This window comes from Rhamphochromis longiceps, linkage group LG5 (assembly GCF_057381845.1).
Source record: "Rhamphochromis longiceps isolate RC_006_pf linkage group LG5, R_longiceps_female_GT1.1, whole genome shotgun sequence".
NCBI lineage: Eukaryota > Metazoa > Chordata > Actinopteri > Cichliformes > Cichlidae > Rhamphochromis > Rhamphochromis longiceps.
This window is the reverse complement of record NC_140561.1, coordinates 37,816,304-37,936,288: the sequence shown is the minus strand read 5'-3', so window position 1 is coordinate 37,936,288 and position 119,985 is coordinate 37,816,304. Positions and strand designations below refer to the sequence as shown.

Genomic DNA, 119,985 nt, shown 5'->3' with positions numbered 1-119,985 from the left:
CGCAACTCTTTTTTTTTTTTTTTCTGATTGATTTTTTTCCTGCTGGCATTCTGTGTGGCATTTATTAATTAGAATTGATTTGTGCTTCTCTGCATTGATCAAAAATCATTTATTTTTCACAATCAACATTTGAATTAGCTGGAACCTCCTGAATCCACTAATCAGCGCGTCTCTAAACGGACTGAAATGAAGTGTGGAGCTAAGGCTCAGGTTTGAATTCTCTTCTTTCAGTTTTATCTTCATTCTCACTCTTGTAAATTTTAGGTTCAGCTTACTGTTGGAAGAAAAGATGCTAGTTTAGGAAGATAATGGCTTACACAGATGTCTTGATCTTATTGTTAGATCCACCCACCAGTGGAATACATCTGTAGCTCTGTTCGGTGTGTCACTCAGCTGTTACTGGGAATTGAAACTTAAAAATGCTCAGCACTCAATCTGACAACCTGTTACCCATGACTGGGCCTTCCCGCAAGTGATGCTGCATAACCGAGGTGTTATAGCCCTCTTAAAAACTATAATGTAAAAATTTGTATCAACTTTGCTCTAAGTCAAAGAGCAGGGCCAGCCAGTGCTGCAGTGCAACAGTTTACTGAAGGCCGCTGATGCATGGCACCCAAAAGTATCTAACCCACGTCACTTGGCAGGGTTCGTTATTGTTACGGTTAGCTGACTGTTTACCCAAACTACCGTTAACCTAAAGCTTAGTGTATCAAATATCAGCAGAACTGCTCAACCTCTGTTTGCCCCAGCCACACACACAGGTTCACAAGCGCAAAGCAGGCACCTCTGATGAATCATCATGCAAATAAAGAGAGCCACAAAAAAGCCAGTGTAACAAAACAGTCTCGACATCTTGAGTGTTGATGGAAACTGTTTACTGTGATGGGAAACTGAGTGGTCCCCACAACTGAGCTTCAAAACGGTCTTGTGCAGATGTTTGTGCTTAAGCAGAAAATTCAAAAAGTTGAGGCATTTGATCGTTTTTATAGCGATGTTGACCAGAAAATCTTTTAAGGTGCTTTCTGATTTCAACACTGCTAAAAAGAAACCAGCCCATTTTGGGGCCACATCGTGAGGTTTAATTCAAAAAATCAAGGAAATGAGAGGTTCTGCTGAAAAACGTCTGTACAGTTTTATTACAAATATCCACAAACATGCAAAAAATATATATATATAAAAGATAATACAAATATTGCATGAGTGCTAGGAAAAAATAAACAGTACTTGATATAATGAAAAAGTGTGCAGACACTGAGGGAAAGTAAAACTTTTTTTTTCGCTCACCTTTTTGGAGCAAAAATATCAGGTAAGGAACTATACAAGAGGGGGGTGGCACTTGGCGTGCCACATATGCACACACACACACATGCACACACACACACACAAATGTATTATGACCAAAAAAAGCATCTTTGGCCCAAGGTATGCATGAATGCTGCAAGCTTAGTCACACCTCATGCACCACCGTCTTATCTCATCGTAGCAAGGCTTTGTCGGATTACTCACAGTGTCAGAGTACATCTGAGGCACTTTTCACGTTGACTACACTGCAGTCAGAAAGAGGAAGTTAAAAGCTCATGTATGTGTCCTGAGTCTTGACCCTCTTGCCACACCTCAACAAACAGCCACAAAGTGCGACACATTATTATTATTCAGAAGGTGTGAAAACATGCTGAAGCACATGAAAATTTTTACGAGAAATGCCCGACATTTCAGCACTGAAGGAAATCAAGCCACTCTTTGTAATTATTACATGTACAGTGCGACAGTGCAAATTGTATTTGCTTGCTCTTGGGAAAAACCCCAAAGGCTGACTTCATCTTTGCCCCCTTTAACCTCTCATGCAGAAATGTAGAAATGACTGTCCTCAAGCAAGGTATACACTTTTAAAGGTGCAGTCCGATGCTTTTGGTTTTTTTAAAAAATAAATAACTACCTCCCACTTCTGCCTTCCCCTTTTCCCCCTTCTTACTCTTGGTGATTAGTTAAAGCCACAGAACAGCATAGTTAACCTGAAACCTTATAATTTCACAGCATAAATGTCAAGAGCCCTACAATATAACCTGTACTATACATACTCAAGCAATCGCCGGCTTTGGGACAAAGGACTAACTGCATGTGCATCTCAGCTGAAAACATGTTGCAGTTGTTGCTAATTCTTAAAACAGAGGTAAAGATTTGCATCAAATAAAAGGATAGTAGAAACTGAAAGTTATTTGCACTTGAGAATAAATATGCTAACTAGACATCGTGGCAAATCTGCTTGTAGCCTTTAACTTCTGGCCTTGATGCCACATTAAATTAAGACCAGATGTCTTTCCATCCTGCTTCCTTTAAGCTTCTAAGGCCACTCATTGGTGTGAATCTACACGCAAACAAATAAAGTACAAAAAAAAGTCAGCTGAATCCTGGATTTAGAAGGACAAACAAATGCTTTTTTTTTGTTGTTTTTGTTGTGCAACAGTCAGCAGCAGCAAGCATGTAAAATAGACAACATCATATCTGGATATGTGACATGACCTCAGACTAGTCAACCCATTTTTTTAGAGGTTCTGAAAGACAACAAAAAGGAAAAAAGGCAAATATTATAGATACATCAAGTCTATTTTACAGGATAACGCTTTGAAACTCGTATTCTCACATACATTTGATTGATGGCTTTGTCCTCTATAAGGCCATACATCCTTTGACAGTTCTGTGCATTTTGTAAGATAAGTAAATAACAAAAATCAGTCTTTATTACATACGTAAGAAAAAAAACAAGTCTTAATAGTAAATGGGTTTTAATGGCTGGTTAAAGTCACCTTAAGTTTTAATTCTGGGTAACTCTGTTAAATCCAAACTCAGTTCACATTTGTCCAAGTCTCCATTCCGGTCCTCGGTGTCTCTGTCCCAAGTTTGGCTCTCTGTATTGTCAATATGATCTTGCATGTCATATCTATTTCTCTCACTCTGAACTCCATTCTCACCTGCAGGTGATTCTTGTATGGGATTACCTCCCAGCTCCTCTGCTGGGTCTGGCAAATTCACATCTGCCTCTTCTTTACGGTCATCGCAAACTCTTTCTTCCCCTTCTTCCTCCTCCTCCTCCTCCTCTTTGAGAGCATCCGGCGCTCCATCCAGACTGGAATCACTGAGAAAAGAGTGTGGAGTTTGGGTTTCATCCAGTGACAGAGGGGCGTCTTCAGAGAGGCGTCCCACAAGACTGTTGCCCGCTCCCGGTGTGAGAGGCATGTCATCTTGGTCTTGGTCTGGATCCTGGTCTTTGCTGCAGTATGCGTAACGGTGGTTCATGTGCTGGGAGTAAGAGCCAGAGTGGGAGAAGCGTTTGCCACACTTGTCACATTGGTAGGGTTTCTCTCCGGAGTGCAGTCGGCTGTGTTCAATCAGATGGTGCTTATGCTTGAAGGCCTTGTTGCAGATCTTACACTCGTGAGGACGTTTGCCTGCAATGAACACACAAACCGCTTCTATTACTGAGTTTGTGTCTGACATAAGTGTAAAAAACAGTTGACGTTTGTGATGAAGAACTAAGAAAGCTATGTAAAGCTAGAGAAGCAGTTGTGTACATTTGCATCAAGACTGGAAACAGGAAAACTGTTTGCCTGGCTCTGTGTAAAGGTAACAATTTCTGATTTATCGCTCTACATGCTATGTTTTTTCTTTCCTGTGAGAAATAGTCTGACACATAACCCTAAAAAAACCACAATGCTTCTTCCTGAGATTCAAACGTTTCAATTTGTGAAATTTAGAGGTATTAGCAGGTTTCTGGACAGTCATGTTAGCTGTGCCACTGCACCATTTCTATCATGTCAACAGCTGTTGGCCTTAGCCCCATATGCACCTTAAAGACATGAGAGTTGTGTTAAACGTCAGCCAGAAAGCTAATAAGCATCTTTTGAATAATTTCAGACTATTTTTTTGAATTTTTTTTTAAGAGATAGCACCAATAAGCGGTACGTATATATTACAGGAAATATCACATAACAAGAGCAGGCCATGCGTGAGTCACAGACCTGTGTGCTCATATTTGTGGCGAAGCAATGAGCTGCTCTTTTGGAAAGTTTTTTCACAAATATCACAAGCGTAAAGCCCCTCGTCTGTCTTCTTCAGTCTCTTTCTTCCCGGCCCTCCTTCTCCATCGAACCCTTCGTCGATGAGTGAGAGATAGTCCAGAGCACCACGGTTTAATGCCTCGCCCTGCAGGAAAATGATAGCAGTTATGCATATATGTACTACTGGGGAAAGTTCACTTGGTAATTTTTTTCATCTCCCCAAGATACAGCGGTAGTCACAACCACAAAGGCATTTTTGAGACGGATGTTTGTGTGTCTGTTTTTCTGTGGAAATGCTTCGCGTACACTATAGTGTAACAATCATACCAGATGGAGTCAAAAACTTTACAGGTGTGTGCTTGACACAAAAATAAACCCTGAGTTCAAAGACATATGTAGTGTGATTCATGAATGTAGTAGGAGTTTAATATCTGCTCAACTGTTGCTGATCTGACCGCCAATTCAGCGTTTTATAACATGAGATCATCTAAGTATTGCTCATGTTTCGTTTTTGTTATTTATATAACATCTTCCACAAGTATACGTTACACACCCCACAAACGCTGGGCTCACCATTAAACCTTGTCTCTCCTGATAAATCTTTTTCAGTGTAGCCTCTGCATCTGCCTCCATCATGTAGGCTAAAGGAGAGAGAAACCCCGGGGTGTTGGCCGTCTGGTTGAATGGAATTGATGTGATGCCTTCATGCCCTGAAAGCCCCACACCAGCCTGGCTGAACATTGGAAACCCATTGTACAAGGAACCTGGAAACACAGGAGCTCCGGCCACACTGAAGACCGGATGCGAATGCAGGGGGAGGTGTGAAGTCGGACTTGGTCTACCAAGCTGCTGGGTCCCGAGCTCCCTCCTCTCTCCTCTGCCTGAGCTGCCATTAACAGTTTTGTTCCTACTGCTCTGGTCAGAAAGCTGCTTGGGCAGGGAGAGGTCCAGAGGTTCGTTCTGTGCAGACCAGGGGTTGCTGGTTTCTTTCTGGGGTGAGGACAGTTCAGGAGAACAACTTGTGAGGTCAAGGCAAACCGGAGAAGTGAATCCCGAGGACAGAGCTCGTTTCCTGCCTCGAGGTGATGACAGCTCTGGGGAACGGTGTGTCAGCTCACTTGGGCTGCCCTTTTCCTGGCTCGGCCAGTGCAATCGCGAAGACAGGGCGTTATGGTGGAGCTGTGGGGGCGAGTGCATTGCAACCAAAAGGTGTTGTGGTACGGCGTGCCAGTTGTGCTTCTGCGATGGCGACTTATTTCCAGAAAGACCATTTGTCACTACACTTAATTTGCTGTTTTCTGGTTGGAGGACAGATCTTGGAAAGAATATAGACGGTGATGACGGGGCTTTACTGCGAAAACCCTCGGGTACCTCCGCTGCTTCTCTGTTGAGCTGACAGAGGTGGCGCTCATGATGCAGAAGTGCAGCCACACTGGAGAAATGCTGCGAGCACCAACGACACATTATCCCAAGAACACCCCTCTCTGGTTCGACCGATAGCGTGTCTCTTCTCCTGTCAGGTGAAACCTTTCTCTCATGCGATCCTCCGTTTTGATGTGCTCTTCTTTCCTCTTCATCTCCTCCTTCTCTGACAAGATCTTCATCTTTTTTTACGTCTCGTTGAAACATCTCCTGCAGCATATGCTCAAATTTGGTCCCCCCGGAGTGGAGATAAGGCAGTAGACTGGTCCCTTTGAGCATACTGGCCCTCAAAGAAAGCTCTGATGGGTCCCAAATCCTCGCCAGGTCTGACGCACTGGACAAGCTTGCGGTGCTTTGATTGAGATCCTGCAGTGAAAGCTGAAGGGGATCCACCGGTACTTGACCCAGAGGCCTGGTATTATCTTGGTTCTGCAAAACTAGCACCGAGCCCTTTTCATTACTACTTCTACCCCCACCAGCAGAGGGAGATGTTGGAAATGAGTGGGGGTAGGAGCTTTGGCTGTGTCCATTAAACACCCCGCTGGCTCCTCCTGGGTTTCCTCCTCCATGCCCGCCACCACTAAGGCACTTTTTACTGCTTAAATGGGAGCTGTAGGAGCCAGAGTGAGAGAAGCGTTTTTTGCAGTTGGAGCACTCGTAAGGTTTCTCTCCTACAAGATGAGACACAAAGTGGAGGCATTAGAGTCAGGATGCCACAGAGCAAATTGAAGAAAAAAAAAAAAACCTTTCTGCGTGGGTGTGATCTTTTCACATTTTTCACAAGTCTCTTGTCCTGTGATGAATTATACTCGTTTCCTGTCAACACATCAATTTGGGTATAATTTTATACCATATAACTTGCAAAATAAGTAAGGGTTAGCGATAGAGTGGAAACAATAGCAAATTGATGGGTGAGTACAACTGTTTTGATGTTATTTTGTCTCACCGCTGTGGATGCGGAGATGCTCTTTGAGGTGGTGTTTGTACTTGAATGCTTTCCCACACTGCAGACATTTGAACTTCCTGGTCTCCATGCCTTGGTCCAATGTCATGGCACTCTAGGGCGACAGAACATTGTAATCAGTTTTAAACTACAGCACAGATACTCGGCTTTTTTTAGGATGTGAAGACGTAAGGTTGCCACTTCTGTGGATACACAGTTGCAAATAATCACCTTATAACGCTACATAAATGTTAATAAATCATTTTTGAATAAGTCGTTGCGATTTTGAAAGAAATTTAGCTTTGAGTTTCTTTTTGTGTCTGCTCACTTTGTCCTGCACTGGGTTGTGAAGTGCTAGGTGCCGCTCCATCTCCAGCCTAAGGGTGGCAGTGTATCCACAGAGCGGGCAGACCATGTGCCCCCCCTCCCTGTCTGGACAGTACTTGACATGGTCCCTCAAAGAAGCTCCTCGAGGATATACCCTGCTGCAAAATGGGCAGGCCTGCTGGGCCCTGCCTACATCTGCTGACAAGAAAAAGGTGACATTGTTTCTTTTGATAGATCAGCTGAAGTTTTATATAGTTTCATTTAATATACCCATCTATTTTAGAAGCCACAATATATATACTCTCAAGATTGAACTTCCATAGGATGCATCTTAAATAGAAAAGCAGCTGTCAGTATATCGGAGGCCATATAAGCCACCACTCGTACTCTACTTAGTACAAGCAAAGTGACCCAAATAAATAAAAATAATAATCATCTGAATAAAATAAGAACAAATAAAAACAAAAATACAATTTTCATAAGGACAATTAGACAGTGGGCTTAGATGCGTGCTTTAAAATACTCTACAGTTGCCACTTCTACAGAATAAAAGTTTGTGAGATTTAGTGTTATATTTATTTATTATTACATATTCAAAAGCAAGTACACAGAGCTGTGCATGTACAAATGACCTAACCTGAACTATGTAAATTACACTCTCACTTCGCTAACCTTTAACCTCAAACTAGCAGATATATAAAAAGCCATTACTTTGCTTTTTCGTTTCTGAGAATTACATTAGCATATATGAGCTGATATATGTTATCACTGCGATTTGCTGTAAGCGTGGTGGTAACCGGCAGCCTCGAGAGGAAAAAGTTAGCATAAATTAATAATTGATTAGGTTCTTGTTGAGTATGATTGCAGCTGTGGCGCTTTGGCCTACCTGGTCCCTCAGGTGAGCAGTGCTGAGCACCTGGCGACCAGATAGCAGGAGGCAGGTCATCGTGCCCTCTGCTCGGGCGGTACACAGCTGCCGTGCCATTATGGTTCAGGTGATCTAAGAAACTAGCTGAGGTAGAGGCCTTCCTCAACTGAGCCAGGATTTCATACTGGGACAGGTCCTCCAAGGCATTCTGGGAGTCTGAACTCTTACCTGCAGGGAAAGTGATAAGCATTGGATATAGAAAAATATAAGTAACTATGAATTTATACGCATGCATTTTTAACTGAAGGTTAGGACTTGATTAATCTGTTGAGATGTGTTTCTGCTTTATTGGCTATTTTAACAGAAGAACACCAGCATCGGTACAAGGTTTGTTTTTCATTCAGTTAATTACCTAAAGTAGAATTAATTTTTTTTTAAAGCACCAGAAGAGGCAGCTGTTTATTAAAAAAAAAAAAAGACGGTGTACAACAAAAAGACCCCCGTGTGATTCCTTTGAAGATACATATTGATACATTACTGTTCCTGGGTTATCCAAAAGCCGGTGTCGGTGCTTTCTCTCTGAGTGTGCGTGTGTTGTCAGTGAAGCAGCATGTGCGCGCAGACTGAACGTCAGTTGCCAACTTTCACTGTGCAACTGAATCTAAGGGGACTAAACTGTTTATGTGAAGACTGACAGATGAAACAATGAATTTAGGGAACTATTTGGCCAGATATGAAGCTAGATTTAAAAATTCTTTGTGATTCGTGCCCTTGAGCAGAGTGACAGGCAGAGAGAAAAAGCCACAGATGTACGCGAAGAAGAGACGGCGCCTCCTATCACAACTCCAGCCAATCAGCTCGGCTTAAAAGCGACTTTGAGAAAGATTTTTCAAATGTTTGCAGATGTTGGCATATTTTGAGCTGTTTTTTAATGTGGTGAAGGGAAGAGCCTGTGCGGTTGAGCGTTGTAAAAACTCTGCTTCGCCTTCATCAGGCAAGGCCAAATCACACGAGGCGAGGGAGCTAAGTGATTGTTAGTAGGCAAGCCGCGTGAGCCTTTGATCTCTCCTAAATAAAAGGGAAAGCCTCACGTCGCGCAGTTCTGATTTCAGTACCGTAACGTCACCTCTTTGATGCATGGAAATATTGTGACATTGTGTGGGATGAGTTCTTTTGTCATGCTTTCAGAAGGCTGCCTTTTCAAAGAGAAGAGTGAAAAAAAGGAACAGCTTGTAGGGAAGGCATGGTTTCACGAGGAGCTGATATGAAGGTGTATCTAGAGGGCTCTGAGAAGCATCATGAGACTGGTGGTGTTGCATCAGAAAAACACACAAACTTGTTTACACATACAGTAGTGTTAAACACCCCAGCAGCAGCAGCAGCAGCAGCAGCAGCAGCAGCAGCAGCTTCAGTTGTTTCATACATATACAGTATATGTACATTTTGCAAGCATAACTGATTTGCTGTGTTAGCCTGGGCTTAATTCTGTGGAAGCACAAGCAGCAATATTTTAAAGCTCAGAAAATATGGAATTAATTTAGAATGGCAAATGAGGTGCAGCTATTATGTAAGCTTATAACTTACAGTACATCCTCAGCGGGTCCTGGTCTCCCTCCCTTTCAGTGGACATGAAGGATGCGTCCTCTGTGGCCTTGGTCTCTGACTCCACCTGGCCCCAGCAGTTCCTGCTGCCGGGGCTGAGGCTGTGCAGCCGGGTGGACTGAGCAGGGCTGCCGGGCTCCTCTGTCCCCTCGCTGGGCGTCAGGCTCGTCTTATCCAGGCTCTCCTGGCAGTCCTGGGGCTCCAAGCTCCACAAACCCACCTCATCCTCCCCCTCAGATCCCAGTAAACTCACTTGGTCGGCATCAACTGCAAAAAGATGAGACAAAACTCTCAGTTTGGACACAGGACTTCATTTTTCAATGCGGCAAACCATCAGTGTGCTCATTAATTCTGAAATGGCGCGCTGAAATTTCAGTTTAAACAGAAATACTCTGCACACGTATATTTATTGAGACACCACTTACTATTTTTGTGCCGTCCAAATCAATAAACGGAATTTTTTTAACCATCACTCAAAATGCAGCAACATGTGTTTCTTATCATTTCAGATGGCATTCAGCAGGGTGAGCTACAGATTATTACTAATGAAGACCAGAGACAATGCTCTGCGATTAAATAAAAATATGTGAGGAACTGAAACCAAACAGGGAAGAGAAACACAAGCAAAAATTCAAAAATGTTTTGCAAATTTTAACAGTCCAAAGGGGGGCAAACACAAAATGCTGTTGTTATTTATTGTAGTTTTGCCAGTTGTTTGTTTGTTTGCATTGTTTCTCGGAAAGTAAGATGAATGACACTCTTGTCCTTTTTAAGTCGTTCAGTTGTTTCTCGTTATGAGACGCTTCATTTGGCTTTTTGTGGTTCGATGTGCGGTTTATGATCAATATAAGTAATTTCTGGTCAGTCTCCAAAAAAGATAGTTTGAGTCTGACGCAACTGAGAACAAAGTGTGGCTTTCATTTTGAAAATAAATGAAAAAAAGACGTGTTACCGTACCCTTAGAAAAGACATATAATATACAAATGTATTAAATTAAGGCCACGATCAAACATAGCATTTTGAATGAGTTTATTTAATTATTCCATCTTTCTGTCATTGGGAACTATTTCAATATAAAATTACTTTTTTGTGGTTATTTTATGTCTAAATTCATTTTTCAATCACTTGATGGTGCGTTGTGTGACTATGCAGCAGGAATGTAATGGAGCAGTCAGAAAAAAAGACACATAACATATCGTAATTTAAAAATATGCCCTATGTGCCCAGAATGGAAAGGCGCATTACTTTTTCCCATGGCAAAGACAATAAATGACAATCACAAACACATGCCTTGGATTTCATATGTAGGCTCTTATTTCCAAGGCTTTTTTGAGGACGCTCTGTTTTTTCCTCTCTGATTAGCAATATCTAAATACAACCGAGTAACGACCCTGTACGACAAAGCCAAACCGTTGTCGAAGGGTGCGCGAAGGCCGTGCCGGCACACAGAGGGCTCCATCTTTAACCTCCTAAGACCCGAACTCTTCCACGACATGCATTTTTAATTTCTCTTTGATATTTGGGCACATTGGGGCCCGATGAATGTAAAAACAAAGAATTACCAGATTTTTTTTTTTTACCTTACTTTTGTTTTTAAGAAAAATAAGAGCCACATATGAGGATATTCATTTAAAATTTTGATAGAACAGTAGCAGTATAATGTCCTTGTAAGTGGATATCAGGCGCATGTAGAGCAAAATTGAGTATTTTGGTCTAAATAACCCAAAATGTGATGTCCACATATGTGGACGGCAGGTCCTAGGAGGTTAAAAATAAGGATTCTGATTTGCAGCATTTCAGCCATGCTCTAACTTTTCTCTTTATTATTATAGGAGTGCCTTATGTTAATAAGATCAGAAAGAAAATAAGGTTTCACAGCTCATTAAATTTCATGAAACACCAACAAAGTTTATTCATTAAACTGTCAAAACAACGCTCAGTCACTCTTGAAAGATTTTTTGTTTGAGCTGCTCCAACAACACTCACACTGGCTGATGGACACAATAATTTATGAGTGCTTTGCTTTCAACTCATCTGCACATCAAGCTACAGCCCACAGCTCGCAGTGACACAAGCCAGTGACTAAACAATGACTACGGGAGACATTTTAGAAAAACCTAACTCATCAACTTTACAGCTAGAAGAAACAAACACACACAGATAACACACACACACACTCACTCACCGTAATACTGAAAGCGCATGAGGGGGTTCAGTACTACAGAAGGGGGCAGCCCACAGTCACAAACACCTAACGCATACTTTACACATATTCCTTTGATTAATGCTGGCTAATCTCAAAGTGGAACACCTACATGTGTATCTGTTTGTATCAGCAGGTTGTGTGATCTGCCCCAACTTCACTGCACCAGGGCACTGAGCGCAGTCAAGCGAAATTCTGGTTCATCTGAGGCGAGTCAACCAATGCATGCTTCAAGCATTGCTGCTCCACAAAGGTGGAAAGCAATGACTTGCTTTTATGGGGGGAACAAAACCGGTCATTAAACGTGCTTTACCGTAGCAGGCACCTATGAAGATATGCGATGCGGTTAAAGGCGGCCCATCGGGCCTGCAGGAGACTCGGGGATGATAGGACGTACCGCTGGGACAAAAATGAGGAAAATCTGGTCTGGATTAGCATCAAATTGGCTCTAATTTTCTCTCTCATAACAGTGAGTGACACTGAGTCTACATGTGCTGTCATTAAAGCACACCGAGCTGGATGGTTTTCATTATCTGGCCTGTTGATTTATTTATTTGGATGGCAACCGCATCCTTCAAATATTTTTTTGTTGGAACAGGACAGTGAGATATTTGAAGAGCGTGAGAGTGCCTGCATTGCCTGCTAAGTAGACACTAGGTACAGAGGAGTGTAAGAGTGATGGATGCACGTAGCCTGTAAGCATCATAAGAAAGTGTAACTTGTAAAATGAGAAAACACACAGCACAGCACAGCAGAAAATAGTACACAGCCATGGTGCAGGAACTTTAGTGTGCGTGGGAAGAATGTGACTCATATCCAGACTGTGCTGCATCATGCTTGACATTGTCGATCATTCAGTCTTCAGGGGACTGATTCTGATCGTTTGACAACAACAGTGTTCAGATCACACACTGGAGTGCTATTTTAATCTGTCTGCTGCTTTCCCTGCATGTCAGTGACAGAACATCTGAAAGATTGGCGGCCTGACTGCCAGAAACACGTCTTTTTTTATAAATCCTGGCACGCCAGTCAGAACACACACTGCTGTTCTGGTTGTCGCGCGACGTGCAGTCCATCTTGAAATTCGTCTTAAGCCTAAAAAGTGAAACTTATCATTTGGTTGTTCCCAACGAAAAAGGGAGATAATGCCTGAACCACTTCATAAGCACAAACAAAGATTTTACAAAAGTAAAGTTCCAACAACAACAAAATCTGGCATAAAGAAAAAAATCCTGTTAGCTCTGAGAAGTGCACACAGTCTCAGTGCTGGCCTAAATCGGCACTGTTTATATGCCCGAGGGCATCTCCTGTACAACACCATGCTAAACTGCAGTTTATTTTACGACGCACACATGTGATCTAGTATTGGCTCAGTAATTATGTGGCTAAATGGTAAACACGCAATAATTGAAATTACCTTGTTTGTTTCTTCTGGTTTTAAATGGCAACAAACAAGGCCAAGCCCAATGCAAATGTTCCCATTCCCATGTTGATTTTCTACATTTAAAAATTAATACTTCAAAGAAACAGTAAAATGATTTAATATTGTTAATGATATTCAGTAGATTTTTACTGCTCAGTGGGAGCAAAAATTCAATAAAACTTTCTTTTAGGGAAATATTTAAGTCATGTTGGTGGTTGTCATCCAACTGAAAATGGTTACTTCTTTTGAAGAGTGTAAAAGCTCTTGCCTGGATTTTATATAAATGCGCAGAGTATGAAAAAAGGTTGTGTTGTCATTTTTGGTATATTCACAAATCAAATTCTGTGTATATCTCACGACAAGCCTGGTATTAAAATTTGTTTTAAAAATATAAAATAAAAGTCAATATCAGAAGTTAATTTTAAAGAGCTCAATTTAGATCTTGAAAAATACTCCATTTATTTAATTTTTGGCTGCAAACTTTGAATTTATTTTACTTTATTACTTTTGAAAGATTCATACTAAATCACAAATCAAGGAAACATTTTTACAATAATCAGAAAAAAATGATGATTTGACACAACACATGTAAATGTAACATGAGTCATGACACAGTCCCATGGTGCCAATCTCACATTAAAATGACATCTGATGCATTTCAGTACATTACTGTACAACATGTAGGTGGTAAAACTGTCAGAATCAACATTCACACAGCTGAACACACAAAATTAAAAGCGTAGCTCTCCGCCATTTCTGTAACACACACTAACTAAATATATATATATATATATATATATATATATATATATATACACGCATATCTAAATATACTCTGTGTATTATTTTAAAAAATTGATTTGGTCAGTGTGTGAAATAATGCTTCTCCAATCATTGTAAATTTGCGATGAGTTCACAGGTGTCAAAAGAAAACACAACACTTGCTATTTTGAACTCAATAAATTACCACATGAGGGTCACGGACGTCCACATGCTAAACGAGAAACAAGAGCAGGAAGATGTCTGTATTGCCATTTTACAGTACCTATGAGAGCAGTTCAGAGGCGAGGTAGGTCCATGTTCATCTGCACAGCACGCTGGTGTCGATAGCTATCACCTCTGTTTAAGAATACATCGCAAAAATCTAATATGCGCTTTAAAAAAAATTTCACTGTGGCAGCTCTCCTATTCATACCTGCTGTCTGACATTCGCACAATGAGTCAGGGGAGGACCGCAACCAAGAACAAACACCTCCCACCTGATCTTCATCTAAGCAGCAATTCACATTCTCTCTATGACTCTCAGGGCAAGGGCGACTACTGATTGTGGCACCCTGGTCTGCTTTAGTTACTTACCTTCACAACACTGAGTGGAAAAAAAACCCATGCTGATCCCAATGTGCCAGACATGTCTTATGCCTCTGTTATGATAGTAAATTTCATGGCTGGCAAAAGAGAAATCAATGTTTCCATATTGCAGATTGTTAAGATGCTGGATAACAATAATATGCAAGTTTAAAGGCGAGCTCAAGTGAATTGTCATCTGAGAAGTTTTCTCATGTTAGTATGCAACTCTTAATTTCAAATTTTCCACATGTTTTACAGATAATATAATGAGGGCTGACAGCAAATTGAAGATTAAATGCTCCAAATTGCATGTTAACCAGTAGGAATGGTGGTAATGTAATGTTTTGCTGCACTTTTACTGCATTTCTGTGGCCAGTGAAAAGGAAGTGCAAACATTCTTGTCTAATGATGGAGAAAATAACCACAAACACATTGATATGAAAGTCTGTGTTTAACAGTCAACTTTTAATTTAACTTGATTGCAGTCGTATCTTTGCTGGTTGGCAGCGAGCCACACAAGCACGCGCACGCACACACACACATACACACAGGAAAAAAAAGTCTGCAAATGGCTTCTGGCGAGAACAAGACTGAAAGTGTGACACACTGATAGGGATTGTAAAGGTCATATTAGTGTGGAGGAAGAGATGCTTAAATGTGATGTGTGGTGCAGTATGTGATTTTGCATTCTTGCAGTGTGTTTGGTACACAGCGTTGTGGTGCGTGTTAGAGAAATGGGGTGACAACTTGCCTTGCACAGACACCAGTGCAGGAGAAAGATTACTGTGCAGAGCGTAAACTATACTAACGGCAAGACAGAGAGAAAGAAGAGGTTGTTCTGAAAGGAAGAGATAAGAGAATAAGAAAAGAAGAGTGAGGAGTTGATAAGAAAATTGAGAGAAAGAGACAGAAAGCAACAGTGTCAAACTGTCCCTGACACAAATCCTCCAACTGATGCTGAACTGTGAAAACACGTTACAGAGGGAAATTCCCTCTGCAGACACACATAAACTAAGTTACAAACATAAGCTGCGGGCAAAACGGGGAACAAGACCAGCTCACTGTGTCAGAAAACTGCAATACCATCAAATGCAGCAATAAATGTGTGTGTGTGTGCGTGTGTGTGTGTATGCGCGAACCTTAAAAGAGTATCTGAACTGCAGTCTGAGATAGAAAAGTGGAAGTCCATGCAATGCCACAGCAGCACAGTCACAGCTCTGTGCTTTAGATGTCCCACTTATTAAGAGACACCACCCTCTCAGAATAAGAAAAAAGGAAACACCACCACAGCATTTGCAGCCGAGGGTCAACATCTGCCTTTGAAAGACACAACAATGAGCTTAAGAGCTAATTTCCTTAAAGCCGATCAAGGCGACGAGAAAACAGAACAGCGTTGCGATTTTGCACACCAAGCATCGACCTTTAAATTGACAACAAAGATGCTGTATTGAAACTATTTTGCCTTTGTTCAGCGTGGTTTTTAATGATCCGGTTCAATTAGGGCCCTTGTGACACAAAAATAGAACCGCTTTTGGCATTTTTATAGCTTCAAAGGCACTGAGCCATTTAGTGATACTAACAAAGTTGATTTGTCAACAAGTTGTGCTTTTAGTGTGACTGCGCTGGTGTTAGTTTCATTATTCACATATGAGCTCTCGGTTCAATTTCAGAGGACGCTCGGCAAATCAAAGTACAGCCCCCAAAAACGCCTACTGTAACACACATTGTCGAGCTGTACGCAGCTCTCATGGCTGCTTTGAGAAGGCCAAGGCATTTGAAAATCAATTGATATCAGTATTACTGATCTGTTATACTTTATCAACATAACACATCACTGCGCCAAACAGACCACATGTGCTTAATGGAAACCTGCTCTGATGCGAGTTCAAACAGCTTAGAGATTAAACCAACAGCAAACAAGCAAAAATAGTGTACGCCAGGGCAAGCGAGCAAAATGAACTGTACGCTTACTGTAAATTACTGTAGTTTGCCGGTAACGTAGTCGGCCTCATGGCCTGCTGTTGTCAATAGCTTTCGTCCTCAATCCAAAACACATTTCTTTCTCTTTTCTACATCTGATCGGTCTAATCTCCTCCTTCGCGCTTCGTCATGCGTCCCGGATATCTATGCTTAGTTTCAGCACGCTCTAAATAATGAGGAGAATGTGTGAATTAATGACTGGTGACTATAGCAGCCTAACTGTGTGTACAGAGGTTAAAACACAGCTGATTTGGTGCTGCAGCACGATGATGCCATGATAGAGAGTCAGACATCAAGAACGCAAAGGCGAAAAGAAAGAGGAGTAGTCAGAATGAGCAGTGACAGGAAAGCCGTCCAGATAACTTCTATTCTAATCACACCGCAAAGGTGCACTTGCGCCGGCGAGGCGGTGAGAAAAGTGTGACTCAATTTGGAGGTGCATTACAAGAGACAGTGTGAAGAGGGACAGGCACTCTCATCCCCACTTGTACAGTCCCACCCAACTATGTATTCTTAGATTGTGGTGAGTCAACTGTTGACTTCCATGATATATTTTTGTAACCTATAATGATCTTATATGATTTTAAGCACAGAGTTGACAGCTGCTTTAACAAGAACTTAAAAGTTAACAGCTTTACAAGTTTCAGGAAGAAGGGTTATAAATCATTGAGTGTCTCAATACAACAATTTCTATCCTCTAAGATGGGTAACGTCGCTTTATAAAGAATGCTGCTTTAACTTAGTTATAGACAATGCACGCATAACCCGAAACACACCGCAGCGGCACCTTGCCATTCTGGGTTAGTCACTTTGTGTGTTTTCACGAATGCTGAAGGAACAACAGAGCAGGAGGTAAATGAAAAAAAGTAGAAGAAGAACAAGAGGAAGAGCAGCACCTCTGCCTCACATTTTAGCCTCTGCGTGCAAATAAAAAGCCAAATAAATGGGCCCTGAAAACTATTAAAGCAACTCGAGTTAAAAATGACTTGAGCAAATTTTGCGGTTCATCGAACAGAATCACATTGTTTTTTGCATTATGTATGCGAAAATGTAGCAATCAGTTTTCCTCTTTGCAAAAATGAGGCAAGGTGTGGTATGAAGAGGTGTGCAACAAGGCTTTGTGGTTGTCTGTCGTCTTCCTTTGGAGGTTTCCTGTATGCTGCTGCCTGCATGTTTGCCACCGTGTTTACCTGTCCTCCCGACCACCGCAGTGACATTTATCAAAGAAAACAATGTTACCTTGACTGACACAGACTTTTACCTTCAAAGCAAAAGAGGTTTCTGCATCAGTGACCCTCTTTTTGCAGTGCTGCATGCCACACAGTAAAGAGAAAGAGTCAGATGTACTAAATAGTAGTTTAAAAAAATCTATCTATATATTAGGAACTAGAGCAAAAGGCAAAACTGCACATTTACGTAGATTACATATTCAAGTCCACAGTATTCACTGTTCACAGCAATTGACCCCAGTTGAGCTTTTGTAGGTCCGTTTTCATTGTTTTGATTCCAAAATGATAATAAGGCCCACACGAGACAATCAGAAAGTGACCTACTAAAGTTAGAAAGTGACACACTGCCACCATCATTCTGGACTTCCCAACTTTGTCCGGCTAAATTGCCCTTTTTGACTCACTTGGTGTGTCAGTGACTCACCGCTAGTGACAAGTTGACTTCACAACTGCATACATGCTGTGTGCGAGAGCGTGTTTGTGTATGCATGAATTATGCCTGTGGCGCGGTTTCCGTGTGCCGAGGGATCGGTGCTGGAATGCAGAAACGGTCACGGGGGGACCCACGCGCTCACCACATTGTGAATCAAAACCCAAACTGTGCTTCATTAGACTCCTGTCATTGCAAAGACTCTCACACCACTCTATAAATATCCCAGTCTGCCCCCTCCAAATTTGTTTTCCCTCTTTTTTCTGACACATGAAAATGCTCAGGGACTGTTCCAGACTTCAGATGTGGCTCTTTATTTTGTACGTTGGCGCAAGAAACCACACAATAGTGGCTCCTTTTGAATATTAAAACATTCCCTGACGGGGATACAAAGGTTCTGAAGTTTTTTAATAGGGATAAACACTAAATAAAACTTCTCTTTGAGCTTAACAGTTATGCAATGTGGGATTTGGTTAGTTCAACTCAAGCAGCAACGTTGAGTTACTCACTCCATGAGATTTGTTTTGAGGGGGAAACAAGTATGTCTGGTATCCCACTGACTTAAAACATCTGTATATAAGATGTGTTAGAGGTGTTTTGCATGATTTAGTATTAAGAAAAGATCAAAATTCCTTAATCTGAGCACTTAAAGCAGATTTAAAACACAATACACTTCTGAGGAACCCACCCCATTAAGTTCTGAAAGATCAGAACACAGCCCACAGTGGTATTCGCCACTGCAGAAACACACTGAACTGCTTCTATAGCTGACAAAAGGACTGATCAGCTTCACATTCAAAAGTGAAAAATAGTAGAAAAAGTATAATATCCAATAACATGTCTTAATCAAGCTTTGTAATAATACATTTTCTTCTGTTCAGACAGCCTGCTGATGAGACATACCTAACATACAAATGTGGCGCCATCCTCTGGCCTATGTTGGCATTACAAATCCCCCAAATGAGCGATTATGACACCAAACTATCAACTATCAAGTGACAAAATGTGACGTCATCATAGCAAAAAGAAAAAAAAAACGTGCCGCTCTGCTTTATTTTTTGGCCTTTCTCTAAATTGCACACGCCCGTGAACAAAATCGTCTCCCCCTCTGCCCTGACCGGCTTTCTTTTGTCACTTTTTCTGTCCTTGAAGCGCGCACACGTCAATAGATGCAGACAAAAAAGAAAAGCACGCGCTATTAAACTGGTCGTTCTGTGGTTACGCAGTTCTCATTAGTAAGATTTATGAATCATACTGCATATTAATTTACACACATGCGAATACTGGTTGCTTGCCACTTGATACGTGCCGTATGTGCGAGTGTGTGTGTGTGTGTGCTGTTGCGCAGAAGAGGCCTGAAAACCAACTCCTTAAAAAAGAAACTAATTAAAGTCACAGAGAAAAAATGCAAAGGCAGCAGAACCACACAAGAAAGTGTGTGCATGTCATTACTGACCTGGCCCACGTTTTAGAAAAAAGAGGCAAGAAGAGAGAGAGTGTAAAACCTCGACGAGTGAAATAATGTGCATAAAAAAAGACTCAACAAGGAAAACGTTTAAAAAGCAAACTTGGGGAGTTTAAGAGGATCTTTGATGTGTATCAGAAGAGGAAAGCAGCCTTGCGACTGGGACGACAGTAATTTTAAGTCAAAGCAGAAGGCTCGCTGACTGGCTGCCTTACTGGCTGCCTGGCTGACTGCCTGGCTGACTGACTGTGGTCTTTGATGGCGCTGGCTGTTTGAAGTGGTTTTCGGGGGATGGGAGCAGCGTGTGGTGTCAGTGGGACAGGGGAGGTACTCGGAGAGGGGGGGACATGATGGCGACCGTACAGCATTGGGGGAGCCCGGGTTGGGTGGAGCAGACGACAGGGAGAGAGGAGGATCAAATAAAGAAAAGAAATGGATAAAAACGGGAAAGTGAGATATGTGGTAACAGCGATACAGAAGAACCGAGGGGATGATAAAGAGCAGGAAGAAAGAACCAACGACTGAGGGGAATGAGGGACGACAGTAAAAGTTTAAAATCTGTGGATTGACAGTTAATGAATTCACAAAAGTAAAGCTTTCAAATCTCAGTCTCGTCCCAGGATGAGGCCTGGACACATTCGCACCTACCGATTACTTGTATCATTTAAGTGATGTTACCTCCCTCTGATAAGCTCCCAGGGTGCCTTATGACTTATTTCCCCTTGCATCCCTCCTGCAGTGCTGCACACATGCACTCTATAATCATAACTACGCTGCTTCCCTGAGGTACCAAAGTTCACTGTGCAACTAAAAAGGAAAAAGAAATTGATTTTGTACAACTTTAAAATATATATATATTTTTTTAACTCTTTGACTTTCCATTTTTCTTTTATGAGTAACCGGCCCTTATGATTAAAAACCTTCCCCGTTTTGGCAATTTTGCAACCTGTCACATACCACCAGAAATTCTGCAAAAAAAAAAAAAGGATGAGATAAGACTATCTAGTAGACTGTTACATGATGATAAATGAGAGATTGAACCAATACACGCTGCACTGCTTCCTTTCTAGCCCATAATACGTCCAGTGTATGCATCATGTTCTTTATCATACCTGAGCTTAAGCCTAGTTCGCATGATCTCATAGTGTATAATTCTAGCATGCATCTTTGCTCCATGTGAGGCAAGTTTGACCAGAGTGTTTTGGACTGACCACGTCCGAAAACATGGCGTTTAAAAAACATACGGCTTTGCAAGAACGGGCATCTCATTACTTTTCTAAGATTTCCAGTTGCGACCTTATCATGTTTACTCCTATGTATGCAAAATCACTTGACTGATAACATGAATTTTTGCTGTGCAGAGGAAATGCATTCACCATCTCTAAAGTGTCTGATGGAGAGGCTCAGGGTTTCTTCCACTTGCAAAAGAAACCCAAAGAGTGAGCTAAAGGGAGTGTGATTGATATCAGCGTTTCAAACACCGAAAGCCTCGACTGTTACAGGTGGGCATTCATTCCACAGGTGAGGAATGTTTACTCCCTACCAAGTGACTGTGTGTGTGTGTGTGTGTGTGTACACCAGAGAGATTGATGTGCAGGGCAGATATAGGTGGTACCAGGTGATCACAGGTACAGAGAGAGGGAGTTGAACTTTCCCATGCGTTCTTGTTGTCAGTCCTGGCTTGTTAGAAGGCCCTTTTGTGAAGAGGTACTGCAGTGTGGAACAAAAAATAAACAACAACAACTCACAGATTAACCGATGATAAAGTATTCCTTAGTTACAGCACTAGTCTGGGTATTTCAAACATGTGCAGTACTGTGCAAAAATCTTGAGCCACCCCTCATTTCTTACATTTTGCATCCAAGGAGCCACACAGAGCCACACACTGGGCTTTCTGAGGGTCTATCAGTGTTGTTTTACTCAGTTTCACTCAAGTCCTTGCACCTGACCATTTTCAGAGGAATGCTTTTTTAGGCCGCTAATGAATCATTCAAGCAAAACAAAGGTCACTAACTGAAGTGTTATGTTTACACATAACAGACAACTTAGCAAAGAGACAATTACAAATTGTATTTTTAGACACTTTGTTTTTAGTAACAAAAGCACGTAATTTGTTCTGATTTATTTAGCTGAATTGGCAAAAGAGGGCCAAAAGTAACACATTCTGAAAGAATAATATTTTTTCCACTAATGAGGTGATTCCCAGAGAGCCATTAGCTGAAAACTTTGCATATCTTGGCGTGGTGTGCAGTGTGTCCTAAAACACATTTTTCAGAAACTGGACAAGAAGAAAAGAAGAAGTGACAGTCCGGAAAAGAACAAAACAAGCAAAAAAAAACAAAACGTATGCATTAACTGTTCACTGAAGCCTCGTCAGAAGTGGACTAAGAGCATTCTTAAGAAAGGGAAACAGGGAGACAAGGCTGAGGTAGGCAAGAACTGGACTGATAGTCTGTGACAATAGGACAGAAGTACAACAGCGATTGTCTACGGTGGAGGCTCTGTCATGGTTCAGGTCTGGATTTCAGTCAGTGGTCAGAATCAGAATCAGAATACTTTATTAATCCCGAAGGAAATTAGGGTTACAGCAGGCAGCATGCTAATGGCGCATGCACACTTACAAAGGAACCTTCTGACCAACTTTACACAAACATCACATTGGGGAGACATGTCAGAAAGGTAGGCTGATAGGAAAAAAACAACGAAAATACATAACATGAGGTAAGAGGAGGAGAAAAAAACTCCACTCAGACTGAGCTCCTAGTGGGAGAACAGTTTGATAACAGAAAAAACACCTCAGCACAAAAAGCACATGACTATCAATACATGGTGTAGGGGATAGAGGTTATATTATAAATGATAAATGCAGAAATATTTAGTCAGATTTTGCTCCACCGTGCAATACCATGTGGAAAGCACTTGGCTGGCAAAAACATTTTTCAGCATTACAACAAACCCAAACACACTGACAATGCAGTAAAAGCATACCTGGATCGAAAACACACAATGCAACACTATCAGTTATGGACTGGCCTCCTCTGAGCCCGGAAACAGTTTGGTCCTGACAGAGATCAGAACAAAAAGGAAGAAACCTCCAAAGAAGAGCTTTGCATGTACTCCAAGATGCCCGGAGACCTTTTCCTGAAGACTACTTAAGCTTGTTAGGATTTTACAAACTATATATATATATATATATATATATATATATATATATATATATATATATATATATATATATATATATATATATATATATATATATATATACATATATGCAGCTGCAGTAATGCGGACGTTGCACCGGTCCGTCGTGGTGAAGAGGGAGCTGAGTGTAAAAGCGAAGCTCTCAATTTACCGGTCGATCTACGTCCCTACCCTCACCTATGGCCACGAGCTGTGGGTAGTGACCGAAAGAACGAGATCGCGGATACAAGCGGCAGAAATGAGCTTCCTCCGAAGGGTGGCTGGCCTCTCCCTTAGAGATAGGGTGAGAAGTTCGGCCATCCGGGAGGGGCTCAGCGTAGAGCAGCTGCTGCTCCACATCGAAAGGAGCCAGCTGAGGTGGTTCGGGCATCTGACAAGGATGCCCCCTGGGCGCCTCCTGGGTGAGGTGTTCCAGGCATGTCCCACCGGGAGGAGGCCCCGGGGCAGACCCAGGACACGCTGGAGAGATTATATCTCTCGGCTGGCCTGGGAACGCCTTGGTGTTCCCCCGGATAAGCTGGAGGAGGTGGCTGGGGAGAGGGAGGTCTGGGCCTCTTTGCTTAGGCTGCTGCCCCCGCGACCCGACCCCGGACAAAGCGGATGACGATGGATGGATGGATGGATATATATAGTATTTTGTTTATGTTTGCTTGCTAATGTTTCAATAAATTGCTGCACTTATTTTGCATTTTTCTAGCAAAAGATAAATAAATGTGTGGTGGTGCAAGACTAGTGCACAGTACTGTAGCATTTACACCACATAATAATGCAGCATTTTAAAGCTACATACACAGTTAAAAAAAAAAATAATTAAGCTGGATTTATGGTTTTTATTCATAGAGAAGAATTTTGGGAATTTAACCAATGCAGAGTTTATACAGATGGAGTAACAACAGATCGATAAAGAAGTGAAATTTTTTTAAAAGGAGAAAATAAAATGCTAAAAAAAAGCTCAGATGAGAGGCAAAGACAAGCTGCAGAGGAAAGTTTTCCTTGTTATTGATTTTGTTGTTTTGCACTTGGTTTTCCGTTGGCAGGAGCCAGGCTAAAAGATCAACAATGGCATGAACAAGCTCATCATATTTTTGACACTGCCCCCAGGTCATGGTAAACACAACTACAAAGTTCTGAGTAACACATAAGGAATACCAAAACAGCACTATGGTAAACCACAGCTCCTTTAATTCCTTTTACCAATCTTTATGTACTTTAGACTCTCTACTTGCAGTTCACATGCACCACGTGTTTAACCCTTGTATGGTGTTCGGGTCTGTGAGACCCGTGTTCAGTTTTTTTCAAAAGAAAAATTAAACAATTAATTATTTTTTCACGTGTAAATGTGTTGTGTCTTTCCACTCACTCCACTTGATTATAACTGATTTATTTATAACATTTTATATAAAAGAAAAACGAGAAGCACATTAATTCATAAATGTGATCTAACAAAGGTAAAGGGAAAAAATTAACCATGTTTGCTGTTCATATGTCTTGTAATTGGGATGAAGTAAACATCTGTTGAGTAATTTAACATAAAATTGTTTGATAGTGTTAATTTGGAAAGCCAAAACTCTAGCGGGTCCACCAGACCCATGAACACTGGCTGAGTAACAAAAATACGAACACCACACAAGGGTTAACCTATCTATTGCAATACTGTGGTAATGAAACAACATTTTTAGTCACCAGAAATGAGTTAAGCACTGACTAATATTCATCTTAAAGACATTAAAAACCTACCCCCCCCCCCCTCCTCCCCTGCAAAAAAAAGTAAACTCTGTCAAGAGCAGATGAAAAGCGATTAAAAAGAAGAAAAAAGTGTTAAACTGATGAATCCACAGACAGTGTTTTTTGGCAGGTGTTATGTGGCCTCGCCTTAGCGGTGATCAAGGCAGAGCCCACAAATACTGTCCATCTCTCGACCTCATATCAAACTATTCCTCATTCAATCTCCTGCCCTGCTTCCTTTATATACTGGCACGCTCTCAGCCAGCTGAGGGGGCCTTCCTGCCTGCCAGGCTGCTCTCATTTCTCTCCCTGTCTCTTTTTCTGACTCTCTTCTCTCTTTCTCTGCCACCCATCTGGCCCTTGTAATACATGACAGCTGAAGCAGGGTTTCCAAATTTAATTTGAGGTGTGATAAAAACAGCACATATCTATAAAGTGTATGCAGAGAGCCTGCCTATCTGGATAGTTTTAACCTCTTTTTTCTGTCAAACATGTGCAGCATATCAAACACACAAACGCAGGCTGCCTGCAGTAAAAGAAGATCCACAAATAGACTTGATGTTGAGGAGCAGTGCCAAAGCAATGTCAAAGAACATAATAATAAGACTGCAAATGTACTGAAGGTAATCGATTTGCAGCATCAGGGTATACAGTGTGTTAAACTTTCTCGAATCTCCAATGTGAAAATACAGTTGTTGTTAAATATGTGATAAGTACATGCCCAGTCACCTATATATATATACACACACAAACACACACAAACACACACACATGCATACACACCTCATATGCTTTGTGGCCAGCAGTGTTATCTTACAGTTGAAACGTGTGATCCACAGACATACACTCACTTCTCGAGTTTCCGTCTACCGAGGCCTCTTCATAACTACAACGGAGTTGCAATTTTTCTACAAAAGAATCAGAGTGGTGCAGTTTGAATGAAACCCTCATTACTGCAAGCATCTCCCAGCGATTCCAAATTAATTGCATACTTTTTGTTGCCATACCCTGAAAGGGACGCTTTTGTAACAGCTGAAAAAAATTGGAAGAAACCACGGCACTGCATTAATTAATCATTGCAGTGGCAATATTTTCCAAGTAATCGCTGCTGGAGAGGATCCCTGCTATGGCAGTCGTGCGGCATGAACGTACAGTAAGACATGAGACTGTTTTGGCGGCTTGGCTTTGTAGGAAACATCAGAATGAGCAATAATTGAATGAGCATGTTTAAAAATTCCAGAGGGACTCAATCAAGGGATTCCCCATTTCTGCCGTGTAGATCGGGTATCAAACACGCAGAGCAAGGACGGGAGAAATCTGTGACACTTGGAGCTGTGGGAACGTTTGAGAAACAAACAAGGAAACGCTTAGATTGTCCTTGATCCATCGCCCATCGTGACTCCTCTGTTTCTACCCTACACACCCCTCAAACCCTACATCTCATCTTTTATAACCGAAGAGCTGTTTTCACCGTCTCTGTCAACCCCATCATTTCCCCACCTCTGTCATCTTCCTCTCTTCTCGTCTTCTTCTGTCCCTCCCACCCGCTGGTTCTGACGCCTGAGCTGAGCCCCTTGAAGAGTCCTGGTAATAAACTGTGGTGCCTGAGCTCTTCATTGCTGTCTCGCTCTCCCCACCCCTCATCCCAGAGCGCCGATACATCTGCCATTAAAGTAGGCTTGGTCCAAAAGGCCCAGCCCCTCCGCTCTGTACAGTACAAGCACGTCAGCCTTTAACGTTCCAACGCTTCCCCCCACCCCCCCAGTCTCTCCTTTTTCTTTCTTTTTTTTTTGTTGCTCAAATCCTTTGTGTACAGTGTGCTATGCTCACTGTGGCAGCGGTGTGCCAGAAAAACCCACACAAACACACGTATGCGCACACATACACAGTCAAAGACACACAGCTGGGCCCCAGCTGCATACAAAGACTGGGGTTTGGAAATCAATGAAGGAGAAAGAAGAAAGGGGGGAAAGGAGTTTAAATATATTGGCACTTGAAAAAAAGGAGAAAATGAGAAAGGGAGAGAGAGAGAAAGCTTTCTCTTAAACAGGCACATCCACTCAACGACAGAGTGAGTTTTTTAATGAACCAACAAAACATAAAGTGCAAAGCAGCAGAACTAGATATGTTTGTGAGGGTGTGCACGGTCCTGAAAGCAAAGATTCAGTCTGATCACATGTGACAATGTTGTTCTGGCAAGAAATGGCTCAGGGGAAAGCCCAGATACAGTTAGAATAAATTATGCCAAACAAATGCAATAAGAGAAAATAAGATATGAGGAGTTGTTTCATTACGTCTGTTTTACAGAAACTGAAATAACTTCTCACAAATCCCTTTCACTACTCTTCTTCTTCGACAATTTCAGCATCTGTGTCACTGGCTGTGTACAGAGGCCTGATGTTGAGCTGATGGCTGTGTTCTCGGCTAATTAATTCTCACACTCTAACTGGTAGATCAGTAAATACAGGTTTAACTGTATAGGTTTCCAGTCTTGATCGCGGGACTGTTTCCAATCTGCCAGGAATGAAAAGTTGTAATTTCCTCACATTGCTCGATATTGCTGAACATTGACGGTTTTATTGGGGTAGACAGAGACATAATCAATGGGCGCCTTGGAGAGGGAAGAAAAGTTAGTGCTTTTTCTCTTTCTTCTGGTTTGGAAGAGATCCCCAGATCTCTGTCTTATGAGTCGGGTCTGCCAAATTCATTTGGTTTTATCAAGGACCTTTAACTCCCTCCTCGCACAGCCGCCTCCAGCCCAGCACATTCCAAATCCTGCTTTAATACACACATCTGCACTCTAACATGAGGATGCACATGCAGCAAGCATGTTGCACGCAAAAAACCCCTCTTTGCATGCACTGATGTGTTTGTGGCTTATACTTTGTGTAAGTACTCTGGTTGGTGCACTAAGCACTGATAATAATTACAAAAGAGAGCCTAAAAATAGATGTTTCACGGAAAACATCCATCAACATGAGTTAATGTGACTAAGCTTAATATCAATTCATAATCAGTTTCCTTTCAGTTCCTGTTCGTTTTTAACATGCCTTCATTTCTTCAGATCCTATTACTTAATAAATTTTACTGGAAACTGACAGCAGGTGATGCTTATCTCTTCTCTACGATCACTGCAAGAATTTAAAAAAAAAAAGAAAAAACTGGACAGTTTTTTTCTGGTGGCCTGATAAGTGACAGGTCCTTGTCAGTAAGTGTGCTTTTTAGCTGATAGCTTTCACGGTAGCGTGATGCTGTTGATCTGTGAAACAGAGTGAAGTCGGTCGACAAACTGCATCGTGACAGTCAAAGGTGAGAGTGTGTGTGTGTGTGCACATGCACACACGAGTACCCGTTAAAGCTGAGCGGTCAGAGAGGATCTCACCCTGGTGACGCTTTGCTAGAATTCACACCTTTATGAATAAAATGAGGAAGCACTTAAACCAAACTAATAAACGAGCAAACCAACTCCTTACACCAGCTAGCTTTGTCGCGCTTGCATGCCAGATCTGAGGCAAACAACAGCAGTGTATGGTTTGCGATGGCTCTTAAAAGAAACTCCATCCATGTGTTTGTGTGCGCCCTTGCCCTGGCCACTTTTTAATGACAAAATATGCTCTGAGATGACAAAAAAAGAGCCCAAACTAACCCAACTTAATTCTTTCTGTCCTGGGGATTCATTTCCATTTAGAGTAATGGCTTTCTCTGCAGTGAAGTGCCAGCAGCATATATACTCCATTATTATTAGCATAATTCAGAGGTTTTAGTCTAAGGTTTCCATTTGATATATTTAGAAAGGGGTTTCAAGTTAAATTTAGGGTTCGAGAAACATTCAGTGTTCAATGTTGTGGATAATTTTAGAGTCCGGGGTTAGGGAAGTAGGATTTGATTCCAACATATATTTTCAGTCCTTATTAGAAGGCTGGAAGAACAACTGTTATTTTAAATGTGTGCCTATCAGAACTCACAAACAGAAGCAAGGATACACACACCTGAAGAGCGACAAACAAACATGTGCTGCTTGCTGCATGCAGAGCAGCGTCTTAACAAACTTTCTAAATACAGCATGCAGTCTTGAAGTTCCTCTTAGAACAGTTTTGGGAAGTGCATGCAGAGAGACTGACAAGATCTGAAGCCTCAAGGTCAACTGACACTTTCAGCTAATTCTTGATAATCAAGATGGATAATCACAAAAGAATTAGAGAAAGATAAAAAATGTTAACTGTGCACCATAGCAGAGCTGAAGAGTTGTGCACAAGGAATTTCTGCTTTGAATCACATTTAGAAATTTTGTTTTTTAATGTACATATTTTTTAATGTGTACTTTTATTTTCTTTTTTTTTTTTAAATAAAACCCTTTTTAGTTGCAGGACACTAATTCAAAGCTTTTCCTTTTTCTCCAGATGCTGCACAGTCTATTTTTGACAACCAGCAGACAAAAGAATATCGAACTGCATAAAAGTTGCTGCAAACTAAAAAAAATCCAACAGTAAAAAATAAGGGAACTGAAACCTAGAAAGCTGCAGTGTCAGAGCAGGTTAACTTTCCGCGTGAAAAGCAACTAAACTGCGTGTCAGAGGTTGCGTACGAGCCAAGCGCACTGCACTACATAACAGGGGGACTGTAAGATGTAGTTTGACAACAAGGATTTCCTAGTAAGGAAAATAAATTAAATAGTCTATCCGACTTCATTACAGTTTATTGGGCTGTATATAGTTCTTTGTGCTTTTTCTTTTTATTTAGAAATGATTTTTTCTTTTTAAATCAGTAAAGAAAAGTCCAAAAGTTTTCCTTAAAAGCGAGCAGCCACAAGTTTTGAATTCCCAGGTAGAATAATCCCTGTGGTCCAGACCGAAACTGACGGTTCATCCCTGTGTATTAATCTGCAAGGCTTTCACAAGACATGTAAGGGAAAAAAAGCGTATGAAGCATGAAATTATAGTATACAGAACAGCACTAAACGGGGGCTAAAAGAAAGTGTAGTTTTCATCTGGAAATCACACAAGAAACGAGCGCAGTTCTCAGTGAGGGCTCCTGCCCGCTGCAGCAACACGCCAACATCATTACCAACTTTTTCAAAAAGTTTTCGTCTTCACGCCTCTTACCTCGGTTTCTCCTGGGGTTGGCTTGTTTCCTACGCTTTCCCCGACTTTCTTCTGTCATCTTTGGGCTTTGTTTATTTTCAGGAAAAAATAAAAAGTTGTCTGGGGAGCGGTGCGACTGCGTGTCCTGAGTGGCTGCCTTGAGAATGAATGGTGTAGAAGCATCGCCTTCGGTCACAGCGGGAGCCTCAGACCTTGATGGGACTCCCACGCGAGCGAAGGCGACGAGCCTTAAGGAGTGATGTCAGCGGCAGAGGCTGGCCCTGAGGTCAGTCTTGGCATCGTAAACATACACCTTCCCCAGTCCGAGTGCTCATACAGCCTGACAGTTACAAAAAACAAAAGACCCGACTCTGTTACACTTTGACAGCATATCTCGAATTTGCTCCCTTGCACCTCCTCTCTACCCCGAAAGCGACAAGGTCCTCGTTGCCTCCATCTATTGGGGAAAAATTAAAGCCATACTGGCCATACTGAAAATGTTCCTCCATGCATTATCTAAAGACAGCTGCTGAGATGAATGAAAATGTTATAAATTATTAATGCAGTTAAAGGTGAATTAGGCTGGGTTGTTTATGGGGCCAGTTATTATTAAGATTTTTTTTAAAACAATGGTGAGATTTGGTGATGGGATTAAGAGTGTTCTCTTCGTTGCAGGTGTAATTTTTTATAATTTAGCTGATCAGGAAAGGCTCTCCCTGTCTCTGCAGCGTGAGCTCCTTTCTCATGGAGCCACCACAGTAGGCGCAACGTCTCTACTTGAATCTGTAGGCTCTCTGCCTGGGACTAAATTATAGGCTCAGTCTGCAACATTTTTACACTAAATGCAGGTTAATGACAACAGGTATATATAACCCCTCTCCACCGCCCATCCCCCCTCCCCTTCCCCCTCCCCTCCGTGTTTTACGGCTTGGCTATTATTCAAGCCGCAGTCGCACCTGCGCCCGAGTATCCCGGAGTGGACCCCGTCCTGCGCCCTATTCAGCTTGGGATGGCTGTAGGAAGTGATGCATTGACAGTCTTTTGTGTTGCAACCTGCACCGTAATCTGTTTTGCAACTGAAAAAACATCCGAAATAAAACTCTAACGTAGCGTTCAGGACCCCTACCTTGGCTCTTTTTTTTTTTTTTGCCCCCTCCACCTTTGAGTGGCTTTGCCGCATAATAAGAGCGACCAGGTAGCTTTTCACGGCGCATAATGTGTCCCGCTGCAGGGAGTCCACGTGGGGCAAACAAACAGGGACCTGACAGAGTGACCCAGATTAAGTTAGGCTAAAGATGGAGAAGTAAAGGGAGATTATACACACTGACTTTTTTTTAACGAGAAGGCAACCCAACAGCAAACGGAGTAGCCAACCAGAATGAGCAGACTTTAAGAATCAGAATAAGCCTTAAGGGATATATTTGAAATATATAGGCATTTTTATAGTACTCAAATTACTTCCATCTTGTTACTTTTTCCAACACTACATGAGCTCAACTTTACATTTAAAACAAGACCTATACCCCATCCCAAAATACATTCCCCTTTCATTCCTTTGCCATCATGACATGAGGAGGTTTTTTTTTTCTTTAATGGATTCTGGAAGAGAAGGCATCCTGAAGGTGGGGAGGGAGCACAGGGCAGAAGAAAGAGAAGGACACAAGGGTCATCATGGCTCTTTGTGGTAGGATGGATGGAGGAGAGGGTGGAGAGGAGGTGGATGAGGAGGGGCAATAAACTTTGGCACAGATGAGGGTCACAGGGGTGCAGAGGTGCCTCAGAGGTCCTGGGAGCTGCTTTCTTTCTTTTTTTGTAAATTTTAAATACCTCCACATCCACGTCGATGCGATGGATAGGTGGATTTTTCCAAGCAAAACGTGAAGTGATTTCACTCAGGTTATAAATTTTGGTTGAAGGTCACGTGCTGCCTGAGCTAAAGCATCTATTCAACAAACAAAAAAAGATGCGCTATATTACACTTATTTTCATAAACTGACTACACCCAGGTGGAGCAACACTGTGGTGGTATAGTTTGAGTTTTGTCCTGTCATGCTTAAACAACACCGCTCTCTCTCTCTCTCTCTCTCTCTCTCTCTCTCTCTCACACACACACACACACACACACACACACACACACACACACACACACACACACATGAAGGAAGCAGTCCTACTGGGGTTTTGTCCCAATCTGTGGTCTGTGGGTTCAAAGCTTCTTGCATGGGGAGGAGAGCCCTTACACAGCATATTAAGCAGGAGTTAATTATATGCCAGTCTAAGTGACAAAGGGAAAGAAAAGCCTTCTTCTGAATGGCAAGACAAGAAAAGAGAAAAGTCATTATGCTGCCCACTTCTTTGCATTTGAAAAACTCTGTTCTTATTTTGGTATTTCCATTCGCCACAGAAAAATGGTGACCACATTACAGACGAGCAACAACACTATCTTGATATTACTGCCATCTGACTTATTACATTAGATTTTTTTCTTTTTTGACACGCACTTGCTCTGGTTTGGTGAAAGGAGACGTGTTTTGCCTCGCAAAGCCTTTGGTCTGAAAGAAGAAAGAGGATAATGCCCATTTTGAGCATATCAGAGCAGGTCAGTGCGCTTTAGATTTGGTCATTTTGTCAAGCAAGATTACAGTGTAACCACTAAAGCTTTGCAGTAAATCCTTTAAAATGAGCACCATTCAAGTCTTTTAGAAGGCATTATCTTTAAAAGGGTGAAATTTTACTACTTTTTATAGAGCCCATCTCTGTCAGTTGCATCTATAGGTGGCCTCTTAAGTGTACATGGGCGAGGTAAAATAAGTTTGTTTTGCACTAACATGTGCATGTGTATGTGCATTTATTTATAAGTGTAATTCTTCTTTTTGTCCTCTCTCAGCATAGATGCTTCTGCAAACACCTTATGTGACCCCTCTGTGGAAACAGAGCTATTGTTTCAAATCACAAATCTGGATATGCCAGAGTGCAAATCAGTAGTCCCTCAGTAAAACTTCCCCTTGCCTTGGAGCAAATGAGTCAGCTTCAGTATCACTGCCAGGCTGTAGTGGCTGCCCGTGAGTCTGCTGTGCCATGCCACAACACCGCAACGCCAATATAGTCTAAGCACACTGGGGCCCCGGATCAAAATTAGCCACTGGAGAAAGTAAAGGTAGTGACAACATCTTAGAAAGCCAGCTCTGTAATGTAAATCAGCTTTTCGGGCTTATCAAGAAAAAGAAGAAGAATCGATTAAATGACAAATTATTTTGGTCAAAGGAGGAGAAATCTGTGTAACCAGTAGTTATTAGGAGGTGACACTGGTATTCTAATATTTCAGTTTTAAAAGTTTGCCTGTAGTGACTTTATTACAAGTTGCAGTCAGTTATAAATCAGTTAGCTGGTTTGGCTCGTTCGCGCGGTGCTTTTATTTAATGACGTTATGGTTACTACAGCTCACGCGCCTGTAAGGAAAACCGAATGCCTTCGTTTTGACCTTTTGACTGGGACTATGGTTGGGCGCATTTTCACGACAAAACATGAACAATAACGTAAACTGCGACTTATGGTCAACTTACCAAAATTCATAATGTTTCTTTTAATCAGTCGCTCAGTGTTTAGAGGTGAAGTTTGAACAGGTGTACATGGTTCTCCTCGTCCCGGCGGAAGGATACCTCGTGGAGTCCCAGGATACAGCAATAATCGCAAGTTTATTACAGGGAGGAAATATACTTTTCTTTTCCGTTTTCTCTAATTTTACTCCAGTCTGAGGGGAAAAAGACTTTCTGCTTAAACTATTCTTGACTCATGTTCACACCACCATCTACCACTGCGTTTCCACAGTGCCCACTGACCACAGAGCCAGTCCAGCCAGTTTCGCTGCTCATCGACTTAGCAGACCGCTCAAACCCATAACACATAACTGCTATGAGGTTTTAATAATAATAAAAACAATTAGATGGAAACAGTCTGTGGGATTAAAAACACTGATGATTTAGGACCAGAGCCTTCAGCTTGGTCGTTTGGACAGACCAAATTTGAATAATTTGGAAGAGTAATTCCATTTAAGCCCTCGCGGGAGTGACAGATTAAGTACAGCAAGCAACGCTATCAGGTCTTCGTTTGCAGAGAATTAAATTTAAAGAGCCTACAGTGTCTGCCCACGCTCCTCATGTTCTACTGCACTCTACTGGAGAAACGGAGTCACTGCATTAACTCACCAGACAAAAAGACTGCTTGTAGCAAGGACAAATATTAAATCCTCTTTATATACAATTGTGTTTGTTAACCTAGATCCATGTTTAACGCATAATTCACTCTTCAACACATGAGCACTACAAAAAACAACAACTCCATATTGCTCATTTGAGCATATGTGGAACAAAACTGCATCACACAACAAGAAACATGCAACAGAAAAGTTGGACCACAAACATTCTGCATCCATCCCAAACTCAACATGTTTATTCATAAAATGGTAAAATATAGCACATATGTATAAAAATGTAGAAAATTGTACACAAAATATAACACTTGGGCTTTTGTCTAATATAGTTATTGCTGCTATTTTAATTTTCGGTAGCTACAGGTGATATTCTTTTGCCAGCAAAAAAGTCAGAATGAAAGGTGACAGTTACATAAAAAAATACACACATAGAAGGCGACATCCATGAAGTTCATTAATATAAAAAGACAATTTTTTTTTTTTACAAAACATTTCATACATTCTAAAGCATAGCACTATCAGTCAATGTTCATGCCCTTATTTCTAGTGTTAGTGTTGTGTTAAAAATAGACTATTTGTGCATGTTTTTCTCATTTGTAGATGTCTTTGGTAGATTGTACTCTCCCCCCGTTCCTGCTAATGCTTAGTAAACTTTACAGTGGCATCATTATTATTATGAGCTGAAAAGTCATGTGAAATGCTTCATCAATACTTTAATGTGGCTTTGCTGAGTGTAGGCACGGTCAGGTGTGTTCTTGAATGACTATTTTAAAAAAATACTGCAAATATTCTTTATTGTCAAAAAAAACCAAGAGGTTCATGTTATTAGTAATAAGAGACGGAGACACACAGTGCTGCAGTCAGTGCAAAGCCACAGTATAAAATTAGTTCTCGTATAAAGCGCTGCAGCCTACTTCTGCATCATACAGCTCAAAAGTTGCACAAAAGTACCTCAGTGTGCCAAGAAAATGACGATTTTACAACAGTGGTAGCAATTATTTATTTAAAAAAAACCCACTCATGCCGATGCCCTGTTGTGGACTATTAACGCAGCATTTTTCATGCAACTCCTCTTTGGGATTAGAGCCAAAGTGCAGCAGCACCATACTCTGAATGTACCTCAGATTCTCAACAGTTAGGCAACTATTAATAATCTGTACAGACCAGCTGAGTCAATTTGTATCCAGTAGCTTGAATACCCACCATACTCAGCTGAGTCACATATGAGCTGTAGTTGAGGTTAACTTTGAGTAAAGGGATGTTTGAGTATATTACACATGTTGACATGTAGTGGGGATTGTGGATACGTGTTATGTTCGAGCTTTGCTCACTGTATGAACACAAATGGAAAAAAATACATACACAGCTGCTTTAAGAATAATTACAGTAAACATGTGGAGTGCAAACTCTCTGTCTGGAAAGGCAATTACAACATACATGTAATATGAACACCAAAGATTCAAACACATCCTGAGTGTCTCTGTGCGGTCACGTGCAGGGGAAAGTGTGTTTGTGTGGGAATACTGACATTGCTCTGGTAGCATACTGTGTTGCTCCTGATAAGGAAGAAATCCTCAGCGATAAGGAAAAATGATTTCACGATCACTAAAAGCATTTTTTCTCTTAACTTGTCAAACATTTTACTATGACATCCCTCAGCATTAGCCTTCAGAAACCAAGCAGTCCATTAAGACAGGGGTATTACCTAATGTCACATACATGACACGCTGTATAAACTTATTTACATGTTTCCTTCTGTGCTCCATACGTGACTGGAATGCCCGTTCAGAAAGAAGTTCAGCGTCATTCAGGCAAACAGCTCCGTGTGCAGGCACAGAAAAACACCGAGTACCGAGGCAGCAGGAGATAACTGCGAGACGCTGATCAGGCACCTTTGGTTTTAAGGTTTTTGGGTGAGGATTTGTAAAATTTCGACCTGTGTGGAGGGATCACAATAGTAGCTTGGTCTCAACTAAAATTTTCCAGAGAAGTATTAAAAGATGCTCGCCAGCTCGGGATCCTGGTTTTAAAAATACGAAAGATGTTCAGTTTACATATAAAAGCATACAGGTATAAAACAGCACAGATTTTTATTCTGTTTTAAAACTTTTTCTGTTTTTACACAACTCAGTTTTCTTATAATGTACGAGAGAAAAATCATGTTAAGGGACAGAATTTGTTTTCTTTTCTGAAACCTCAGGCTGGTTGCATTTAACCTGGTAAAGGCCAGAGTGTGATTGTTAGCCTTAATTTCTGTATAGCTGCCAAGGAGTTGTCTTCTAAGACAGTGTATTCAGGTACTTATTCTCCCCAGCTAGTGAGGTTAGCATGGATGTCATGTCGCCCACAGCCATGTTAGACAGGCCAGACCCTGCAGCCAAGCTGACAGAAGTCTGGGGTGTGGTGAGGCGGGATGAGGCCTGGGACGAAGATCCCGGTTGATCTTGGATGGGATTGTTGACATCGCTGAACGACGAAGAGTCGGCATCGTCGATGATGGAAGTGAAGTCTATGCGAGCATTGTCCAAGTCCAAGTTTTCTAGGGCGTTTGAAATGGGGCCAGACTCAGGATAGTTAGCCAAAGGGGTGGACTTTGTGCCACCTACTGGGTCCAGACTGGACCCCATACTGTGCTGCTGGTTAAGACAAGGCCCGTTTTGAGCGTCCATGTTTTTCTCCATACCGATGTTTATCTGACCCGAGTAGTATACGTTGTTGTTGTTGGAAGGAGAGAACATTTCACTCTGGGGATGCTGTGGATGCTGGACAGGAGGAAGTCGAACGCCTCGCCTGGGACTGGAAGTGGAATGGACAGGGCTCAGGTGTGGTGGGCTGCCAAGGTAGCCTCCTCCCACCTGTGACAGACTACTCTGGCGGCTGAGAGGTTTTCGGCCCTGAGGAGGTCTGGGGACCACCATTTCCTGGTTATAACATGAACCTTGGAGACCTGCCATCTGCTGGTCTTTAGGTGTTACTGAGCTTGGCACACGGCTGTGGGCCTGAGGACTCATGACCAGGTTCTGGTTGGGGTAAGGATAGGTCTGGCTGGAATAAAGATTTTGGTTTTGGTGCTGTGGACTGTGTTGGATCATCGCTGCCTGACCACTCAGATCCATATTGTCAGAGAGAGGAGAAGGTTTTAATCCACTCTGCTGCTGCTCTTGCTGCTGCTCCCACATGAGTGCTTGCTGGGACTGCACATAACTCCTCACCATCATCTCCTTTACCTGCATCATTGGGGTTTCTGACCTCTGACCATCAGCCAGTGCAGAGCCAGCGCAGCCCAGACTTAATCCCTCTCCACTGGGAAAAGGGTTTTGGTTTGGCCCTTGAAAGTCACACCTGGGGTTGTTAGAGTTCCTCATCATTACCTGCCCTGTTTGTTGTGGGTAACCCTGCGTTTGCTGCAGAAGCATGCGTTGATGATGGAGCTTAGCGCTCTGACAGGCATCTCCAGCTCCCATCCCAGGGTGGAACTGCTGCTCAGGCTTGATTATGAGTTTGTGGGTTCCATCTGAACTGCTGTAGAGGCCTGTTTGATTGTTGAAGTGAGCCTGCGTTTGTTGTGGGTGCAAGCTAGTTTCTGAATACTGCATAGCTTGCTGGTTCTGAAGAGTATGGCTGGATGTTTGGACCTGGCTATGGGTGTCATTCCAGGGACCTCCAGCGTCACCACCTTGGCCTACACTAGGGTAATGGGGACCAGAGGGACTGAGCTGGCAATTGCTCATACTGTACTCAGCTTGTTGCAGAAGTGCATTCGACATGCCTTCTGAATGAACAGGTCTTGCCTGTGCCATTGGATTTACACCAGCGCTGGCAGTCACGTCCCCTCCCTGGCTCGGGTACTGCCGCTGCATGTAACCCCTCTCGGGGCAGCTCAGGGCATCATGGCTCGGGGACAGCTGAGTTGAAATGGGACCTCCATCTACTCCTCCAAGGGTGTGATTGTGTTGCTGATATCCCATGAAGTTTCTCTCTGCAGGTGGCAACATCATGGAGCGATCCCTGTTGTCAGCGTGGTGGGGCTCCATACCTATAGCTTCCATCATTACGTTCTCCGTAATGCTCGGAGGCCGGGGGGAATACATATGGCGGGCAAGGCTGGTGTCAGAGCCACGGTGTTGCAGTGCATTCCTTCGGCCCATCATGGCTACATTATTAAGGCTATTGAAGCGCTTGGGAAGAGCTTGAGGGTCAGCAGCGGCACGAACTGGGTCACTGGCTCGCCTGTTGTTATTACCTGGAGCTTGGTGAGGGTAGATAACACCGGTGCCATACTCTGTGTTGGCGCTATGCCTACGAGGACCAGCTTGCTGAAGGAAAGGAGGCAAAGGCTGACCATGGTACTCACTCAAAACACCTCCTCTTCTGCCAGGAGTACCTGGCTGCTCCATATTAGGTAAAGGAGTAGGTGGTGGTCCACCAGTGGCTGCAGCGTATTTGGCTTTTAGGCTGTACTGCTGAGCTGGGGTTAAATTAGGAAGGCCGGGCAACCCGCCTCCAGGACATGGAGCTCCTCTGCGATTGGTCTCAGGAGAGAGAGGGTCTCCCCCAGCCTGTTCTGCGCCCAGAAGGTGACATCCTCCCCCAACCGTTGCTCCCATTTGCGAGCCATCACTGGAGCGTCGGCTGGACAGGTAAGGAGAAGCCATGGAGGAACGACGGCTCACGGTGTAGGCTGAGCTTAGACTGCTGGTGCCACTTCCTCTCCTGTCATTAGTAGAGCAGGCAACTGTTCCCCCTCCAAGCTCATGATTGGACAGCTCCATAACACGTCGATTTGAGAGAAGTGGAGAAGGTGCACACATTCCCATACTCTCCCCTGGACCTGAAAACAAACATCCAGGAGGAAACAGCTTAGAAGTGTTAAATCGTTACAAATTAACAATATTTTATTTAGTTTTTTAAAAATTCAGTGTGTTCCAGTGAAAACATTACTGAACAGCTAATGTAACAATCTAAGGTATATTTAAGCTCAGCAGTTGTAGTTCTATGTTTATGCATTGATTTTAACTTGTTTTATGACACCATGTACCAGGTATTGCAGGAAGCTTGTTGCTGCCACCGCGTCCAGGAGGGGTTGGCCTGCGGATTTGCTTCAGCTTGTCAATCTTTAGATTCTCCAGCCTCTTCAGAGCCTGTGCTGACATTCCCATTGTTCCCGGCTCCCCTCCACCTCCCCCTCCACCTGCAACACCATCTTCCAATGCTGTGAGGTCCTCCAGACTACCGGCTGCATTAGGGTTCATTTCTACACCGCTGTCGTTGTTGTTGGTGCTCCCCAGTGGAGAACGTTCGCTACTGCAGGAAGACTGACCACCAGGGCTTGGTTGGGATTTCTGGAAGATGTGAGAGACAAAGTTAACTTTAAAAATGGGATAAAGTTTAATAAGAAAATATGGAAGGGGTCCCTATTTTTTCCACTACATTGGAGTTTTGTTATGTTATTCATTTGAATGATATAGAACAAATTGTAACCCTCACCAGAGAAGTCTCAGGAGCCAATAGTTTGCAGTCTTCTCTGCGTGCCTCTTCTTTCTCCAGCAGCAGTTCAGAGTTGGGACCTCCAGGGTTCATAACTGAACCGGGGGGACGAGGGCCAGTGTCTCCACGATGTTTCTTGGTGATGTGGGCCTCAGGGCCGTGCACGGTCTTTACATGTTTACGCAGAGAGCTTGGATCTGTGTATCGCTTGGTACAACCAGGGATTTTACACACATAAGGTTTCTGTAAAAGACAAAAGCACCTTATGTGAACTCCTTGCATTCCACAGTTTACTTTACTGCTGCTTCCCTGCTATGTAAAATCTTATGATTCAAATAGAAATTATTTCCAATTTATGTTGTGTATCTTGGCATGTGAATCTCTACAATACATTTATATTAATTTATACAATTATTTTACATGAAAGCGTGTAATGAAACAGCACAAAACAGTTACATGTTACCCTTTAGGAAGAAAACACATGGTTTAATCAAATAACACTGTTAATAATACAGAGCTTACACAGCAACATGCACGTGACATTCAATAGCTAAGCACTTTTCGGAGGTGAATCTTACCTCATTGGAATGAGTTCGGTTCTGGTGTTTAGCTCGGTCTGAAGCATTGGAGAAGGCTTTGTTGCAGCCTTCATGTTCGCACACATATGGTTTCTCCCCAGTGTGAGAGCGCAAGTGGGTCTTCAAATTCTCCAGGCGAGAGTAGGCCTTATTACAGCCTTCAAACTAGAACAGCAAATATACATAATTGTTTAATTAACACTGTTACAACAGCTACGCTGCAAGAGAGGGGATGATTAGAGTCTGTAAAAGCTTTGACAACAAGCCTGCGGTCCTATAACAATATTAGATTTGAGCTTCAAAACAGTAAAGCGAGTTTTAAAATATAAAAAAAGGTTGTTAATCCACACTGAAAATAATATATGGTATGCATGTCAAGGTACACAGGAACACAGAAGCATGTTGGAATTGAAGATATCTGGACAAGGAAAGAGAAACAAGAACTAAGAGGCAAAGCAAAGACTTAACACATGTGCTCACAGTGCACTTGTGTGGCTTCTCTCCTGTGTGTCTGCGCATGTGAACCACCAGCATGTACTGGGCTTTGAAAGGCCTCTGTTCTCGAGAGCACTCCTGCCAGTGACACACAAACTCCTTCTTCTCCCCGTGGATGTGCTCGTTGTTGATGTGCTGCAAACACAAAAAGATTCATTGTTAGTGACAGATAGTGGATACTCCAATGACATGTTTTGGGATGGAAGCATTCTATAGTTCTATGCTACACATGAACACAAACTAAAGTCCTTCTACACAACACACGGTAAATAAAAACGCAGAAAATGCAAAAGACATTCAGTGTGCCTATTTAACTTCATATATGTTGATGTTTGCCTTATTTTAACATCTATTACTGATCTGTAAATACTTAAATACTACCTTTTGACATAACTTTCACAGGACGTGAAGGTTTGTGTATCCTTAACGGAGGTGGGAGAGTTGAAGAGACTTTCATTGGGAGTGACAAGAGACTAAGATGGTTTGCACATGTGCAGAGGAGAGATAGTGGATACAATGAACAAAGGATGCTGACGATGGAGCTGACAGGCAGGAGGAAAAGAAGAAGATCACAGAGAAGGTTCATGGATGTGTGATGCAGGACATGCAGAGGGTTGGTGTGACAGGCGAGGATGCTAGGCTGAGATGGAGCCATATGAGCTGCTTCCTCTGAATTTAGTAAACATCTGCAACAGCTGGGTATCTCTGTGTAAGGCATGATAAGTGAGGATCCTACAGGTCAGTTAAACTTTGTACTTTTCTCCTTCTCAGACAGCTTAGCGGTCACATACAGAAACTGTATCTAATCCATTATCCACGGCATCTCTTCAGTTTAGCTAGTTAAAGGGTTAGTTCACCTATTTTACTGTTAACTGTTACAATATATAATATAAAGCTATGAAAATGCAATTTGTTTTGTATTGTATTATATAACCTCCTTTCTGTTCCTCTCTCTACTTTGTATCTGAAGGCTGGCAGCCCTGTTCTTAGTCTTACATGAACTAGCTGGTCTTGTGTGTCAAATTCCTTGTTGCAGCTCTCCCAGCGACAGTTGGTCTCATAGACGGCTTCTGGTTCAGGCTTCCCGTCCTCTTTGTCCAAATCATCTCGCCCATCCAGAAGGCCCAGAAGAGGGTCCTGCAGACACATGTGTAGAAATGAAGAATAGCTCCAGTTTATTTTGTGCAATTATCTAAACAACATATTTTCAGCCATTAAATATATAATTTCAGGCACTTTCACTGTTTTTGAATCTCTTTCACGTTGACATATGATCATCATTACTGTACCTGAGTGCCAGTGGAAGAAGGGCTAGCTACATCTCCCTCTGACCTCTCCTCCAGGCTCTTCACATTCATGCCATCAATCGCACCTCCAAGGCCTGGCTCTGTCTTCAGCTGCAAAACAATACTCTCATAATATAATCTTTGTCTTTCTCCTCATTCAAAACTTAAATGTGTATATATAAAATATGCATTCATTCTTTGTCATTTATCCGCCGCTTTCTCTTCCCACTTCCCAACTATGCTCTCCCAGCTATGAGAAGCAGAGGGTGTGCTGAGTGAAAGAATGAGCTTACGTGTCCGTGTTTGGGCGGAGCATGGAGCCGAGGATTGTGGGGAGGTAAACGTGAAGCTTGGCAGGGGCCTGGTGTGTGTCCTCCCAGAGGTGTTCCTCCTCCTCCATACATGGACCCTTGTTGTCTGGACTGGCAATTTATATTGCTGGAATAACCGAGCGATGGACTGTGGAGCGGGAGATAAAAACAAATAAAGGGAACTGATAAGAAACTAAAGAGAATCAGCAGCTAGTTTGCTAAAGATGGTGCAGCTAGAAATACACTCTTAATGTATTTTTTGTCAATTCTTTAAAAATGAAGAAATACATTTTGTTCAACTTCACATAATCTGCTTTTATTATTTAAAACCATTTGGCTGAAACATGTGTCACCATCTGGCGTGGCTTAAGGGATGTCATCACATCACACCTGATAATAAATATTGAAGAGGGCTAAATGAGAGGAGAGGGATTATCAACACAATTTAAACATGAAAGAAAAAACGTCAGCAAACGTGCAGGACATTACTTTCAAATACTTTAAAGTGGACTTATTTATTGTTTATTCACCTGTTCATCCATGCTCTTCAGAGGGATATCTATCTATCTATCTATCTATCTATCTATCTATCTATCTATCTATCTATCTATCTATCGTTGCAGACTGGCAATTTTGCATGTGTTCAAAGTAAGTAATAAGGTCAGAGTACATACAAAAAATCCCTGAAACCTTCAGCTCAGGCTTCAGACTGATGATGGTGCTGGAAATGAGCATAATAGGTCCACTTTAAATATTTAACCTCAGGTCTGTTTTTATTGACAAAGGGTGTAACCGAGGAGGATAACAGTGACTTTCAAATCATATAAAATCAAGTGATATCAGACCTCATAGCGCTCACAGAGAGATGACCATAGGAGCTAGCGCCGTTGGGGTTGCAGCGAGAGTTTACAAAGGCCACTAAGGAATTCGGTGAGGTCCGGATTACCGTCTGCAGGTCCACACTGGCATCAGACAGAGGAGAGATGGACAGAGCTCGCTTTTTGCTTAGCTTAAGCATGGAACGAGGTGTGGAGAACCTCGAGCCTACAGGAGAGATGACAATGAAAGCAGAAGGGTTAAATTTCAGGATGGTTTTTTTTAAAAAAATATCTAAATTTAGGTTTTCCTTACCATCACCTGATCCAATCTGATCAGAGCCATGTTGAACTTGGCAGAAATTGTGATGAGACATCATGTTCTGGTTACAGTAGGGGGCGCTGTTACCACCTGCAAAGCATTACACTGAAATGCACTGCTGCAAAAAGCTACATTATTTTTAAGTAGGGGAACAAAGACAGGATTAATGGGTCGCTGCAGCTCAGAGAGTCAGAAAGAAGCACGCACATGCCGAAAATCTCACAAGCAATTTAGGCTGACCTGCAGAGCTGTGCAAGTAAAACTTTTTCAAAACTTTTCACCTTTTCTGTAATGACACATTTCTTGGTGGTATCTAGTCTGGACCCCTTTTTTTTTTTTAGACTTTTAGGGGTAATAGAAAAAAAAATTAAAATAAATAGCAAATAAGTAACATGAGGTACAAATGTAAGAAAAGCATTTTAGTACTTTGCATCAGCAGCCACATGAGAGGTTCATTTGACTGTTTTGATAACATTCCACACATGACTGGTGATGTAACATACATGCATACAAATTTAACCAGTTACTCATTAACAAGTAAGTGTTCAGTCATATCTGTATCTATATATGGATATATTTGTACGCACACAACTCTTTTAGCTCTAGTTCGTCTTTATTTAACTGACTAATTTAGAGTAATCCACCCGCCTGCTGTTTTACTGCAACCTCACACTCCAGATTTATATCTCCACAGTAAAGCCAGCCAACTGTTAACTTCTGTTCACTCCTTTTGTACATTGTTTTTTGGTTTCAGTCTCTCAGGTATCCTTAAATCCAAATCAATAGCAGCTGTGAGGTTAACGGAGATGTAAAAGATACTCTGACTCACCCTCTGTGGGCGGCATACCCCTGTGGCCCATCATACCGTGGGGTGGTGGGGCTTGAGGGTGCCTCATATATTGATCCAAGCAGGGGCCAATTCCCTGCCCTGGTCCTGATCCATGAGTCATGGGATTATACATAGCGTGGCAGTCCTGGGACGGGCCGTCGAGGAGCGGAGCACGAAGCGAAGACGCATTACTGTAGGGAGACTGATCTGATGGGACTATGCTGCGAACATCAGAGAAAAACAGCAAAAGAAATTTGAATAAATGTGTAAACTGCAAATACTCTGAAAGGGAACTGTGACAAGGAATGATAATGATTTCTGATACACTGTTGTGCACTCTTTTGTAGCATTGTTATCATTTTATTTACAGTCATGCTGATTAAACAGTCATCTAAACCAAAATCACAATAAATAAATGAAAGCCTGATAAATGGGATAAAATTATACTCACTGGAAAGCTTTATTTCCAGCCTGTAAGCTAGAATTACATATAGATGTTTTCTATTCCATGCCTGGAAAAACTAGCACTGCCTAAAGACTAGAACTACTATTGTGCTGTGTCCTTCCCACCACTAGATGGTACACAGCCCTTATTTCGGCCTAAACTTTGGAAACTTACTCATCTGGGTTTTCCCCTAAGCTACAGACATGAATCTTCATTGGAACTTTCCAGTCTTCATGAATTTCAATGGATTCTCTGACATTTCTTTACTCTCACTGGTTAGCTCAAAATTGGTCTCTCCTGTTCTTTTCTTGCTTTTCTCCGTCCCTGTTGCTCTTCTTCTAAAAGGGAAAGACTGCATCTCTCCACCTTCTCCTAAGTCGCCCTTTGAGTTCTTTAATTCTTTTACCACAACGTGTATTCCACACAGGAGCTTAATCTGTCCTCTCTAATCCACTCTGCTGGTTCCCCCCGAATTTACCTCCCTCCCATTCCTACTTTTCTCTTCTCCCATTCATCCTTTCTGTTATACTTTTCTGTTTCTCTCGCTCTCCTTCCTCTGCAACTCTCTGTCTCTTTCTATCTTCCTTTCTCCCCACACCTCCTGCTCCTCTGTTCTTCCTCTGTCCTGCCCAGCCACCTTTCTCTCCAACTCTCTCTGCTTCTCCCTCACTCTGGGTAACCTGAGTGGGGCGCGAGGCAGTCATGCAGAGCGCAGCGGGGCCTGGTCAGCCTGTAATTAGCAGCTGTCAGAGAGAGGCCGAGTCCACCCGCAACCTGGGTGGCATGAGAGAAGGGAGGGAGGGAGATGGCGCGAGGGTGGATAGAGGAGGCGTGAGGGGCTGAGTTAGCACTGTGTCCACGACAATTGCAGACATATCTGAGCTTCTGTACCCTGAGAATATCTGTGTGATTGATTTCTGAGCCTAAGATATCAGTCGTCTCTGCTTTCTAGGAGAGCTGATGTGATTTATTGTTAATAAAATACAAAAAAAGTCAGATCTCTCAGATTTTGCTGATCTGTAGCAAGATTAGAAAAAAGAAACAGCTCTGGTTATTAAAGATGACAGCATTGTGCCATTTTTAGCATAAAATCTGGCAACAAACGTGAAGGTCTAGTACAAAAGTACACGACAAACACCTACAAACTTTATTTATTGAGGTTTTTGAGGGGAGTTAAATCCTGAGTAACTCTACTCTTTGCAGAAGTTTAATACCTTCTTGTCTGCAGGAAGAGAAAATCATTTGCTCGACACCCACACCTGACAAGCTTGTGTCGTCGTAGGAGAAGTTGCAGATCAGCGCCAAGCAGATAATTTAGCTGAGTTTGACCAGACAGTTTGAAATTGTAGATAAAACTAGTATCAGAATGTAAATTCTGTAAATTACAGAACAGAAATATTGCAGCTGTTTTTGAAGAAAGCCAGTAACACTGGTTTATCTTCCAGGCAGCACTGAAAAATCTCAACTGTAGCTCATTCTGTGTGTGTGTGTGTGTGTGTGTGTGTAATAATGATGGTGATTATATTGTTATCAGATTTGCTGAAAATGTCGCGCTACTCTCTTGAGTTCTCTCACGTAAAAGAGCTGCGGCTGTTTAAAAGCAACAGGAGGCCTCGCTCCGTGCTCGCTGCCGTCTTACCCTCTGGAGGGCTGGCTGGGTGAAGTCTCGTAGTAATACAGCCCCTGGTGTGGCTGCATGTCCACTGGCATCGGAGCTCTCAGACCTAATGCTCCCCTTACACCCTGGACCTGACACAGAGAGAGAGAGAGAGAAAAATAAAGAGACGAGGACACGGTTAGGATGAAGAGAAGGAAATCCAAACAAACCCAACTCCACCAAACAAAACTGAACTCCACCAGAAAGAAAATCCAAATACAGAGAACAATTGTGGTTGAGGGGGAAAAAAAGAATACGTAGGATGTTAATAACAGACCAAACCAAACTAAGAAAAACAGTTTGTGGACAAAATAAGCTCTCTGAAAGCTTGAGTCATACTTATTTTAAACAGTCCAGGTTTAAAATGCCAAATCCACTGCTTAAGTAAAAGCAGCACATAGAAGTGAAATGTAAAAGAATTCACGTTCATCTTAATTTCATAGCTACAGCTACTCGAGTGCAAGGTTCGACCTCGACATTTAACAAAAGGGATTACCTGATTAAAAACACATCCTGTACTCTTAGAGAGCTTTTAAAAATCTTTCTATCGTGTTAAACAACTGACGAGGCAGCCACGCATGCTCAGTGAAGAAAATCAGGGCTTTGCCTTAAAAAACTTAAAGGACACAGGTTTAGTGATGCTAGCAAGACAAACAGAGAAAAATGAAAGTGGAACAAAGCAGCCTTTTGTGGGAGCCTCATATGGAGACAGTATCTTTCAGCAAGAGTATATGTGTAAGGTAATTCTAGCTGAGAGAGCTCAGGAAACAAGCACCTGCTCATTACATCCAGCCACATCAGTGCAGGTACTAATAGCTGGGACTGTGGGTTCTTACATGTTTCGAAAGGTAATTAGTACACTGATGTCTGAGCTACAACAAATGGAAAAAGGCCAAAAACATTCAACAATTTTATGTATTTTGTCCACGCATGTGTGGACAAATACGCTATTATTTCTTTTATTTGGACATGTGCTGCAACAATAAAATAAAGCTAAAATATAAAAGCATCACAAATCAGACTCTGGATGCTGTGTCCAAATACCACATTACTTGGGTTTATGTGACAAATGTTCAAACCCAAACTAGAGGCGCTCCTGTGCTCTGCAGATCAAAGCTCTATGGTTTCAGTGTAACAGGTTGCGACGCCTGTTATGCAGTAGCACAAGTGTTAAAAGGGCAGTAGGGACCTATTTAAGCCACATGCCACCAGGGGGTGGGGGGTTGGTGGGCACTCCAGGAGTAATTGCATATATTCAGCACAAGCTTTGGATGTGTGTATGATAATTAGCCGGAAGTGCTAAATAGAGATCTCACCAAACACCTCAGCTGTCCAGAACTCATAAATACCAAGAAGGGGTTCCCCAGACAACCTCACACACTGGCACACCTGTCATTCTCACGGTGGGGATGCAGAATCATCCAGCGGCCACCAAGTCTTGCGAGAATGTGTGCCACAGTGACGGTAGGTATACTGAAGCAGTTAGTGCAGAAACTCAGTCGCACAGGATCGGCAGCAGACCACGTGACCATTAACTGGACGAGCAACCTTTGCTATCCCCCCCAAAAAAGTGTTTTCACTCATACACGTTACAGATAATTACAACCATGCATGCACAGCACACTCACAGAGAAACGCAGGCACAGTTACAAAAGTCCAATCATATCTGTGTTAGATGGCAGAGGCAAAGCGGGAGAGACAATTTCTTCAGGTGCAGAAGTTGATCGACAAACTCACCACACTGGGATCACTAACTCTGAGCACACAATATCCTCGGCACATTTCTATTTTTTGTGCAATTTTCGAGAAAGGTCGTGCTTTAAAAATAGTTAAAGACGCTTGAGGGTTACGTTCCAAAGTCTGACCTGCCTCGTGTCCTCCTCAGTCATGCTGTTACCACGATTTCTGCAGAAGCACTAAAACTGTTACCTGAATAACTAAAGTTGAGTTTGCACTATAAGAACTTATGGGCGATATTGGTGTCTAAGTGCGTTTTCATTAACAAATTGTATGAATTAGTGTAATTTATAGTAGAAATATCAGTAGAAGCCTGAGGTTTGTCCATAACGGTGATGCTGTAGTAGCAGGTGTGTATCACAAAAGTGTTTTGGAGAGTCTAACTTGCACTAGAGTGTGTGTGTGGTAGATCCTAGCACGAGAGTGAATAATGTATAAACCTGCATGTGTGCAACCTGGAATTTGTAGAAAAGTGTGTTTGGCAACGTTTCTCCAGGGAGTAAAACAGCGAGTTCAGTGTTCACGCACAGAAATGTGTCTTGTGTAATTAATTTGCATGGTGCAAAGCTCGTGCTCACATCCAGAAAAAGTCTGAGCAACCTTGTCTCATAAGCTAGGTTTACCTCCAACATACGTAAACAGTAAACGTTACAAACACCAGGCATCAGAAACTGCAGACGGTGCAGTTCAATCAAAACCTCTACAGCTGTTGAGTGTAATGTAACTGACCTTATTAGAAAGACGTTGAATTAGACTATAAAAACTTTAGTATTTTTCTCTAATTGGTGATGAATTTTAGGTGGGAAAGTCTTTCGAACCTTTACATAGTTATTACAGAATGAAATACATGGATTTACACATCCAGGATGATTTCATATGTGCGGTGCTGACACAGGTGTTGCGCTATTTCAGGTCAGTATTTTGTGAGAAACTCTGAAGGAGTTTTCTGCCCAGTGTAATTTTGTGGTGCTGGGTTTGAGAGGGATGGGGCAGCAGCATATTAAAAACCCCAAGGCCATAAATCAAACGGCTAACTAAACAAATCTGCTCTAGTGCGGCACAGCTAGCTGGGCAGGAACCAAGGAGCTGGCGATGAGCACAGGCTGTCCAGCCACTTTGTACACCCAAAACCTCCACATTCAAACACTCAAGGTTCACTAACTCTTGATGTTACATTTACTGACCGAGTTAGACACTTGTAACCGCTCACTGAAATGAAAAGATTAAAGTTTTCTGTGTAAATGATTCTATCCTTTCTATCTCCTCGGTTCAATCATAATTTTCTTTTATGAGAGCATTTGTGACTTGCAAGCAAAGCTGGACGGGATTGGTCAACAGAATCCTGACAACAAGCGGACTACATGCAGAAACCAGAAAGCTACCAAAGATCTTGGCCCTTGCTTACAGATTCCTCATATTCATGAGCAGATATCTGTTTACAGAGATTATTTCCTGCCTGACTAAGCCAGATCGAGGATAGTCAGACATCCAGTTCACTGAGCTGATGACCACGATGGGCAGCTGGGAGTTGCTTGTTGGCTGACTGGAAAGTGCGACGGAGCCAGCTGGACTTCTCCGACTGAACTGTAGCTGAGCGAAAGGAGGTGAGATTAATGAAGACAGGACAGAGTTGAAAGACGGCCTAAAAGCCCGGCCAGACGTTTGTTGTTGGTGAACAAATTTAAGAATAAAGAAACTGAAACAAAGAGAAAAAGCTCTGCGAGTTAGTTCTATTCCCATTAGAGTGGCCCAAGTCTTTTTAATCTTATTTTTAAATATAGCTAATGACTACTGTTTATGAATGTACTGTAACATGAGGCAAAACAGCGATATCTACTGTAAATAATACCCGAAAAACCCAACCCTATCATAAAGACATAAAGATCACAAACCTGATCTAACTGATGAACTGAATCAGCTGGACAATAATAATCCATTTGAATCATTTTCTTGTTTTTAGTGTGTTGTTTTCTAGTTTTGTTGTACAGAATCATCCTGCTCTGAAAAAAGGAAAGCTTTCTAACTTTACTTCTGCTCTAATAGCACTACACTATTTTTCCAAAGTGTGGCAAATCCATGAATGGGCTTGCTGTTGGATGCCACACTTAACGGTGATATTAGATGAGCTCACCTCCATTAATGAATATTTTAAAAACATCCCTAAGTAGTCTTGAATGTAGCGTAGCCTAATAAATTTCTACCCAGCTTACCTACTTACTAACCAAACTAACAGAGCCTACCACCAACAAATAAAATATGGGTTTGTATCCTTTATTGGGCTATTACTCACTCACTGTCAGAAACCAAACCAAAGACTCACAATTCAGCAAAAACTGATACTAAGTATAACAGCAGATGTGGCCTGCAGGCCTTCTGTGAAGGGAATAAAACATTTCCACAGGACTCTATGCAGTCCTGTGGAAATGTAAGTGCACCCTTACTGCACCACACAAATAAGGAGTATAAGTAGCAGCCAGGTGCTGTGAATGGAATGCATATGATTGATTGATCATCAGAAAGTAAGATCACTTCTATAAAAGCCGAGGTTCTGTCAGTTTTACATTCTCAAGCTTTCAGGTATGTGCTATGACAATGGCACAACCTTCCCAGGAGTGAACATCCGAGCAAACTTCACCTCAAAGGCCGATCATGCGATACTCAAAGAAAGGCAAAAACCCAATAAATAATCTGACTTTACTGGCCTCTGTTGGCATGTTAAATGTTAAAAATCATGACTTCGGGTGCCGGTTTGAGCAGGCGAACATATGCTTCAGAGTCAAATGCGGCAGCCTGGTTTTGTTTTTGACTCGAGACCCTTTGCTGTGTGCACTGAACACGTTTTTTTGACGGGTTGCCAGGAGCCTCTTCTCTCTAAAAAAGGAACATGGCAGCATGGATTATAGTTTAGAAAACTGTAGCTGTACCAGTCACAAGACTTGTTGAACATTGTACTTTGAACGGATGAGACCAGGGTGGAAATGTTTGGTGACAAATCTAGCGCCATGTTTGGCAAAAACCAAACAGAGCATATCAGCACAAACTCTGTATACCAACTGTGAAGCACGGTGTTGGAGGCGTGATGATTTGGGCTTGCTTGCAGACACAGGACCTTGTGGCCATTGGACTCTGTATTCTAGAATCAAACACGAGACCATGTGTCTGAAAGCTAAAGCTTGGCCGAAACTCAGCAACAGGATAATGATCCCAAGCACTCCTGCAAATCTACAACAGAGGCTGAAAAAGAAAAGAATGAAGGTTCTGCAAAGTCCAGACCTCACTGTCTGAAATGCTGTGGAGGGAGCTGTATAAAAATGAATGCCCACGAATCTCAATGGACCAAAGCAATGTTGTAAAGAGTGGGCCAAAATTGACAGTTACATGGAACATGATTACTTCAAGTTAATGCTGTGAAAGGTGGTTCTACGCCTACCCAGTCATGTGGTGCACTTTAATATTTTATTGCCTATGACTTTAACTTTTCATTGGAAAATACATCGGTTGTTTATTTTAGTTAAATAGTGTCACTTTAAGAAGCTGAAGCCGTTTCCAAACATGCACTCGAGCCCTGAACTTTAGTCAGACAGTGAGCAGTGAGAATGCAACTGCCCAGCACGTTCAGACGTTCAGTCTTTAACCGGCAAGCTCTTTGGTACCAAGTCCGTGTTTCATTCACCAGTAGCAAGTGGGCACTAGTGAAAATACATCTGAAGTAAATTTCCTGCTGTATTCTACATTTGAGAAAGGACGATTAAGGAAAATATCCCAAAGTTATCCTCCACAAAGTGTCAGAAGTACCACATGAGAAAACAGCTCAAGGGACAAAATACAGTTGAGGAGGACAGACTTGCTGCAGGGATCTGATTGGACCGGGCTGAAGGCATTTTAGAGCTTTTAGTGCTTATTTGTCCCATTAGATTCAGTTTTCAGGTGACAGTTTGTGTTTGTGGGTTACAAAGAGAAACATTGTTTAGAGTCTCACAGTTTCACCATTTGTGACATTCCCATAAAGTCCTGATCCTCCTCCCTCCGAGGAAGTCTCCAGAGAGGACAGACATTTCCACAGGTCACTGGCTGTGTCACACAAAAGGTCTGATCCGCTCTACTTCTACACTCCTTTTCTCTTGGGTGAAACACTAAACTGGGGCTCACACATGCCCCCCGCCCCCCGCCCGCGCTTCCTCAGCCAATATAAAAAGCGGCATTTAATGACATCCCCGTTCCTCTCAGCCTGCTTCTCTTCTAATCTCACATGGGAATGTGAGTATTCAGTCTGTGTTGCTTGTTTGTGTTTTTGCTAAATATTCTACACAACATTTACACGCACTCAGCAGCCTCAATAAAACTCAACACACATCTTCAGAGGTCGCTGCATCGAGTGTAAACACCCATCTGAAAGCATCTTCTTTCTCCCCCACCCTCTCCTCTGCTCCCTGCTGTCCTCTTATAATTCTGCCTCTTCCATAGCTCTGTATCTCTGACTATCTCTCGCTTTCCCTCTTCTCCCCCGCTGCCTCCACCCTCTCACTCATTCCCTCACTCCCTCCTTCCCTACGCTCATTCCTGCTCTTGCGACCTCTCCCTCGCCCCTCCCCCTCCTGGCGGAGCTGCAGTCGAGGTGGGTGTTCTCTGGCTGTTATGACTTGAGAGACGATAATGGCAGCTATAATGTAGCCAGCCGTTCCTGATGTGGCTGGGCTTGTGGGGGATTCTGTTGTGTTAGGGCTGGAGACGGACCGCGGGAGGGAGGAGGGAACGGAGGCGGGGCTCGGGCCTGCAGCCAACCACAGCCCAGATTCTACCTCGTTTTCTTCCATTTTTCCTCCCTTCCTTCTTTCTTTTTTTTCTCTTATGCCGACTTTTTCTAACCCTGTTGTTTTCCTTCAGTGGTAAACTTTGTTTTTAATTTCTGCCTTTGTTTTTGTAACCCCCCCTCCAACCCCAACACAGACTCTCACCCTTTCCTGCTTTTCTCCCCCCCCCTTGTGTTTTTTACCCCTTTTACCCAGAATCTGTGAATTCCTCGCAGCTGCTGTAATGTGATGGGGGCCAACAGTGTGACCAGTGAAAGGCCACAGGGTTGGAGACATCACTGTAATGTACAGTAAGCTCTACTTACTAAACTGCTGCAGGGAAGATTAATGTCATATCTACTTAGTAACAGCAATTCTGACTTTGATTTAAACTGCTTTAATGCCCATTTGGTCTTTAAAAAGATACAGAACAGACATAAGCCTCATTGTGTCAGACGAGTAAGACCATCATTCAGTATTTTAGTTAACTGACTTTCATGCCATCAAAATGATCTTCATCCGTTCATTTTCTTAACCACTTATCCAGTCCAGGGACACGGGGGGATCTGGAGCCTATCGCAGCTATCGTGGGGGGAAAAGTGGGGTACACCCTACTTACAGTACTAACAACAGCATCACTATGAGACACTGTGCTCCCACATTTCAAATTTATTTCCTAACTGATATTTTCGGCTCAAAATCTGCTATATGAGAAGTAGCACCACAGTAAAAGTACTCATTATACACCAGTTCTCTTCATGATCTCCCTACATGTATTATTGAATCACAATTATTTGGATGGACGGATCGTTTTCATATTCCAGCTGGAGATGACTTAAATTGTATTGTGCTTAGTACTTTTAGGAATACAGCATAAATATATAAGGATATTAGTATTTTATTAGTATTAGTATTTTAATCTACATACTGTGACCACACAGTGACCACAGCTCTGGTCCCACCCAGGCTCTAACTCATTGGATGCTGCACACACTGCAATTATATTTCATGGGGGCACTTGCCACCCTATTCCCTCCCTCTTTACACCACTGTTTAAACTATAAAATCATACGGCCATTTTTAATCACCTGTTGCTTTGCTTTGTAAACTTGGGCATTCAAAGAGTTCTCACTCTAAATATTTTGTTTTCTGTAAAGCTCCAAGAGCTTGATTATAATCTGCTGTGGACCCGGACACAAACAGCTGAAGACCCGACGGTCGAGCAGTCCACCGCCTGGAGCGGATGTGTAGTTGGTGCACTGTAATGTAAATGCTCCATGGATGAGTCCATGCGGTCACAAAAGCAGGCAGGCACACAGACCCTCGTGCTCACTGTCGGACCCGAGCAGAAAAGTATAATCCCGGCTTAATGACCGAGCTATAATGCAGATAATGTACAGAGTATACATATACTTATGCATATTATCCATTAAAAAGACAGAAATTCATCAACCAAATTACTGCATTACTGTCAATATATTTGAATGTAAAAATGCATACTAAGGAAAATATATTTGAATATAACAGAAGCATACAAAGTCTGAAGGTGAGACACATGACAACATTTCTTTGGTTTTAAAGTTGGTTAAAAACTTAGTCTGTGTAGCCATGAGACGGGAATCCTTTACTATCCTTTTAGACACAGTCGACACCATAACCCCAGTCTCAACCCCAGCGGTTCACACTTCACGTATCCCTGTACTGTAAACTTTGTGCTGGTGAAGCTGCGGTGCTGATGTCTCAGTGCTGGGGCTCTCACCTTGTCAGAATGGCGGGATGAAACGTTGATCCCTTGTTGTTACACAGTCAGAGTGACTGATGAAAGATATTAGGGCACTGGAGGGCTCGAGTACAGCTACTCGGCACAGCTAAGGTAGATAAATCACAGCAAGAAAAATGACTAGAAAACTCAGAGTTTTGAGCCGTCGCTGGGTTTTTGTAATGTTTAGGAACGCTAAACATCATTTTGTATCACCAGCCTGATGAACACCTGGTGCTAGGAGTAAAAGGTGCGGAACAAAAGTGAACTGTAAACATAATCTTTGCTTAACAAACTGACAATGAAAATATTTTGGCCTCAAAAGTCCCATCATTAACTTCCTTTACTGTCACGTGAACAGCCAACCTTAGCGGCACAGTCATGATTACTGTTTTATCACCTTTGTAACCATTGGCTTCATCAGTCGGTGACTTGATCGTGTTTGTTTAAGGATTAGGAGCGGTTCACCTCTCCTTGTATTCATTTGCCTGTACAAGCACTGTTTTGCACTGCTGGCAAATGAGCTTCACTTTCTCAGGAAAGCAGTTAGACTTCTCTTCAGGGGTCTCGACCAAAAAAGACTCAGTCGAGCTGACAGGTGTGATGCTGACAACACATGTAAGGGTATTTCCTTCAGCTTAATCCCCACATGACTTGCGATTCCTTCACTCTTTTGCTTCTTCTGTCCTCTCTCTCTCTCTCTAGGCCACCCACCCACCATCCTGCACATACCTGTGGTTTCCTGTACCCCGCTCCTCTCCACCCTCTCCTCTCTTTACCTCCAGCTTCTTTTTCTCCCTCCCCCATACACACACACACACATACACACCTTCCTCTTTTCTCTGTCTACCACTGAAGTCTTGCCTTTTCTTCTCCTACTACTACTTCTCCTTAACTTCTACATGCCTGTATAGCAGATAGGTATTGCCCCAAACCACAAGGATTTCTTTGAACTCCTTTTAAGGAGGAGAAGCAAAGGAAGCGGGGGGAGAAGGAGGGAGAGAAGGATGGATGGATAAAGCAGATGAGGAAAGGTTGATTCACGCAGCTGGTTCCCAGCTGTAGACGAAGCAGCACACAGGACTGCTCCATCTGTAAACAAGTAGGAGCCCAACCCCCATTTTTAAGAAAACATGAACAGAGCTTTGTCATTGTAAATTCAGCATTCCTCTTCACCTTCGACAGCACTCCTCACCATCACCCAGCTTCTTCTGGCTCTTTTCCTCCCTCTCTGTGGCTCTACGTCACTTTTACTCCAGGATTTTTATTTTTAATGTATTTTTCGTCCACTCATCTCATCCGATGCCACATTGTTGCTGTGTCAGTTCAAATACAACCTCCTGCTAATTCTTTGACAAATGTTCCGCAAAGACAAATTCAGTGGAGAGGGCAGCTATCTTGTGCAGTAGGGACCTGCACAGGGCAACAAAAAACAGATAATAATCTGTTCAGTTTATAGAAAGACCACAGTGATTATAAGAAAAATAATAATCCTAACAGTCTTGGGTGGGCAGGGAATATTTATAGCCGGCCTGCTGCTCCTTATATTCTTTAGCTGTATAACACAGCTGGAAGCGAGGGAGGAGAGAGAGGAGGTGGAAAACTGACGAGGAAAAAGAGACCGAGGAAAGAGAGACAGATGGGCTCCAGGGTATAGAAGTGGAGAGGATGTGGAGGGGCGGATACCCGATGCATGTGTGCGGTTGAGCACAAGACAGACAAAAACAGGCAGAAAGGGAGACAAGACACGTGCGTGTATTTGTGTGTTTGTGTGTGCGTCTGTGTGTTTGTATTTGGTGCGTAGGAGAAACCGCAACACAGTCTCTACAAAACACGACAGCGGCAGACGAAGCCTGCAGGCCACCAGAGGAACACAGTGACCACAGCTCTGAGAGCCTCTCACTGAGAGGAAACAAGGAGATATATGGCACAGACAACGCCGCCATAAAAACTGTGCAGACACGGTTAATCGAGACAAAGCCGTGTGGAATTTGTTGTGCACTCGTTTTTCTGCCTGAGCTCTTGTTTTAGGGTCTGAAAGTCCTTTCCTGTGTAGAAGAAAGCCATATTATAGGTGGATATAAATGGGGATTCTGAACAGGTGTATTTTTGGGTGTATCAGTGTCAAACTCCGAAATGTAGACATTAAATCCTTTGACTGGCAGGTATATGGTTTCCTTCCACTTTCAAATGCATGTTAGGAAACTGATGACTCCACAGTGTACCTTGCCTCTCCCCGACTGAAGGGCTGTAGTTTCTCTGCTACCCTCTGGAAGTCGAATAAGCAGTTAAGAAAATGGATGGTTGGAAACTTCGCAGTTAGACAATCAGACTTTAAATACCCTCTGGGAAAATTAAAACAACTTTTGTAGTTTATACTTAAAGGAGTTACGAATTGTCTTGTCTTCTTCCCCTCACGTCCAAGCAGTCGCGAGCCTGGTTCTACCAAAAAGAGAGTTAAAAGAGAGTTTTTCCTTCCTGCTGTTGCTAAGTCCTTGCTCATAGGAGGGTTGTCTCATTGTTGGGATTTTCTCTGTATTATCTTTATCTTACAATATAAAGTGCCTTGAGGTAAAAAAGAAAAAAAAAAAAGCAACAACAAAAAAACCAGAAGAGCTTAAATTACCCATATTTCAGCCCAACAGCCAATAATTCAGCAAACTCCACTTGTTTAAATATTTTTATATACACTTAAAGCCACCTTGCTAGTACTGGATTTGACTGTCTTTGTCCTTCAGAACTGTCTTAGTTCTTGGTGGCATGGATTAAACAAGGTGCCGCTAACCTTTGGTCCACAATAACATGATTGCTGCAGATTTCTATGATGTCAATCTTCTGTTCCACCAGTTCCCAAAGGTCTTCTACTGGATTGAGATCTGGTGACTGTGGAGGCCATTTGAATACAGTGAGCTCAGAAAACCAGTTGACATGCTAAGCAGCAGTACTTAGTTAGCCTGTGGTGTTTTAACTATGTTCAGCTGGTACTAAGGAGCCCAAAGTGTGCCAAAAAATATCTCCCACACCATTACACCACAAACACAAGCCTGAACAGCTGATATGAGGTAGGATGGCTCCATGCTTTCATGTTGTTTACATCCAGTTCTGACTGTATTATCCAAATGTCACCACTCCAGCAGAAATCTGGACTCATCAGATGAAACACACGTTATGTAGTAAAATATAACAAACCTCTATATCTTCAAATCAGCTGACCTGTGATTTAGTGAAACATGTAATAGTTCATGTTTTCAGTGAGTCCAAAGTAGCAGAAAACTGCACAAAGGCTGCAGAGGTTGTGAACACAGGCTTTCACTAACTAGCTAACAACTTAATGCAAACACACCAAGTGACTCCACACCAGCTGGGCCATCTGCTGTATGTGCTGCAGACAGTGCTGCGAGCACTGTGAACAAAAGAGAAGAAACCACTCTGCCCCCAAAACTGTCATGACACCATATCTCAGCTACCTTAACCATTGTTCTTCTGGAAAAATGTCCTAAAAAGGCGCATGTTTTCAGAAATGTAGAAGAAGGTACAGCATGCAGTTTAAGGAAACCCATCAACCTGCCAGCATTGAAGCTGTTCTGATTGGAGGAATGGCTTCAACTGAAATTCCTCAGAGCCAACAAGCAGAAGCGATTGACAGCGACACAAGAGGGGTTTTCATTTTGTTAACGTGATGACGTGAAGGAGCTCACAAACCTTCAAGCACCACTGTTGCATCACTGTCACCCTGGATCTTTAATTTGAAATCAAGGGAAATTAAATACACAATTCAGTGAACTGATATAATCTATAAGCACATCATTATGTTCTACAACGCAAACCACCCCCTCACTGTTGCTCTCGTTCTCCATGTTCTTATCTCTCTTGCCCACCTCAGTATGTAAACTGTAGATAAATTTGTCCCAGCAGATGAACACACATGTGGCGACTTGTCTTCATCAGTTCAGAGCTGTTCGACTAAATGTGCACAAATACAGTGTTATATCCTCACTTTTACACTGGTGCTTCCTCCGAAGCTCTGCCCCTGGAGTGCAAATTGTGAAAATTTCTCACATTTTCAGTCTTCCCGCTCATCTTTTATGCATTTTGCAAAAAGATTTTGAAAAAAATATAGAACAAAAGTTAAGTTTGTGGGTTTCTCTGTCTACAACTCCTGTTCCTTGTGTCTCTGCAGGGCCATTTCAGCAAACTCATACATACAGAAGTTGATGACTGGTGAAATATGATGACAGGTTAGTTGATATGAATCAGTGAGAAAGAAAACAATGTTCTCCTTTTTCTTTTGTTTGCCCTTTAGTTAGACAAACCTCATCGTTTTACATAGTGAACAAGTTACAGAGCGAGACTGTGTGCTAAAATGTGCCCCTTCTCCTGTGTGGTCCTCCTCATAGCTGCTGACTTCATAACTAATATATCGCAGGCGTTTAGCTTAATACCCAGATGTTGGTAGGAGAAAGGCATCTGGGCCTGCGTTAGCTTTTAATTGGCTGGGATCCCTGAGCTGATGTTTGGGGCTTAGCATGTGACTCAAGGAAACAGACACACACACTCACACATCCAAAGGAAAAATGGTCACACACTCATATTCATACACACACCTTCCCTGAATAAGAATGAAAGCAGTCATGACTGTCCAGAGTCTACAAATAAACAAATGCAGACAACACAACCACGTACACAAATACACCCAGTTGCATCTTTATAGTCGTGCGACTGTCTGACACCATCCTGCTGACAGCTGTGGCAAGGAGCAGCCATGATATCTGCTGAGTAACTGACAGCATGAGATCAAAAGAGTCACACAAGAGAAAGACACACACACACAGAATGAGAGAGAGAGCCTTGAGTACTCACCAGGGCTGTAATTAGCTAGCATTAGCATAACTACAAGGCAACAAATCAGCTAATCAGATGGCCGTAAATTGGAGGGGTGAGAAGCTTAACACACCCACACAATCACACACTCATGCACACACACATATGAAAACATTTAAACACATAACGGAAAATACACTGATTCCAGTCACACTTCAGTTTTGCTCTCAAATAAACACGCTCACAAACTTGTCAGATCAAAAACATGCGAGGAATTTCAGTGCACTGAACTGCAGCTCATTTAGATTGATTGTGAAATCGATCCTTAAATTGAGAACACATTTTACAAGATTTTTTTTTTCCCATTTTCAGTTGTGGTAGACCTCACACATACACAACGTTTTCTCAGTTTTGCTTACAATGTTTAGCTTTGTGCTTAATGCTAGACACAGACAAGTAATAATTGTCCTTGAGAATAGCACACACCCCAAAAGTGACATCACATCGGCTAACACAAGCCCTGCTTTGGTCTCATTTAGGGCTGCCACAAACGATTATTTTGATAGTCAACTAGTCACCGGGCCTGGAGCCTGGGGCTCGCTCGGGCCACTTCGGAGGTGGGGTGCCCCCGGCCTCTCGGCCTGGGGCTCGGTCACTCAGGCGCAGCTGGCTGCCGGCGGAGCTCACGGGCGCGTCACTGCAACTCCCCCTGGCTTCTGCTCCGCGGCTGCTGAGTGAGCCCTCATCTGGGACTCTCCTCAGCTCTTTCCGGGACAGTGGCGCAGCTGCCCCTCTGTTGGTCTTCCTTGGTCTCTTGTGTTCTGGGGGCCTCTGGATGTCTGGAGTTTTGATCTCCTCCACACCTGCTTCACGCCCTGGAGGACGGGGCTGTGGCCCCCCCACACCCTCTAGCAGATTATTACATGAAGGAACCTTTTAAAAAAACAAAAAACAAGCGCGTCCATGCTCACAGGTGTACACACGGGTGATCACACCCACAAACTACACCCTTTTTGGCTCCTACCTCAAAGCACACTGTGTTCTGTTGATCTTATGTGCTGCACAATAATGTTTAACATTTAGTATTTACTGTCATATTCCCATATATCATTGTGATGTTGTTTATTCTATTACTCTTGTTCTCTTCTGCTTGCTTTCTTTTTTCTTTCTCAGCAGGTGATCCAGGTGATTGATATATGCATTTTTTTTTCTCTGCCCGTTCTGTTGGTTTTTGTCTTTTGCTCTTCTCCCCCGTCCCTCTTCTCAGCTGTTTCTCTTTCCCTCTTTCTTTCTCCCCTTCTTTCCCCCAGTCAAGTCTGTCCCGTATTCAGTAAGTGAAAATAAAATAAACAATAAAAGGTGAATCAAATGGACCATTACGGCAAGGCTGGGATGGTCAGTTTGGTAAAGTAAATCCGTTGGGCATCTTTCTTTGCCTTTAGACAACAATTCTGATGCAAAAGAGCCAAACGGGACAGGCCAAAAAAAAAAAAAAAAAAAAAAAAAAAAAAAAAAATTAGTCGACTAATCAGATCATCATCCATTGGACGTACAGCTTATTGCACCAGCAGCATCTGCTCTTATATAACTATCATTAGCTTACAGTTTTAAGTGTTTAAGGTATGTGCTAACTAAAAATAAAGACAAGATGATAGTTTATTAAATTTTAATGAAATTTGCAGATTGTTTCGGTGAAGTTTAATAAACTCCTTGCTATCTAAAATATAACAGGACACCGGAGTATATTCTCGAACATCTCACACTTCTGATAATCAGTTGTCTTCTTAATGTTTATTCAGCTGTGTAAAAACTATAACTTTAAGCTCAGCCAAACCGATTTACTCAGGAACAAATAAAATACTAAAAAAAGCCAAACAATAACATTTTTAAGTTATCTAAGTCACTTATATATGTTTCACCTGAGTAGCGAAAGACGTTTGAAAACGATCTGCCGGGAGTCCGGTGTTCTCACCGGCTCTAGTGAGCCTGTAACCCCGGCTAGCTATCGAGCTAGTGGGTAACAGACGTCTCCGAAAACGTCGGAGCGCTTTTGAAAATATGTGGTGTCTTGATAAACTGAGCCGATATTTGAGGTTTACACAGCTACATTCTCGCCTGAAAATATGCTAAACGTTTATTTTGTGACCCAGAAAGAATAATTAGAGTAATATTAAAACTAACTAGCTGCCGCCATTGTTGGAAACTGAGCTGGGCCGCGCTATGAATTCTGGGACACAGCTTCTTCTTCTTCTCCGGGGTTTAACCGCAGCTGGCATCCTTGTACATGCAGTGCTGCCATCTTCTGTTTCAGTCCGTTATTACACTCTTAAATCCTACTACTTATTCCTGCGTCTTTTGGGATCTTACAAAGCTTCAAACAACGCGTCGACTATTAAATCAGTCGTCGACGATTTTGATAGTCGACGTAATCGTAACTAGTCGACTAATCGTGGCAGCCCTAGTCTCATTTAAGCCAGTGAACCTCAGTTTCTGTAACTGGACTGAAAGCGCGGACGCACAATCTTGTTGGTTTTTACCACCATTATAATTATACAGAAGTAGATGATGCGATAGCTTGAACCCTTTAGAAACTGGTGCTAAATCCGGCACTTGAACCACTGATTGGTTAGGCCGGCACATAGCTGCTAACTATTAGCGAGCTCTGTATCTCTGTATAAAACAATTTGTATAAGAGGAGGGGACACAGGACCAGTCAGATGTGTCACATTTCTAAACTTTTGTCCCTCACTGCTACAGATTCTGAGCTGATCACCTTTTGCTGATATGAAAACATATGTCAAAAACCTGTGTTAACAACGTGACGTTAACTTGTCTTATTTTGTGTGTTTCACAACTATGATGACAATGTAGGACCAAGTTGAAAAAAGACCCTAGTCAGACAGGCTTAGAGACTGGTCAGTGACCATCTGGCAAGCACTCGTCATGAAGGACAAACCAAGTATTCACTGTGCAACTGGCAAAAATCTCCTTGCAATGGCTTTTGACAGGTCCAGTCATCGTTTGCACAGAGCTGATGGGCTTTTCCTTCAAAGTAAATGCTTCACCAAACATGTATCCAAAGGTGCAACTTTTACTTTGAAGGCAAACCTTCTCCTTTTTCAGTTTGCTTCTTTTTCAAGTGTTATTACCAGTTGGTTAGTGTTTAGCAAGTATTTGTTGACAAACATGAAAAACTACAGGCAACCATGGCGATCTCCTACCAATCAAAGCAACCCCTAGGAGCTTTTTGGTTCAGCACCTTCTTTTAAACCAATTTCACCCATCAATAACGAGGGACCAATGCCAGACAGTGTGGGAAGATGCATTTTTCCCGTAGCAGCCGGTAGCTGTATCACTTCGGACAATTCTTGAACAATAATGTCACATGAGAAACGTCAATGCATGTAAATAATGAACACAGTGTAAAAGGATGAACCCAAGCCTGAGAACTTTCCTCCACTACTTCTCTGATCGTTCTTCATTCGCATACACTACATGGACAATCTCTGAGTTCAGGCGTTGGGACAGGTGTATAAAATCAAGCACCAGTCCATGCAGTCGTCCTTTATAAACACTTGTGGTCATTCAAAAGAGCTCACTGATTTTGGGTGTGGTACTAACAGGATGTTGTCACTACAACAAGTCAGTTTGAGAGATTTCTTCTCTCCAGCTAAGTGGTATTGAATATTGGAGAGGACACCACAACAAATGTCACAGTGATTGGCGGATGTAGCCTATAGATTCTAACCACCATAATTTACGTCTCATGAAATTGACCAAATTTTGCTACTAAAGCTAGACAACAGTTTGTTTCACAAACTCTCAAAATACGGGCCAGTTCTCAAATAGCACCATGACAGAAATGGATCTAGGATGGCAAGAGCAGCAGCACAAGTTGGTGGAAAAGAAGGAAAAGGTGGCTTCTGATTTGGAGCTACAAGCAGTTTAAACTGTTAAGCACTTGAATCCACAGCTGCAGATGCAGGAGAACTAAGATTCAGCAAGGATTTGCACTGAGACACTTTCCACTCTTAGGAGACCAACGACAGGTTGGAAAGCTTTCCACAGACCTCTAGACCAAGCTAATTCTTCCTATATTAAAATAATTAGAAACTAGACTTCAGAACACAAGACAACAACTATTTCCCCCATTTTTTCCAATATACACGATGCTTGAGGGATTCAGTGTATTGCTCCAATGAACTGCTAACACTGCTTGCTTGTTTGGTTGCCCCAAAAAAGGAAAAAACACTTCATTTTTCTGAAGGCTGACAAGGTTCCAGCTTTTCAGCCTTCAAATTATGAGAGCACAGTATAACTATTAGAGTATAGTATATAAATAAAAAGATATCCCATTTGATCTATTTATTGCAATCAATGAACAGATAAACTACAAACCATCAAGCATCGCTGTGCCCAAAACATTAACGACCGGTGTTAATGGCTTCCATTTTTTTTGTCAAAGCATGGCCGAATGAAGAACATTCACTGCACTTTACATGAGAAAATGGTTGGAGATGTTTTGCAATCACAGAAGCTATCTGCTATTTGTGCATGTAAACACTGATGCTATCTCATGCATGAGGAAGGGGCTCCCTTTCACTGCGTCTCAGCCCTAAATTCCAGGCGGTATCTCCATGCAGTGATCAGTGATGCGCAGGGAGCACATGCACATAAAGCACAGACACAAACTTTCACTCGCTCAGGCGAACAAACACAGTGTACACACTGCAAAAATATTTACACATAACCTGTCATATATAACTAAACAGATGCAAATGCGCACAAAGGTACGGAGCAGCAAGTATACAGACACGCGCTGAGAGAAGCCGGCGGTTGGCTCAGATGACCCACAGACCCGGTGTGACGAACACAATGAGAAGGGCACCGTTTACGTCAGCAGCAGCAGTGAATGGCTCGCTAAAGACATGAACACACACACACACACACACACACACACACACACACACACACACACACACACACACACACACACACACACACAGAGTTGATCCTTCTCCATTACTTGGAGGTTTTTCAGGCCAGAGTTTTCACTGCTTGTTGGCTCGTGCCACACTACATCTGGACAACGTCGAGGGAATCGGATGAGGACATTGTCCGAAGTTCTCACATGTAGCAGACAGCAGAAGACAGTCAGCTTGGGATATTTTCTCACTCATATTTTTTTGGATATTCTCAGATGCACCTTTGCCGATCAAGGTTCAGAACTGCAGTAAAGTAAAATAAAGTGAAGTAAAATGCTAATGCATAAACTCAAAAAGTAGAGTACACTTCTACTATTGTTTCCTACAGAGAAAAAAAAAGGAGGCAGTTGAGATGGAAAAAATCTGGTGGCAGTGATGCTGCTGTGCAGCGTATGACTCAAAGTCTGTGTGTGGTATTTGTGTCCTTCTTTCTCCTTTATAGAAGAAGGATTGGGGGAAATTAAATGCAATACAAAAGACAGAACGACAGAAAGACAAGCGGCAGGGAGGTAAAGAAAATGAGAGTGACAAACAGAGACAAAGGAAGAAAATCAAGTTGATGGAAGAAGAAGAGATGGAAAAAAGAGAGGGAGCAGAGTTGAGGCACATGCTTGAGCAGTCCTTTTGACTGACAAGAGAAGGGCCGCAGGCCTATTGTTGAACCCCCATTCCTCACTGTATTGTCTGACCTTATAAATGCACGGTCGCCGGGAAAAATGGCAAACACTGCAAGTTCTCTCTCCTATTTTTTCTAGCACTGCAGAATTATCTTGCTTTTGTGACTTTCAAACAGGTCAAGAAACTGTTTCTGATATCCTTCAGCTCTATAATACAAATACTCCTTATTTATTACTCATTCTCATTTTTCAGTTCAGCTGTAAATTACATATAAAGTTATGCTACTTAATTTAGGTTTCAGTTGGCGTTTATCACAAATGTATCAGCACTTCTAAAGACCTTCCTCTTATTTAAGAACTTCTTGATCCATGTCCTCTGACTAGTTGCTTAGGTGGCTGAGTATTTCCTGGCAGGAAACAGCAACTTCCTTCACTAGTTAAACCACGGCAACCAGCTAATGCTTGGTTTATGCACAAGCAGGGGTAGTGTGCAGACAGTCCGCAGGCAGACAGGCACGTGCATGTTAAGTGGAAGGTGTCCTGACAAATGCAGCTTTAGCCGATGGGCATCTGCTCAATGTGTTTGTGCCTTTTGGAGCCCTTCAATTGACTATTTGACTAACATTAGGTTTGTGCTTTAGTTGTGGCGAGTGAAAGTCTAGTATTTTCATTAGCCTGTTTCTTAGCCCTAATCTGCCAACATGTGCATTTTAGCTTTGCAGCCGTACAGTTGACAAAATGCAACTTGCTAACCAAGCTAGCAAGAGGCAAAACACACATTGGCACTCCATTCTTTCATCAGGTATCTTCAGGATGGAAAAATCAACATGAAAACATTGAGTCCACACGCAACAGGCTGCATCACACTTGCTTCATATGTCGTGGATACATGTTAAAGCACTCCTAAACCCACAATTTATTTTAAATTGCTTTAACCCTTGTATGGTGTTCGGGTCTGTGAGACCCGTGTTCAGTTTTTTTCAAAAGAAAAATTAAACAATTAATTATTTTTTCACGTGTAAATGTGTTGTGTCTTTCCACTCACTCCACTTGATTATAACTGATTTATTTATAACATTTTATATAAAAGAAAAACGAGAAGCACATTAATTCATAAATGTGATCTAACAAAGGTAAAGGGAAAAAATTAACCATGTTTGCTGTTCATATGTCTTGTAATTGGGATGAAGTAAACATCTGTTGAGTAATTTAACATAAAATTGTTTGATAGTGTTAATTTGGAAAGCCAAAACTCTAGCGGGTCCACCAGACCCATGAACACTGGCTGAGTAACAAAAATACGAACACCACACAAGGGTTAAACAAATGAAACAAAGAAGACGGAATATATGAATAAGTGCATTGTAGAGCTGTTTTTCTGCCTTTGTACAGACCCCGCTGGCTAAACCAATGAGTTTACTGGACAGACATAACCGTAACCAAGCATTCATGTGTATGTAAATACAGCAGTACCCAAATTCTAACGGTGAAACCAAACAGGAACTAACAGGGAGTAAAATCAATACAAATCTATAGTATGGCCAACTAAGTATCTAAGTTATAGTATAGAGGTAATAGCTACAGATGTAATACAAAAATTACATGGAAAATCCTTTCTTTTTATCCATATTACACAAGGCTGTGTACAAGGAAAAGAAAAATTCCACCTGTGCAATGGAGAAAAGAAAAAAAAAGCCTCCCCTTGGGTCACCAGACGTTTCTTATTCATTACGAGCTACAAAGCATAACAAAGAGAAGGCTTCTAGCCCTTCATCTGCCTCTTCATTCCATCGCTCCCTCTTTTCCTCCAGCTCTTCATGGAGAACAGAGAGGGGAATCATTCAGTGGCTGAAAAGGTTAAAGTCTAGCTGTAGGCTGGAGTTCCTGCGTCTGCCAGGGGCACCTGAAGAGGGGCAAACATTTACCAGCTAAGAAAAGGGGGGGAGAAAAAAAAATTAACAGCCTGCAGGGTCTGCGGTGAGTGGTGGTGTAGGGCCCTTGGAGAGTTTGTCTTGTAATTGAGTCAATTGTTGACCCCCTGTTCACGCTGCCTCTGCAAATCTTGTGAGGAAAAGCCTGCCGAATAACTAATGTTCTCTCTCTTTCTCTCCCTCCTGCTCTTCATCTATCCATCTCCCGCTCCTCTTCACTTTCCCCCTTTCCTCCCGTTGCTTTCCGTTGTCTCGGGAGGATAATTGTGCTGCGAGTACAAGGCAGCCATTTAGGGAGGGGAGGACTGTTCAGGGATCTGCTGAGGCTTACAATCTTCTTTTCACCCCAAATCTTTCTTACCCAGAGCTCTCACTCTCTCGTCTCTCCTGCATTCTCTCCCTTTTTCATTCCTCCTTTTGTTTGCACCGTGGGATGAATTTTAATCACTCCACTCTCCACCTCCAATCTCAGTCGCCCCCCTCCTCATTTTTTCCCTCTTTCCCGAGCCTGGCCACTCAGTCCCGGTTTCCAAGTTGCATATCCAGCACCACAGCACCTTCTCTGCTTGCCACTCCTCCACTGATCATCTCCTTGCAAGTTCCGACACAACCAGAACACAGATGAAGCCCTTTGATGATTGGAAAAAGAAAAGAGCACGTTATTTGTGACTCCAGGTTTTAGTGCGGGCCAACTGTCTCTCACAGGGACAGATGTGACTTGAGAGTGAAAGAGAAACAAGGTGAGAATGACAAAGAGAGGAGCATCGCATTCTGTTTGTGAAGAGCGATCATTTTTAAATGCCTCCTTCATTCGAGAACACTTTGTTTGCACAAGGGCTCTGCTGTTGTGCTCCCATTGAGGCAGCTTATCCCGAGGGACAGTGCAGGCCAGGCAAACTGTTGTTATTCACATTTCACACATGTACTAATTAGCAGGTCCTCTTAAAAAGAAAAGTGCTTTATTACAGCTTTAAAAAGTGAGAGTAAAAGTGTGTTAGCATAAGAAATAAGTAAAAGATAAAAGTCAACCCTGGCAAACACATGTCACGCTTCCTGACAATCTAAATATCCTTCATTTCCTTTCTTTGTCCTGCACATTTGTCTCACTCTCTTATTGGCCGGCACCAGTTAAAGACAATAATAAATTGATTATTATGTGATTATTTGCGGTGACACGATCAGTAGGTCTTATAACTTACAGTTTCATTACAGAGCAGACAACACAAACTCTTCTTGAGCCTTATGGTTCTGTTATTGCTGAAAAGCAAGTTTACAAACTTAAAGTACTTTTACTTAAATACTTGTAGTTAAGTACTTGAATAGATCTTTATAAAGGTACTCCAACAACATCTCGCTCTCTCTTCTTCTAGCTTGTATTTCTTCCATTTTTTCTGATTTACTCATTCTGATACATTTACAAAGATGAAGCTTATAAGACATGTGATAAACTTAAAATTGACTTTTAGGGTCACAGTAATGGAATAAAGTGACTGAGAATCAGAATCAGAATACTTTCATAATCCCTAAGGACATTATGTACATGATTGAAAAGAAAGAGCACTCTAAGTAAAGGACAAAGAAATAAGTAAGAAAACGTTAAGCTAAAGAGAAAAAGCAGGAGCAACAGTGTCAACAGGGTGCATGCTGGTTGATGCATGCGCACACATGAATGAGTTTGTTCTTGTTATTTCATCACATCCTGAATGAATTTAAGTACTTTTGTATATAGTTAATTGAAGAAAGATTGTTTAAGATGCCATCCAGTGAAATCCTTTTTAGAATGATGCTAACAGGACTTTATAAAGAAAGAGCATCATTTCAGTAAAGTCAAAAGACTTCAATGTTAAGGGATTAACCACAGAAACGTTTAATTTGAGGTTTTTAATTTTCAGGATTAAAAAGTTCAACCGGGCTTTGCCGATCTGCAAATAAACCCAGTTACACAAGAGCTTTCAAGACTAAACCACTCAACAGTCTACCATGAAATAAAAATGCTTCTTACAAGTAATCAAATTAAGACATTAACGCTGTAAAAGCACTCATTTAGCTTAATATATGCTTGTACACACAATTAACCACTTGTTGCGATTAAGTAGTTTCATTCAAAATTCTAACAGATTTCTTTATGAATATATAACTTCAACGGTGCTAGCATATTATGGCTTTTAAAGTCAAGAATCTCAATACCACCAGATGCTAGGGTGTTTACCTTTAGTTTTAGGATATCAGCATCCAGTCACCATAATTGTTTACTGCTCTTTCATCTGTTGTTCCTCAGGGAGAGTCAACTCCTAACTGCCTCTCTCTGCCTCTCCTTCCTCCTCTCTCCACTAACCACGGCCCTCCTTGTGGAGTGTTTGTTAGGAAATCCTGAACAAACCGTGGCTGTTTGTTCTCTCTTTGTCAATGACAGGTTTTTATAGACTTCTACTATTGACAATCGTGTGACTCCTGTTGGCCTCACACAAGCTGGATAACACTGTGCAAATAGGTATATGTACACACACATTCACAATCTGCCCAAAAAACACTCAAAACTGTGTCCGAATCACCCAGAGGTCTTTGCTGGTGGCAAGAGGAGATCAATTAGAAAGGGAAGGATTTATATCGATATGCATATACTGCTCAGTTGGAATCATCCTCAAGCAAGAAAATCAAACTGCTTAATGCTGCAGTTTAAGGGACCTTTTAGGACCACAGTAAGGAAACACACTGAAATTTGTGCAGTATTCCTTCAGCAAACCCAGTTATCATGCTGCTGAACAACTTCACAGCTCTTACATTTTATTTGAACTATATCTGCTGACCGGCATCAACAGCCAGTACTGGCCTGTCACAGACATATATCAGTATGTATATCTGACATGTTCCAACTTGAAAACTCTTTACTGACAGAACTGGAAGCAGAAATCACATTATCGAGTTATGTCAAGTAGAGTGGCTTCAGGGAGCTAACTTGTGAGTTAATAAACAATAAATGTATAATTTTTACTTTTCAATAACACAAACATGCTGTTTGCAGTGGACTTGTGCTTCTGTAAATCTACACCGTAAGTATGTCAAACCATGACCAACGCCACCAGCAAAAGGTGGCCCATTCAGTATTGTCATTTCCTCCTATACATTTCTTCGTCTTCTGGATGAACTGGAGGAGAGAAATGAACAACTATTGGCTTCGTGACGCAGCTGCAGAGCAAAGGAGGCAAACGACACACATGTTTAAATGCTCACAACAATGTTGGAAACTTGCACAGAGTCTCTGCATAGATTCAACGCAGAAGTCTAAAATAAGCTTAAAAGTATGTACTGGTATCAGCCCTGAAATTGCAGTATGGGTCTGGCCTAGCGTGCATACGTGATATATGGGGCTCGTGCAGTAATGCAAAAAATTTGGGGTAATTTAGGTGTGAAGCTTTTACTACGGACAAGGCTGCCCATATACAAGGAGACATAAAGCACATTTTAGTGATGCTCTATTACAAAATTCTTCGTTGATTCAAATAAATTACATAGTTTCATTTAATTTTGACATTTTATTTGGAAAGACCAACGGCAGTCAACAGGGTGAATGGTGCAGATACCTGACGTCCACCTCCCTGGAAATGTAACTACATGTCAGGTCAACACAGACGCGACTATTATGAGACTTCCTGTGCATTTCCAAGTACTTTTTGCCACAGTTTTTTCATTTTAACTGTGAGAGAATAACAATCATCGCCTCGATATAAGAAGTAATAATCAATGTCTCAATATAATAACTCACAAATTACAGAGCTGCTGAAACTATTGGAATGGATGCGAGGGAATGTACAAAGATGGCGAAAAATAGAGAGAGAAAATATGTTTACCCCTGAAAAAGACTGACGACAACAAAGAGTGGGGAACCAGGAGGGAAAAAAGTCCCCGTACTTTGTTTCTATCTGCTGGTACTACATAAAACACCGGGACACAACCACACGGTAATTAGCTGCACCAGCACAATCTCACTTACGTAGGTTACATCAGCTGTGTTAGACAGGCTAAAATCTTTGCAATGAACAACATTATATAAAGGCTTAAGCTAAAATAACATGATAGCTTGCGGTTGCATTGGTAGGCTTCACATTCCAGCCTGTCCTGTCAACAAAATAAAATGTTAACATTTTAAATAAATGGCCTGCCACTGAGTACCTCTACTGCTATTGGTACTGATCACTAGATTTCTGGTATCGTGACATCTCTAATTGACCTTAATGAAACACAGCGACAGTGGCCCGTCACCACTGCCATCAACAACAAGACGTCAAGTATGAATTCAGTTAAATGAAACGGCAGCGAGAAGGACTCTCCAGATTCTTTTACTGTGACTCAGAGCAAAAAGAAAGCTGAAAAAAGGGATCGTGCAAGTGACTGAGAGAAAGCGAGAGAGTGAGAAAGAGGTTGACAAAAACACACTGGGAGTAAAGCAGAGCTTCTGTGTCAATGGGGGAGATCATGGATGCCAGCAGGGGTCTCAGTCTTCAGGACAATAGACCCCCAACTGAGCCAAGACCCTTAATACCCATACTCCCATTTCACACATCTTTGCGAAGCACCCATACAACCCACATCCATCTCTACCCCCCCGGCCTACATGCTCTGGCAGCTTGGAGACAATGGCGTGAAACTCCAAGTGGTGCAGCAAGGGGGCCTTTGGGAGGACTCATACATGAGCCATCAGGACACCTTGTCTTTGTGTATTGTAAGATAATAGCAACATCTCAGGAAAACCAGTAGAGGCTTCCTCTGTCCTGGAGTGAGCTGTTAAGAATGACCGGGGCATCAAGTGTCAGTGATAAATGGATCATTATCATCTGATCTAAGGTGAAGTGTGGACTTCATAATGAGTCTCTGTGTTAGGATCACAGCTGCCATTGAGAGCCTGTTGTGCTGCCACTTAAATGACTGCTGCGACTGCTTGGTGACCTTCAGCATAGGGAGATTCTTCTGGGATACAGTTGGTTTTGTACTGAAAGTCAATGTGGAATAAAAATGTCCTCAGTGTCCACCTGCCAAAGCATAATTTAATTTTTTGTCCCCCCAAAATTTAAAAATCTCACATTGACTGCAGACAAACATCTTAAAATCTTTTGGGTGTGATCGGGTCAGCGTAACGAAAGAAACATGCAAATATTTCTCTTATGCAAAAAGAAAACATGTTGAAAAAACTCATCGTTGGGAGTGGGGAGGAAAAATATACCTCAACATCCTGGGCAGCTCCAAGGGAATTCTGGCTCAGACCCAAACGCTGGAAACAGGGTGAAGAAGGCCAGGCTTTGTGGAGTAATGTAGCAGGGAGCACACTGAGGGGCCTTAACTAACTAAGAAATGATTTGCTTTGGCAAAAATTTGAGTTTTTGCAAAAAAAACAAACAAAAAACACTTTTGACACACCTTCGGAAAATAAAAATGTTTGTGTGCACATTTCATTTTCCCACCTAATTCCCTAAAACGAATCCTTTGGCAAGTCATTATTTGCTTTTTGCTGTTAAGAAAGCTCCCTGCATCTGGACCACTTGGGCATTATCAGGGTAACAAACTTTAGTCACGACCTAGCTTAGCTCCACTAGCCTCTCGACTCGGCTACTGCCCTCCACTCAAGTAGACCCCCTCCTCCATTTACAAGGCCCTTCAGTAGTCGGCCGGTTGCTAGACAATGTGCTTGGTTATGTGGGTTATGTAAAGACCCTCCTGCACACAAAAGCCAATGTGGGCGCCTGTTATGTGCAGCTCTTCAGAGCCCCGGGTCAGTTAGCAGAAGAGTTCTGGCACTAACACTCCAAGTTAAAAACGTTTGCTCTTCAGCGTGTTTATGGAGAGGAGAGGAGGATCAGTGAAATATCTTCTTCTTAGTAGTTTCACTTCCTGTTAACTTCCAAACCCCTGTGGGCTGAGGTTAAAACAACCCCCTTCTTGACTTCTGGGTGTATTAGTTTGTGTTAGTAAAGGTGAACGTGTGTGCACATATGTGCATGCATGTTTATATATACACTGGGATTATGCAGCTCTGCTTCTTGCTTATCTCACAGAAACACAATATTCTTGCAATCATTTCCTCTAAATTGGCCAATATCAAATATCCAATTCCTTACACACTCAAGATGCTATTAAGTAGAACTAGTAGAAAAAAAAATGTCTTCACAGTGTTAAAACTAAACTTTAGTTACTTTTATCACAGAGCACTTTCCCTTGATCAGACATAGTGACAGTTTCTTAAGATTTCCATCATAGCACAAGTCTGCGACAGCATATAGTAAAATACAACCAGAGCTCCATGGTTATAACTGTGAATATCTGAAGCCATTTTCACAAGTTAACCTCAGACCAATTTTCCAGAGTTCTAACATTTTGCACCAGACAGCATCTTCACTCCCTAAACCACCGTTCAGGATGGCATAGAGAGTGCATATCGGAGCTGCGTGTACTAAGGAGGTGGTCAGTAAAAGATCCTTTACTGTCCGATCTTACTGTGGCAGACATTTGCCTTCACACGCAGCTCTGTCAGGAGACATCTACATAATTTTGAGGCTGCAGCGCACACATTAAAACAGCTTTGGCCCAGTCACATAGGCCGGGGACCCCACTGCCAACCACCACTTGCTAAAGAAAAATGTGTATTGCCCGACCATTTGGTGGGTGCTTGCTTACTATAGCTGGCAGTCACTGGGTACAAAGAAAGTGCTGCACTAAAAACCTTGTTGCAACTGGCCGCTAGGAGATTTCCACGGTAACCCACAGTTTGGATAGATGGATGGTGACTCATCAACCGCTTGACAAGTGGTAGTGAAACTCAAGAGCGTGACACAAACTGTTGCACTTTTTCTAGGTTTTGCTACAAATCAGGCGGCAGTTTGCAAGTGTTTGCAGACAAGTCGTTATTTTCCGTGAAAACTACGTGCAATCGTGGAAATCTGCTAGCAATCAAAGCATTCACAAGGTTTTTGGTGCAGCACCATCAGCACATGTATGAAGGAAGAAATGTAACAAAGGGGGAAAAATCTGTGCAATATTGGACCATATAAAACTATCAGCAAAAAGCTTTTACATTTAAATAAAAGCATAAGGAAAGAGAAAATTCACTTCCAGTTAGATGAAACCACAAATTTTACATCAACAAGGCCTCAACTTTCAGCTGGCTGTGGTTCTCTTATGTTCCCATTTCATATATCATATGCCATTAAAATGTTTAATTCCATACTAGTAAATATAAATTACTTACAGTGTTGGTTTTTCACTTGGAGTGTTTATGATAATGCGCTCGTGTCAGCGACTTTATTCTGGATTAGTCTGTGAAAGGAAGCACAGCATCTGTCGGTGCACAAAGGTGACAACAGACAGCGAGAGCCCTCCAGGCAGTGACACGGTGGTAAGCCACACACCTCAGACACACCACAAGTCTTCTCTGATGGCCAACCAGCAGGGGCAGAAGCACTGAGGCAAAGTGCAACGCTATGTGTTCAGCACAGAGACACACGGTTTTGCTTACACAGTTATACACATACATTGAATTGATGTTTGCACACCACAGTGTCTCCTAACATATTGCCAGTAAGTGATCAGACATGAAGGGGACCCACATAAACATGCCAAAAGCCTGACTGTGTGAAATTACAGAACTGAACACTTTGGTTTGAGGAAAAACCGCAGAATTCGTTTACAGAATAAAAAAAATTAAAAAAGAGTGAATAAAATATGACTGATGACATTTGTTAATGTGACAACTTGTTTTTCAGTAGAATATCGTGTTAGTCACACTCCCAAAAACAAGAAAGAAATATTAAAGCTTAAATAAATATTCTTATGATTGACTCTTGGTTTGCATTATTTAAAAAGTAAAAACGGTGGCTCAGGAATCTTCAGTGTGCATGTTTACTGTGTTTCTGTCTTGTAAACAGTAAATCAATATTTTGTGGGAGTCAGCAGACAAACAGGCATAACTGAAGATGCCAGCTTGGGCTTCAGGAAGTTTAAAAACATTAACTCATTACTTGGATTTTGTGAGCATAAAATCTTTATCTTAGTCCGAGGGATTACCAGTTACAGGCTAATAAAGAGGCCTGTGTGTAAGTTGTGTATATATACTGTTTATTTTCCATTGCAACAAGAGACAGTAAATGTTTTACAGTCTTTTAAATTTCAGACACTTTTTTCCGCTGCTCTCCCACAAATAAAACTTACAAAGACAAACTGTGTTTAGGCAACCTGAGATGAACGTGGACTGCAGTGAACTCCTAATTGAAATTTCCATCTTGTCCTAGACAGTCACCTCCACCCACAGAGAAAGCGCCCGTATCTCTGAAACATCTAAACACACACTTGCACAAGGAGACGACCAGAGACACACACACGTATAGGCGCTTACATGCGCGTGCTCTCACTCTGACACCCCATTGCCCTCACACAAACTCAGTCTGACAAGCTGGAGCATGTGTGACCGAGCACGCTGGCTGGAAACAGACATCTCTGTGCCCCGAGGCTCGGCCCTATCCCACAGGAAGCTGGAGTGTGAGCTGGGACACACAAGACGAGGGAAGGAGGAAGACGGGGAGCAGCCGCAAGGATTCGGCTCACCATTTACTGGAACATGTCGGTTCTTTTGTAATTATAACACTGATTTGTTGGGGTGAGTTGTTAAGTAACTTGATTATGATTGCAAGGAACTGAGATACAAGGCGAAAACAAAAAGTGCTGCATTACTTCGAAGCAAATCTTTGAGGGATGAAAAAAATCTGATCTGAAATGAGGGTGGAAAAGTGGACCCATCCAGGACTTCAAGAAAAGTTTGAGAAAAGGTTAAGCTGAATTACTCTGACACAGTGAAGAGGTCATAGTTTTACTTTAGCTGTTTTCTGTATTTGTTCTCTTTCCAGTGTTAAAACCACAGATTCCTAACTGTAACCCCGTTTCCAAGTAAACAAAGTCTCTTTTCCATTTCAATTTTTTTTTTAGTCAGAAAAGATTGCCCCACACTCACAAATGATGATTTGAGATTTGACTGATTTGAGATATTAGTGACTGATTACATAAGAGAGCATTTAAAGTCACAACCTGTGACTTTGTTGACCACAAAATAATAAATACCCCCAAAGATGGCAGCTGCAAAGAGTGTTGTCCCATCTTTACCAGCTCAATTCCCATTTCTCCGGTTTTGTAGAATTGTTTTGACCTGTTGATTTCAGTACAATTCAGTCATTGTTAAACGTTGATTCTGGTTATTAGGCAACAATTTGGTATTCTGAAAGGGGAAGGAGCATATTCTCGCCCCTAAAAATAAAAAGTCAAGCTTACAAGCAACACAATGCACCTTTGCTGGATTATACAAATGTCAAATTTTGCAGCGTCACTGATATTTAAGGGTGACTTTGCTGACACGATCTCAGAGTTATCCCTTGTCCTCTCAGCAGCTGCTATACAGAGTACTTTCACGAAGGCTTGCTTGTTGTTGAATGAAATGTTTCACACAAAGCTCAGGAGTTCAAAGTCTGAACTGACTGACTCTTAGCATCTGATAAAAACAGTGCACCCAAAAGTTCACCTAATCACCAACAACTTCCTTCCTTGCACAACATCCACATCTGGGACCCTTCGCCCACTCTGTAAGCCCAGTAAGCCCAGGCATGTGCACACAGCACCTAACATTCGCACATACACAAAACCGAACGCACAAGTGCTCACCACATTTCTGCTGCACAGCTGCGTGAGAAGACAAGAGTCGATAAATAATGCCTTTGAATGGGATCCTGTGGGTTTTTGTTGTTTGAAACTTTGAACATCCACCGACTGTTCCCTACAGCATAACAAATTCCCTTTCGTATCCCAAATGAAATGCTGCCCTTACGACACCGAGAACACACAGACGACCGTGCATCTGTCGGTCTGTCAGCTGGCCCGAGCTTTAAACGGAGTACAGGTGCCAGCAAATAAGGGCCAATAAACGGGCTCCAGAGGAACAACTGCCTGACCTGTCCTGAATAGAAATGACAAAGCAAAAGGTTTAACTGCAGCAGACGGGAAAGTCCAACAAAGTCACAGCCTGCTGCTGCTTAGTCATCAGATTAGGCCTGCAGTGAGAGTGCACGGTAATATGTTAATTCAGAAATATTCTTTATCAGATTATAAAGAAAAGGGATTAGAGGATCAGCACAGACTGTAAACTACGTGGAACTATGCTTTATACACAACTTATCTAAACCTTAATCAAAATAACAGAGGAGACGTTCATGTTAGAGAAGCTAATCTTATATATGGTAATCTTACAAGCTCAAGAAAGCAAAATGCAGCTAACACCAAATGATTACGCTCAAACGTCAGGTGTGCGCTCCACTTTCATTTTACTACAAGACCACTTACTTTAACGAGGACTATTAAAGAAACATCTTTAATAAAACTGTCAGTGTTATTTAAAATTGCCTTTATTTAAAATTGATTTTACTAATAACGTCATAAGAAGAAAAAAGCATGTCTGTGTAAGCAAATTTATCTAGAAAAGAGGATTTAAAAATGCGCGCACACACAGACACATTGTGACGTGCATAAAGATATCTGGAAAAAAAGATCTAAACACCTTGGCAGTATTTTTCATTCATTCTGTATGGAAGGGGGCTGCAGTGTTTCATGCATGCACTGGGTGAAAAGCTGGGAACCACAGGTTGCCAGACTATCACAGTGAGAATCCACAGCGTTGTACGTGGGGTGAGAACAGAAAAGTGAGCGTGGATCCCTGTTGACTCTCTGTGTATTCATCTGAGCCCGGTCCCATAAGCCCGACATAAATGCCCAGCATGGTACTGCGATTCCCCCCGCAGCCCAAAGACCAAGAAGCGCAGTCTCACAGCCTCTTCCTTTCACTGTACCGTGCCCTCTCTCTGCTTCTGCCCAACAATGACAGAAAGACAGTGTCTCACCCCCCAGCTACTCTTCCGTTGTCTCACGCTCTCCTCAAACTTCTGCTAGCAGGTGCAATACTGTGGCAGCTCCGGTCCCACAGGCTAACCCCACTGCACCACCCCTCTGGCATAAAGACAGTGAAAAGACATTGATGAGAACAAGAAGAGGAGGATGAGAGGACAACAGCTACAGACCTGAAACAACAACAGCTGTGACAGTCACATTGTCATTCCAACATTTGTTTCACGCTGAGTGCAGCGGCAGGTCAGTTCACGGCATGGGAAGCCCGGGACTGCACAATTTGCATCCTGAGCTCCAGACATATCAAATATAGTGTATCAAATCAGAACAGCAGACAATAAGTAGTCGTAGTTAATGGTTTGTTTCCATTGTTTTTAAGCTGTGGTTTACGTTTTCTGTAATTACACTCAAATTTCCATTCCACCTTAACAGCAGCTCTCCTCAGGAGATGATGTGAAACCACAGGCATCACACCTGCATCCATCCAGTCACAACATCTAGGTGTGCCATCTACTCCAGGTCCTCTCCAAGAAAAATGGCCTGCAGGGAGCTTTGTGTGTGGCCAACAACAGTGGCTACTGGTGCTCAAGAAACAACAAACTCCACCACAAGATGTAACTTCAGAGCACAGTTTTACTGACAGCTGTGTTGCACCATCACTCGTCTCAAGCTTTACTTTGAAATTCCACAACAACCAGTATGTGAGAAAGTGTTTTCAAAGCACCTTAGCAGGATGAGCCGATGTTTTCTTTCAGACGTGACGTTTTTAGTTGGCTTCTTCCATTATTTCATGTGGTCTTTGGGTCAGAGTTTCACTCAGACACACACAGAAAGTGAGCCATATGAAATGGAGATGCTACTTCAGTCTAATACCTGGTTCTTTTCCTCCCTAATGACTGTATAATCACACCCAGAAGGTTCTGAATAATTAGTCCTAATGGTGTTGATTTTAAACCCACAGTCCAGAGCTACAGTGTGAGAACATTTCAAAGAACCCCGAACAGAAAAGTAGTGGAGACTTTTGTAATGCCAAAGTTAATGGCTGTCTCACCACTCCCACCAAGAGCCAATCATCTGCTTCCTAACAAAATATGAGCCAATCGTGTTGCCACAATAACACTTGACACCAGCTGAGGTGGGGTGACGGGCAAATCTACTTAAAGATTAAAGATGTGGGTAAATGTTTCTTGGTCTACTGCAGCCGTTATAGCGGTGCTGTTGTGAAACTTGCAACGTAGTGTTGAACTAAAGAGGATAAACTGTTTTTAAACCTTAATTTATGGTAAATTCACCAAACTTTTTGAGTCTTTAATTTTTTTATGTCTGGCTGGAAATGTAAATTAAAGCATAAGCCCCCCTCCCCGTCCACTTTGATAGGTGCACGATCTTGTTGACTCAAAACGGCTGCCTTGAGGTGACGCCAAGATGGCTGCCAAGTAGCAAAACATTCTTTTACAGAGACTTTGGGTTAAGTCATATAAAAGAGGAAATCCCATTAGAGCAAACAATCAAATGACTCTGTAAACAGGGAGTCTGAGAGTCCTTTTTATTATTGTTTTGGTTTTGCTCTTCTCTCTTATTTAGAATCCATTGACTGAGGATATTTATCCATATTCAACTCCAATGTCAGGTATTTATTAAGAAGAAGAACTACAAGTCCTGTAGGCCATTAAATGTTTGTGGAAATGGCACAAAGAGAAATTCCTGCAATTATTTCTGGGACAGCTTACGGTCCAAACTAAAGTGATTATTGTGACAGGCCTGCTCCACACAACGCTGCAGCACAGCCTGTGGACTGTTAACCTTAGGAGGCCTTGTTTCATGTTTCACCACATCCCCTAAAATCATATATGTCTTAAGAGTTCTTCTTTACTGGCTCTCTTTCTATTAGTTATTGGCTACAAGGAAATGAAGGCCGTCCCTGCGTAATTAATGGGCTCAATTACGTAAGTGAGGAGTGGTCTGCAGTTTGCTGTGAGCAGGACCAGATGTCCCACGGGCCCGCTAGTTGAGAAACGCAGTTGTTCTGATCACTTATGGTGGGGTCAGTGCCTGTACCAAGACCTAGCTCGCCCCCACGCACTAACCCAGACCCTCTTTTCTTTCTCTTGTAAATAAAGACTTAATGGTTTACAAGCCCTCAAATAACCATAATACCTTCAGAGTGAATTAGCTGGCAAAGCAGCCAGACACACAGGCAGAAGAGGTGCCCACATAAGCCTCTCTCTTTTTCAGACGTAGCTTTTTTAAAATGCTTTAACTGAAGTTTAATTCTCTTTCTTAACTTAAACGTTTTAGTTTAGACAACATTTTAAATACTTTTTGATACCACAGCAACAATTTGCTTCTGGCCTTGTATGGTGGCAGTGTGTGTATATATATATATATATATATATATATATATAACCAAGTGGCCGGCATAGTGTACAGGAACATCTGTGCCGAGTATAACCTGGAAGTCCCGAGGTCAAAATGGGAGATGCCCCCAAGGGTGGTGGAGAATGAACGAGCTAAGATCCTGTGGGACTTCCAGATACAGACGGACAAAATGGTGGTGGCTAACCAACCGGACATAGTGGTGGTAGACAAACAGAAGAAGACGGCCGTAGTGATCGATGTAGCGGTTCCGAATGACAGCAATATCAGGAAGAAGGAACACGAGAAGCTGGAGAAATACCAAGGGCTCAGAGAAGAGCTCGAGAGGATGTGGAGGGTGAAGGTAACGGTGGTCCCCGTGGTAATCGGAGCACTAGGTGCGGTGACTCCCAAGCTAGGCGAGTGGCTCCAGCAGATCCCAGGAACAACATCGGAGATCTCTGTCCAGAAGAGCGCAGTCCTGGGAACAGCTAAGATACTGCGCAGGACCCTCAAGCTCCCAGGCCTCTGGTAGAGGACCCGAGCTTGAAGGATAAACCGCCCGCAGGGGCGTGCTGGGTGTTTTTTTTATATATATATATATATATATATATATATATATATATATATATATATATATATATATATATATATATATATATATATATATATATACATACATGTATCATTAAGCTTGTGAGTGTCAGCACATTATCGTGTTGAAAAAAAACACCATTTTCTATATCTAAAGTTTAGATGTTAGCTGTGCTGCGAACTGATTTACATGCTCCTGATGTAATCCCCTTGCTGTGCATTCAGTCCTGTGCCGGTGCTGCGGCAGGAAAACCTTTCAAACATTTGTGAAACTGAGCTGGTTTTTCAGTGTAAAAGTAGGACTCGACATGAGGAAAAACTCGGTTAGACTGTTTTACAGTTTCACTTTTATTTTAGATCTTTTTTAAGTATATTAAAAGGTTGAAATGATGCTGGGGGCAGCTTACATGGAGCCCTGGATCACTACAGTGAAAAACACTGCTCGATAGCTGGTTGTTAAGTGAGCCACTCTCGCTCATCTTAAACATCAGGGAATCTATTTGTAGGCTAGATGTGGGCCCGGATCTTTCCCATGCTGAGCAAAACAAACAGTCATTGCTGGCACGAAATACAGAGGAGCCAGAATTATGCCTTATCTGATCCAAGTTCTTAAGCCGAGATGTGAATTGTTTCTGTCATTGCTTTTGTACAAAATACTTGTTGGAGGAAATCGTTTGAAGTGAGGGATTTTTTTAAAGCTTGATTTTTGAAAATAAATCTAGAAAATGCACAAGAACTGCAAAAATACTGTAATCGTTTCTCACTTCTGAAGACTTCGAGAGAAGACTGAAAACAAGAAAGACGTCACTTAAAGCTAGAAATGCCGTCAAACACACTGAAAAACCGCGGTTGCTCAATAAGCTTCAGAAAAATCAGTCCCTGTAGTTCAGTCAGTTAGGGCAGGGCCAGGCACTCAGTCAGCCAGTCAGGACGGTTGAGTTGTAAATGTGTTCCAGCAGGAAAAGCTTCAGAGCAAGGCGAACAGTCTGGAGTCGGCAACTTTCCCCTGCTCCATCTAGTGCACCGCCCTCCCTGCAGCCCACCCAAGAAGCAGCCCATGGGCATAAATTTGAGAGCCTGACTCGCTGCGGATTTAAAACAATCTGCATCTCTCTCCCTCTCTCTCACTCCAACTACTCCACAGCCACTATGAAATATTTTACTCCTTCACCCTTTACTCTCTTTCTCCCTTCTTTCACTTCCCCCCAAAAAAGAAAATTCCACTGTTAATGAAAATGGAAAGTTCTTTCTCAGCGTCTGCCAACAATATTGTTTTCCTAAAGGCTTAATTAAGTTTGCAAATATGTACCAAAATCACAGGAAGTGTTTTTTTCTTCTTTGTCTCTACTGTAAAGGAGACAACAACAATGCATTTTGCTGAAATGAAGTTAATTGTGTCTCACAAAACACAATCTTTCACTAGTTTGTTGTTTCCTGATGGGGATTGTTTTCTCAATAGCAACAAAGTAGGCCAGTTATGTTTTATGTCAGCAGACCACAGGGGACATAACTGTAAACAATACTTGATGCTGCAGAAGAAGAAACCGTTCGGTCGCTTCAGTTTAAGGCGTCAGAAACCCGACAAAACAAGCACACGCATCGCTTTTGTTAATCCTACGCTGCCGTGCTTTCCAGCTCAAATGGGTTTGGTTTGGTTGCAGATGCTTCTCTTTGTAGGCAGATTTATCATCCTGTTCCTGCTAGGAAAGCAATCAACAGATGTGACTTGTAAATTAAAATGAAGGTGGAGATTTCTGTTTGAATCATCTGTGAGAGGCCAACTTTCCATACGGAGCATGAAGTCTGATCAAAGCGCTCTGCGGACTGAACATCATGTCAGGTGTGCTGTAGTAAAAATGAGGCCGTATGACCGCGGGTGAAGTAACCTCTGACCCGCAGCAGATTCGTGTCAGTGTATCATTTGGCTCGCAGTGGTAGCAAGTTATGCGTGCGTCACTATACTATGTCCGTGAATGCGGACAGATTTCCTGTTATAGCATCCAATCTGGTTAACGTGGCATTGGCTGGCCACTGTAGCTTCTCACAAATCACACTTGCTGTAGTTAAAGAGCAGCGAAGCAGGAATAGAAATAGACGTAAGAGGCTGAGCAGCCGGGAAAGAATGAGAAAGTAAGAAAAGACAAGGCAAGCAGACAAGGAGTAAGATTTATTTAGAAAGAAATTGAATATTTGGAAGGGAAGTAACAAAAGAAGACACACACACACACACACACACACACAAAGAGAAAGAATCTGTATCTTTCTCTTTGTGGGTCCGACTGACCACACCACTCCTCTCATAAACATGCAGTACAAAGCCACAATGATATGTGGTTTAGGCCATTCATTGTTTTAAATTTGTTTTGTACCCCTATAAACCTGGAACACACTGACACTGAGGTCATTCAGAAAAAAAATGTATACAAATGGGTAAGTAGATCTGCACAATCTGCTTAGCTTCATTTCGGATTGGCAGACTTGGCACACAAAGTTCTTATCTCCGAGAAATGTGATTAAAACACACAGATGCTCCTCTACACCGTGGCTGGGTATCGGGGGGAACTAACAGAAGTGTTGCAGTAACTGCGAGTATTTTAAAGTAAATACTAGGCCTAAATCTTATCTTGTTATCTTTATAACATTTTCTTAAATCATGCACTTCAATATAAAAAAGGTGAAAAATTTCCCATTAACTCTGAAGCACTGACTGTGATAAATGTTTATATTGTGCACACTACCGTGCACTGTGACGTGTGATCAAAAAAGTAATGCTGCACTCACCAGTGACGTGTCAAAAAACAAACAAACAACAACAAGAAATCAAGACACACACTGCTATCGACATCCACGTGCATCTGCATCTCACTGCATGAAAAATGCAGCATAGCACGGCACGATTAAGCGCATATTTTGTGCTATATATGTGTTTTATACATACAGCTGAGTATATGGTTCAACTGCAGGCTTCCTGAGAACATATGCCAAGCCAGGAATCCTAAGACGTTATCTCATCTTAGATAACAGAGCTGTTCTCCAGAAGACCCATCACAACACACGCAACACGAGTACGCCTCTGCACTTCTTAACTTCTCGTCTCACTCTGTCTACTTCTGTCTCTAACCAAATGGGATTGGAAATGATCGTTCCAGCACACGGAACTGTTGGAAATGTTGCTGCTTCCACATAAAGTGCTAACGAGGAGCGATCTGTCTTCTTGTTGGAGAGGAAGAGAAAAAAGAAGAAGGAAAATTCTGAAGCATGCGTCCTGTTGAGGAAGTCAGAGGTCTTTAACAACTCATCGTATCAGGCGTGATATCTCAGGGCAACCCTACACCGCTGAAATCGTAAGGGTAACACCGGTGTTTATCCGTTTGTATTGGTGGAAGTCAGCGAGACGCAGGCAGCGAGGAGGGTGACTATAAGACAACTGTGTCGTAATTACACTGATGATGGCAGCACCCGAATGCATCGTGTCTGCTCTGCGTGTCTATGGCAACCTGGTGAAATAATAAACACCGCCTCCTCTTCGCTTTCTGCCATGAGTCACCAGCGGCTGAGAACACACACATTGAAACACACGCAGCAATCGACACTCACACATACGGGTACATAATCTTGCAAGAGCACAAAAACTCTGTGAATGAACCCGCATGCACACACGCACACACATCTGTAAACAACAAGCTCATTACATAGTCACTACTCACACACAGGAGCTTGATTGGCTTTTACCAATCTGATCGGACGACTGAATATAATCGTTACAAAATTACAACATCAGATTTGGTTTTCTCTTCCTTTCTTTTCTCATCCACAGTCGACCACCATCCCTCAAAGAAACCCCCAACCACACGCCCATTGTTGCAAACCGAGTGGGAAATGAGTGTGTATCCATGTGGGTTGTTAGTGCATATAAAAGCTATTCACAGTCTCACCTGGATCCTATTAGCACCAGTTTGATTTCTAATATCGACCACATGAGATGATAGTTAACAGTCGACCTACTTTGCTGCGCTTAAACGCACACATGTGCACAAACACATGAATGTATAAAAGACCGCCACCCTAATTCAAAGAAGAAGAAAGGACGATGGAGAAGGAATCGACCCCACCTTTTACTGCGTGCAGCATGCTTAATATCACATGCATGCACATATTCCCTCAGGCTCAGTCTTAGGATTTAATGTAAAAAAGAACCAACATTACTCTTAAAGTTTCCTGCTGCACTCCACTAAAGCAACAATGTTTCCACACTGGAGCCACTCCTGATTTTTTTTAAAATAAGGAAACAGCTGGACTGCACCTATAAAATTTGATTACAGCTGCCATTAGCAGTTATTCTCATCCCTGATTAATCTGTCAACTGTTTTGGTTGATTAGTAGATAAATGTTTCATCTACAAAATAAAAATCAGTTGTGGGATCAGTCTTAACTCACCACTGTGGCTTCAATTTTTCATCATCTCTCCACCAAAGCAATTATATCAATTCCAGCCGACCTGTGTCTCGTTTTCCTACTGCTTTGAACTGATTATCTCTGCAGATTATTATTATTTTTAATCACCACTAACGCAATTTGTCTGGTACATCCTCTAGTGGCTGGGAAAGCTCCAAGTGACCACAAACAGTGATTTTCTGAATATTTCCCATGACTGCAACATTTCCCCTTTCTATTATGGCTGCCCTTTGGCTAATGTGATTCAAGATTTCTAAGTGTCTAATGCCTTTGCCCTCTGGTGTCAGCCCACTACTTAGTAACAACCACCCTCCCCGCCCCCTCATTCCTCTGCTTCATTTAAGCATCATTTGACGGATTCTAGGAAGAGGGGATCTTACAAAATCCTTTGTGTGAACTGACTGTAGGCTTCAGTTTTTTATGGTGAAAACAGACTTTTGGCATACATGTTTGAGGCTTCTTGTAGTAATATTCCGATTTTGGGGGGCTTAAAGATAACCAAAAATGTCATCACAACCAAAATGTATCCATTCTCAATGAACAATTGCAGATAAATGGTGACACACAAACTCAACTGAAGTTTTCTTGTAGTCTAAACACACAAAGAATCACAACCTGAAGAACCAGCATAAGCCTCAAATACCAGACCCCGTCATCAGAGATCTAATCAAACAGACCACCTCTTCATGAGTCAAAGGAGCATAGTCGGAGTTGAGAAAAGAATAGCAGGGGATACAGACAGAAAGGACTATCTGTGAGTCTGTGTGTGTCTTTGCTTATGTGTCCTTTGGAGCATCCCATGCCTGTCTACTCTGTTCTCTCTGCAGCCGAACCCGATTGGCCGTGCACTGTGAGCCTACGTGGTTTAGGCCAGGGCCGGCACAGACAGACAGCTGCTATTAAACCCTGATTGTTTCAGGTTCACAGGGTGTGAAAGGGTCTGATTGAGGGGCTGTGATCCCAGTGAGGGTGGTCTTTCTCCCCCCTCTTTTCCTCCACCTCACGCCCCCCCTCTCTGGAAGGTGGGAGGAGGGTATTGGAGAGGAGGAGGATTGTGTGTGTGTGTGTGTGTGTGTGTGTAATGGGGGGGTGTTGTAGGCATCACGTGACACGTGTTTCTTGCTGAGCGGACTAAAATGGAATCTGGACAAAAACACAGCACTTGTTGCTGCCTGCTTTTGGTTACATGTGTATCACATGACCAGTCGCCTTATAATGCCAACATTTAAGGTTGTCCACACCATAAATGCCACAGACAGCTATTTAAAAATTCAAGTTTAGCTGTTTCAGTGTCCAAAGATTTATTCAAATGTAAAGCAGATGCAACAAATGCCTTTCATTTAAAGTGACAAACATTTCTTCCTTCGTTTTTACCAAGATGGAAGCGGTTCGTGCCACCACATCCAATTGTATTCAGCTTGAGAGAGACTTATCACTGCTCTGATATGGCTCTGATAATCCAGCTCAGTCCTCACCTGTGTCTGGCTCTAGGAGGACAGTCGCTTCCTGGATGGTGTATTTGTTTAAGAGCATTCCCATTAAGAAGCCTTTTGGTCTTAACACACGTGATAAAGACCAGGGAGGGTGAGGAAGCTCCCCTGCAGAGCTTTTCACATGTGACCAAAGGACAAGTGCACTTTCCCCCCTCAGTTTCTCCCCCAACTCAACCTTGAGTAGAGTGTGAATACTTGTAAAAAGCTAAATCTATGTTGCACTGAGTTTCACTGAAATGGAATTGAATAAAATATATCAACGTCGCTTGAGTGCGTGACACAAGAAAAACTGACTTCTGAGCTAAACGCTTCTATCACGCTCAGCAGGTATCCCACAATGCCTCCAGACCTGCCTATAAACCTTTAAATGTAAATTTATTTCATTGTAATTTATATCTATTTATAATTCTATAATTCTCTTCCCCTCACATGTTATTGGAGTGTATATATTGTGTGTGCATGTGAGCGCGTCTGTGCAAATACTGTTAAGGGAGGTTGTGAGTTTGTATGCCTAGCACTTCTCACTGTCACTTTGGAATAAATACGTGTTTGGCTCTCCCATTGAGTCCAGTGTTGACGCTCTTCAGTGCAGGGTCACTACATGAAGTCCAGCAGCCTAATCTTCTCACATTAGCAGCTACAGTGGCCTCTCGCAGAGATAATTAGATTAGAATCCATAATCTATCTCAGATTAACAACAGATTATGGTTATTCAATTCATATCCCCTTTTTTTCCCCAGAAGAAAGACAGAAGTGAAAGTCAGTTAATAAGAGATGTACAGGAGCTTTTTGTCCACTAAAGCCTCACACAGTGAGGTGTTGTTTTGTGGGTGCCCTGGCAGGACCTCACATTTGGAGCAGACACTGGCACCTCAAGTATTTCAGGTTACAAGAAACAGCTGTTCTCGGGTGGCCTTGCCGCCCTCCTCAGTGCCGGATGAGTGTATACCGTGCAGGCGGTCAGACCTCTCATGGAAGAACTTCTCCAGGAGATGAACGCACAACTTTAAAATGTCACGTCCAAACTCTGAGCCACTCCGTGCATCTCCACAAATGGGCAGAAAAAGGCAGAAGAAACAATTTGCAAGTGAAGATGGACCAATGCTGAACTCGGTTTTGGTTGATAAACAGAGAAATTAAACAGGTCCAATACTGAAATTTGGAGTGGCAAACTGTAAACTTTAAAAGTATAGAACCTGAATTAGGTAAAAGTCACGCAGCATCTGCTAAATGACCATTAGTGACACAACTGAAATTTATTTTCTCACTTTAAGAAAAGTTTCAAGTACTTAAACTCAACTTTCGGAGGATGAAGAATCTTCAGCCCGGTAACAATTACCAGTAATCGGCTGTGATTTGAGGAGCGAGCATAAATGAGCGGCACTGCTTACCTCAGGTTAATGCAGGGACATTCAGCATGAAACTTTCTGACTCGGTTCCCAGAGTCCTTGGAAGAGCGCTGAGGATCCAAGGACCGTGAAAGTAAGTCTGAGTTTCCAGTAAAGCCTCGCGTCTCTCCTTTTTTCTCTCTACTTTCTGCCAAGCGCGCTCGGATGGAGATACGTGAATTGTTCACAGAAACCGACACATTGTTCTCCTTCAGGAGCGCTTTTCCATAGTTTGGTTCTTCAGAGCCGCTTTACGTAAACGGTGACAAAATTAAACCCCATGTTCGACTATGGAGTCCCGCAAAGCACCCTGGAGTCGGCTGCACAGCCAATGCGGGAATGTGCACCCCCTTCCCCCTCGCTCCCTCCCTCCCTTTCTCCCTCCCTTTCTCCACAGTCTGTGGACCACCCCGAAACAGGAAGTTCACTTTTTGTTTTTCTTAAAAAAAAAGGACCACGCTGCTTCAGCCTTCCCTTCAAAGTTAACATGCGCACCAGAATACCCAACGAAACCGAGAGATGGTCCATTTCTCACCCCATTCCTTCTGAAAAAGGCAGATTCGTTTACAGCAATAAAGGTGGTTATGTAAAGACATTACAGCATGCGCATGTTTATTAAATACATGTATGGACATGGCTGTGTCTATATAAAGCGCGCTCCTATCTAGTAATTGGGATAATCTTTCTATAAATGTTTGTGTTTACTTTACTGGTGTATAGGGTTGCCAACTCCCTGAAAAATAAATAAGGGACACCTCGTGGCCAGGGCCGGGCGACCCAGTTGTCTTCACCCTTCCCAGTGTGGTGAATTTTCTAGCTCTTTTTTTGTGTGTGAAATTATTTTTTTAACCATTTGACTTGAATTTGATTTAAGTAGATGTGTATTCTTTGTGATATGAACACATGTGAAACAAATGATCATTTAGCCATTTATTTTTTAGCTCAAAATGACAACATTAACACAATAAAACAGGTCTCCTTCTTAAACAGAAGCCTGTCATGCTTAACTTTTGAGAATATAAGTAAATCTTTCTTTAAAAGAACTCTGTCCTGCTTAACTTAAAATAATAGAAAACAATAGAAAGAAAAACATTCTTGTAACAGTGCACATTTAGTGCATTTAGTACAATTGGCTTAATGCTAATCAGCTGCTCCTGTTTGTAAACCCGCTTGTTCCCATGATTACGCATCTTAACTCATCATCATTATTCATCTATGTATTACTTTTATGTATTAGTCATCTATTTGTTGTAATCATCTATCCTTGCAGTTGTTTATTACACAAAATAAATTATATTATCACACTTCTGGCCACATAGCGCTGATATTCACTGCACATGCCCATATTAACTTTTTCCAGCCAGGTGTTTTCCTTTTCCCATTCTTCCCTTTCTCTGAGGGGGAACAAACATTGCTGCTCTAATGCTGGGCTTACACTGTGCAGTTTTAGGCCCATTTTGAGCCGATTTTTGAGTGATCGGACCGATTTTGGCCTTCATCGTGCATCGTGTAGTATACGTGGGGTAACGAGAAGTGATTAACACCTCACGACCAGCTCCCGATCATCAATCGCTCGTGAGGGTCTCACCACAGCCGCTCACACTGCTCGCGCGCAAACACGTAAACGTTGGTGTAAAAGATGGAGCAGCACGGCTGTGCAGCGTGTGATCTGGACACAAGCGATGGAGGCACACAGCCATGAAAATAGTTGGATTTACACTGCTGCTAAATCACAGCTGCCTGATCATGTTTTTCATTAGCAATTTAGCAAAGTTGATGGTGGTGGTGTGTCTGTGTGAGTGAAAGACGGAGAGAGAGAGCGCGACAGATTTTCTGTTATAACCTTCATGTTATGGAGGCACAGTGTGCGCACTCAGGTCGCATCAGAGCATCGGGCGGTATAGTGTGAGACCTGCATCGTGACCTACCAACTTCTAACCCCTGCGAGTCAATCGTGCAGTTTGAGCAGGAGCTGAATAACGTGACTGAAAAAATCGCACAGTGTTTGCCCAGCTTTAGGTGTACTGTCGTCCGAGACTTGCACCGCAGTGTCGGCGTTTGTTTCCCTGTTGGCCATGCTTCTTGTTGTGGTCATCTGTTGTCTTCCGGTATTTTCTCCGTAAGCGACCTTTCCTTGACCAATGAGATGAGCGGTAATCTGAATTGTCATACTCGTAAGTGTGCTGTCAGCTCATTGGTCACAAAGCAGGAGAGGGGCTGGGAATTATGTTTTCAAACAAAGCGTTAATTCCATTAAAAGTTATAGACTACTTTTGATTCTCACTGTATTACGGGACAAAGTGCGTCCCTTATTAGCTCAATACGGGACGTGTACTTTTGTTTCGAAATACGGGACGATTCCGTTTTTTAAGGGACGGTTGGCAACCCTACTGGTGTAACTTCGTAGCAGCTTCTCGGACAGCGTGTGTGGCTGGCTTCGTGTGGGGATGCTGCAAATTGCTGCGCCTTGCCAGTAAAGGCCAAAACCTGGACTGGAGTCCAGTCTGCTGGGAGCAGGAACAGGTCCACGTTCTTTCATTACTGTTCTCTAAGAAAATCTGGAGGACATTAGAAACACAAATAAGCCAAGATTATTATGTCGGGGATATGCAAAAAGAGTCACACATGCGTTATAATACGGAGTTTTTTTTGCGCATTTTCTTTTTTATCCATGCAAGTTATGCGCACAAAAATTGGCACAACTTTGGCAGGTCCTGGATTCATTTAGTGTCAGCTGGTTCCTGGTCAGAGGTACAATAACATTACTCATCTCTGAGCGGCTCTTTTTACTTAGTCATTCTCGCCACAAACACACGCACACACATACACACACAGTTCTGTGATCTCATTCAGCAGCAGCAGTAGCATTTTGGTAACATACATATGCAGGCAGATGTTGGGATATTTTCTCTGAAAATATTGCTACTTTGCTTATTTACACATTGTGTTGTCTCTTCTTGTTGTTTTCAGTCTGGATTAATGGATGAGATGAACATGATTCCTAAATGTCTCCTCCAAAAGAGATGAGGGATTAGTGTATTCATGACATAAAAGGTTATAAAAAAGAAAACCTATGATGCAAAAAAAGATTTAAAAAGTCCAGGAGCTGATCGGTTAATTTCTTACCAGGTGACCAGGTGAGACATGCACATGTATGTAGGTTAATTTCCCAAGCAAAAGGCAGAGAAGTATCCCTGTATGAAAAATAATAACTATTTATGAGCTTCACTGCATTAGGATGCTTGCATATGTTGAATTTTTGTATTTTCCTGTCAGTAAATGAAACAATTTCCACCATGAGCTCATATACAAAAAATAATCATAATGTGCAAAATTTAGTGTGCCCCTCATCGATGTTCAACTGAAACCCCACTAATTCTTCTGGTGATCTAATTCCTTTATTTATTTTAACTTTATGTGTCTCAGCCTTTATTACACAGAGTAATTTAAAAGGCTAAACAGGAAAGTAATGAGAGAGTCAACAGAATGACATGCAGGAAATGTTCTGGGGGTAAACTCAAACCCTGCAATAGTCCCTGACATACGGGGGTCACCTATTCAACCAGGTGAGCTCTAACAGCACCTGACAATATGATGTTTTTGTTAAAGTATTTTCAGGTAGAAGAATTTTAGCAAAACAGGTCCTCCTTCACCCCACCTTGTAGAGACATGCCAAGTCTCCAATGATTTTAATCTATAATGAGCTTATCGGTGGATAGAAAAAGTTTTGTTTAAGGAAACAGTTTGACATGCAGAAAACCTGGAATCAGTTAGTATTATTTCAGCTGTGAGCACGAACTGCTTTCACAGTTTCTGTGCGTATAAACGACACTGGCATGTTTCTGTCTGCACACTGTACAAAATGAGAACTTTGATGTTCAGCCAGAAGACGGTGTGCATGGTTAGCATTTTGTCCCCAAACTACAGCATGTTGTCCTGCCACACTCAGTCCATGTATTCATTCATAAAGTTTTGTCATACAGATTGCATTAACAGCATTTATGTGATAAATCAATTATGATATATCTAAGTAATATTTAATAAAGCCAATATTTACCATTTTCCTGTAAGACAGGAAAGCACAAGGATGATTGAGGTCTGCATGGAGCTGAAAGGGAGAGTTTGGTGATAAATATCTGTGATATCATCGTGTCGTTGTATGCAGAAATGCCCCCACTTTAAAAACCAATCAAAAGAACAAAGCTGTAAATTTTAAAGTAAAAATTGTTGTTACTTCCCTGAAAGTGGTGAAATTCCAGCACCTTCAGTCACGTAATTATCAGGTTAAAAGTTTCATTGAATATTTCTGGACATTACATGCTTACAGTGAAGTAGAAAGTCTGGCTTTACTTTCATGCTTGTTGGTAGACCTCAAGATGCTGTTTTAATAATCTGGCTATCAGAAAAGGTCAGTAATGGTCAGTCACTGAGAAACCTTTACGCTGTGTGTTGTCATATCAAAGTCCAAATGATCCACGGACACTTGTACTGGACTCTTACTCTGCTAGAGCATCTCTATGATTAATGCCACTTCAAAGAGTGCTTACTCCCTGAATCATAAAGTATCTGTAGCTGAGTAACATGACATTTAAGGTCGTCCTAAGGTTGGATAAAAGCTTGTGTTTCTTGCGGTTTGTATTGTTAACGGTCATACATTATACATTATGTCAATGCTTCTCTGTGTTTGAGTTCCTAAAACCTTAACCACCAACACATGGAAGCTAAGAAACATACATGGTTACAGCATTCGACTAGACTAGTTTCACAGGATAACCCACATCGGCCTTCATATTAATAACTTGTCTTTTGTACGTGGTGAAAAAAAAAAGATTAAACTGAAAAACGGGACTAAAAGCTAGAGAGTATCTTTAATAGCTAAAACCACTTGGATCATAGTCCAGACCAACAATTTGCACAGTGTTCCAACTTACATACATTTTGCAGCTGATGATGTAAGAGACACAATTTACAATACACTGGTAGAAAATAATCTAGAAGTAGTAATTATAAGAGAAAATTTTAAGTTAAAATGTTTATTCAACTGATTATACATTACCTTTCAGGCTGGTGGATCACTGTTGAGCATATCACTGATAGCAGCTCTTTCTGCCTGTCTGAGGAAATAACTGCATTTTTATTGTGAGGAAACAATGAAAGCTGAGTCAAAGTCTGAACAGTTGGTGACCCGTACCAGCCCGGCATCCTTTGACAGCATACGGCCAGCGGTTAAATCAGATTTTGTCAATGAGAGTTGTCGGCTTAAGTCCTAACATATCTGCTGCTGTAGCAGCCAAGCAGGGAACGCTTGGCTGTAAATTAGCTCACAGATGCTGGAGCCATATGCTTAATCTGATTGTAGGGAGAATCCAACACTGCCTTCACTTGAGATTATCAATGGATGGGATTAAAAGTGAAGAAGTAAATCTTGTCTTACTGAATCACTCACTGTGAGTCACTGAAAAACAAGACAAATCACAGATGCACTTTAGAAAAGTATTTTTGAGATGTCTTAATAACGTGTTTGTGTATCTGCATTGTGTTAATCTGACAAACAAGTCAAAATAAGTGAATAGTACTACATAGATAACCTAATACAAAGCTATTCTCTGACAGCTGGATGAACCCTGAAAATATACATTAGTATGACACTGGTAGACTTTGCAACCTTAAGGACATAGTCTGTTGACCCTTTAACCTTTTGCATGTAACATTATGGAAATGGGTGTAATATAGCATGATACAATGTCTTCAGAGAGGCAGTCTAGCTGAGATCTGTAATAGAACCGACCCCAACAAGTTCCCAAATTTGGCTGAAAAAGAAATGTGTATGGGACAGGGATTAAAATTACAGATGCCTGCCTTCAAAGCTCATATAGAGCTTACATCAACAGATGGATTAGAAACAATGTTGGTACTGTGGTGTAGGTACAGAAGAAGCTTTCAGCTATGGCATTTCAGTTCAGGTGACTACTGAGAGCTGTAAATACGATGCTGCTTCACTGATCAGGTTGTTTTCTTGAAACCTGACGTTAGTCTGTTAAAGTCTTTCACTGTCCTTAATCAATAGATACAGTTTGGTGGATCATAATTACATGCGTGACTGAGATATTTAGGTTTACTTGATCATCTATTATTGTGTAATATATTTATATCTACATATATCTATACCTATCTATATATCTTTATATATATGAATGAGAATATGCACATAGCATGAAGCATGAAGTGCAAACACTACTAAATTAATTACATCATAAAGTACATCTTTATTGTAATGTGTGTTGAAGGTTAAAGAAAGTGCTGTATGTGTGCAGAGTTAAGGAGCATCTTGAATGAAGCCGTTTAAGTATTTAAGCTCACTGGAGGAAACAGAGAAGCATGCATGTTAGCCAAGTGAGAGGGAGAGAAAGCATCTGTCACTAAGACCCAAGGCAGCTGGACGCCATTACCCCGTGCTGCAAAATCCACCAAATCTTTTACAGGATTTCGTTTTCCATTGCAGATGGTCCTTTGCACATGTTTTATTCCCATTGGCCCGGGGTCCCGGGCTGACAGTACTGCAGCTATGCAGGTAGTGCATATAAGGGTGCACTGTGTCTGCACCAGGCCCTTGCACACTGGAGAGGGGGAAACTGGAGAAGAAGGACTGCAGGGGATAAGCAACATGAGAGGAGGAACAGTATGCCTTCAGTCACTGCAGTGGAAGAGGTAAGTGCTGCACAGAGGTCTTGCAGTGTTTATCAAGAGATCTAATGGCTGGTGAATTTAGTGTAGTGGTTTTTACAATGCATATTAACAACAGGGACCACGTTTGCCGTCAAATCTGCAGCATTTATTACTGCATAGATTAAATAGCAACAGTAGTTCCACTGGAGTGCAGAAAAATGCCATTGTTCTCTGTTTTACAACATTTCTTTAATGCATTTGTTCAGCTGATTTGTCAATTCCAAATATATATATATATGATCAGTTTTTATTAAACAGAGACCAATCAATTAGTCAGTTTATCCGAAACATCAGTGCAAATATTTTACATGCATGAATACTAATAAAACCATGTTTAAATGGGCTTATTTAAGTACAGTGAATACAGTTAGAGTTTTGCATTGATTAAATATCATCTTGTTGTCTAGAAAGGGATGAATCTTAAACCAAGTGTTTTGACATGCATAGATTATTATTATTATTGTTAGACTAGTATACCTGTTAAACCCCTCTGTAGCTCCTTCTAGACAATTCATCACAAATGATCACAGAAATGTATGAAGTCAACATGGGAAATAAATATATAAATATATAAATCAAATAAAATTATGAATTGATTAAAAGTATAATAAACTGTAAACAAGTATAAACTATGTAGAAGTCAGCATCATCAGGAGTCTGTTGTAAATATGCAAACACAAAGAAGACCATGCCAGGTGGGTAGAAGAGAAAAGAAAGACTAAACACATGCTTGCACATGAACACGAGCTTTTAGCCAACAAGGCTCAGGTTAGACACGTTGGCTGACAAACATCCTCAGTCAGCCAGTTACTCCCAGAGTAAGGCTGGGATCACCTCTGGGACAGTGGGAGGACAAGTTTATGTTACAGTCCAGCTTGTGCACGGTGCGAGCTGGAGATCGGCATCAGAGTTTGGAATCAGATTTTTATTTCAGGTATAAATGATCTAAAGTTAATAATCAGGAAACGCCTCCCCAGGTATGGTTTTACAAAGAAGCCAATGCAACAGCCAAAGTCTCTTTGACTGCAGCTGCAAGGCCAGTGTGTGTGTGTGTGTGTGTGTGTGTGTGTGTGTGTGTGTGTGTGTGTGTGTGTGTGTGTTTGTCATAAAAGATACAGCAGAGTATTCGAGATGTATTAGTTATTTAAACTAAATGATAAATGTGTTTTCTGCAATTTAGCCAAATCTTCCCAATTTGTATCACCTATATTATTTAGGTTTTGTTGTTTTTTGTTAGAATTGCATACAAAAATAATATGCTGAAGATTTCTGTTTTAATTTTGGTTTGGTTTTCTTTTATCTGAGGTCTACAGTGTTTTGCTACTGCCTATATCTCTATCAACCTAATCTATCTAACAGTAGATTTTAATATACAACAAAGGGAACTCTGCTTACAGAGTAATGAATACATAATATAGCAGATCAAGTAAGAACATGAAGTCATGGAGGCGTGGATGATAAACATTTTACAGCACTGGCTGATAGTCATTAGCTAACTAGTCATTAGACACTAACGCAAAGTACCTGTTTAAATGCATTTTCAATAAACTGAAAAACTATTTAAACAAATTCAATGAAGACATTTTATTATTTGCGTTATTTGAATTATTTGTGGTATTTTTGTGTTTAATTACTAAAACTTCAAAAGTTTAATAACTTTATTTTTACTTTACTCTGATTTTGATAAAGGTTGCAAATGAAAAACTGATATTAAATAGATAAAACAAGGACAGCACATCATTATATGAATATGCAGTTTATATATATTATAATAAACAGTTCTTTTCTTTCTTGCTATGTGAAGTATATTTCTTCATATAAATGTTGTTACTAAATAATATGAATCTAAATAACAGTAAATGAAAACAATTTAAATTTAAATTATTTCACTATTCAAATGTAGATTAATTAAATGAAACTAAATCATTTTGTAAACAGTGATAATGATGAAGTGTGAAATGTTTTCATTTTTTCCCTTTATGAGACATTTCACTTTGAAAACGAAGACTTTTTCTCTTATTTGACTGACGGTCACCAGAGGGCAGCATTATAAAAGATGAAAACAGGGCAAACCAAAACACCGGGAAACACCAAGAATGTCCTATACACACCATTTACACTTGCAAATCTATAAAAATATGGAGGGTGATATCATTTAGTAGGATAAGGTATAACTTGTGTACATATGCTCCCTATATTCCTAATATTTTTAATTTGTGCATAAAACACACTGTATGCTTTTATCACTTATCTTAAGTGACCCAATGGATGATTACATTCCCCCCTTACCTCAATGAATGAGATGACAAAGAGAACTTCAGATATGCTGCTTAACCCACAATTTTGTGAAATTACTAAAAATATTTACAGCCGTTGTGTCGCATGTTCAGTCAAATGTTGAACTGTTATGTTTCAGTGTTGCAGATCTACAAGTTCCACCAGTTATGAATCAGGAGAGGAAATCTGATGACACTTTATGTTGTGGGATGGGTATGTATGGATTCAAATGTCACATAAAAAACTTCCATCTATTGATTTTTTTTCTGCAAATCCAGTTCAGTCCCACACAGACCCATGCAGAAAAAACCCAGCCAGATACTAGTTTGGAGTTCAGGACTTTCTTGCTGTGAGGTAACAGTACTAACCACCACACCACTGTGCTGCTCCACATAAAGATTTGTAATGAACTTTTCATTTTTCCAAGGTCTATCAACTAAATCACCCTGTGACAGACTTCTCTACCCCGTCTTTCACCATATGAGAGCTGTTATAAGCTCCAACGCCCCTGATTTGGATAGGTAGAAGAAAATGGGTGGATGGATATGAGCATGGGTAGATGCTTGGATGTAGCAGCTAAGTGAAAGGATAATATCCACATTTAGCATGAGTAGCTGCATCTGTGTTTTCAATGTAATCAGTTAAAGAAGATCAAAGAAAGGAGCCTGCTTTGCTCTTGTATTACATTTTGTGTCTTTCAGTTTAAAACGTACTGACCTAATTTACCCAAGTAAATGGCTTTGTTTTTAATATTTCACCAACAAACTGCGCCATTTACTTATTTACTTATCTTTAAGCTGTGACGATACACACCTGAGAAGCTTGTGTACAAGAACTTGATTGGATGGATTCTGTTTAGTTGTATCTGACAGAATTAGGTCTCCACAGGAAACTGAGTGTGGTAAGACCTGAGTGTGGGTTAAGGTGAAACAGTGAGGACTGTGACATTAATTCCCTGAGCTGTGCTGATGCAAGTTCCTGCTGGATCACAGACTACTTAAATACAGCAGCCCCTGTCCTCATTGAAACACTTTCTCACAACCCACCTGCTTTACAGAATCGTAGAAGATTCTTAATCTGAAGATGTATTTGAAAAGTTTCATTCAGAATCTGAAAAAGGTGGGATTTTTTTTCTCCACAATTACGTTTTCCCACATATTTTTCATTCGTTGTGTTTAGAATAAAACAGTGATGAGTTTGGCTCCCTCTGATGGCTGTATCAAAAACTCATTGTGGAAGACCACCACACACAGCTCAAGCTCCGGCTGAAAATGACACAAAGTCAATCATTTCTCCGACTTTGCTGTTTTCCCAGTTTCTCAAGTTGAGTTTTTATACAGTTGTCTCTGCCCATGAAAAATGTTCTTAATAAAGTAAGAGCATTTATGTATTTTCCAACAGCAACACTCTTTGGGGGATCCTGTGGTCACAGTTTGACCTCTTACTGATGTTCTTTTCTTGTTATTATAAACTAAACAGTAGTGGTTGTACATGGAATAAACACTAGGATACTTAAAACATGATCAATCAGTATGTTTACACTAACAATGGATCATGAAAACAATGGATCAGGAACACTGTAGGGGTAGTGTCTCGAGACACCCACAGTGAATAATCATTCAACTCTACAGTTCTCCTCAGGTCTGTAGAAATTAATGGTGCCTTTCTCACAGTGTTTTTGCTTTCTGTCACACAACATTTACTTTCATTCACTTGTACAGCTCTCATTTCAGCCATGGTAGGCAGATTTCCTCAAAAACTAAGTACCATAAACCTAATTATGACTAAATACCAGTAAAACTCAGTGACCATTAAGCAGCTCAGGAGCCAAATCTGGAGCGAGACAGGATGACCTGGACTCCTGGAGCCTGGAGGACATCACTGCTGTGAATGGTTATTACATTATCTGAGTTAATAGTCAACCAGTCATCCAAGTGAGACAGGACAGGACTAGGCAGAGGTGTGCTCATAAAGTACACATTATATATATATATATATATGTATATATAAAAGACTTTTACACTTCCCACTGGCCACATACTGTATATATACTGAAATTGTAAACATTTTCTTTACTCTTTCACAATTTTCATTGCCGTTTTCCTAATCAGAACTTTTGTCTGCATTTACTTCACTGTTTCCTTTAGGTGGTCATGTGCATCAGCCTAGTCCACAGCTGATCCATTTAGCTGCAGCAGAGCTGTTCCAATCTAGAATCAGCAAAGTGAAATGTAAAGTGAAAGCTTGACTTACACTTTAAAGACACACTGAGATATGACTCTAAACGAATGCTAAAGCTGATCATTGCGTTGATTCACTTTAAAATGAGCTGTTGTCATCATTTCAACTAAAGGTGATGCATCAATATTAGTGTATCAGTGTTTTAATTGCTGTTTTCCGCTGTCCCCAGAGGCCAAACTAGGAGTTGCAGGTTAAATGATCCGTTTGTAGTGGAATCAAAAGTTTAAAACAGGGGTCTCAAACGCGCGGCCCGAGGGCCACTTGCGGCCCACATCACCCCTACTTGTGGCCCGTATATTTACGTGTCAAAAACTAATGTGTACACTTATATCTGCATTTTTATTTTGTTTAATACAAAGAAAATTATAGCAGAAGTGCTGCCACGTGTTCGGCCAGAAAGAGAGTACCAGTTTGTTTAATTTGCAGTTCAATGAAAGGCTTCAGTTAGTTAAGAGTGAGAAAAAAAATTGCTTTCACATTTGCAGTTTTGTCTTGTTATACAATATTTGAAATGTGAAAAAACAAACAAAACACTACATTTCTGGAAATATTTGTGGGTGTTTTCTTGTTTGTTTGTTTGTTGTTGTTGTTGTTGTTGTTTGTACTACTTGAACACTAAAGTGGCCCACAGCTCATTTTAGTTAAAGACCCCTGGTTTAAAAAATGAAATGCACCAACAATTTGTAGAGGTTCCACAGCAATTCAGGAGACTGGGCATGTTAGTAGGACTTGATACACTGCAGTATAATTTGGTAAAGTTATCTGTATATTTGGTAGATGTTTGAAATTTGGGATTAATCTAATTATCATTATATTCATGGTGTGTTTTGCTGTCAAGTCACATAAAGCAGGTATTTCAGTCTATTCTGGAGAAGGCACATTATGGTCCAGGTTTTATGTTCAAACATGTTATTGTTCTCTTGTCACCTTTTTTTGTCAAAAATCTTAAAAGAAAAGATTAGTGGCAGAAATATTGTTTATTCTTGTGCCAATGAGTTGTCAGCAACTGAATGTACCTGCCGAGAAAGAGATGTTCCATTTGGTGAGGAGCCAAAATAAATGTTTGTTCATTGATCCAATGTAAGCCAGAGGGCCACATTAGTTTCACTAGCTATTAACACTGTCACCTAACTTTGTAGAATGTGCAAAAAATGGTTGCTGACCGAATTTATTCTCTGAGAAGGATCTGCTTTTCCATTACATTCATTTCCAGGAGGTTGATCTTCTGTTCTAAACCAAAGTCTTATAGTTCCGGTGTTGAATGCCCAAAGGTAGACCGGCAGCACTTACACAAACCATGAGGAACAGCTGACAAGTTTCATATTTTGGCTTTGGTCAAAGACATTTGGTCTTCACCAGAGCACTGTTGTTGACCTGTATTTAGTTACTCCCAAAGGGGCTGCTGGGTGTTACCAACTGGCTTGCTCATTAGGGCTTATTCCAGGTACACTTACCTGAGATCTGCTGTGCCCACATTCAAATGACTCAGACACACGATAGAGAAAATATTGGCATGAGATTGGGAAGAACTGAGGGAAGCCATTTGGCTTGTAACTATTTGTGATGTAAATAAGTTCCCCTGGCAGTATTCAGACCACATTTGTGGCGGTCCATGGCAGAAATGGGCAAAGATGTTTGAGATGCATCAGGAATGTCATTCCTCAGCTGCAGTATCTCAAACTCTTCTTTCTGTCTGGGTTGAGGGGCAAGTCTGTAATGCATGTTTACGACTTTCTCATTTTGGTTGTTGCAGTGTCTCAAACTAGTCTGGGAAACTGTTGATGGCTGTCTCTGGAACCATTTTCCAAGGTTCTACCTGTACCCCCACATCCCGTGTACATGTTGACAAGAAAGGTGCTTCCAAAAGTCTCAAGCAAGAAATGTTCAAGCAAGGTATGTGAAAGAATATATTTATGTTGAAGGTTGTGTGTCAGTCATGTCATTTGAAGTGTTAGTTACTATGTTACAAAGAGTTTGCATACACTGCAAAATGCGTAAGTGGTCAGCACGGCCAAGATTCATAGCTATTCAGCTGAAGAGACAACAGACACAAACAAGGGCACCCAACATCCATGACCTTTTTTCTTGTTGACAATGACATTCTTGCTTACTAAACTGTAAACAGCCCATATGTCAGGACCACTTTCAGCACTTGTCATGTTTTTCACATTTGTGTTTGAGGTAGTATTTGAGCCTAGGTCTTGACACATTTTTATGCATCATCATTAAATTGTCTCTAAGTGGCTTTCATGTGTGGCTGAGGAAACACATGAGTACATCTGTTACTTTTTATCCACATATCTGTACAGTGTTTGTTTGTATCAATGCATCTCATGTTATTTCAACTTTAGATGATGCCAAAGATGGTCGACAACGTGGTGCTGTCTTGATGTTGGGTGGTTTTGTGGTCAAAAATGTAAGCTGTCAGGTAAGTGTCTTTAGGAAGTATAGACATGTTTCTTGTTGATAGGTACAAAGAATAGCACTGATATCACTGATAGACATTTATAATGTGCCCATTTAAATATGTTTAGACAAGAAATTTTGGCACACACACTGATTTGCTTCAGGCTTAGCGCCTATTATCCTTCTATTGTAGCTGGAGAGAAGGCTTATAGAGACCTTTCTGGCAAGGGAAAAAAGCAGTGTTCTGGTGAACTCCTGCATCTTTTGTCTTAGGCCTAGGTTTTTAGTGCCCCCAAAATCACATCAGCCTCTATGTCACACTGACATCTTGCTGCATTCTGCTCTAAAAAACCATTTGCACCATGCAAACTGGACAGTAAACATCCCAAGTGTTTGCAAGGCATCAGCGCTTCTGATTTACCTCTTTGATTAAGGAAATGTTACTTCTCCGATAGTGCATTTATTTTTTTTACCAACAAGCAAAGGCTTGTATTGCAGACACTGCTGCCTAATCGCTCATAAAACTAAAGTTAACTAGAAAAATCCTACTTTGGCATGCCCAGACACATTACAGTGATATGCTCATTACATTGTCAGAAGTCAGACATCTAGAAGTAACCTTGTGTGTGTTTTCCACCCTATAATTAACAAAAAATAAATGCTAACATTTGAAACGAGGACTGAAATAGCTGTGTCCTTTGGGTAGTTGTGCAATTCCGTGGAATATGGTTCAGGTGCTGGGTGTCTTTCCTTAATAGTGTACTGGATTCCTTTACAGCAGAGACTCGGCAACATTTTTCTAAAGAAGATGCATAAAATGTTTCCCATCCAGTGTTCTTCTGTGGTCCCAGCTGTGTTTGGCATCAGGGTAGAACTTAATCACAACATTACAAGGAGCGTTTTTAAGGAATGCCTTGAATAGCTGTAGATTTAGCTCCCATCTTCATTGCCAGTACTGCTTACTGACGCATACAAACAAACAACAAGTCTAGTGCCCTCTCCTGACCAAACTTTAAATAACACTTATAGCAGATAGTATTCCCTCCAGTCATATCTGTTCTTCTAATTGGGGCCAATTTTAGAACATTGCAAAGCGAGAGGTTGCACTTATTTCTGATTCCAGGTATAATATTTTTATTAATCTGCTCCCTCAAAGATTTGAAAGAGAATACCTCATAAATATTAATTCTTAATAATTAGTTAATTGAATTTGTGTAAAATGTAGCTCTAAATAAAGGCTTTGTTGTGTGTAATAAGTCAGACCTCTTCTCCTGTTATTGTTTTGTTTGTGCAGAGTTCAGTACGTTGGACTTTTTGACTCTTGGCGGAAACGTGACAGAGGGAAGAGCACGATCACAGCAAAGTAGGGGTTGACTTAATTGGATTTCTGTAGTATATCTGAATGAATGACCCTCAGACTCATCACTTAAACAACGCCACCAAGAGTGAAAGTTTGTGTCTGATGTTGACTTTTGCAAACAGTGGAACTATGCCAGCGAAAAAACTTCCAGTTAATTTGTTGGAACTTTTAAATGATCACACATTTTATATGAAATTTTAAAAATGTTTTGGAATAATTTGGTATTTAAGAAATCAATTTAAGATTTGTTAATCTTAAATTAGTAGTTTTCTTCTTTAGGTTACTAGTAGCAACAAAATTAAGATTGTGCCATTTCTGCAACCCATTTTAATACAAAAACAACACATTTTGCATTTTTTTATTTTGAAGTTCTGTGACCCTTTTTTGTGGTCTTTCGGGAGGCCTGTAGTCTATGACGTTATCACACTGTGTGCTCATTATGCCTCATTATCTGACAGATTTTCTACTTTTGTTAGGACATACTTGGACGAAATGCACTCCAAAAATGGTTCTTGGCCTTCCTAAGCATGAAGCAATAATCATGAGTAAAATATATCTGAAATATATCAAATTGAAGGTCTATTTATTTACATAACTAATCATTGAGGAAAATATGCCTGATGTAAACTGAATGTATATCAACCAAGTAAATTTCTTTTATACAGTTCTAATAAATAGGGATGGGTATCGTTTAGGTTTTATCCGATACCGGTGCCAAACCAGTACTTTTGAAACGGTGCCGGTGCTCAAACGGTGCTCAAACCGGTGCCTAAAGAATGGAGAACACAAAATTGGTCCAAAAACCTCTCATGTTCAGCTGTTTTTTTGTAAAAAGATAACAATGTTAGCCTTTTCTGCAGCTATGGGGCATATATGGTATCACTCTTGGCTGGAAGCAGTGCTTAAACAATGGAAAAAACACAAACTTTGTCCAAAAACCTCTCATGTTTAACTGTTTTCCACTTTTTCTTTGGTCATTTTAGCCTTTTTGGCCAGGGTGAAGGGAGTATCTGCCATCAAACAAGAAGACAGCCGCATGTAGCTATGATGATGTTTGCTAGTTCACCTTACATGCATTAATTTAATAACGCGGTTAGCCTACTCAACGTAAATTGCACCCGAACAACATTAAGCTACTCACGCAGAGTAGATGATGCTGCGGCCATCATCATCATTTCTGCTACACTGGCAGGGCTAGGGGCCAGGACTCTCCTCTTCGGGTTCTTGGGGGATGTTGCTAACTCCGGGTCTGATAACAGGCACCACACCCGCAGTAGATGTGCACGGTGTGAGGTCTCGCAGCAAGCTATCAAATACGGCGCATTTTTCGGCTTTTAAAAAAACCTCTATGCGTCGCCAGGTGTTTCATCACATTCGAGGTGTTACCTCCTTTGACAATATCACAGTATCAGCTTAAAGCACTTGTTGCTGCTGAGTTTGCATATTTTGCTGTGAAGTACAGCCAGACTTTTGACCGCTTCGCCTTGGGCGTTTTTAATCTGTAGCTCTGCTCTAAAGTACGTACCTGGACCCGCCTACTATCCTCGGAAACGTAAAATGATTGGCTACAATCTAAAGTGTATCACAGCTCAGGAAAAAAAAGCACCGAAATGTGCCCTGCTTTTCGGTCTGGTTACTACCGTTTATGTCAGAACCGATACCGGTACCCATCCCTACTAATAAATTTAACATTTTACGTTGTACTTATGAAACAAAATTATGTTTAAATTTACATGTAATTAAAATACTTAAGTTAGCATTTTCAGGTATAAATATTTTGAGTCTATCCCATAGTCCCTTCATCCCAGCTCTTGCCCTGTAACAGCTGGGGTAGGCTCCAGCTCACCAGTACCCGTCTGAAAGCAACCCTGATAGGCAGTTAAGATAATGAAATGTAGTGAGTCTGTATTGCTGCATTGTTATGTGTCATATGGAGTGGTGCAAATAAGACAGCTGATGCATGATGTAGGCTAACTTAAATGTTTATATAAAATTTCAGGTGGATCTCTTCTGCACTCTAATCTCTAATGACTTTTAGAAAAGATAATCCAGTGTGTGACCCATTACTTTCTCTAAGTTAGTATGACCCCGCTAAAAAGAAGAAGAAAAACAAAAAACAGTGACGTTCCAAACACACCGAAATACTAAATTGGTCCAAGACTTTTGAACAGCTACAGTCTTTTTATGTGACCTATTAATGTGACAGCATTTCTGCTTCTTTTTATCTATTATAAATGGGATGGCATGATCGATTAAATTATCTTTAATTTTTTAATTTAATTTATTCAGAGAAAACTTTTGTCGAATGACCTCTTTGACTGTGCCCAACAAGTCAAAGTAATGTAACACACTGATGTAACACATAGAGATAAAAGAGGTAACTAGGCCTGATGTAATGGGATCATCCTGTGGATTTAGGAGTTATTTGAGTGCTCTGTACATTGTACTTGTACATTGAAGTACACAGGCAACACAGAAGACACAGGCCCATCTAAAATGACTATCAAGATATAACTTCAGTTGAATGCAAAAAAACAGATTTACAAAACAGATTTGACAAGTAATAAGATGTTTTTGTACTCTGTCCTTTTACAGCTTGTATACCCATTGGACATGTTAATGCTCACTTTTATGTTTAAGTCAAGTTTTGATATTGCTGTTTAATAAGTATCAGCAATTACCAAGACATGTACGTACATGTACAAAAGAATGAAATACCTGAAATAATAAATTGCACTATTAGTCAGCCGGCCAGTGTCATATTGCAAAATTAAATCTGACCTCTTTAAAGATTTGATTTGACAAGTCAGGTCAAATAAATCAGACACTTTCCTTCAAGAATCTTAGAATGGACAGTAAAACAGTGTGTCAAAGCATAGTTAGTATATGGTGCGATCATTACTGTGAGTAGATGTCTGAGTGTTGTTTACTGTTTGCCTGAAAGTCTGCTGGGAGAAAGGACAGTGTGTGGGAGAGTTTCTTACCGTCTTGTCCTGTCATGACACTGCGGGGGGTGGGGGGAACAAGTCTGACGGACACCTTAACCCTCCCTAGAGGATTTTCGGGATTGTGAGTGGAGTAAAGGATTAGGGACTTAGTGGCAAACAGCAAACAGTGGGTCTGTGGGTCAGCGTGTCAGTGTATCAGTGAGTCAGTAGGCTTTTGCTTTTCCCAGAGTAGGTCAAATCTTTGTTTTCCATGAGCAGTGCTAATGCAGCCACTTCCTGGTGTTAGAGAGTACTCACCTGCTCACCTCACATGTTAACATCAAACTGTCCTCATGGTTATCCTCTAAAACCATCACACGTGCAGCCACAGACTAAGGCGTTATCTATGTTCTTCTTCAAACACAGGCAAGAGGCCTCTTTTCTTGTTACAGGAAAGAAGAGCTCTCTGCTTGCAAAGTGCATTTTTTTTACCATCTATCCATCCATTCTCTTCCACCTATCCTTTACAGGGTCGCGTGGGCGCTGGAGCTTATCCCAGCTACCATAGGGCGAGAGGTGGGTACACCCTGGACCGGTCGCCAGTCTGTCGCAGGGCCAACACTTAGAGACAGACAACCATCAGATTCACACCCACATTCACACGTATGGGCAATTTAGAATGACCAATTAACCTAACCCCACTAACTGCATATCTTTGCAAGTGTCATCCTTAGTCCTTTAATTTTAAACTTCAAGACTGTGAAAAAAACTAAACAAAAAGTTTTCTGCAATTCAAACCAGGCTCATAAAATTCAGACAACACCTGCAGAAACCAGTATCTAATTCTTAACATCTCATTAAAGTGTTATGCTAGGGTTGGTCTTCATGTTGATATTTTCTTTGAAATGTAGCATGCAACTAAACATTGTGCAGACCAAGCACACCCTCTCATTGCAACGCCTTGCTTTGATGCCTTTCCCACCAAGACAATACATCTCGCCTCTCTCTAAACACTGCTATTAAATGCTTAAAGAAGACATTACAGAGGTGAGGGCATTAATCCAACTTCTAAATACCTCAGATTCCTGACTAATCATGCATTGATGGGATGGGCCGAAACAAGTCCAATCTATGTAGGCCCCGCACTTAAGCCACGGGACTTCAGCTCTTTTGCAGTGCATCACATGACACCCCCTAGAGCAGGGGTGGGCAATCTCAGTCCACGAGGGCCGGTGTCCTGCAGGTTTTAGATCTCACCCTGGGTCAACACACCTGAATCACATGATTAGTTCGTTACCAGGCCTCTGGAGAACTTCAGGACATGTTGAGGAGCTAATTTAGCCATTTAAATCAGCTGTGTTGGTTTGAGGACACATCTAAAACCTGCAGGGACACCGGCCCTCGTGGACTGAGATTGCCCACCCCTGCCCTAGAGGTCCGGGGGGTGTTATATGGTGTTATATATCTGCATGAACGGGACTTCCAGTCTTAGCCAGATGGTTGTACTACTGTGGAAATCTATGGTGTCAATTTACTGCTGCCCATCCATATTACAGTTTTTCTTGATTGCTTTCACCTGCCTAAGGAAACTGGGATCCACTCAGTTTTTATCATCACTATCTCATCAGAGCAGAAGACACCTTTTGGAAAAGTGTTAACCTTTTCTCAATGGATTGACACAGATGTCATTCAAGCAGTCCAACCCCCACTGTTTTAGCTATGGTAACCAAACAGAAAGCACACATTTATTTATTTCAGTCCAACTCATTGCAAGAAGCCAAATTTGACACATGTGGAAAGATAACACATGTGGAAAGATAACACGGAGGCTATGTAATGGGCTACATTGACAAGCAATGGTGCACTGATTTGCACTGAGTGCTGTGTTTTGTATTTTGCTGTCCATTGTGTAATGACTGACTGGAAGAGCTCATACACGTGTTTGCAAGCTATTTTATTTGGAGGCAACATTTCCTTTTGTTTCATATTTCAAATGTTTTGGCACGGTTAGAGCCTTATGCAAACAAAACATGCCACTTTGACAATGAAAGCCTCTGTTTAGGTCTGTGTGTTAACTGTTTGGAAAATGTGGAGTTTGCTGTCATGCAGCAGTCAAGTCAATCAAGAAAAACTGTACATCATACGTCTTACTTCTAAAAAATGTTTTAGTGGCTAATGCCGATTGGTTTTTATTGCAAAATTTAGCAGGTGACACAATAGTTGCTTACTTCATTGAGAGCTGTACGATTTTTCTTCTTCAGTTCATTAGCCATCAGATATTTAAATGTGCACCTCGAAGGTGGTGGCACCTGACTAGTGTGCATCGTATCAGGTAGTCTGCACTGCAGCTCACGTTGACTATAAGCAATTAGCTTCTGTTGCGCTACTTACTTTTGCTTTGTTGACGATCAGGATTTTAAGTACCATGTAGTACTAACATTAATTTCACACAATATTTATCAGTTTATTTTAGTTCACTGTCCATCGCTGACTCGAGGCAGTAATAGTTAATAGAATCTCATTTAAATTTGCATCTATTCACAAATTTAACTGTTTACTGTAATGTGATACAAAACCTGTTCGGGACAAATGCACCCCACACCCTACGCTATACTTCTTATCTGTGTTCCTTTATGTTCTCATTCACCTGCAAAAATCTTATCTCTCACACACATTGTAGTTCAAACTCCTGAACTGTCAAAATGTGCATACTTTATACACTAAGGATTGAAAGAAAACTATAACAGAGTCTGTGCAGAAAAATAAGCCGGTCTAATAAAGGTCTTACGCAGGAGATAGATGAGACTGCATCAAAAGCATTGCGACACCAACATGGTATACCTAGCATTAAATATAGATGGAACAGCATCACATGAAGGTAACATGGACTTGGGCTTTGTGATACAAAACACAATAATTAGTCTGTTTGGTTTTCCCCTCGTTTTTTGCTAATGTTTCTTTCACAGAGACCAACAACTCAGTTTAGCCAGGAATTCTTCGATCTTCTGTTAATACAGATGAAAGCGACCTTTTAGTCCAGTAACAGAAATTTAAATAAACAACCGCTATCATCTAACACGATTTTAGTGCCAGGTTAAACGCAGACACTGATTATAGTCCATTTTGGATGGTGTAACATCAGCATCACTGTTGATTGTACAGGGGGAGTTGGCAGATTTTGGCAGGAAAGCATATCATGGTACAAGTCATGGAGTCTGATAATTGATCTTTTGGACATTTGCTCTGTGGTGGTTACAAAACATGAAAAATGTTTATTATTTATAATCTTTTAATGTTCTTGATATAAAAACTGTGCTTATAAATTGTTACAGCGCAGCTGTACTGGGCTGTGACTGTGATTTTATTCCACTGGATTGATAATGTAAAAATCAGGATGCAGATTCTTTCCATTATTGCTCTTTTTGAAATTTAAATATAGATCATTTAATATTTTTAAATATTATTTCTACTGAGATGTGTAAGATTTAGATTCAGATCTATCCCAGTTGCTAATGTATGATGTGAAAATGACAGCATGCCAGGAGAAAAAGACAACTGTTTACACAGCAAACACAGACAGTCCATAAAGCCACTTTTACTGTTTGAATGAGTAAACACACCCTTTGCCTCTTAGACAGTACAAATGTGGTTACACTGCAGGTGACTTGTTTCTCAACTGGGAATTTTATAACCTTGTTTTTACATACAAAACAACCCTGTTAATTAATAATGATGAATTTCTTGATCAAAACATATTTTTCTACTTGAATCTGAAAAGCAACGCTTACCAATGCGTTACATTTGTCCAATGAGAAAAAAAGAAGGTTACTATTTACAGTGATGTGCAAAAGTCTTGAGCCACACCTCTTTTCTTCATATTTTACTAGGAAAATGGGAAATATGTTCAGAGATTATTGAAACACATGCAAACATACATGGAAATACAGTATCTAAGGAAAGAACAGAAAGAACAGAGTGTGTAATCTTCTAACACGCCTGAAAGTCAATATTTGTGATGATCACCTTTGTTCTTCAATACAGCCTGAACTCTTTTAGGCAGCTTTCTTGTAATTTCTTTAAGTAGTCTTCGGGAAGGTTTCTCCAGGTTTCTTGAAGGAAGCTCTTCTTCACTTCTTCTGCCTTTTGTTCTGTTTCCACACTGCTTCAGTAATTTTGAGGTCCTGGCTCTGGAGAAGCCAATTCAGTTCAATTCAATTCAATTTTATTTATATAGTGCCAAATCATAACAACAGTCGCCTCAAGACGCTTTATATTGTACAGTAGAAAGATACACCGACTGATAGTGTCTCACTATGTGTTTTTGTATTTAGGTATGCTTTTACTATGTTAGCAGCATGTTTGTGGGCACTGTCATGCTGAACAACAAAGCCACTGCCAATCCGACACTTTCCAGATGGAATTGCATTGCAGATCAAAATCTGACTATAGTTGTCTGTGTTAAATAATTCTGTTCAATTTTATTTATATAGTGCCAAATCACGGCAACAGTTTCCTCAAGGTGCTTTGTAGTGTAAGGTAAAGGCCCTACAATAATACAGAGAAAAGAGAGAAAAGCCCAACAATCATATGCCCTCACCCAACCACCCACCCTCTATGAGCAGGCACTTTGGCGATAGTGAGAGGGACAAACTCCTTTTTAACAGGAGGAAAGCAATAGCAGAACCAGGCTCGGTGAGAACCACCAGGTGACTAGTTGGGGGTAAGGGGAGGAAGACAGGACTAAAGACATGTTGTGATAGAGAGAGATTAATAATAGTTAATGATTAAATGCAGAGTGCGGGAAAAAGGTGAGTGAAGATGAAACACTCAGTGCATCGTGGGGAGCCCCCAGCAGCCTAGGCCTATTGCAGCAGAACCAAGGGAGGAATGTTCACAAGATCCCCAACACCACTGACTGAAATGCAGCCCCAAACCACGGCAGCACCTCCACCACATCTTATAGATGGGTATAGACACTTGCTGTTGTACCTCTCTCCTGACCTGAACCAAAAAGTTAAAATTAATCATGGACTGAACCTTATAAAGCGCTTGTCTACTCTCCCGGAGCAGTCACAGGCTTTATACATCATGCCACATTCACCCATTCACACAAGTGCTTTCTTCTAAGCTTTTCAGTGCTTTCTAGCTAACATTCACACACATTCAGTCTCTGATGGCTGCATTGGAGATCTTGCCCAAGGATACTTGGCATGGAGACTGGGGGAGCCAGGAATCAAACGACTAACCTTCCAGTTAGTAGATGGACCTGCTCTACCTCATGAGCTACAACAACCCATAAGACCTTTTGCCACTGATTTTAAGCCAAGTTCTTGTGTAATCTGATATACCTCAGCATTTTCTCCAGACCATTTCTTTTTTCTTTTTTTTCTTTTTTTTTTTGTGTCCCGTTTGGATCTTTAGCCATCAGAATTGTTGTCTTAAGGCCAAGAAAGATGCCAAGCGGATTTATTTTACCAAGTGGATCATCATGGCCTTGCCATATTGGTCCATTTGATTGACCTTTAATATAATTATGAATTTATTTTATTTTCGGTTGCTACAAACGGGACAGACATGACTGGGGGATAGGACAGGGAGAAAGAATGAAAGAAAGAGAGGGAGAGAAAGAAAACCAAAGGGGAGAAGAGACGGTGAGAAGGGGGGGAAGAAAGAAAAAACAAACAAACAAAACACCTGGATCACCTGTATGGAGAAAAAAAACAGAAGAGAAAGCAAACAACACAGAGCAACATAATAAAAAAACAGCACCATCACAATAAACTAGCTAGCAGTAGATAACAGTAGATACTAAATAATAAACGATATTGTGCAGCACGCAAGATAGACAGCGCACAATGTGCTTTGAGGCAGCAGCCAAGAAAGGTGTAGTCCGCGTCTGTGCACACCTGTGTGGATCAGCATGCTTGTATTCCAAAGGCTTCTCCATGTAACGATCTGCTAGGGAGTGTGGGGAGCCATAGCCCCGTCCACCAGGGTATGAAGCAGGTATGGAGAAGATCCAGGCCCCAGATATCCAGAGGCCCCAGAGTACAAGGACCCGAGGAGGACCATCAAAGGGGGGGGGGTACCGTGCCACCCTCCTGGGAAGAGCTGAGTGGAGCCCCAAAGGAGAGGTCACCCCGCAGCTACGGAGCAGAGGCCAGAGGGGGTTGCAGTGGCGTGCCCGCGGGCTCTGCCGGCAGCCAGCTGTGGCAGAGAGGACCGAGCTTCAGGCCCAGAGGCCAGAGGCCTGGGGGCATCCCACCCCCCGGAAGGAGCCCAGCCAGGCCACAGGTGCCAGGCCCCGCCAATCGGCCACCAGAAGTGAGCTGGTACATACATGAGCGCCCAGCCCCAGACGACAAGGAACACCAACACACCAACGTCTGAGGGCATCAGCCACCGGCAGGGAGTGTGGTGAGGGGAGATAGGCCTCCGTACTTTAGAGTGCCTGAGATGTACCCAGAGAGGTTGAGTCTAAGACCCAACCTGACTTAAAGACACAGACGAACAGGCGCACGCGGACACAGACGTGCATTCCTACCCCATATACACAACCAAATACTCGGCACTCACCCAACGTGTAGACAGACACAAATAGACACTGCACAGACAGTCGCACTCCCCAAACATACTCTATATCCCAGGTCCAGGTACCCCCGCCCTCAGAGGGGCAAGCTGCACCTAGACCCAGGAGATGTAACCCTTCTCTCTGGGGTGGAGGCAGCCGGACCACCTCCTTATCTGCAGTAGCAGGGAGGCCCCGCATCCCAGACCCCAGTCTGACGGCCAGCACCTCCTCCCAGCCCCCCAGCCCTGACGGCTAACAGAACTGGGGTGAGTGAAGACCTCAAACCTCCCTACGCCCGCTCATATGTAGTGTTGCTGTGTGCTGTTCTAAAGTGCATTTAAAACTCAGGAGAGCATGGTACTAGCTTCCTCTCAGAGAGCAGCACGGCTCTTCCCGAAAACCCTTAGTGTCTAAATGCATTTAAAATTGAGGGTAGGGCACCAGCGCCAGAGGTGGGTTGGAGTACACCGACCATCCTCTGGATGCTGTAAAACGTGCCCACCCCCAAGGCCCTATATGTATGTGTTATGTGAGAGTGTGAGTAATGTGGATGTCTAGGTTGCAGAATAAAATTGAGGCACAGGCGGCCAGAAGGGGACAGAGGGGGAGTGCCTCCCCTGCATCCTGGTGACATACCTGCACCCCAAGCCCTGCGTGTGTGGGTGGGTGTGGTAGAGCGGGAATAGGGAGGCAGCTGAGGATGGGGAGGGAAGAAAGGGAGGGGCAAGCGGCCCCTCCCTGGGGCCAGCTCCCCCGCTGACCCCAGTAGGCACCCCCACACTCTGGAACCCACCAGGGCAAGGGGGCCCAGGCCCATCCGGACCGGGGCCCGCAGCAGCAGCACCACCCAGCCCCACAGAGTCCGGGGCAGCCCACCCGACTCCACCCCAGAGAAAACTGCACCCACCCCATCATCCAATCATCTCCCAAACTACACAAGACAATAGACACCCAGGTTGAGACCATTTCTGATGAGGCTTTGGTGATTATTAGATTAAAGGGCCAGATGCATCTCTCAGGTTCTGTTTCAGGTTTTTGCTGGATTCTTTCCCGTCTTTGTTAACATGATATTCAGAAACTGATCATCTGCTGTGGATGCCTTTTTTTTTTAAGTTTGCCACTTATTGTTTTGTCTTTGATTTGTTCAGTTTCATCAGATTTATTTTAAGAACACACTACATACCATGCTGAGATATGCCAAGGTTTGATCTAACAGGTCTTTGGGAATCAGCTTGTTGGTGCAAAAATACTCTTTTTAAGTCTGTTTTATCTTTGTTATTTTTTATAGATTCAACTAAAGCAATGGGAGGAAAGATGGGCTCAAGGTGTCACGGCTGCCGAGGCGAGCCGTGTGGAGTTAGAAGAAGGACCCAAGATGCAGGCAGTGGATGAGATGCCGGTGAGTTTATTTACACAGTGGTGAGAAGGCAAAACAGGCAAGAGGGAAGACAAAACTAAAGACCTGAACTGGGAAAGCTAAATGACAAACCTGAGATGAAACAAAAAAGGGAAGAGAGGCAGAGAGACGAGCAGGACACCGAGGAACACAGACTGACACCGAGGAACACAGACTGACACCGAGGAACACAGACAAACCGGCAACAGGCAGGCGAACACACAGGGCTTAAATACACACACCAGTAATCAGGGGATGAGAGACAGGAGGGCAACACAGCTGGGAGGAATCTGGGCTGACGGGACAGGGGAAACGTAAACTGATCACACTCACATACGACACGGACCTTCACAATAAAACAGGAAACTCAGATACATGGAACCAGACAAGACATTGAACTAAACAGACAGATTCACAAACAGATGGGGAGACACCATAGACAGACAGATACAGACGCAGACTCAGAGGCAGATCGAAAATAACACAGAACTTAAACAATCATCATCTAGAAAATGATAACAAACTAAAAGCGCTGGGTCACCGACCCAGGACCATGACACAAGGCTGTTGCACAGTACTGTACTTACATTTTGCTGCTACAGTTGGCTTAATTTACCTAATAACCAGTACTGCTTTTGCTGTACACTGCAGTGTGTTGTGGCTTATATTATTGACACATACAATAAAATGCCATTTATACAATAAAATACAATGAAGCAATTTAGTCTGTTTAAAATATAGATTTATTTATTAATTAAAAATAGAATCATGACATTTTATCACACACTGACTTTTCTGAATTGCATTTGCTCTTACAAATTTTTCATTTACATAAAACAAAATAATATGATACAAAAATAACAACGATTACAAATTTCAATTGAAACAGAATTCAAATTCTTGCATTCTGTGAATGCTCCAAAAGTACACACACACACACACACACACACACACACACACACACACACACACACACACACACACTTTTAAAAACAACTAGAACTTTGAAAATTGACATTTTCTTTCTGTAGGCCCGCTTTTAGGTATTTCAGGTAATGCCAACCTGATGCATTAAGTGCAGTAATAGAACTGTCAGCACACTCTAAAATACAGTAGGGTGATAAAGTGCTTAATAAGATATGTTGCAATGGCACTTCAATGTCACATTGAGTCTTGGACAAGAAGTGCCTACAATATCAATCATAATATTAAAATACAACAGTTTTATAATTATTTCACACAGGTGTAAAGTAAATTGCTTTAATACAAGAGCAGCACATAGAGGCAAGAGAGAGAGAGGTGAAAATAGTTTATCAAATATCAGCACAAAATTAAAATAAAAGGGTTTTTATGGTCTTTGGTAAAAAAAATTCCCCCATGCACTGTTTCAGTTGTTTCCTTTGCATTATGGCTGTAAAATCCAAGTCCGTAAGACATATAGTATATCAATACAGCCAAGATGAACACAGTGTTAATACAGGTAGAAGTAAAGAAACCCTGGGTATCATCTCTAAAAATAAAAATGTGATGTATTGATAGACATTAATTTATTAACACTCTTCCAGGTTCAAAGTTGGGGAAACTAAAAAAAAAATCTATTGCTGAGCTCCTTTGCTTTCTCATTGTTGTACTGCTGTTTTCATTTTTCCCTTCCTTGAGTAGATCTAAGTTTGCACCGTTTCCCACCAAATTTAAACTGTGAAGTGATTTTAGTATGGAAATCGGTAAACATTTGCTTTACTTGGTAATGTTCCGATAGACATTCTGCTATACAGTTAAAACTATACAGCTATGCAAAGATTGTGAAATTATGAAGCGTAAATTATGCTACTGGGACACGTGTACGATGTTTCCAGCATATGAAAGAAACAAGACTGGCTCCACCTGGAAAGCATGAAATTTTGCAATCTTTAGACTTTGAGAGCTAAAAATGCCAGCGTGCAGCAGCACATGCTCACTGACCTACCTACCCTCCAAACCTTCACCTGACACTGAAGCAATAGCTAAATGTTTGCTCACATGGCTGAGAATAACCTTGCATTCATATGCTGTTTGAGCCACAGTTGCCCAAATGATAAGCCAGGTTGTGTAAATAATACAGTGGAGATGCTGATTAAACATATTCCAGCTACATGCAGCATGGGGTACCCTTTGACAGAAATCAGTCCAGATTTCTTGCATTGTAACAACAACTTGTTCCCCTCGCAGCCTCACAATGTGATCAAAGTATTTGTGGAATGTAAATGTATTTGCTTTAATGTCATCAGAAGTTAAAGAAAAAGGCACGCTTTAAAAGTTTTTCATTGCTTTGAAAGCATTTCTGTAAAACAGCAGCATTTAGGTGGATGAAGATTTACAATGAAAGAAATAGTTACGTAAAAATGAAAGTATAGAATATATATATGATTTTTTTACATTTGGACACTGATTATAACACAAAACAGACTATAAAACATACAATGAATTAGGAAAAAAATGTAGTGCATCTTTGAACTTCATCCCGGCAGCATGTGAAAAGTAAAAGTTGTAAGGTACAAACGACAAAAGTGAAAATTAATTAATGCAAGACTTTATGGGTTTATATAAGTTTGAAAATGGAACCTGATATCATTACTGTACATTTGTATTCACTGTACTTTTTTGCATTGAAATCTAAACTTTATTATTGAGTCTTTCATATTTTAGTGCTGCTCTTTGATTTTTGTCTCTGACGTATAAAAGAATAAATGTATCTGCATCCAGACTTAGCGTATTTGCTCACCTCTAGGCACTGAAATGCATTTGAGATTCTTTAAATACTGACTACAAGAGTTTAGAAATAAATTAAAAGTTACTACAAGCAGTAAACTGTATCAATACCTATTTCTTTAGAACATAATACTTATATACTCATAATATTCTTTTTTGTGCCCATAATTTTCTTAATGTAAACCTAGAGTGTTAATTCATACGTTTATGCAAAAATACACACAACACACCTATTGAGTAACTGCTATAAAACAAACGTGTTTGTATTTGTAAAGATAGTCTAGTAACATCCTCTGTCGATAATTTAAAAGTCTTTTGGGTGGGCATTTCTCATTTTAAAGTACTCTGTGTAAAAGTTGTTTGTCCAAAGTTGGTCAAATTTGTGTTTCTTTAAGTCAACTTGTCTACAATACACTCAAGAAAATAATTAATTATACCACTAATAGTAATACTCAATTTTTTATGTGCATCCACAGGTCTCCACTATCATGTCAGGGACATCTGTTTTGACAATGCTGTGCTGAGAGTTGAAGTAAACCATTGAGAGTGGTCGACGCTCTGTGGGAACGCAACATGAGGCTGTAGCTGTGTTAATACCATTGACTTTGAGTTGGCTGAAGACAGTGGCATGGAATGAGGATGCTATACCTGGGGAACCGGACAGATGTTGGGGGCAATGTCCCATGCAGTAGTTCATATGGTAGCCTTCAGGCGCAATGATCCACTCATCCCACTGGATGTCTTTAAACTTGATGTAGAAGTCTCTCTTGCAGCAGACTGTTACATCGTCACCGCAACGCACTGAGCGCTTCCTGAGCAAATGCTTGGAGTGGTCATCACGGAGACGCACCTGAGCCACCAGGAAGGGCTGGTAGGGGGTTTCAGCAGAGCCATCTAGGGAGCAAAGGTTCTGTCCGTCTTCTTCGCAGGTGACCTCCAGCTGCAGCCGATGTTGGCCCCCGTCCAAGAAGGTTTGCAGGGTGTGGGTGACAGAGAAAGTGTGCCAGTTACTCTCCTTGACGTGCAACATCTTTTCCATCACCAAGGTCCGATTAGAGCCTGAGATGTCACCATCTACGGAGAGGAAAACCTGGGCAAGGAGACGAGAGTTCCGTTGTGGGTCCTCAGAGGCACGGGCATAGATCCACAAAGAGGACTGGAGGACCTGGATACTTTGGCCACGTTCCTGCAGAAACTGAAAGGTAAGGCTAACGCTTGCCTTGTCACTGCTGTTTGCATCATCTATGAAACAATGACAATTAAGAAAAACACACAATGTTAATATTTGGAAAAACTTCATAGCTCATCACCTTTCTTACCCTTATAAAATTAATGGAAGTAACAATCCTCTTTCACTGTTTTAAGCATTTTACCTTATGGTTAACTTTTCCTACAATACAGCACAAGGGATATTGTATTTAAATGTTTAGGCAGATTACATGTATATTTGATTTTAAATATAAAGACCCAAATGCAAGTCCTGGAGCAAGCAGCCATCTTCAGACTTCTTCAAATTTAAATGCACCGTTGCATTTTATGTTGTGAATATGTATAACAGATTTTGGAGACCCCAGCAACAGAAACCTGAGAGAGGGCTTTTAGTCATTTGCACTCCTCTTTGCAGAAGCTGTCTATGCACTTCATACAGATTTTGATTTACATATTCATTCTTGTCCTCTTTGTCTGCCACCCAACTCCAAATCAGAATCCTATCACCACAACCTGCACGAAATTACGTAAATTCACTTTTTATTACTTTCCCGTGTAAATCTTGTTAAAAGTGCAACAATGTAACACTGAAAGATAGATTCCTTTTAAAGCTTGCTTACCACCAGTTCATGTATTTCCACTTTAAAAGGCAATAAAATATGTAGTTTGCCCAAGGGGAGCAAACCTTTTTGCACATAAGTAACGATAGATACTTGGATCCTTAATATTACAATATAATAGTTCAGGGAACCCTAGCCTTATGTTAATATCTTACGCAGGAAAAGAGACCTTATTAATCACAACGCGCTCTCCTGTAGCGTTATTATGCCATGCGAAAACAGCTTTATAGCATAGAAAGTGGATACAAGACTTACTTATATCTGCAAAGCTCACTATTTCATAGGCTTGATCTCTGGTTGGTATATTGTTTTCTAGTTCAAGGGTACCATCCTGTCTGACGCGCCCCGAGTGAAGTTTGCGCAGCGCCGTGAGGAGCGCGACCCGGGGCACGGTGTGAGTGATGTTTGGTTTCTCTTTCAGGTGCAGTTTGTCCAAAAGTTGCTGCTTGGCGAATTCTATCATCATCCTTTCCTCTGCGTCCTTATCCATCGCTGACAACCTGCAAGACGCGCAGCCCGGGGAGCCACTGACCCAGAGACCCTTAAACAGCAACGGTGCCAACAGGAGGAACGCTGAGAGTGACAAAGACATGGCCATCTTCGATCTTGAAGTAAATAACTGCGTATTTGTACTCGGACTGAGGTAACTAATAAACGTCCAGACTTCTAAACTGGAAAACCAATAAAAAAAATCTTCAAATCCTTCCCCTTCTGAGTTGTTCTTTGCGAAAGAAAGTCTCCCGAACGTCAGAGGTCCTTGTTGGTAGCTCGTGAAGAGAGGAGCTGAGTGATGTTTCACCCTCCTGATGGTAAAGATATCTGGGGTAATCCACCAAAACTGGTGACACGTTGGAAGGATGCACCAATGAGCGCATCGGGAAGCTTGGAAATTACTGGCAAAACACCTCTGTCCTCTCTCACAACACACGCACGGGCACACGCAACACACACGCACGCAACACGCGTTCACATGTAGGTTACTGTCTCACAGTCGCTGCATACAGGTGCTACATGATATCACACGCTGCTTTAGATTAATTACTACGCAAGTCCATGGCTGGTTTGGACACATATCGGGAAAGCCCGATAAGGTCTTGAGTTTATCACAACAGGTATTTTCTGTGCCACGTTTCTCCACTTCAGTGCCACTGATACGTAACCTGCCAACGCTCTTGTCGATCAAAGTTGAAATTCTCTGCCCTTTAACCTACTTACAGAATATTCGTGTCCCACAGACACCAAGCAATTGAATCCGTGGGCTTTAGCTTAACCTGACCGAAAACACTCGAGGATATGAGGCGGAGAGTTTAACGCGGTATTTGAAACACGTTCCGTCATGTTTCCTGCAAGGTGTCATAATGTGGTGCAGTAAAACGATGCCTCGTGTGTGTATGTGTGTGCGTGTGTGTGTGTGTTTGAAGGAGAGAAAGAGAAAGCTGGGAAAAGGCGAATCCTGCCTTCATGTCGGTACATGATTTGTCTGTCTGGGTTCTCGCAAAAGTGCTGAGCCAGCTTGACATAGCCTACTAAAGATAACGCTGCCAATAAGCCGGACAGTGTATGCACTTAAATAGGCAAAAATACGTTAAAGTGACCCTCTTTTCATCATGTCGGGGTCCAGGTCCAGTGTGAGCAGGAAAAACAATGACTTCCACAATCATTTAACACATAAACTACATGCATATGCACATGGAAATAATAATTGTGAAACAGATTATCCTAAAGCGGTCACGTGTTGATTGTGCGCACATCTCCACAAACATAAACTGTATGGATCACAACACGGGTTGCACGCATTTTTATTTCTTTTATTTTCTTTGTGTTCACGTTTAGTGTTAAATGTGAGTCAAGGCCTTATCATGTTAAAGGAGTACTTGCCTGCCCACGTGTGGGGCATTTTGAGAATTACAACTG

The 119,985-nt window shown here is 41.7% G+C and overlaps 3 protein-coding genes and 1 long non-coding RNA gene across 9 annotated transcripts; 1 reads left to right on the top strand and 3 right to left on the bottom strand.

Moving 5' to 3' along the window:
- Positions 1 to 1,087: 1,087 nt before the first annotated feature.
- LOC146670549 (zinc finger E-box-binding homeobox 2) lies at positions 1,088 to 29,621 on the bottom strand. 2 transcript variants are annotated; one of them, XM_085407530.1, is made up of 8 exons: positions 29,326 to 29,621; positions 9,200 to 9,484; positions 7,634 to 7,843; positions 6,749 to 6,945; positions 6,424 to 6,535; positions 4,629 to 6,148; positions 4,017 to 4,200; positions 1,088 to 3,446 (listed from the first exon to the last, which is right to left on the bottom strand). In XM_085407530.1, exons 1-8 carry the CDS (start codon positions 29,381 to 29,383, stop codon positions 2,806 to 2,808), a joined length of 3,207 nt encoding a protein of 1,068 aa, XP_085263656.1. In that variant the 5' UTR covers positions 29,384 to 29,621; the 3' UTR covers positions 1,088 to 2,805. The 2 variants fall into 2 exon arrangements, with proteins under 2 accessions (XP_085263656.1, XP_085263657.1); XM_085407531.1 differs by having other exon boundaries at positions 6,749 to 6,942.
- Positions 29,622 to 33,724: 4,103 nt separating this feature from the next.
- Positions 33,725 to 87,935, bottom strand: gli1 (GLI family zinc finger 1). 4 transcript variants are annotated; one of them, XM_085407526.1, is made up of 14 exons: positions 87,594 to 87,935; positions 73,617 to 73,684; positions 45,722 to 45,831; positions 43,638 to 43,858; positions 42,803 to 42,898; positions 42,517 to 42,715; positions 41,654 to 41,819; positions 41,364 to 41,471; positions 41,071 to 41,211; positions 40,060 to 40,209; positions 39,580 to 39,744; positions 39,002 to 39,244; positions 38,553 to 38,856; positions 33,725 to 38,345 (listed from the first exon to the last, which is right to left on the bottom strand). In XM_085407526.1, the coding sequence occupies exons 3-14, from the start codon at positions 45,790 to 45,792 to the stop codon at positions 35,794 to 35,796; spliced, it is 4,416 nt and encodes a 1,471-aa protein (XP_085263652.1). In that variant the 5' UTR covers positions 45,793 to 45,831; positions 73,617 to 73,684; positions 87,594 to 87,935; the 3' UTR covers positions 33,725 to 35,793. The 4 variants fall into 4 exon arrangements, with proteins under 4 accessions (XP_085263652.1, XP_085263651.1, XP_085263655.1 ...); XM_085407525.1 differs by lacking the exon at positions 73,617 to 73,684; XM_085407529.1 differs by lacking the exons at positions 73,617 to 73,684; positions 87,594 to 87,935 and adding an exon at positions 76,073 to 76,217.
- Positions 87,936 to 89,338: 1,403 nt separating this feature from the next.
- Positions 89,339 to 116,973, top strand: LOC146670547 (uncharacterized). 2 transcript variants are annotated; one of them, XR_014911800.1, is made up of 9 exons: positions 89,339 to 90,113; positions 94,093 to 94,298; positions 96,733 to 96,806; positions 100,588 to 100,727; positions 101,186 to 101,262; positions 102,535 to 102,603; positions 106,058 to 106,190; positions 113,387 to 113,497; positions 116,719 to 116,973. It is a non-coding gene; the product is annotated as an uncharacterized LOC146670547 (long non-coding RNA). The 2 variants fall into 2 exon arrangements; XR_014911799.1 differs by having other exon boundaries at positions 106,058 to 106,103; positions 116,719 to 116,970.
- Positions 114,275 to 119,047, bottom strand: LOC146670546 (inhibin beta B chain). The gene is made up of 2 exons (XM_085407524.1): positions 118,327 to 119,047; positions 114,275 to 117,484 (listed from the first exon to the last, which is right to left on the bottom strand). Exons 1-2 carry the CDS (start codon positions 118,667 to 118,669, stop codon positions 116,703 to 116,705), a joined length of 1,125 nt encoding a protein of 374 aa, XP_085263650.1. The 5' UTR covers positions 118,670 to 119,047; the 3' UTR covers positions 114,275 to 116,702.
- Positions 119,048 to 119,985: the final 938 nt, after the last annotated feature.

Bases quoted from the DNA above. Each gene is read 5' to 3' on its own strand.
- LOC146670546 (XM_085407524.1), bottom strand. From the start codon at position 118,669: ATGGCCATGTCTTTGTCACTCTCAGCGTTCCTCCTGTTGGCACCGTTG. The intron at 117,485-118,326 runs GTAAGTCTTGTA...ATTGTTTCATAG, and splicing joins AGTGAGCTTTGCAGATATAA to ATGATGCAAACAGCAGTGAC.
- gli1 (XM_085407526.1), bottom strand. From the start codon at position 45,792: ATGCCAGTGGACATGCAGCCACACCAGGGGCTGTATTACTACGAGACT. The intron at 43,859-45,721 runs GTAAGACGGCAG...TGATGTTCGCAG, and splicing joins CCCAGCCAGCCCTCCAGAGG to CATAGTCCCATCAGATCAGT. The intron at 39,245-39,579 runs GTAAGATTCACC...TGTCTTTTACAG, and splicing joins ACCGAACTCATTCCAATGAG to AAACCTTATGTGTGTAAAAT.
- LOC146670549 (XM_085407530.1), bottom strand. From the start codon at position 29,383: ATGACAGAAGAAAGTCGGGGAAAGCGTAGGAAACAAGCCAACCCCAGG. The intron at 6,536-6,748 runs GTGAGCAGACAC...CTGTCGCCCTAG, and splicing joins ACAACCCAGTGCAGGACAAA to AGTGCCATGACATTGGACCA. The intron at 3,447-4,016 runs GTCTGTGACTCA...TGTTCATTGCAG, and splicing joins CCACAAATATGAGCACACAG to GCAAACGTCCTCACGAGTGT.